At 37.4% G+C, this 144,179-nt stretch overlaps 4 protein-coding genes across 6 annotated transcripts; 3 read left to right on the forward strand and 1 right to left on the reverse strand.

Annotated features, from left to right (window-relative positions):
* Window positions 1–921: 921 nt before the first annotated feature.
* Window positions 922–9,814, forward strand: LOC149836938 (putative NADH kinase). Its single transcript, XM_090007936.1, has 7 exons — window positions 922–996; window positions 1,072–1,123; window positions 2,261–2,283; window positions 3,021–3,266; window positions 3,443–3,520; window positions 9,025–9,176; window positions 9,469–9,814. Exons 1-7 carry the CDS (start codon window positions 922–924, stop codon window positions 9,812–9,814), a joined length of 972 nt encoding a protein of 323 aa, XP_089864062.1.
* A 4,569-nt stretch (window positions 9,815–14,383) lies between these two features.
* On the reverse strand, window positions 14,384–17,062 carry HEI10 (RING/U-box superfamily protein). Its single transcript, XM_090007184.1, has 7 exons — window positions 16,993–17,062; window positions 16,745–16,817; window positions 16,284–16,329; window positions 16,174–16,204; window positions 15,615–15,870; window positions 15,252–15,421; window positions 14,384–14,655 (listed from the first exon to the last, which is right to left on the reverse strand). The coding sequence occupies exons 1-7, from the start codon at window positions 17,060–17,062 to the stop codon at window positions 14,384–14,386; spliced, it is 918 nt and encodes a 305-aa protein (XP_089863310.1).
* A 12,554-nt stretch (window positions 17,063–29,616) lies between these two features.
* On the forward strand, window positions 29,617–47,383 carry LOC149836940 (serine/threonine-protein phosphatase 5-like). 3 transcript variants are annotated; one of them, XM_090005677.1, is made up of 15 exons: window positions 29,617–29,758; window positions 31,034–31,216; window positions 31,514–31,683; window positions 31,768–31,839; window positions 33,909–34,059; window positions 36,546–36,654; window positions 36,770–36,887; window positions 38,425–38,572; window positions 39,413–39,661; window positions 43,463–43,588; window positions 43,669–43,769; window positions 45,569–45,643; window positions 46,586–46,671; window positions 46,785–46,840; window positions 46,996–47,383. In XM_090005677.1, the coding sequence occupies exons 2-13, from the start codon at window positions 31,144–31,146 to the stop codon at window positions 46,643–46,645; spliced, it is 1,452 nt and encodes a 483-aa protein (XP_089861803.1). In that variant the 5' UTR covers window positions 29,617–29,758; window positions 31,034–31,143; the 3' UTR covers window positions 46,646–46,671; window positions 46,785–46,840; window positions 46,996–47,383. The 3 variants fall into 3 exon arrangements, with proteins under 3 accessions (XP_089861803.1, XP_089861804.1, XP_089861802.1); XM_090005678.1 differs by lacking the exons at window positions 46,785–46,840; window positions 46,996–47,383 and having other exon boundaries at window positions 46,542–46,663; XM_090005676.1 differs by lacking the exons at window positions 45,569–45,643; window positions 46,586–46,671; window positions 46,785–46,840; window positions 46,996–47,383 and having other exon boundaries at window positions 43,669–44,564.
* Window positions 47,384–63,933: 16,550 nt separating this feature from the next.
* Window positions 63,934–98,386, forward strand: LOC149836941 (uncharacterized). Its single transcript, XM_090007185.1, has 6 exons — window positions 63,934–64,125; window positions 64,368–64,513; window positions 64,830–64,988; window positions 76,373–76,633; window positions 94,843–95,490; window positions 98,058–98,386. The coding sequence occupies exons 2-6, from the start codon at window positions 64,433–64,435 to the stop codon at window positions 98,145–98,147; spliced, it is 1,239 nt and encodes a 412-aa protein (XP_089863311.1). The 5' UTR covers window positions 63,934–64,125; window positions 64,368–64,432; the 3' UTR covers window positions 98,148–98,386.
* The last annotated feature ends 45,793 nt before the right edge of the window (window positions 98,387–144,179 follow it).

Consider the following 144,179-nt stretch of genomic DNA (forward strand, 5'->3'; position numbering starts at 1 on the left):
TTATTTATGTATATAAGTTGAAGCATGAACCTATTTTTTTATAATATACCGCATATTTCGTCATGAATATACATGCATTATCATGTATGCATGAGCATGCTTCATAATACGAATATGTTTGAGGTCAAAGATCTCGATCAACTAACTCATGCAATCAGCAAAGTGATCTAAGTTGTATTGATTGAGGATTCTCAAGATCGTGTTAAGATTCATTATTATGATTATGTGTGACTTTATGAAACAATGATTCTACCCAAAGGTAGGTCATTGTGTTCATAAAGTCATATACAATCATAATACGGAATCTTAACACGGCCTTGAAAATCTTTAATCAATACAACTCAGATCACTTTGGTGATTGCATGAATCAGTTGATCGAGATCTTTTACCGCAAACATATTTGTATTATAGAGCATGCCCATGTACACATGATCAAATTATGTTTGTATCGAAAATGGTAAATAACAAAGGGTCTCAGTTTTTACCTTCTCAACACGAGTCTCGTTTGAGCAACTAAGGATTGTCCTCAGGATGATAATGAAAAGGCTCATATGACAACTATCTCATATGCTTCAGCGGCTGGGAGTTTACAGTATGTGCAGACCTGCACACGACCTGATATCGCATTTGTTGTGGGAATGCTTGGTAGATATCAGTCAAATCCAGGTATTGTGCATTGGAAGGTAGCGAAGAAGGTCATGTGCTATTTGCAAAGAACGAAGAACTATATATTGACCTACAGAAAATTTGACCACTTAGAGGTCATTGGATATTCTGATGCGGACTTGGGAAGATGTCTCGAGAGTATATAGAAAGTCCACTACTGGATACATCTTCTTATTAGCAGGTGGTGGCGTTTCATGGAGAAGCGGAAAGTAGTCAACAACGTAGTCAACTATCATCGATGACGGATGACCATAGATGGCTGTAGATGTTGTCAGAGCCCTGTCGTCACTGTTGGTGGTGGAGGCTGATCGTGGACGACGACCGCCTAAGGTAGCAAAGCAACCAAGGTATCCTCATTTCTCATTTGCGTTCATGACGGCTTGGGCTCATCGTATGTGTCGATAGGCTGAGGAGAACGCCGAGCACCCGCACGTCGCTTCATCCATGGCGTCTACCGGTATGTATTGTTGCTTTCACATTCTGGTTTTGTTTTAAAGAACACCAACATTGAGTTATGGGTCCACCACGCTTTCGCTACACAGCATTGTTGGCATTCTTTAAAACAGAACCGGAACGTAAAAGTAACAATGCATACCGGTAGATGTCATGGATAAAGCGACATGCGAGTGCTCAGCGTTCTCCTCCGCCTATCGACGCTCAGAATGAGCCCAAGCCATCAAGTCGACGATGAGTAGGACCATGAACCCAAATGAAAAAATAAAGACACCTTGGTTGCTCTCTTCAAATAGTCATGCCTCAATTTATAGTGGGAGGTTACATATATGACATTCATGTATGTCAACCCTTCACATGCTGTATTTAATGTGAACCTTTTCACATTCACTTGACCTCTTTTCCACTAATTCTCACTAATGCCCCACTAATACCTCCATTAGTGTCAAACAAGGTCACATAATGTTGAACCCGATCCTAAATGTCCTACAAAACCATGTATTTACTTTCATCTTCTGTTTTTTTTTCAAGTACCCACATGGAAAAGCTTGTGTTTCCTCTTGATTTCGTCCCCTTTTGTTCATTGTTTGATGCATTTCTAGTGTATTTCGAGGCAATATGTGTGTTTCCGAAGTACCCACGTGGGAAAAGCTAACGAAAATGTTGTTTTGGTTTGATTTCTTAGGGTGTATTGCATTGGTTTGTGCATTTTGTAATGTCTTCTCTAATTTAAGGATTATGGACACATTACCATCTTGGTGATTTTGTCTCTGTTGCATATTTGAATGGTATTTGCAGCTTTATTTTGTTTATTGGATTTTGAATCAATGATTTTGCGGGCTGTGACTGGTGAATAGGTAGCGTTGGGTTCTTCATGTATTTTCCTTGGTGGCAGACATTGGCTGGGTTTGTTGTTTCAGTTCAGTTTATAGCCATGTCTGGTCGTTGAATTGGAATGTGTGTATGCAGTGAATTGTTCTTTTGCTAATGTGAACAGTTATTGAGGAAACATTTGACATTCACCGCTCGAGATGTTGATGTGTAGTGTAGCTTATCAATCTATGGAGTGTGAGAACTTGGATGATATATGTTCATGGTGGGTATCAATTATGTGTTGGATTCCCTGCAACTTTTGCTGCAGCCTGTGGTTTTATTATAGACAAGGTTTGCTTTCTGGGATCTGTATTCTCTGTTAAGAATCCATTTATATGATTCGAAGTACTCCAGTGCAAAAGTCAAGCAATCTTGACAGAACCATGAATCATGACTGGATATTTTTTATTCATCTCACAACTGAATTAGGCAACAGGGAGCATGAGATTGTCCATGTACCCAAGTCAAGACCTAGTTGATTGAGGTTTCTGCAAATCCACCACTAAATGTGACACAAATCTTAAGTGGAGTACTATAATGGTGGAGAACAATGCATAGATGATCTAAGGAGCATGGGCAGCATTGTTCCTCGTTATACCAATCTTGGCTTTTGGACAAGCTTCATCATCTTTTCTTTTGTGACCCAACTTTTAATACCTCTTTCCTCGACTTCTTTATGTTCTGCAACTTGTTGGAGCTCATAAGTGGTGAAACTAGTTAGTCATTTTTCCAAGGTGTAAAGCAATTTTGAATTGTCTGAACTATTTTGATCTTCTGACACAAAGTAATTGTTCTAGCTTTACCTTTCTAAGTTAAAATTCCAAACAGATTTTTCCTAGCTTGTGGCTCCTAAGATGATTCATGAAAGGGTGTCTTTGCAACCCTCCCACAAACCCCACTTCCATTCTTTCCCCCTCCTTTCCTTTCTTTGGTTGTATTGCGATAATCACCTTTTTTGGCCTTGGACACATTTTCTTCAAATGCTTTGTACATATGGAGTTGCCTTACATTTTCATGTTGGCTTGCAGGTTTTAAGTAACCTAGAAAATAGGATGCAAGTTCATAATAATGCAAATATACTATGTCAAGATGTGTTACACCATAAATCACTCGATTGGGAGACTGTCATGCGTGATGAACTATCTAAACCTATTCATCATGTTGATCTAGTCGTGACGGTTGGTGGTGATGGCACTCTTTTGCAAGCCAGTCACTTTATGGATGACTCAATACTAATTGTAGGGGTTAATTCAGATCCCACGCAGCCTAAGGGGGTATGTTATTAACCTCACAAATCATTCTTATAAAGCCCAGTATGTCTATGTAATTTGAGATGGAACTCTAGCCATTGTTAAGATGGCTAATTTATTCATTTCTCTTGTTTAAGTTAAAACAAAAATTATTTTTCTGAAAGGGGCCCAAACTATTGAGAAGTTATCCACTCTTGTAGGTTGAGAAGAGTGATGAGTTTGATGCTACAAGAAGCACTGGTTATTTATGTGCAGCAACTGCAGGGAGCTTTGAGCATGTATTGCTATAATTAGCTAATCAAATTTCTTTTCTGTGCAGTATTATCATGTATTCACATATGCTTGATATTTAATCTGAATCTTTTTCTTGAAAGGACTTTTATTATGAACCATGAATGGATTATGTCAGTGTTCTTGCTTTAAGTGTCACTTCTTTTATATATTATGTGCAAAATTTATGTAGAATCATAATTGCGTAAGGTCAAGAACTTTGGTCCCTGTGCACTTTTTCAAGTGCCATAGTTTGTGATCATGATATTGAACAATATAGAAAAGTTGACCAACATAAGGAAGTCTATTTTTTTTAGAGATTTAGAATATTTCAAAATGGAAGGTAGGAAACTGGGTTTTTACTCGAGGCACTTTTTCTTCATCTCTTTTGTGCATGGAGTGTTGGACATCAGGAGTTCTGATAAAAGCAATATCTTGAATAATCCATCACAGGTGAAAAAAAAAACGGCTAACAAAAAACAATGATACATGCATTCTATACAAAAACTGGAAATACAGAAAAATAGAAACATGTACTTTGTGTCCCTGTCATTGATTGATGATGGAGCTCGAGCGTCTGGAGTAGAGCAGAAGATCCTTCTCCTCTAGCTTTTGTCTGTCTTAGGTGAGTCACAACACTTAATGAGAAAATTAGAGTAAGGACCCAACCGTGTAGGTTAAAACCTTTTTGGAAAATGTATATCGCATACGTTGTCCTCAACCACGCAGGCATATTTGTATTCTCTTCCGTAATTGACTAACAGTTACAGATAAGCCCACGACTAAGTGGGACTTATCTCCACTTTAAATCAACGCACATTTAACATCCATAACGATTAGTTATAGAAAATGGATCTGGATCTAAACTAAAATCGGATGGATCCAATCCAAATCCAAATAACTAACAATCTCCCACTTGGACAAAAATGTGTTATTCTCAAATGATTTGAAATAACAAACTTGAATAGATTGGCCTTAATTCTATTCGGGTCCAATTTATATTGCTTCAACAAAATTTTATTCACATAGATAACTTTATGCAATATAAGTAAAAGAATCAACCTTTATAACAGCATGTGATCACATGTACAAAATTGTGTATCTGACTACAACGAAATGGAGAGCCCCGCCCTCTTTACATGTTCAGCATATAGTCCCGGGGTCAAACCCTTAGTAAGAGGATCTGCAACCATTTCTTTGGTATCAATGTTATCAATACACACATGTTGATTCTCAATCTTTTCCTTGACAACAAAGTACTTCAATTCCATATGCTTGCATGATATATTTCTAATGTTGTTGTTTGAAAAGGATACAGCAGTTTCATTGTTACAATATACCTTAAGTGGTCTCCCAATGGATTCAACCACTTTGAGTCTAGATATGAAGTTCCGCAACCAGATAGCCTGTGACATCGTCTCAAATAGTGCAATGAATTCAAACTCCATAGTGTGTGCAGTAGTAGTAAACTGCTTCCCACTCCTCCAAGAAATGACACCACCAGCAAGAAGGAAGATGTATCTTGTTGTAGATTGTCTACTATCAGGACATCCTCCTAGATCAGCATCTGAATAGCCAATCACTTCAAGGTGCTTCAATCTCCTGTAGGTCAACATATAATCTTTTGTGTCTTGCAAAATCCGCATGACCTTCTTTGCAGTTGTCCAATGGGCATGTCCTGGATTCGACTGAAATCTGCCAAGAACCCCAACTGCATAGGATATGTAAGGTCGGGTGCAGGTCTGCACATATTATAAGCTACCAACAACTGAAGCATATGGTATTTGGTTCATGAGTGCCTTGCCTTCTTCAGTTTGAGGACAATCTTTGAGGCTCATTTTATCTCCTTTAAGTATGGGTGTCGTAGTAGAAGAATAATTCTTCATCCCATACTTTCTGAGAATTTTATTTATATAGGTTCTTTGAGAGAGACCTAAGACACATTTTGCTTTGTCTCGACGGATCTTTATGCCGAGAACAAAAGCAACCTCTCCCATGTCTTTCATCTTAAAATGAAGGGAAAGAAACTCCTTGGTTTCTATGAGCATGACCTCATCGTTTGTTGCAAGTAATATACCATCTACATATAATACCATGATTATGAACTTACTCTCACTTGTCTTAAAGAACACACATCGGTTAATGATGTTTTCTGTAAATCCAAAAGTCAGAATAACTTTGGTAAATTTAATGTACCATTGGCGGGAGGCCTGTTTAAGTTCATATAATGACTTATATAACTTGCAAACCAAACGTTCAGACTCACCTTTAGAGAAACCTTGAGGTTGATCCATGTAAACATCCTTATCAAGTTCACCATTTAGAAAAGTTGTTTTTACATCCATTTGGTGTAGCTCTAAATCTAAATGAGCTACAAGGGCAAGTATAATTCGTATTGATTCTTTAGTTGAGACAGGCGAATATGTCTCACTATAGTCAATGCCCTCCAATTGGGTAAAACCTTTTGCAACAAGCCTTGCTTTATACTTATCAACATTACCTTTGGAGTTTCTTTTGGTCTTAAAGACCCATTTACACCCAACGAGTTTGACTCTCCTAGGTAATGTAACAAGGTCCGACACTTCATTTTGAATCTAATTGCACATTACGGTTTATGTGTTTGCCAATGCCATCACTGTTATCCGGGAGGGTTAGGTTTCACCCAATAACGAGCCCCTCACCATTTCCGGCAAAAAACTCCCTTAAACAGAGATTTAGCCAACGACCGGTGAGAAAAGGTGATCTGATCCCGATGAGAGGTCGAAAAAGGGAAAATGACCTGACACAGGTCGTGTCGGTCATAGGAACTCATCCAGACCCGACACGGGTCGTGTCGGTCACAGGGACTCGCCCAGACCTGACACGTGTCTGGATCCAAGATTTTGGACCATAACCTTAACTCGATTCGATTTACAATTGGATCTGAAACGGGTCATCCGATACAGTTTCCATAACCTTGACCCGATTTGGTTTATAACTGGATCCGAAACGGGTCATCAAAACCAGAATGAACTGTATTGGACTGGTTTAGTTTATTAGAACAAAAAAACCGATTTTGTTTTAAAACAGAATCGATTTTCTGGGTTTTCACGTTGCTTTTGTTTATCAAAGCAACAGAAACAACGTGATATACACATGGACCAAGTTTCAAAAAATCTGAGACTTGTCTTTGCCCCCATCTCTGTTTTACCTTATACAAAGATGGGTGAACCAGCCCAGAGGACCAACACAGAACCTAATGGCTCTAATACCAATTGTTGGACATCAGGAATTCTGATAAAAGCAATATTTTGGATAATCCATCACAGGTGAAAAAAAAATCGGCTAACAAAAAACAAGGATACATGCATTCTGTACAAAAACTGGAAATACAGAGAAATAGACACATGTACCTTGTGTCCCTGCCATTGATTGATGATGGAGCTCGGGCGTCTGGAGTAGTGCAGAAGAGTCTTCTCCTCTAGCTTTTCCCTGTCTTAGGTGAGTCACAATACTTAATGAGAAAATTAGAGTAGGGACCCAACCGTGTAGGTTAAAACCTTTTTGGAAAATGTATATCGCACACGTTGTCCTCAACCACGAGGCATACTTGTATTCTCTTCCGTAATTGACTAACAGTTACAGATAAGCCCACGACTAAATGAAACTTATCTCTACTTCAAATCAATGCACATTTGACGTCCATAACGGTTAGTTATGGAAAATGGATTTGGAAAACTAAAACTGAATGGATCCAATCCGAATCCAAATAACTAACATGGAGTTGATAGTACAGTATATGGCACTTCAACTTCTTCATCTTTTGGGACTTTAGAACACAGAAGGATTTTTAGACCAAAGGATTTTTAGACCAACTGGGACTGTAAAGTTTTGTACAAGAAAAGGAACTTTAGAGGAGAAGAAACAATAATTTTGTGATAGGATATTTTTCTTGTGTCAATTAGCAACAAAACCCCTCATGCATCTGGGTAATTATGAACTGACCACCTTCAGGGAACCCTAACTACATGATACAAATGTGCTCTGTGCACCTTTTCACATTTCCCTTGAAACTCAGGATGCTTTATTTGAGTTCGTTAAAGAGTATCTGCAACATGGACTAAACCAACTTATTCAACTTTCAATTTATAGAAAAATAGAATGAACTATTAATATACCCTATGTAGTTTGCATGACCTTATAAGTACAACCATAAATTTCTTGGGAAGTGTTGCAAATTCTCAGAACATAATACTTGATGAGGACATAGTACTGCTGCAATAGACTGTGATCCTGGTTTTGAAATGGCTATCATTTGTCATTTATCAGGCAGTTAAATTCAATCATGACTGGTATTGATTTGATGACTTATCTTTACCATTTCTACTAGATCATAACCAAAGTTATTGTTGAAAAGCCAACACATACAATATTCATGATTACTGTAAAAGGCGCCATAGTCAACCATGTTGCTTGTTGGTCCTTAAATCAGTGGCCAGCAAGCTGTGGATACGAGGATATGGCCATTTGTATGAAGTTTTCAATATGACTAGTAGTATACAAAGGGACACGATATGGGGACCAAAATGGAGATTCTGTGTGACACGGCCTGCAAGTTGATGCATATGTAGATCAATGGCCAACAAGTTTACACTGTAAACAAATGTTAATCTTCTATATATTATAAAAGGAAAAACCATAGAAAATTGTGTAATTAGCAAAAAGAGTGCATTTTTAAACTGTCCAACATCCCCTCCCCCCAACTTGCCAAAAAAAAAAGATGGCCTGCCTGCCATAATCAGGAAACCCACTAGCTCTTAAGCAATGTAAAGTGATCCACCTAGAAAAAACCCTCCTTTGAGGCAAGAAAAGGAAATGTCAATTGGATGAGGTCTTTGTGAAAATGAACTGGAACTCCAGGGGAAAGGTACCTATGGTGGCTTGTAAGGAGTCATCTGATTGGGATGATTCAAAAGATTACGTGTAGGCAGAGAGAGAGAGAGAGAGAGAGAAGCTGAAATGCTGATTATATAGCCCTTGATGATAAAGATGGTAGTAGACTATGTTGACGAATGATGGTTGGTGCATGATGGTGATGGCATATATTCACTGTAGCGGGATTGCATGCTGAAAAGTGCATGATGATGATAATGAGAGAAATCATGATGTGTGATGAGGTTGATAAGGTGTGGATATCACATAGCATGCAAAAACATGTGAGCGAGTGTTTTTTTTTTCATTTCAAAAGGTGCATGTACTTTTTGTGACCTATGGTTTTATCAAAATCCCAAAGATTTAGGTTCTTTTCACTCAAAAAAATGATCGTAAACATTCACCATCTATGTATCTTGAAATTATACATATATGCATCACCAATGAGAGTAGTGCTCTCCCTCTCTCTCTCAATAACTTCTGTTAAACTTGTGGTTATGCATAATATTTTTTTCTACTATTCTTTGATGGCTCGTGCTCCTAGCTATGTGAAAATGTTTACTGGGAGTTCATTCTCATGAGCACTTGAAATCTCCTCCAGGTCTTGACAGATATTCTTGAGGGTACCTGGAGACCATCTGAACTATCACGAATTTTAATCACTGTCAATAATCAACCACTGCCAACACATGCCCTGAATGATATTCTTATAGCACGTCCTTGTCCAGCAGCAGTATCTAGGTTCTCGTTCAGGTTATCTTGGTTGAGTGCTGGATATTGGGGGACTATGTCACCTGGGTACGGTTGCGGGTACTGAGGGTATGACACGGCAATTCAAAAAAAATATGGGTATGGGGACACAGCTAAATATATACTGAAAAATATATATTCTATATATAATACATAATATAGGACACGGCAAATGCCGTGTCCAAGTACCAGTACCCATGTCGACACCCAAGGTGTTGTGTCGCAGTAACATAGTTGGGGGAACATTATGTACTTTTAGTTTTAGCTATCAAAATTCATTTTTATTTGCTTTCAGAATAAAAGATTCTGGAACATGCTCCACTCTCGTAAATACCCGATCAAGTGGGCTTAGAGTCTGCACTGTTGCTGGTTCAACAGCTGCCATGCTATGGGTAGGGGGTTTTCCAATGCCAGTTTCAAGTAAAGATCTCCAGTATATGGTAAGAGAGCCCATTTTACCTACTGCAACTGCTCATCTGATGTATGGGCTAAATGAATCCATGCATATCTTCTGGATTTGCAACGGCTTCATATATATTGATGGTTCTCATGTGTTTCACCAAGTCGAACAAGGGGATGCCATTGAAATATCTGCAAGGTCCCCCATCTTAAAAGTATTTTTGCCGTCGCATCTGTTATGATCCTTGTATATAAAGTATGTGAACTTTTTTATTCCTTGTAAGTTCAAGTCATGTTTTGCTAGCTTTCTTTTATTCTAGCAGGTGAAAAATCACGCAATTTGATTTCAGGCTTTTTATTGATTCTGTATCAAATGTTTTTGGTTATGATCTCATCCTTAACTTCACATTCTATGAGGAAAGTATTAACATGTGCACCAATTGTGTCTGGTGCATGGGTACCTCCATCTAATAATACATGCTGCCATGTTAGTAGCATGAAACCCTTGAACAAAACTTGAGAGAAATGTTGGAAAGCTCATTTAAGGTAGTGCAAATTACTTTCATACCCTTTAAGCATTAGCCGTTAGAGATATGCATTGCTCTTTATATTGACAGAAGGAGAACGTATAAGCATAAATTACTTTTGCATTTCTAAAATTAAGCTTAAAATACATAAATATCGCATATCCCACTAATGCCCAGCATCTTTTTTTGTGTAATTACCAAAACACTACTGCAAGAAAATCATCAAAATGCCCCTAAACGTGCAGCCTCATCGCTCAACATCCATGTCTTGTGGGAACTCTCGGGAAGCACAAGCTTGGCTCATTTACTAAATTCAGAAAGTCCAACAATTATTTTAGCAAGCAGAGCCAATGATTCTTCTCATGAAATCAGATCATGATCACCTTAAAAGGTGTTATGACTATACTTCTTACAGTTAATCTTTCAAATAGTGACAATGATTACAGTTTTGGTTGCCAGGAACTGCAGCTTTAGAAAATGTCCCCAGGTGGGTTCCAAAAATTCCTTACACTTAGTTCAGACTTTGAACAAGTGAAAGTGGTAGTTCTTATGTTCGTGTAGGCATTATCACGAAGAAATTAGAGAAACGAGTTAGCAAATATGTGAGGTCATCCTTGCAGGGTGCTGTGAACATGGTGCCTCAAATCTGCAAGAAATGGATGTCCTCGTGTGCTACTTTTTGAAATTGTCTCAAAGTCGTGTATCGTCTGCAAGTTACATACGCATACGTGTCCAAATCTGTGACATAGATGGGCAGGCGGGTGCAGGCTGAAAATGCTCTTGGTGGAGACTAGCAATTGTAGAAATAGTGTTGTTGTGCACGCCTGTTAGAAAGGCCATTGATTAAGCCTAATAGTTGACATTGGCCAGTCATCTACTGAGCTGCTGGCCTTTGAGGCATGTTCTAGTGATCGGGTACAATGTATTTGAGCCTAGGGCAGAACGTGTTGGATTCAGGCTGGATCCTGTCAGATCTGAATCCGAATCTGAAATGCAAAGAGTAGATTCGGATCTGAATCAGATTTGAGGATGTAAGATTGAATCCGAATCTGAAATACATGTGGTAATACTGGATCGGGGGGGGGGGGAAATATAGAACAAAATAAGCTATTTGCATGTAAAACATGCATTCGGGTCAGATTTGATTCAGATCAACTCCAGATCCAACTTAAAATGCTGATCCAAATCTAAAACTGATCCGATTGAACAGATCTGAATCCATGTTCGAGTTTTACTTAAAAGATCTACATCCGAACCCACTGGTTGGGGCCTTCAGTCGCCCCTTCTTTCCCTCTTACCCTATCCTGACGGTGGGTAACAGCCAGGCGGGAGGGGCTCCACCACTCATCGGATGACGATCGGCGGTGGGAGCTCCACTCGCCGCAGGCATGTGCCCCTCCGCCAGCGATGGGGGAGGGGGGGCGGGGTCAAAGAGTTCCCCATGCGGGTGGGGAACTCCACACATCGTTCCCCAAAGAGCTCACCCGATGTTTCAGTTGGGGGAACTGATTCGACCCCAAAACCTGATTCTAGGGGCATGTTCGGCAGCTCCAGCTCCTAGGGTGTCCTGTGATCTCAGTTCTCGTGCTTTTTAGAAAGTGATTCTAAAAAGCAAGTACAAATCACATAGGCCCACCTCTGATTTGAGATCTCATGTTGAGTTGCTCCTTAGAAATTAGAATCTCTCTCTCATGCCCGTGAGAAAGTGATTATAAATGGTGCAACTGAATAAGTTTTAGGTGTTTTGGGCTCGAGTCTGGCCCAAAATCCACTGGTTTCGGGTCCTAGGCCACTTGTTCTCAGCTTAGTGGACCTTGCTCAATATCTAGGTCCATCGGATTGGACCATACCACCTGTTTTTTTTTCAAATATGAGTAACCTAACCCAAACCGAACATTATCGGACTCGGATGAGCTTCAGTTCTAATTCAGATTGGGTCAAGACCAGACCCAACATAATTTTAGATATGGATCACTAGAACATGCCAAACTTTTTACCATCAAAGCTCGATCAAATATTCGACCTATACCAATCCGGGTTCGACAATTCAATATCCTCTTGATCCGGTCATGATCCAATCAGATTTTTATCAGGGCTGATATCTAGACCGCCCAAACCTAAGTCCGATCTATGAACCGAACTTCATCTAAACTCAAAATCAGCCTGCCCAACATAAAACCTACCTACAACCACCCATGTATCTTAATTATCCCCGACCTAGTCCTATCCAATACAACCCAAACCCCATTATTGAACCTTATAGAACATGAATCCACTTTGATGCCCAAATCCACAACCCGCTCCAACAGGCACTCAATTTGAGCAGCACAACTAGATTAGGGGCCACCTGAGGCACCTCTTGTTCGTTCACCAAGGAGTCCACCTAGGCACATAGTTTGAGATGATCCAATAGATCTGTTTTTAGATCCAAATTATGATGCAAGTTTTTGCGTGAGTATCCACCATGACCAATTGGGTCTCATCAGGAGCACCAGACGCAAAGTGTAGAGACCTATGGTGTCAAGAGTAGGATGAAAAAAACATTATTTTTTATGATGCAACCCTTTTGTGCGAGCTCATGTTTGGAGTTGTAGATGTCATTACCCATGATTCAACGAAGATGAATCCTTTTAAACCAGGGGACAATGATGCAGTCATGGATCCAGAGCCGGATCCAACTTAATGAAAGACAAGAAAAAGAAGAGGAACAAAGGGTGATTGGATCTAATGGAACCATCAAGAGGAGATCCAATGGGATCAGTAGTTGCAATTTAAATTTGAATTCTTTTAGTTCGTTTGCCTATTCAAGATCGAATGTGGGTAGGGTTTCTGTTTTTGCTATAAATAATTGTTATGATGTTCACGTGAAGGGTGAGTTATTAATTTTTATTATTTTCGTTGAATTTATGCAATTTCTTTCGATATTTCCTGCTTTTTCTTGATTTTCATGGGTAATGTAAGGTTGTTGTTTTTTGCGAATCATGGGTTTGATTTGCATCATACATTCAGGCCACTGACCTGAATTATTATTTTTAACAGTTGATGGTGTGCAAGAATTCCCGTCTTATTCTATTGCTACCTTTTGAGGTTGTGGGATTATCGTGTCAATTTACTTCAGTAGAGTAACATCAGAAAATTTACAGAGAAACAGAACAAGTATATCCAAAGTAATCATTTGACAACCATAACAATGTTGAGGAAAGAAAGACGATTTGGAACGAAGCAGTCAGTCCGCTTGCATCCCTTACAACCTGAGAAGATAAGATAGTTACATATCCTTGCATCAGTATATGGCCAAGTTTTCTCTGTCAACCTAGTCTGAACCAGTGTGGCCAGATTGGACAGTGGAACCCAGCCACCCATGTGCCTGAGTTTGTGGATATGAACCAGACTAAGGTAACAATTTGAAAATGACCTATGGTTATTCAGCGTCAATAGAGAAGGTCCATGGGAGCTGAAAATTAATTAGGGTGTATGGATTGTTTCTTATGAAAGAATGATAATGAAATTGGATTCCAGTTCCGCCCAATTCTGTGAATCCACACACCCTTTGGTGGTGTTTGGATGCAACCACTTATCCAGATGAATCGGGAGAATGTGGGATCTGTTATAGATGATAATGTGATTTACCAGCTTAACCCGTTTATCTGGGTAAGTGGTTGCAGCCAAACATCCCCTTAGGCACATTTCTCATCATTTTTTTTTTTGTGAAAAAGCATCACAATCGAGTCCAACACACCTGGCCATAGAACAATTGGGCTTAAAAGGGCCTGACCCAAACCAACCCCAATAAGACCCAGGTCGAGCCCAAGTGCTGGTGAACAAGGGTTGGGGTCAGTCTGACTCGCGTCAATCTATAATCAGGCTAATTTTTTTTTATAATTGGAAGAAACCACACTCGGCATGAAGACCTGGTTGCGCTGGCTCAGCTTGCCATACCTACTGTCATCGTGCCGGTGTCATAAAACTCCAAGACTAGGACCCCTGTCCCTGGGGCCTATGCTGGGTGTCGCCTTGTGCAGATGGCAACGCCCATAGGAATCAAACCTTGACTGCCCGTCTAGCAGCCGAGGCCCCACCCCTGTCCCTGGGGCCTATGCTGGGTGTCGCCTTGGGGTTATAACCAGGCTAATTGCCCAGCCGAGTGTGTCCGACTTTACCAGGTTGAAAAATCTTTTGTTGGTAAGGCAGATGAGCCAAGCCAATTTCTCAAGTCCTTCCTGACCCAAACCAACACGTCATGTGGCTGGGTCGTCAATCATACGCAAGAAGCAGGAAAGGGATTTACGTGAATATGTGAGGCCGATTGTTCCGTGAGAGCTGAGGCCGCTTCATGGGAGAGAAGATCAGATTGCGCAAGGTTGCAGAAGGATTGGGAACACCGGACGTGAAGAGAGGGCGGGAAGGTCTCCTATGCATATCATCGTGGGCTAGTGGTGGCTTTGCAGGAGATCCACCAGAGACTTCAAAAGGGCCAGAATTCGATCTCTTCTGCTTTGAGGACGGCCATACTTCTTCTCTTTCCCCTGGAGTTTCAGGAGTTACAACCGAACCATCTGCGATAAATAAATCAACTGACTTTTTGCAAGCAGTCGAAATCATACAAAGTATTTTGTAGAGTTTTAAATGCAAAAATTTCAGCTTTACATACGTATGCATATGACAGTAACTCTCGAGTGTTCATTTGTGTTTGCCATACTTGAAAGTAGAAAAAGACTGGATTTTGGTAAGAAGGCATAATAGCTGGAGTAAATTTTTAGTGGTAAGAGATAAAAACAGATGCAGCAAATACATGGGGCAGCCTAGTCATAATTGATTAAATATCTGCTCCCAGCACTTTTCTGAATTGAATAAGCTCTTAACATAATGGTCATGATGGTCCAGGCCCACCATAAAGAGCAAGAACTAGAAGGGAAAGGCCTTTGGGTCTTTCAAACCTCTCCGTAAGCATACTATGGGGATTGCCATGACCAAAAAGTGAACAGAATGACAAAAAGTATCGAGTCCCAATTGGACTGCTGGCCAATCGGCGGTTGTAGGCTGCCTAACAGCTTGAGGGTGTGCTCGATAATTGAGTATTTCATTCGTATTAGACCAAAAAACTGTTAAATTGTTGTCAAATGCATAGATGTGGACTTGACAATTCGATTACCTTGCCTAAGGGGATCTCTGTTGTCCATCATGGGAGCTGGGTAGGCTGGGCTGGAGAAAAAGTCAGGTTCAGGTCTTCGAAAGAAACCCGATGGCTGGATCGCTGACTTTTTCATGGATTCGTACTCATTTCTAAGATGATCATACATCTCATCCAGTTTTCTCTTCTGCCTGCTCTTCCACACAATCGGGTGGCATCAGTACTCATCAACAAGCAAGCCGGAAGAAAGTTTATTCAGTATGAGCTATTTGGCATTTTCTATGGCTATGCTATTTTATGCTGACTAAGAACTAAGTTCAATTTTAACGATTTGCTGAAGTAACCATCAAGGAAAACTAAGGCAGAGAGGAGAAAAGAAATAACCTCGACTTCTCAGCGAACTTCTCTTGAAGCTCTTGTTTGTCCTTCGATAGGCTTTCAATCTCTTGCTCCATCATTTGGCATCTCTTAGCCATCTTCTGGTATGCCGCATGAACCTGCTCCATCTTCTCCGTGAACTTCTCCTGCATGGCCTCACATTTCTGACGGCATTGCCCTATAATTTTATTCATCTTATATTGCATCTCTAGCTCTCTTTGTCCGATGTAAAACATAACGCTTCTGTAAGCACTCTTCATCACTGTATGTTATAAGGATCCAGCAAACGCTTGGATATTTCATTGCAAATATACAAAGGAAATTATGAGGACCTAACATCTCCGCATTCAACGGATGATACTTAAGAGCAACCCCCACCCCCACCCCCACCCCCCCCTCTTGCCCCTTAATTCTGTGTCGTGCCTGGCCTAAACAGGTCTAATGTGCAGCCCAGGCCTGGGCTGCACCTGAACCTCTCTATAGTGTCCCCCGTAGAAGGAGATCAGAGTTGCACCATATAGCAATATCTAAGCATGCTTACTATAGGCAAATAGTAAAAGGATACGTATTTGTGGAGATATTCCAGCCATGACCATCTGCATCAAAATGTAGCAGACATATGAGACATACAAGCCGGACAGAGAGAATACACAAGGGACAAAGGAATGTGCTTACATTTATCCATTCGTCATTTGGATTAAGATCCACGGGTTTCATAAGGCTGGAGATTTCAAGAGACATATTAGACAAGGAAATGCTTAAAGGTTTAGTTATGTACTTGAAGAACTATGACAAAATCCTGCCATAAGAGAGTCCACAGCTTTTTTGAATTTATAACCAGAAGAAACCGCCCTGGGCACAAAGACCTGGTCACGCTGGCTCAGCCTGCCATACCTACGGTCGTCATGCCGACTGCGTAAAACTCCAAGGCTAGGACCCCTTCCTCCTAGGGCCTATGCTAAGTTGGCTTGCGCAGAGGGGTCACGCCCATGAGAATCAAACCTTGACTGCCCGTCTAGCAGCCAAGGCCCCACCCCACTACTCCAAACCCACTTGAGGCATAAGAGAGTCAGTTGCTTTGAATTATCTCTATTGCAACAATTTCCATCTACAAAGTCTGTTTGAGACACACAAACCTTTTGGACAGCACTTGGTCACAAATTGGGCACGCACCATCGTTGCTAAGAATTTTGCTGGCGTCCTCGGTACCTGTTAGGTGTTTGTCAAAGAAACCTACTGAGAGTTGCTGGCTCAATAGACTCAGGGACGAACGAGAGCCCATTTTTTTATTTGGACAACTTTTTGACTTGGTGAACATTTTCTGCAAGAGTAAGCCGTGAGGAGTACCAAAACAAGGATAAAGATATATGTGGGATGTGGATACATAAAAGGTGGCCGCAGGTAGTCGATATAGCTCGCCCTTCCAATTCTCGCCAGCAAGCATTGCACTTCATTTCAGCTTCAGATGCCACTCGTTGCTTCCATCAATATCAACTATCATGAAAACCCACTAAAGCTATTTAAAATCTTCGCTATGAAACTTAAATTGGGAAAATACAGAGACATCCCTTTTTTTATGACGAGGAACCTTCCTAGGAACAAAGATCACTTAATGGGCCTCCCCTTCGATCTGAGAGGGATGGGGTTCCACCACTTTCCCAAGAACCACCCTAACCACTTGGGCAATCCAGGACATTCCTAACTTACTCGGGCCACACAAATCACAGAAAATTGCTGTGTAGCGATTTTCAATGTTTTGTGTTTTACACCGAAAATCGCAGCACACAGTAGCGATTTTCTGTGTTTCGTGTGGCCCGAGTACTTTTGTAAAGTACTCAAGCCCGATCACTTAACCACGCCTCGAAAAGTAAGTTATAATCACAAATTAAGGATTCCTTTTTTTTACGTGAACCAGATAATATCAGAAAATTTCTTATTCTACTTATACTGGAGCTTATTTCGGACTATCTATCATACATATATGGCACGCCTTGATCACGCCCAACGTCTCCGTGCACGTCAGCCAGCTGAAGAACTGTTCGTCCAAATCTACAGAATCAGAGGCCATTTCTGTTATTTCACCAATTTAAACATGCAAAATAATAACATCTTCGTCTTAGAAAGACTCAAGAAAAGCAATTCAAATCTCTTCTGTTAGCCGAAAAGATTTCGGAATAGAGCCATCAAAATGGATATCCTAAAAATTTAACACACAAAATTTAGAAGAAAAAAAAAGTCATATTAGAACCAAGAACGAGAAAGGCTCCATATTAAATGACAAAATCGGGTGCAAGCTTCCTGCACAGACAGTTGTGCATTTTAAAAAATGAAAATAATTTAAAAAACTTCAAAAGCTAGGCTTAAACTGTCAATTCTCTGTGAGGAAATCCTCACAAGGTAACAAATTGTTAAAACTAATAGAGAAATGAGACATATGTTGCCTGCAAGATACAACAACAATGAGAGAATTTAACAACTCTGCCTCATGTCACATTCTCATATAATGATCGCAGTAACAAAGAGCGATGTAGCGATCTGTAGTTTGATAATTAGAGGTTACAAGCAAAAGATGCCTAATTTCTTTGTTACGGAGGGGAAATGCCTAAATGTGAAGGTCTAGGTATTCGTTCCTCAATAAACAACATGTTTCCACTTCAAACCCCAAAGATGCAAGATAAAATGGAAAAATTCCAAATGAAGCAACAGAAAAGAATGCAATCGCCAAAAGAAATAAAAAATTAAAGTTTTCGTGCAACTTCATTCCAACAACACGGATATGAGGCTCAAAACTTTCAAAAAAACAGCGTGAAAATGAAAATTTCTGTGAAATTCTAGCTGTGTTAAGATCCGACTGCAAATATCAAAACAATCACCAGAATTGCAGTGAAAACCGCGACATCCAGGGCTCAGACCCGAAAAGACCTAATTTTTCAACGCATAAACCCTCTCTTGCTCTCTCTCTGGAACAAAAAATAGAAAAAAACAAATGAAAACAATAAATGAAGCCAAAATCTTGCAAAAAACGAGTGAGATCATTTCAGATCATCAAAAAGATGGCGTAAAAACAAAAAAGCAATACTTAATTCCGCTTTAGATCTTCTAAATTTCCCAATCCCGTGGGAAATCCGATCTAATCACCCCTAGCGGTTCAATAATTTAGCTTAATAATGATCATATCATCAAACAACTAAAAAAAATTCTTTCACCGTATTGTATAGGAATTAGGAATCTAACCTCTCCCTTTCTCCCTTACCGCTTTATTGTAAACCTTCCGCTCCCTCTCTTCCTCTTCACTCTCCGGGGCCGCAAAAATAGCGATTTACGAACTTCAGAAGTCTAGATAAAGAGTCAGGGAAAGGGAGCGGGAAGGGAGGCTTCTTCCGCTATTTATAGGCTTCTTGCGAAATGAGTAACCGCCAAGTGGGACGGCTCGTCTGATGGGCCCGCTCTAAGGCTATAAGTGAACGGGTCGGATATAATTGAATGTCAATTAATTGGATTTGGAATCAGATATGGATTTGGATAAATAGTGCATGTACCGAATCCGGGCACTCTAACCGGATGTGCATTTATATATATAATCGGGTCAGATCTTGTTAGACTTTGAGTCTACAACTGAATCTGAGTCCAATTATGATCCTAACAGTTTTTTATTAGTGTGATGTACTAAACAGTGCATATTCAATTGGATATCCCACCCAAACTCAAACCATTTACATCACTCTAAATGTAGAAGCCTACTTAAGACTCGAGAATACTGGGACACCAAACTTAGGTTTGGGGCTGGTTATAGCTTGCCTTGCACAATTAGGATGTTATGAAAATCTCAATCTAAAACGGAACAAACCATAAGATAAAGAGAAAAAGGAGAAGACATAATTAGATTTAGGTCTCGGCTTATTTTCATGGTCAAATAAGGGACAAAATCTTGAGGGACTACAAAGGTGAGATACAAAACTCTTAAAACTCCCATGCCCAATTCTCAAATGAAAAAAATATATAGAGAGAGAGAGAGTAGTGCATGACCACTTTCGAAAATGACCAAAATGAACTTTCGCTATGTCCGATGGACGTTGAACGGAAGTGTTTCCATGCTAAGACTTTTAGCAGTAACAAAAGTCGTTGCTAAAAGTCTCAACGATGACCTTTAGCGGGCACAAAAGTCATCGTTGAAGGTGTTATTTGGCAGAACCTCATGCTGGGGTGTCTATCGAGTGCATGATAGACCCTCCGTGCGAGTTTGTTATGGTCATGTTCTAAAGTGATCATGCATATATATATATATATGACAAAGGGTATAAAATCTTAACCGGTACAAAAAAAATTACAAAACTAAATAGTGTTGAGTGTAAGAAGAGAAGGTGAGAGGATTCAAATAAAGAAAACGTGGGCACTTTTCCTTTTGGAATAAGTTTTGGACTTGATGATGTGGAATAGTCTCATATTAAAGAGTTTCAAGGATGTTATAGGCTTTATAACCTATATGGAAACTCCAGCACTTGTTCCTAATAACAAGCGGAAGGGATGACTACCACACACACACACACGCCCGTCGGGTCAGTTCAGTTTGGTTAACGGGTCTTGACTCCTCGGATTTCGTAACGGATCTTGACTCATTGAATTCCGTAACGGGTCACTTCCACATTTTTGTAATCGTTCATGGGTTATAAAGACGTGGCTAGGGTTGGGGTTACGGATATATGATACACACATAATTAAGATAATATTTGGCTTTGCGTTTTTTCTCTCCTTGTTGCTCTTGCTCTCTCTATCTCTTGAGTTTTCCCGAAAAGGGATTTTCTGCACAGCGGTTCAGAGAGGTTGTCTTTGAAGGACGATCCGTCAGAGTGCACCGATCTTGATCGTCGAGGCTATTGTATCATGGGGGAAGGACGTTGGACCCTGTTTGCACTGTATGTGGGGGCGAATCTTTTCTAAGGGGAGTACTTTCGTACGCCTTAGCCTATTACATAATATTAACATGTTTTGGTTTTTTTTACTGTGTTCTATGCAACTGTTTATTGTTTTCCTTTGTCTGGAGTTTGGTATGATGTGGAAACCGACATGTTTGTTCCTTGTTCATGTTTCGATCAACTATCTGCCATGATTTCTATGTTGATTTATATCTTGTTTTATATCGTGTTGTTGATTATGAAACGATGCGATCTGAAATATGATTCAACAGTCTTATAGAAGAATCTAAGCATGTCGATTGCATCAAATTTTGTACCGAAAGTGGACATGTCCGGTATGGCGAAAAAATTTGTCAGCTAGAATTTCAAGTGTTAGCAACAACGCATGAAAATCTGGTTCACAACGATAGGTCTATTATCTGTTCTGGAACTCGAGTGCCCTTCGATTTCTGAAACTGGCCCTAATCTTGCTGCGATTAATGCGATTGTAGAGTGGAAAGAGAATGATAATATATATCATGGTTACGATATGTTGGCTCTGTCCAACACCTTGTTTGATGTATATCGTTCTTTGTCTATCAATGCTTTATATCACTGCTAAAGCATTATGGGATCAACTTGATAAAAAGTATAATACCGAAGGCCAAGGTCTTGAAAAGTACTCGATTGCCAAGTTTCTGAAATATCAGATGGTAGAGGGCAAGTCGGTCACTGAAAAGACACACGAGTTTATGTTGTTGCTCCACAGTTTGGTTGAGGCTGATATGAAACTTCCTGAGAAGTTTCAAGTTATGACCATCGTGGAGAAATTTCCTAAGTCTTGGGTAGACTTTGGTATGTCTCTCAAGCATCGTAGAGGAAAGATCTCTCTGGATGATCTTATGGTAGCCACAACCATTGAAGAAGAGCATAGGAGCCAGAAATAGATTGTAATGCTAACTGAACAACCTAAAGTGAACATGATGACCGGATCTTTTAAAGACAAAGGACAAAAACCAAAATCTGTAATGAAAAACCAATTTAAACTTAAGGCCAAAATCCAAAAAAAGGCAAAGAACAAACCTTACTGGAACTATGGGCAGGTTGGACACTGGGCTAAGGAATGTCATTCCAAGAAGGCCAAGGCTCATGAGACCATAGATGGAACGCCTCAAGTCAATATGGTGACTGAGGTCGTTGAGACCAGTACCGAGTATGTTTCTGTTAACCCACAAATCTAGCATGTTTATGAGCCGACTGAGTGGTTGGTTGACACTGGGGCTAATATGCATGTTTGTGCTGATAAGTCTATCTTTGTCTCATACCATGTTGTTGTAGGCAGATCCGTGACTATGGGCAATTCAACAGTTGCAAAGGTGTTAAGATTGGACGTGTGGATCTGAAGTTTTCTTCAGGACGAGTTCTATCTTTACACAAAGTGCACCATGTACTTGTAGTTAGAAGGAACATTTTAAGTGGTTTATGTCTTATTAAAGAGGGTTATGAATTTAACTTTAAATGTAATAAAGTTGTTATTTTACATTCTGAAACATTTATTGGTAAGGGGTATTTAGATGATGATTTATTTAAACTTCGTGTTGAAAATATTTGCAGTGATAAATTAGAGAATGATGTCAATTATGTGAAACACATGATGAACTTGAAGATGATTCATAAGCATTCCATAGATAAAACTAAAAAATGTGAAATTTGTGTACAAGCAAAACAATGTAAGAAACAATTTCATACGATTGTTAGAGATTCTGAAATATTGGTTTTGGTGCATACAAATATTTGTGAGTTTAATGGAGTATTAACCAGAAATCATAAAAAATACTTTATCACTTTTATAGATGATCACACTAAATATTGTTATGTGTATCTGCTAAATTCAAAAGATGAAGTTTTTGATAAATTTCTTATTTTTAAGAATGAAGCAAAAACACAAACTGGAAGAAAACTTAAAAGATTGAGGTCTAATAGAAGGGGAGAATATACCTCTAACAAACTTGATGAATATTGAAAATCTGTTTGCATAATTCATGAGTTTACTGCTCTATATTCTCCTCAATCTAATGGGATTGCAGAAAGGAAGAATAGAACCTGAACTGACATGATTAATGCTCTACTGGGGAGTTCTAAATTACCTACCTATAAGTGGTGGATGCTCAGAATACGAATTGTCATATTCTGAATAGAGTTTCTTAGAAGCATAAGGATAGTAGCTCTTTTGAACTCTGAAGAAATAGAAAATCTAGCTTGAAATACCTTAAAGTGTGGGGGTGTCTTGCAAAGGTACTTGTCTCAGAGCACAACAGGAAGAAGTTGTGTTCTGAAACCGTAGATGCTATCTTTTTGGGTTATGTAGAGAACAACTATGCCTACAAGTTCTTATTAATTAAGTATGAGATATCTGGCATAGATGTAAACTCTATTGTTGAGCTTCGAGAAGTTACATTCTTTGAGGATGTATTTCCCATGAAAGTTGGTGTACCTCATAATCTTTCTTCTTCAGATGTACCTTCAACTTTTGGTTGCATTCCGAAACATGGAGAAAGGATGACAGATGTGGGGGTTGAGTTATCTTGTTTCCACCCTAAACAAATTGAGTCTCAGGAAGTGGTTGAACCAAGAAGGAGCAAGAGACCACGGATTATCAAGAATTTGAGAAGTAATTATATCACTTACCTTATCGAGGATGATCCTCCCACTTTCCGAGATGCAATGGCTTCACCTAAAGCAAGGCATTGGAAAGAAGTCATAAAGAGTAAATTTGACTCCATTGTCTCTAATGGTACTTGGGAACTGGTTGACCTCTCTCGTGATAGTTCCACTATTGAGTGCAAATAGATATTTAAGAAGAAGTTAAAACCAGATGGATCCATTGACAAGTATTAGGCGAGACTGGTTCCCAAGGGGTTCAAACAAAATGAGGGAATAAATTATTTTGACACATATTCTCCAGTTACCCGAATGACCACATTTAGGGTGCTTATTGCACTGACTTCCATTTATGATCTTGCGGTCTATCAAATGGACATGAAGACTGCCTTTTTGCATGACAATCTTGAAGAAGATATCTATATGGATCAACCTGAGGGTTATGTGGCTCCTAGTAATAAAAACAAAGTTTATAGACTTGCTAAGACATTATATGGACTAAAACATGCCCTTAAACAATGGCATGAGAAGTTTGATAATGTTATTTTATCATTTAGCTTTGTTGTCAATGAATCTGATAAATGTATTTATTGCAAAGTTAAAAGTGATGCATGTATTATTTTATGTCTATATGTAAATGATATTCTATTGTTTGATTTCAATATGGGAATTGTGAATGAGACGAATTTGTTTCTTAGTAGTAAGTTTGATATGAATGATATGGGTGTTGCAATCTTAGGCTTAAAGTTGACACGTTCAACTGATGGTATAGCTATTTCTCAATCTCATTATGTTGAGAAAGTACTTAAGAAATTTGGCTATAATGAAGAAAGATCGATAGCAACTCTATATGACCCTTCTACTTCTCTTTACAAGAATACGGGTGGTGTCCATGTGTCTTAATTAAGGTATTTTCAGATTATTGGAAGTTTGATGTATGTTACAAATTGCACAAGACCGGATATTTCGTTCTTCGTGACAAAATTAAGTAGATACACAAGTTGTCCAAATCGCACTCATTGAAAGGCATTGGATAGGGTACTTAGATACCTAAAAGAAACTATTTCCTTGAGTTTGCATTACAAGAGATTTCATGTCGTTCTTGAGGGATATAGTGATGCGAGCTGGATAGCCATAAACTCTGGGAGTTATGGCGTAACAAGGTATGTATTTACCTTGGGTGGCGGCGTAGTCGCCTGAAGATTAGTAAAACAAGCCATCTTGTCTCAATCTACTTTTGAGGCTGAGCTCTGTGCTTTAGATGTCACAAGAATGAAAGTTGAATGGTTAAAGGGACTTATTGAGAAACTTCCTTTACTGAGCAAACCAATTCTTGCAATATCTGTGCATTGTGACAATATGGCCACAATTGCAAAAATCAAAAGCACAAAATATAATCAAAAGCAGAGGAGACACATCAAAGTCAGAATAAAATTTGTAAGGGAACTGGTGTCTCAGTTAGTGGTTGATGTGGGCTATGTTGGATTCAAAGAGAACACAGCTGATCCATTAACGAAAAGACTAGATAAGTCATTGGTCCTAAAATCCAGAGAGAATATGGAACTGAAACTCATCAGTAGTTTATCTACAGTAGCAACCCAACATATCTGAATGAAGATCCCATAAAGTAGGTTCAATGTGGTAATAACAAGCTGTTGGGTGAACTGGATAGCATCTTACTTATGTGATACTATGTATCTGTGTATGTTCCCCTGATTACTCTGAAAAGGTGTTGTAACTGCTAGTTTAGGAAGAGTTAAAACTCTGAATGGGTTCAAAGCCTTCTAGGCGAGATGTTAGCAGTGCATCTCTAGAGAAGCCCACCTATGTGAGTGTGACTGTGTGGCTGTAGTTTAAGGAATTGGGTTATTCCTGAAGTCACTCATGAAACAGGATTCGGGCGCATGGCCTATAACGCGTCGCCTATAAAGATTACAACCAGAACCTTTATCGTGTTGTTGTTAATGGATACTCCTACACCAAAGGTTTAAGTTCAAGACTTCAGTTCACTTCATTCATGTGGGGGTAAAGTTAGTCAACTAAGGTAGTGGTTCAAACCGAAAGGTACCATTACTGAAAGCATGATATGTCCTGCTGCAGATTATCACTTCTTGCATTTTGGTTTCCTCCTGTTTTCATTCTTTGAATTTGTGGGGGATGTTGGGTGTAAGAAGAGGAGGTGAGAGAATTCAAATAAAGAAAATGTGGGCACTTTTCTTTCTGGAATAAGTTTGGACTTGATGATGCGGAATAGTCCCACATTGAAGAGTTTCAATGATGTTATAGGCTTCATAACCCATATGGAAACTCTTACACTTGTTCCTAAGAACAAGAGGATCAAGAGATGACTACCACACACACACATGCCCGCCCGCCCGCCGTGTCGTGTCGTGTCAGGCTGGGCCGGGCTCGGGTTCGGGTTCGGGTAATTGGCCCTTTAGGGCCATATCTAATCAAGACCAATGATCTTTTTGCCCCGATTTTCTGTGTTATTTGGATAAAATAATGGGTTATGAGAAATGGATAATGGGTCACGACTCCTCGTAGTTCATGTCTGTTAACGGGTCTTGACTCCTCGGATTCCATAACGGGTCCCTTCCACATTTTTGTAACCGTTCATGGGTTATAAAAATGTGGTTAGGGCTGGGGTTACAAATATATGATACACACAGAATTAAGAGGATATTTGACTCTGTGTTTTCTCTCTCCCTGCTGCTCTCGCTCTGTCTCTCTTGAGTTTTCCTGAAAAGGGGTTTTCTGCACAGTGGTTCAGAGAGGTTGTCTTCGAAGGACGATCCGTTGAAGTTCACCGATCCTGATCGTCGAGGCTATTGTATCCTGGGAGAAGAACGTTGAACCTTGTTTGCACTGTATGTGAGGGCGAATCTTCTCTAAAGGAGGTACTTTCGTATGGCTTAGCCTATTACATAATATTAACATGCTTTGGTTGTTTTTATTGTGTTCTATGCAACTGTTTGTTGTTTTGCCTTTGTTTGGATTTTAGTATAATGCGAAAACCAACATGTTTGCTCCCTGTTCATGTTTCGATCAACTGTCTGTCATGATTTTCATGTTGGTTTATATCTTGTTTTATATCATGTTGTTGATTGTGAAACGATATGATCTGAAATATGATTCAACAAATAGGTTTGTACCACGGAGGCTATGCTCTAACACCCTCAAGTGAGGATTGTAGTGGACTCTAGTCGCAAGGCTAACGGTATGATCTCTATGCTATCATTATAAACCTCATTGAAAATTATCATTGTAGGTCACTAAAATATTTTCATCTCAGGTCATGAATCAAAGCATATCCAAATGTTAACAAATCCGCAATATAAGACTCGAGGCCATTCATAGACACAACTAGAGTAGCTGGTTGGATCCAAACTCATCTAAAGATTCAGATCCAAACCAGAATTTAAAGTCACAGTTGCAAGTTCTTTAACCAATAAGAGTGCACCCAAACCCACCCAAATAACAAGCAATGTGTTCAAGATCAAGTTATGATTTGGTCAAGAAAATGGAAGCCTAAAGGCACTAAACCCATCCCATATATAATATAAAGGGTATTTAGAATAGATTCTTTACATAAAGTACATAAGACACCACCTAAATCAGCCAGGTTGAGTCAGATATCCGTAAAAATCATATCTGAAATTTACTCGGATTGCACTCGAGTCCACTTGAATAATATTTGGCTGACATTTTTATGCCCATATCTAATTTTCCAAGTTTGATTCATGTGGGTGACTGACCCAAACCCAACCCATTGACAACATATTTCTGACAAAGAAGATGATCTGGATATAATTCATAGGATTCAACCTTAAACCAGGTTGAGAGGAAAAAACTATGTTATCATTGCTTTTCCTTATGCTACGTTGGTGAAAACTGAGATGGAATGAAAATTACAAATTAAGCAATAAAAACTTTTCAAGAGTTTATCAATCAACCAACTAATTACAGAATTCTTGTAATGAGTATTTAGTGAAGAGAAGAAAAACCCTAATATAACATGGATCCAAGATAGATCCAAATCTCAATTACATACAAAATTTATTAAAAGTTCCAAATAACGATACTAGATTCAAATGGATACAAAACACTTGAATCACACTTCACTCCTGCATACTGATGCAATGACAAATGAGGTCACAAAGAAAAACTACCGGCAAGTTTGAAAATGAGAAAATAGTAAGAAAAGTGAAAGTAGGAAATCTGGACCTGATCCTTATCTAAGGCATCTTATAACAAACTTATACCATATTTCTCACCATACCATATTCCGGTGTCAGAACTTGAATGCGTGAACGAAAGGATGGACCTAGAGTCTATGGCACACGTAGTTACACGAGAAATCATCACTGACAGATATTTACTCAGAAGCTCTTGCCTTTCGGTTTGATTTTTTGTTCTCCAAAAATCAGTAATTCTTTCAACAATTTTATTCTTGTTTAGATTTTGCCCTTAGGGCCATACATGTATTCTTTAAAGGGCTTGGATTGAGACATATCTAACTAAGAAGTATCATTTCAACCTAAAGGCTCGTTGATTTTTCATATTTTTTTTGGAAGACATGTAACTGTTGGAGGTGGTCCTCCCCAACGGCTATCTTATGAGCACATATACCTAACACCTCTTACTTGGACATAAGCGGCAACATGTATTGCCTCAATATGAACTATGCATTGACCCACATTTTTGAGTGATATTTTAAACCTATACACTCATATCATTTTAGACATACTTCTTCAATGACTATCTTGGTTAATGGATCAGTTACCATATCACATGAAAAAACATAATCAACAGTTATCTCATTCTTCCTAAGGCTTTTATTACTCTTATACTAGTCATGCATTATGAAGATTCTTCGTATGTTTCTCATAAAATTTTTATTCATAAATATTTGAGTCTTCTCTGACTCTCATGTCTTAAAAGTCATTTGCTTTCATTCTTACTTAATCAACTTTCATATCTCATAAAGGTAAATAATTTATTACGAATTATTTTTTATTTTTATATCATGTACCAAACAAATGGTTAATTATCTAATATGAAACAAACTTACATGCAATGAAATTGTGTATGATATTAGTTGTTACACTAATCATTATTATTGTACCTTAATTTCATGGGCGTGCAAAATTTTATACTCATTCCAAATTTGTCATACTAAGAATAAAACAAAATTTTTAATAATATCTTAAGAATAACTAATTTCAAGATAAATGAGTTTTTATGTGCATATTAAAAATTAAGAGTTATTCACATATACTATAAATTTTTTATAATATTACGGGGTCTTTTTGCTAGCATTTCACCCTTGTCTAAGTCATGTTTATCTCAGGTAGATATATGAAATTTTTAATCATCATTTTATCAGGACTTTTAGTACAAATAATACATCAAACTCATGTATTCAAAATCTTAATAAAGCAAATATGCATATACTCTTAAGTACTATAATGGTGAGTTTTCAAAATATTTTTGCTCATATATCGCATATCGATTACATTGTCTTATCTCGTATAAATTGGTTCTATTTTGATTGTCTATCAATTTGAAGGCATTAGAGACTGATTTAAAGTGAATTATCAAAAAGGTTCGAAGGTGTTTGTGGGTCAAGAATATGAGAATATCCCAACTCATCTCATTTTTGCCAAGACTAATGAGTGCATTGAAACATTGCACAAACTTGTAGCTATTTAAGGGATATTGAAAATTTGGGATACAGTTCGGTCAATCTATCTCTGCCAAAACTAAGTCAAAAAAATCCTTTAAAACGGTTATTTGTACTTTAGAAAAACCAGCTTCTTTCACCGAGTTCATTGGCATAAAACCGCAAACCTCCTTTTACCCATCAAGAAATACACCAAGCTTCAGCCTAAGCCTAATGGGAAAGGATGCAAACCATAGGTTTTGAAGTCATGACATCCCTTCAACTTGGTGACATTCACAAGTCACCCTGCAAATAGGCGGCCCTCATGAGCTAACGCATCCTTCGAAACTGATACAATGACTCATGTTCAAAATGGTGGTATTTGACAAGGTATCAAGTTCGATCCTACTGAGCCAAATCCCTTAGTCAATTGAACACTGCACCACTTGAGCTCACTCAACTTGGACCTAGACAAGCTGAAGAGCAGAGTCACTTGAGACTCAGATAATAAGAAGAACCAAAATCGGATCGTAACACTCGATCCTAACCCAGAATGCGTCTCCTGAGTCCCCTGGCAAAACCGGGACTCCTGGTCATGCCATGTCACCAAATTATCCAACTTCCCAATCAACGTTGGTTCGGAACCACCTCGAGTCCCTGGCTAACTGCCGACTAGCTAGGTCCAGGTCAAAGTCAAGACGTTAACATCTTGGACCCACAAGAAAAGTATGAGGAGTATTAGAGTCATTTTGCCTCTCCTGAGCCCTCCCCCCCAAAAAAACACGCTAGGGTTTCTGTGCTTCACAAACCCTAATACAAAAAATCCCCCAAAGCCACCGAAAACTACGAAATACTCATCGAGACAAACTCTTAACAAAACGAAGAAGAAAACTTCTCTGCAACGAAAGCGAATCCGAAGAAAGATAAATAAGGTACGGCAACCTAGGGTTTCATATCCCTTTGTAAACGTAATAATTTCCTCCATTTTGTGGGTTTTTTCCGTTCTAAAATTCCTATCTATGCGAAGAAATCGGAATTCGAGTTCGTGATTTGTTTATAAGGATTTTTGTTTTTGTTTTTGTTTTTGTTTTTGTTTTTGTTTTTGTTTTTGTTTTTGTTTTTGTTTTTGTTTTTGTTTTTATTCTTCTTCTCTCTCTCTCTCTGTTTTTTTTTTGTGTGTGTTCGATCGAAATTTTGTAAGCGGAAAATTAGAAAAACAAGAAAAAAAGTAAATTCTAAGATTAGCGATTGATTTTTTTATCTTCTGATCCGAGTTATATTTGCCATTCAATTTTTATTTTTTTATATTAGAATTAGGTGTTAGGAAGAAAGCAGTTGCAGCAAGACGGAAATACTAACATAAAACTTTCATATTCATGTCGGGTGTTTGGGTTGCATCGGAGGGTTCGGCGAGTTGATCTGCGCGAAAAAGTTAGTACTGTTTTTGTCACAGTAATTTCAAAGAAAAATTGAGCATCTAAACTAAATCAATGGTTTCATTAATTTCTTTGTCAAGTTTCCAGCAAGCACCTAACTATTAGGTTGATCTGGGAATTAGGGGACATTATGGTACACATGTGTCCTTCTTTGCGAAAGGATGGCGTTTACTTGTGAATGATCTGAAACTTGATTTGTTAGACTAATGAGAGATAGCGGTTTTTAGGATTATTCTCCATTGGGTGGCAAGACAGAAGTTGGGGACTTCAGACTTATTGTCTAAGGTGTCATATGTGTTATCGGAGACAAATTAATGAAGTGAATTGACTGATATGAGGTTGTTCTAACTTAAAAATTATCAACATGACAGTTGAGATCTCGGATTATAAGCGATCTTGTGGCAAAAAGAAAAAACTGTCAATTTGCCATAGTTTAACTCGAGAGATACCCTTCCTAGAGAGTAAAGGGTTATTGACCCATAATTGATAAAGAAAGGATGCATTGCAAGTTAGTGGTCCCAATAATACTATGGCCGAAAAAAAAGCATGTCAATGCTCAAGTGTTAGGTGATATAATGTGTTGTATTGGTGACAACCCGCAATCCATGACAAGTTTGAAATGTACCTATGAATTAATGAAGATGCTATTGAAATAAGAAATTTAGACTGCTTGGTATTTCTGTTATTTCCAGTAATGTCTTGAAAACAAATTTGAATGTGATTGCTTGACTATTAGTAATCATTGTTATTATTCTACATGCTGATCAAAAGGTAATACTGGGGTTGAAACTGAGGCCTTTCCATCATTGATGGTTGGGGAACATGCACTCTAATTACTTGTCACACTTACCGTACTACTGAAGCTCAGAAACAGTGTCAGCATGGATAATACAGCAAATTCAAATATTGACCGGGCAGAAGAAATAAAACTCCTTGCTAATGAGGCATTTAAAGGTATGTTTTGTTTACTCCACATTTATCCAAGCTGTTTTATTTCACTTAAGATATTATTTTACTAGAAACAAAGGTTGGGGCAGTCTCCACTACTTTGAATCAAGTTTTAAATTTTGGTTCCTTAAGCTGGACTAAGATTGTATTGCTTTTTGCTGAGGAATATCGATACCTTTTGCAAGTCCATTATCTGGTTATTGTGAAATAGAAATTCAGATGGATCAATTTTCTGTAGGGTAGTGTTACCCTATATTAATTTGCTGACAATTAGCTGACTTATTTGTTTTTTGTTTTCATCAGCCAACAAGTTCTCCCGTGCTGTAGATCTGTATACTGAAGCTATTGAGTTGAATAGCAACAATGCTGTTTATTGGGCAAATCGTGCATTTGCACATTCTAAGCTGGAGGAATATGGAAGTGCAATACAGGATGCAACTAAGGCTATTGAAATTGATCCAGGATATTCTAAGGCATGAAGTTAAATCCTTACATTTTTGCTTTTAACTACCTTTACATGCGTTAGTTGAGCATTTTTCTGAAAAGGTAATCAACAGGGTTACTATAGAAGAGGGGCAGCATATCTTTCGATGGGAAAATTTAAGGAAGCGTTGAAGGATTTTCAACAGGTACTTCATTCTAGGTCCTTCCATTCTTCTATAGTCTGTTGTTGGCCATGCATACTCTTCGCTGTGTTCAATACTTAGTTATGTTTTAGCAGCATCAAGCTTGAGACGTGTTTGGAACAATCTGTAACAACACGTCATTTCTGCTTCTTCTTTTTTTATAATGTATGTATATTTGGTGTTTTATGATGCACATACCTCTACTCCTCAGATCCCATGGCTTGGATCATTTTGAGCTGAAAGTGTGGCTCTCACCTATGTACCACAAGCGTGCCTCATATGTGACAAATTTTTGTGGTGATTTTGTCCACTGATTCCGAATTCTAATAGCCTCCAATCATTCCCTTTTTTGTTAAAGCTAGTTGATATGAAGATTGTTGGGTTGTGCTCCTTATTTTGGTGTGACTGCTTGGATGCAAGTATTATTATTTTTTTATGACGAGGAACCCTCGCCAAGAATCGGGTCACTTATGGGCCCGCTTCCCTGTGAGGTAAATCCTGAGTGGGGTCAGTGACACCCAAGCCCTTATGGAGCCCACCTGTTAATGACACCCGCACACCCAGTGGGAGTTGAACTTGGAATGAAGGGGTCAGCACCTTTTTCCTATGCCCGCTGCCGCTCGGGCGACCCGGGTGGGTATGCTTGGATGCAATTATGATTATGTGTTAGCTCAAGGGCTTAGGTTAAATAAGTTCAGTTTCTAAGGATTGCATTAGTTTGTTGGGAACTTTCTTAGCTAACCTGTTCATGCTGTTTTTCCTTTTAATTAAATACTTGGATAGAGTTCAGAAAATCTATTTCACACATGGTTGATTGTGTACTTGGATCATAACCTGCCATGTTATATGTTTTCCGGGATCTTGCAGATAGACTTTATTTTTTAAGAACAATGAAAACATGAAACCTTGAAGCAAAGAAACTGATCCTCGGTATGTAATTCATTTCACTGCTGGATCAGGTGATGCTAAGTAACTCACAAACAAAATGCATTTTTGAGGTGAAAAACTTGATCAAGACTAATTAATGGATGATTGTGCCTTGATTTGCTTGCAACAGTCTGGCACAAGTTGACTACTGTAAAAATGCAAGTATTAAATGCATACTAATTATACTGTTAGATCTGTAAGAAAAAAAGTATTAGAGTTTGTATGTGAATATAATACTTTGTCAATTTGTAGAAGTTTGTGGTCATTTTGGATGAGTTGAGTCACTATCCTAGTAAATGGTACACAGATCAATATGCAAATTCATAAATGGCTGGAGTTGGTTTATCTATATAACATAGTTTTTTAGCATTTTCTGTTCATTTTTGTACTATTGTGGAAAGAAATAGAACTTTTGACCAATTTCTAATTGGGTTTAAGGTTTCCTCTCTCTCTCTCTCTCTCTCTCTCTCTCTCTCTCTCTCTCTCTCAGCCGCTTCAAGCCTTCAGAATTCTGCCCATCAAGACAAGACATGTTGGGTTTTGAAGAAGGTTGTTCTTTAGTTGCAATAAGATGGGTTCTTTTTGCAAAGGAAATAATTTAAAATGTATCTGGAAGCATCTGCAGTCTGGGACAAATCATCAAATAAATTACTGTTATGACTAAATCAATTTGGCTGCTATAGATCTAAATTTTCTTAAATCACAGTTTGTTTGGGATAGATCTAAATTTGGTTATATCAGTTTGGCTAGGATAGATCTAAATTTGCGTTTTGGTCTGCAATTTATGTGAGAGAAATTGATTCAATTATTTTATGTGCAGCTTTGTTGAGTTTGTGAAAATTCATATTCCACCTTAAATTATATCTATTGGTAATTGGACAGGTTGGCTAATGTTTTGTATATGTTGCAGAACTTAGATATGTTGTTTCTATGATAGGTTGCTTTGATTCAGAGCCTCCAAACAGGCAACATCACAAAAAAATTAGATGTGCCACAATGTGTCCATGTAAATGTGAAGTTTATATATTTGGAACTTCTGGATTGCTTGCTTTTCTTATTGTAAATCTACTGGTCATGCATTAACTTTTACTGGTTTCTATATTATGTCTTCTAATTCTTGTTTTTTACTTGTTTGTGTGGTCCAGGTCAAAAAGATCCGTCCTAATGATCCTGATGCTTCAAAGAAGTTGAAAGAGTGTGAGAAAGCTGTAATGAAGCTTAAATTTGAGGAAGCTATTGCTGTACAGGAGTCTCAAAGGCGTCCTGTAGCTGATTCAATTGATTATCATTCCATTGGTATATTATCTTTTTCCACTTGTATTACCAGTGTTCATTTACAGTTATTTTGTGTCAATTGTCCTGCTCTTGTCTTTTGTAGATTTACTGTTTGCTTTCTTCTTTATATGGGTTTTGAGTAAGTTTCTCATCGAGAAACATGTCATTGATTATGCTTTAGTAATCTGTATTTTAACAGGTTGCTCTTTATGCAAATCTTAATTTTGTTATACTTTCTGAAGAAAGAGGTGAGGGAAAAAAAGAACCAGCTGTGAAATAAAAGTGATAAAGGCACAGGACAATAGCTATCTATCACAATAATTTGATTTCAAACATGTCAGTAGAGTGCCTACTAACAGGGGACCAATCATGCAACTGTCCTCCAGCACTACTAACCCACAGTCCTGCCCCTGCCGCTGCCACCACCATTCTGCCACACATGCTCTTTCTTTATATGGGAGCATGATTCTGTATACTCAAGTGTATAGGGCTGCATATAGTTACATTACTGTTTTTTTGGCAATGGTGATGTCAAAACCCAGTAGGGCGTGTAGTTTGTCTCCCTCTTCCATTGTCCACCTTTGCTGTTGCTGGTAACTAGCAGTAGCATGTCCTTTTGTATGAATGCTCTTGGGTATTAATAGATGGACTGGATTCTATATCCAGTTTGACTAAAAAATGTCATTTGACTCTCACCATTCCTATGCCACCATTTTTGGCCACTCTGATGGCAGATGATGATGAGTATAAGCAATTTTCACAGATAACAAACATGCATTATGCATGTTGCATAATGTAACTTAGTGTGTCTGTTAATTCCTATTTTCTTCTTTGTTGTGTGTAAATTTGATAATGGTTTTCATCTTGGACATACAGATAGAATTGGGCAGTATCTCTCCACCAGCATATCCATGTTCTCATCCCATTAAAGTATGAAAGACACAAAAGCATCTATCAGCAAACCAAGCCGTGGCTACAATCATACATGTTATTGCTGCATCTGGAAATGGCTTTGGATGACTTGCCTCATTTCCACTTGTTAACATACTCAAGGGTTGCAGCCAAAGCCCTACTATTCTGATCCACTTTTATAGATCCCTCTGACTTGGTCCCCAAGTAATCTTAGCTTAATTTAGACATACCTAAACATGGGAATGGGCTAGATAAGGTTGCACGGTGTTCCCCAGGTCCTTGTGGTTCCAATAGTGTATGGCTAACCCATGCATGATTAGCTCCCCTATTTTAGGTGTTGCACCAACTATGGTGCATATCATTTGGCGTTTCCAAGTTGCATGGCCTTGGGCACTAAGAAACCCACTGATTATGGATCTTGGAACTGGAATTCAAGTACATGGTCCATGATCACTTTCCAACACAACTTTGATGTTTGGCTGTTGAATTTGCAGAGTTGCTTCCACTTGTTCCTCTCTGATAAGGAAGTGGCAACACACACACACACACACACACACACACACACACACACACACACACACACACACACACACACACACACACACACACGTGCCTGTGCATACACATGGTTCTCTTCCCACAAAGAGAATATTGTTGTTACATTTACTGATATCACCTGCACATTTTTCTTTATTCAATTGCTGCAATCATCATACATGAACTTCATGAAAAGTTTGACTTTTTATCTGTCACACGGACTCTTCTAACAGGGCACCGCACCCATGTTGCACCCGCACCCAGGCAGGTTCGAAACTTCGACACAGCTTCATTTATGTTAGGTGAAGTCAACCACACTGAGGTCCATTTCTATCCAAAAGTAGATTCAGTTAACCCTAATCAAGTCCATTTTTATCTATATTATATATATATATATATATATATATATATATATATATATAAATGCACACAAATACACATAGTGTTAACTTAAAACTGTTATATATATATCCTCCCCGCACCCCCGCACCCAAGTTTTTTTAAAGTGCTGCATCAGCACCCGCACCCTCACCTATGTGACATAGGTTTTTATCTCCACCAAATATGCGGTTTGGTTGGAATTGATTTTTTCGTAATTGCCAAGAGTGAGGTTTACTTCTGTTGCCCATCCTGGCCTTGTGGTATATGCTTGCAATCTCATGTTATATCTTTTCTACATATTTTAGTATAAATTGAGAAATTTATTGTGAATAATTACATTTTAGGTTCTCTGTTTTTTTTTTACTTTTATGATCTGAGCTTTTAATGCTGACTCATTTGGCATGTACTTTACTGCTGAACTGAACAAGGTATCTTTTGTTTTGGTATTTGGATTTGAAGGATAATTGTACTCTGACATTGATACCAAACATCTTTTCTGTCTTTGTTTTTCTGGGTTGTCTAAAAATATAATATAGTATAACATAATCAATCTGCTCAATAAATTTTGGTTAATAAGTTGACTGTTGCTTACAATTTTATTGCTATTGGCAATCATAAAATTCTGTTTCCCAGTACCAGCTTTGAATATGAGAATATCTCTCTTTGTTCTACTACAGTTGTAGGACCCGAATACACTGGTGCAAGGATCGAGGGAGATGTTGTAACTTTGGACTTCATAAAGAAAATGTTGGATGACTTTAAGAACCAGAAGTCCTTGCACAAAAGGTGTGCTGTTTCTGGTGTAGCTTTCTGGATCTCTTGACATGTTTGATTTGGACCATTTTCTTGTGGTCACTTTATTTAGTAATATGGCCCTAAGGCATAAAATTTGTTGTCTTAGGTATGCATTTCAGATTGTCTTACAAGCTAGGGAAATGATGCAAGCTTTGCCATCTCTAGTTGATATCACTGTTCCTGACGGTCATCATTTCACAGTTTGTGGTGACGTTCATGGCCAGGTATTTCTAAAACAGTCTTCTAGGGTGTATTTCCATTGACATTTGATAACATCTCAGCCTTCTTACTTTGTTACCTGAACTTATATTACATCCTTTTATATGCCTCAGATTATATGTTTTTTGTGTTCTATTTTCAACTAGTTCCAGACCATACGATACTTAATGAGTTCTCCAATCTTTAGGCCATGACCTATGACCTGCTTGCTTACACATACACGTCCTTCTATGTTTAAAATCATAATCCTTGTAAAAAATAAAAAAAAATGGAAGGAAAATTTCCCGGTATCAAGTCTCCTATGTCACCTGGGTACGGGTGCGGGTATGAAGGGTACGACACAACAATTCCAAAAAATGCAGGTACAGGGACACAGCTATATATATTAAATGTCACATAAATACAAACTAAATTCAAAATAAACTGAATATAATCTAAATATATATGCTATATCTAAAATATATATTGTATACTGAAAATATAATTATAAATTAAATACAAACTTGTATGTACGAAGGGTAAAATGGGGTGTCCGGGTGTCGACATGTGTCAACACGGGTACATAGAGCAAAATGGAGTGTCTGGGTACCATAGCAAGTCTCAATATACAGTTTTTTTATCTCTTCACTGAAATATTTTAGACTATCTTTAGTGTTTAATTCTGGGCACGTATTGCATCAATGATTCAGAAACTTTTATTTAATGTTGTTCTTATTATCTTATTTCAAGTGGCAGTGTTTGAATCATGGGCCCCTTTTACGTTAAAGAAAAACAAGATCTAGATTGCTTATTTGGTGCTGGTATCTTAAAAGCAAGAGTATGGGTTCCATGCCAGGGAATGAGTACAAGGTGTTAGAAAGATCATCCGTGCATGCTATGTGCATGCATGCATATGAGCGCATTTACTTCTGGTGTTGACATGAGAAGTCATTCCTAATAACTCTGGGATGCATTATTGAGAATTTTTTTCTGATAACTTTCTTTCTCTCATCTTTTTTCCCCAAGGCATCACTTCTTTCTAGAGAGAGCATGATTGAGAAGTTTAATATAGAAAAGGGTGTAAGAAAGGAGATATTTTTTCAATAACATTTAATACTTAGACTAAAATAAAGAAACCCAAAATTATTGTTTCAGCAAGGGAGATCTGGTATTTATTAGGTGCTAAACATAATAGTACATTGGCCTGTGCTTGGACCTAGATCTGGCATTTAGAGGCTGAGCATTGGAAGGTTTTGAATCGGGAGTGTTTTTTTTCATGCTCGTCTTTTTTAACAAATGAGGGGTTAAATATGGAAAAATGCAATTGTGCTCAGTACCCTTTAAACTTCATTTAATCTTTCCTTTTCTTAAGCATATGTGTTCTTTGCCATATTGTGCTTTATTATGCTATCATGTGAGTTGTTATCGCATAATTGCTTAAAATAATACTTCAGATAATAAAACATGAGTATCAGAAGTAATATTACTCCATAAGGTTCTGTTAGCAACTAGGTTCTTTTTGGCTGCCCAAGATCTGATAATAGTTCATTCTCAAAATTGCAGTTTTTTGACTTACTGAATATATTTGAGCTGAACGGCCTTCCCTCAGAAGAGAACCCATATCTTTTTAATGGTGATTTTGTGGATCGTGGATCTTTTTCTGTTGAAGTCATTCTCACGTTATTTGCATTCAAATGCATGTCCACATCAGGTATGTTTGTTGCTTCCTTTCATGATAATTTGAAAGTTAGGCTTTTCATTTTTGTAAAATCAATTGCCAAAACCTGTTAAATATTTATCAAGAGCAGTTGAAAGATGCTTGTTTAAAAAACCTTACATGCCCAATTCATTTTCATGCCTTCTTCTCTTGGACATCATTTGAGATGGGTTCCAATGACTTTACTTGTGTTGTTTGGCTTTGAACCAGAGCCCAATGGGTTGAGACGTAGAAACTAGTGCAGGTATGCCTACAGGGCTAACCACTTATGTCCAGCTATTAATTGAGTGGCCATTTTTAACAATTGAACTGTCACTTCAGAAAACCTAGCTTAGGGAACCTTGTTTTCTTCACCATATTTGGATGAGTACATTGACCTCAGAATATACAATCTTGAAGCAAAAGAAATCATAACAAGTTAAAAGTTAAAATGATGGTGATAAATCCTAGCTCATAAAAATGATGGTGATAAAAAACAGATGCTTGAAGGAATGAAAAATTCAACAGTATCTTGCATACACACCCCTGAGGAAATGCTCCTTTTATTTTAGTAAATGAATCTCCAGCTGCTGGTGGATGTGTTGCTAGATGCTACTTGAATATAGTATGTGAATTTCTGAAACATTTCAACCCCATGTAATTTGTTATTCGAGTTCGTAAATTAGCTTATACACTCTCTTCTTCTGTTTCTCTGTTTTTCTTTGTATTATGCACTGCATAAGATTTGTTTCTATTGCAGTGGAAAACTACATGAAAATGACTGCTAGTAACATTCATTGGCTAGGTTCACGGTTAATTTTTCTGCTAAATACTTGCATGTTTTTTGTGGTTCAGCTATTTATCTCGCTAGGGGAAATCATGAGAGCAAGAGCATGAACAAGATATATGGATTTGAGGGTGAAGTAAAGTCGAAGTTAAGTGACATCTTTGTGGAGCTGTTTGCAGAAGTATTCTGTTGTTTACCTCTAGCACATGTTATAAATGAGAAGATCTTTGTTATTCACGGGGGACTCTTTAGTGTTGATGGAGTAAAGCTCTCGGATATAAAAGCAATCGAACGGTTTTGTGAGCCTCCTGAAGAAGGTAAAGGAAGTTGCTTGTGTGTTCACATTTTATATTGGGAAATTTTCAAATACCCCCCAAATTTTTTGGTCTAATTCATTCTAACACCAAACGTTTCAGAGTATGCAAATGCCCACCAAAGTTTTTACGTGGGTTAATAGAATGACCCCAGTTTAGTTACCTCTAATAAATTCTGTTTTAAATTTATTAAAGTGGCCATGCTACCCACATGCCTTTCCCATACGAGGAAGCCTAGTTTTTAGGAAATTTTCTTTTTTCATCTAACATGAGGGTGGTGAGTCGTGACTTCTTATCTCTCTCTCTCTCTCTCTCTCTATACATATATATATATATATATATATATAATGGGTTTATATTTGGTACAATCAATTGTACCTACAATCTAGTTTGAATCTCATGATGTGAGTTGTTTTGATACAATCTAACTTCATAGATTTGTTCAGCATGCTCGATTTGGTAGGAATCGTCTCTTGGATCATGTTTTTATGAGTCAGGAAAATTGATGCTTCCATAGTCATTGATTTTTGGATCACTGTAAAAAACTATATACAGGTTGGATTCTGGGGATCCAAAAGATGGTTCCCACTAAACAAAACGTGTAGATCACATCTATGGTGTTAGATGTGAGAAAAAAAACTAAACAAGGGGGTTCTGCCCCATTTGCTAGGTCGATTGCACCTATAATTGACTGTAGCAAATCTTAACACTATACACACACAAGTGTTGTGAGTCGTGACCTCTCTCTCTCTCTCTCTCTCTCTCTCTCTCTCTCTCTCTCTCTTATTTTAAGTCTGATTGGACCCGGGTCTGGACCCGGTACCAGCATCTTAAATCAAATGTGGGGTTTGGTCCCACTTCGGTCCGAACCAAACCCGACCCGTTGACACCCCTAGTTGGGTTGATTGACTTGCTGCAATTTAGACTTAATCATATAGAAGTTTTCCTAAAACTTGTCAACAACAAATTGTATGGTATACTGGTTAGTATCTTGTTTCTTGTTTGAGAGGTCAAGAGTTCAGGTATCATTGTTGTTAGTAAAAATTTTATATTAAATATATTTTGTTGATAGGCCTATGATTCCTAGGTCGAACTTCCTTTGTTCATTCTTCTAGAATAGGGCCAAGCTAGTAATTCTATTATACCAGTTATAGGGGTAAAATTAGGGGTGATAATCGGGTCAGGTTGGCGGGTCGGGTCGGCGGGTCAACATTCCTCAACACGAACCCGACCCATTTATTAAACGGGTAACCCGACACGACACGGTTAACCCGTTTAATAAACGAGTCGGGTCGGGTAAACGGGTTGGCGGGTCGGGTTCAGGTAAACGGGTTGGCAGGCGGGTTCGGGTAAACGTGTAAACGGGTTGGTGGGCGGGTTGGCGGGTTCGGGTAAACGTGTAAACGGGTTGGTGGGCGGGTTGGCGGGTCGGGTTCGGGTAAACTGGTTGACCCGCCCGCCTAACCCGTTTATTAAATGGGTCAGCCGGGTTGGCGGGTTGGCATACCCCTAACACGAACCCGACCCGTTTAATAAACGGGTTAGGCGGGTCGACCCGTTTACAACACGAACCCGTTTAAGCCAAACCCGGCTAAGAAGCGGGTTGGCGGGTCGTGTCAGATTTTGCCACCCCTAGGTAAAATGGTGAGTTCAAAACATGAGTTAGTGTTAACCCAAGAACAATCCAACATAAGTTTATGATTGGGGTAATTTGATTAAACAATAAGAAAACTTTGGTGGGCATTCACCAACTCTTAAATGTTTGGTGTGCGAATGAATTGGACCAAAAACATTGGGACGTATTTGAAAATTTTCCTTTTATGTTTTATGCATCAGATTGATGACATTCTTTTGGCAAAAAGGAGAAAAAAGTACAAAAACAAACAAAAGGATTGCACATATACGTTCTATTAGTAGGTAAAATCAAGGTTGTAAGTAGTGTATCGTAACCTGTATCGGTCGGGCCCAAAGTAAGATACATATCGTAAAAAATCATACATTTTACTAAAAAATTCTTTAAAAATCTGAAAAAAAACAAAAAAAAATCATAGAATACAAGAACATAAGATATTTATGTAAAGATTAACTAAACATAGATATGCCATTAAACATTTAACAACACACATTTGGTTGTGCAGCCACTACTAGGGCATGTGTTATTGCTTGTAATGCTTGCTCCTTTAATCTAGTATTCATATTTCTAATTTCTTCAATAACAACACATATTTAAGCTCGGGCTTCATCTGTAGCCAATGGGCATTGTGGCATTCCTCTACCAACGGTTGCAATATGCTCTTGCATGCGGTGCAAGTCTCCTTGAAATAATATTTGGCAAAACCTAGTGACCGGTCATGAATCTCATAATATCGACATACTGACTGGTCAACATGTTGGGGACGTCGATCCATTAATAAATCTAATCACCACAAATACAATCAGTTAAGACAAACTAATGATACATTTAAAAGCCAAAAGGTGTTATAACTCATTACAAAAGTTAAAGTTACATTTTTTAGTTACAAAATGTCATGCTAAGGTGAAAGACATACAAGCTAGAGTTCAGAAACATATGTCTATATATAAAAGTCATCTTCAGTATCAAACATCAGTTTAATGATTTTCTTCGTTTATTGCATCGTTCAGTGGCTTGAGATGATGATGGGTCATCTTCATGTTCTGAATCAAGGACCACCTTTGGTAATTTCTCCTCTACAAATGTTGCATATACTTGTGTCTTTCTTTTATCATCTTCTATAAGACTAGTAAGAAGCTCAACACGAATATCAGAAGAAATGCGATGTATACATAATTTTATGGTGGAGTTATTATGCCCTATAACATGATATTTAAATTTATACAATCCTCCATGCATTACAAAACCACAAAAGTTACACTTCACTGTTCCTTTCAAACACATCTCCAAGTCAATTGATGTACAATATCTCAATATAGGATCTTTTGAGAGGCATCTTTGAAGACCTCCACCCTCCATCGATCTTCTAGAGCACGGATTATTAAATTCAATCACTACAAAGATGTAAAACATTGCTCAATAACACACTTATGGATAAATTTTGAGTTTTAAGGGCAAAAAAATGGGATGAAGGGTAAAAAACTAAAAGTAAAGTAATATCTTCTAAAAACATCAAAAAATAAAGGAGCTTACCCTCTTTCAACTTCAATTATACAAAATGAAGCAAAAAATGAGAATTTTTTACCTTATCTCACTTCCTTGAGTGAAAATTTGTTGAAAATGCACTCTTACACAATAAAACCACAAAGGCCTCTTCCTTGCGCAACAATCGGACCCCAAAACGGTCTCAAGTCTCCTATGGGTGTGTAGATTTTCCTCTAATGTCATCTACACAAATGGAGAAATTGTCCCTAGGAAGGTCTTTAAAACCCAAAGTAAAAAAAAGTTCTGGCCCTTTTAAAGTGCCCCTGAAGTGTATCTTACGATACTATACTATACAGGGGTGTATCTTATGATATACCCAATATGGATACGATACACACTCATATCTCGTATCGTTAGAGTAAATAGTAATGGCATGTATCGTACGATACTTACAACACTTGGTAAAATGCTGCTTTGATTTACGATACATGTTTTGCTTTCAGCCAAAAAAAAATCTGCTTTCTTGTTGTTACATGAGTATTGTATTCAATAGTTCAATGTGGTATTTTTGTTTGCGGTCGCCTGAATGCTTTAAGATGGAGTATCCTAGAAATATGCTGATTTCATTCTTTGTGTATTGTTGTGATATAACTGATTTTATGGTTATCATATTGATTTTTTATTAGGTTTGATGTGTGAACTGCTCTGGAGTGATCCACAACCACATCTGGGGCGTGGCCCTAGTAAGCGTGGTGTAGGTCTTTCTTTTGGGAAAGACGTGACAAAGAGATTTTTAAAGGAAAACAATCTAGGTATCTGGTTATGAAGATTACCCTTTTCCTTCTTGTCCTGCCTTTCTTCATGTTATTTATGCAGATTTTGCTTTTTGCAGAGCTAGTTGTTCGATCACATGAAGTAAAGGATGAGGGTTATGAAATTGAACATGATGGCAAGCTCATTACTGTGTTTTCTGCTCCAAATTATTGTGATCAGGTAACTTATTTCATGATAAAATTTAAGATGAAACCTGTGCTTGGTCTAATTCTAAATCAGTCTGTCCGAAGGTACTTTCTCCTTTCTTTTTCTTTAAAAAAATTCAAGGGTGCACAGTCACCAATTCTAGCCTCAAGTAATCTTTTAGCAAGGCAATTTGTCATGATTTTTTTTTCAATAATTCTTATTAAAGATCATGGTATTTTTTGGAAAAATGAAAGAAAAGTAATATCAAGAAGAAAAAATGTGTTTTTTAAGATTAATTTGTGAAGTCAATAAAAAATCTCAAAATGTGAAAAGTGGTACAAAGAAAAGAATCATATATCTATTTTATAAACAAATGAAAACCAAATTATGAAAAATATTGTAGTGGTATGCCAATACTTTTGTGTTATTTAAGCCCACATTTGCTTATCTCCGAATGAGAACTCTCTCACAATCATGAGAGAACAATTCTCATTTGCTCCATTTCTCATGTGCATGCAAACATGAGAAAATGGGGCATGAGATTTGAAATCACATTTGGAGCCCATTTTACTCACTTTTCATGTGATTCCAAATCACATTTCTCCACCTTGTGATTTTGAATCATATGATTCCATATCACATGAGACTTCAAATCAAGTGAGACCCTAGCAAATATGCTAAAACTACCACATGTTTTGTCGGTGTTGCTGTTTAACCAAAATATCTCAATGATTTGAGAGAACTAACCAATTCCCTTTGACTATGCTAGAAAGGTACTATATGGGGGTGTTGCCTGTGCTGGATGGGGATGATGCTATGTTACCACAACACGCCGACATGGGTACAGGTACCAAGCACAGTGCGGGTATGCCTGATACCCGAAAAAAACAAAAAAAAAAATCGCTCCCAAACTCGTCTTCCCCCTTTCTGTCTCCTTATCTCTCTCTCGATTTACCCCTCTCTGTCTCTGTCTTGTCTTCTCTCTAGAGTGAGAAGGGGGAGACAGAGGGGAGAGCGAGACAAGAGAGAGAGAGAGAGGGCATACCTCCTCCTGCTCTTCTTCTTCTTCCTGCAATAAAGCAAGAGAGAGAGAGAGAGAGGGCTAGGGTTACTCCCTTCCCCCTTTTATAAGGGGTCCAAACCTGGTCAATGAAGCTAAAAAAATTTAATATGGATTTTCTCTCTTTTTAAGATTAAGAAAAGGATTTTTAATATGGATCCTAATATAAATTCATACATAATCCAGACCCAAACTCTCTTAGTATATAATATATATAGATATAACATATATTTTAGATATAACATATATATTTAGATTATATTCAGTTTATTTTGTATTTATGTGATATATATATATATATAGCTGTGTCCCCATACCCACATTTTTTTGGAATTGCCATGTCGTATTGTCCGTACCCACACCTGCACCCATACCCAGGTGACATAGGGCTGATGTCAATTGCACATGAGCTTCTGCTAATCATCACAGATGCATGAAATTGTGTAGCTGATGTTTGAACTAGCGGTTGTCATATTAAATAAACTTTAGCTATTCATCTCTACTAAACTTTTACAACTGATGTTTGAGTAAAAATTGTGCCAGGAAGGATGTGATCATGGCATATTTGCTCCCAAGTTACAGTTTGCAGATACACATGATGCTGCTGACATTTGGACCTTCTAATATTTTTATTATCTTTACATTCTCCAATGTGCAACAAGCTAGTTCATTGACTGTACAACATTGTGATGTTGAATTTTTAGGTCTTCTTTTTATGCTTATGTTTGGAGCATGTATTTATGTTATTGCTTCCTTCCATTGTTTGGTTCAGATGGGAAACAAGGGTGCATTCATAAAATTCAAAGCCCCAGAAATGAAGCCCGAGACAGTTTCATTTTCAGCAGTGGTGAGGGAAACCGAATCACCTCTCTTATTTCTTAGATTAATGATGAAATTTTAATATTGGAAAAAATCCTACTTTAGTTGAAAGCCAATTAAATATATGTTTTATGGTGCTTCAGTGGCAACTAGGACTTCATTGCTTATTTTGAAACATCCATTCATATGTCTTGACAATCTAGTACTTATGCTTTGGAGCCATTTGGATGTTTGGACCTGCTTAAGTAATCTGTAAGCCTTGCAAGAAGCTGCATTGCGTGTCTTATCAACCCAGTGTGGCTGGGGCAGAACATATAGGATCAGCTTGAGCCACCTGTATTCAGTGTGAAAATATGTGTTTTGCACTGCAGTTTATTAGAATCTTACAGGTTGGTTTTGATGTGTAATTTTGTAAAGAACATCCAGAAAAGAAAAAAAAGTCAAGGAAAACCATGAATGATAAGTCAAGGAAGAATTAGAGCTCTACCTTTCATGCTCAATATTGAACTTATTGTGAGCGTGTATTTTTTACAACTAGGATTTTGTGATTCATCCAGAATTTCTTTCTTGAGGTGCACTGTAATTTAACCAACATTGTAATACTTGCTTTCCTATTATTCTGTGATAGCAATAGAAATAGAAAGTTTGGCTCTGAAACTAGCTAGCGACATAAGCAAAAAGGCATATACTTGTCACCACTATAAGCAGTCTATCGTTGTGTTACCTTGGGAAAAGACCTTGTTGACATCAGTGTTTTTCTCAGTGGTTTTCCAGGATTACCAAGTAGGATAAAATCTTCTTGTATTAAATTGTTTTTTTCACTGAGGATTCAGTTGTGGGCCTAGTTTTGGTCCATCTTGAATGCACTTTGTCGAAGACTTCTCACAATTAATTCTTCTTTGTTTTCTGGTCTATTTACTTTTCAGATTTGTGATTGAACTTTATTCTTTGGTTGAACTGTGATGTGCAGCCACACCCTGATGTCAAGCCAATGGCATATGCAAACAACTTCCTCAGGTTGTTCTCTTGATCCGCCTAATGGCACACTGAAACTGTGTAAGATATCTTTACCTTTGACAAACTCCTATTGCTGTGGAGAAAATTAATTTGCTTGGTCAGACTATAAATGTGTACGCTTAAATTTGTTATTGTTGTCTACTATCTATCAGGTAATCCAGGTTTGATAGGAAGCTGCTCTTCCATAAGCTAAAGGCCATGGAAATTTGTAAGCTTCATTTTCATTAATTCTTTCATGCTTTTGAGTGTTGTATGTGGACTATCATTGTAGGACAGAAAAGTCTGAATCTTTCTCTGTTTCACATTTTTATTGCTTCTATTTATTTTCTTCATTTCATTTGTCCTACTTTCTTGATGGTTTAGGTATGATTGAAGTCATTGCCCCGGTTGATTCCCAGATCTCCACAGTTTTGAGCTTGTTTAGTTTCTCAGATTTTGAAGGGCCACCGATACAAAATAGCATGTGCCAGCTTAATTTGCCAGGGAGAGATTACCTGCCTGTACAAAAGAACTGTGTGAATATATGCCATGGATCACTTGTTCTCACCAGACTAATCATAATCCCATTTCACGCAGTGGTGCCATTGCCTGGACATATTGAACAAAATTTTATTACTTTTGGTGGAGTTGGATGGGTGTTTTCATTGTTTTGGGGGCATTGCTATAACTTAAATTCAAGGGTGTTGTCAAATTTTCCTGCAAGTAGGGATTTTGAAATTCTTCTGAATATAAATCAACAGATTTTGTTTTTTCTTGTTGCATTGGGACGGATCTAATTTTGGTCTGTTTGAATTGAACAAAGTCCCCACTCTGTTTAACTTGCTACCCATGAGGGGTAAAATTAACCTTAAAATCCAGGATAGATAATTCTATTGGCTCCCCTGAATTACCAAAATGGCATATTGTCTTCTACCTTTCATCTTCCTTGGTAAATCATTCCTGTGGATGCAAATCTCGTGGCTACTGCATTGGATAGAACTTGAGGTGGGAATTTTTTTTTTTGAAAGGCAAGCTGGGATTAGTCTGACCCCCACCAGTTATTATTCAACGTACCACTGGGGTTTTGAACCTGCAACGTCCCACCACAGTGTGATATGCACTGACAGTTCCTACCAACCTGGCGGAGCGCCTGTTTGTTAGGGGGGAATAGTTATTATCAACTACGCCAAGGATTTACGGTAGAATATGTGCATGTTTGAGGCTTTCTCTAAACGTCATCATTTGTTTACTTTGGTGTGGTCATGATCGTCATCAAGCTGCTTGTGTGGCTTGTGTGTGTGCAAATTTGTGATATCTTAAAATTGTTAACCAGCCAAATAAGTGATCACGCACACTCATACACGTGCACACACATGCATGCAGAAATGATTTGATAGAGAAACGATATGGGGAGCGAAGATGAAGCTTTAATGTAAAGTATTGACCACAAAGTAGAGCTGAAGAACCAGACTAGCTGCTCATGACTTGTGTTTGGCTTATAAAGAACTCATTTGAACTCATGAAATAAGCTTGCCAAGCCTAACACGAACAACGAGTGTTTGGCTTAGCTCAGCACGTATAAGCTCATTAGCTCTCTCTCTCTCTCTCTCTCTCTCTCTCTCTCTCTCTCTATATATATATATATATATATATATATATATATATATATATATATATATATATATATATATATATATAGAGAGAGAGAGAGAGAGGGAGAAATTAGAATATGTAAACCAGCAAAATAGGTAAACTGGTATGAACTGAGATTTTTATATGTTTTTTTGCAAATCTAACCTTGCAGATGCATTCGGCGTGGTCTATTTGCATGGAATGTATTATTGAATCATTGTAATCTGATTAAGAAATGTGTTTTTTTATGCTTGAATATTTATTAAAATTTTGAGCCATTGATTTTCATGCCTTAAAAGATCCTTCTAATACATCATAATCAGATGATCGAAGAATCTATTTCTATAAAAAAAAAAGCATCTAGATCGCATCCGTATAGTGAAATTTTAGAAAAAAAAAACTATGAAAACCGCGTTGCATAACAATTTACATATAATAAAGTGTAAATCCTTGAAGTATTTGACTTGCAGTAAGTGTAGAGTTCAAATCTTGTTACTTACAGCTTCAGAACAAAGTGCTTAATATGTGATCAGCCTGTTTGGGATTGAGTTAGTAGGTGGAGTTTAAATTGTATTAATTTTGACTTTGAAGGTGTTCTTTTTTGTAAATGACTCAGTCCAAACTTAGCTCATTTGACTTAGACTTGCCATGAGCTCCAGCTCGGTTCGGCTCATCCACTATAAGAAACCTGTGGATTAGCGACGACCTAAATCCGCCGCTAGTCCGTCGCTAAACAGCTTAGCGACAGATATCATCCATCGCGAATTTTTTGATGCTAACTCACGACGGAATATATTTGTCACCCATTCCGTAGCTAAGTAGAGACAGACTGTATCTGTCGCCAGTTTCATCGCTAAGTTACGACGGAATAACGAATGCCAACATCTGTTGCAAGGTCGTCGTTACTATACGACGACTTCGGTTTGGCGACGAATTTATAGTCGTCGCTAATCCGTCGCTACATTCAACGCTAGTATTAATTAGCGACAGATATATCCGTCGCAAACAAAGAAAAAAAGTAAAAAAAAAAATTAAAATTAAATATCGAGAAAAAATTTCTAGTGATACAATTTATATTTTCTGTGAATAAAAAACAAAGTATACATCAAAATACATACAAAAGGAAACTAAAACAATTAATCAGTCCACTTTAAAATTCGCAAGTTCTAATTATTTACAATTCAACATTTACATTTTTGAAACAAAAAAAAGTAGAACAAATTTAGCACATGAATCTAATCATCGCCAAGATTTTGTACGTCCTCTTGTTCATTGTCTTGATCTGTCCTTTCAGCTCCACTACATTCATTATCGCCAGCAACCTACACAAGAAAAGAAAGGTCAGTATTGATAAACAAAATATATTAAAATAAATTATACTCTATATGTGATTTTATCATCCTCATATGTGTTCTAAGGCAGTAAAAAAATTGTATATGTGATTCTATCATGCTTATATGTGTTCTAAGACCATAAAAAATTATATATGTGATTCTATCATGCTCATATGTGTTCTTAAGGTAGTAAAAAAAACTTATATGTGATTCAATCATGCTCATATGTGTTCTAAGGCAGTAAAAAATTTGTATATGTGATTCTATCATGCTCATATGTGTTCTTAAGGTAATAAAAAAAACTTATATGTGATTCAATCATGCTCATATGTGCTCTAAGGCAGTCAAAAAAACTGTATATGTGATTCTATCATGATCATATATGTTCTAAGGCAGGCAAAAAAATTATATATGTGATTATATCATGCTCATATGTGCTCTAAGGTAGTCAAAAAAGTTGTATATGTGATTCTATCATGCTCATATGTGTTGTAAGGCAGTCAAAAAAACTGTATATGTGATTCTATCATGCTCATATGTATTCTAAGGCAGTAAAAAAACTTTATATGTGATTCTATCATGCTCATATGTGTTCTAAGGTAGTCAAAAAACTGTTTTTGTGATTCTATCATGCTCATATGTGTTCTAAGGCAGGCAAAAAAATGTATATGTGATTATATCATGCTCATATGTGTTGTAAGGCAGAAAAAAACTGTATATGTGATTATATCATGCTCATATATGTTATAAGGCAGTCAAAAAACTTTATATGTGATTCTATCATGCTCATATGTGTTCTAAGGCAGACAAAAAACTACATATGTGATTATATCATGCTCATATGTATTCTAAGGCAGGCAAAAAACTATTTTTGTGATTCTATCATGCTCATATGTGCTCTAAGGCAGTCAAAAAACTGTATATGTGATTTTATCATGCTCATATGTGTTCTAAGGCAGGCAAAAAACTGAATATGTGATTATATCATGCTCATATGTGTTATAAGGCAGTCAAAAAAACTTTATATGTGATTCTATTATACTCATATGTGCTCTACGGCAGTCAAAAAACTTTAAATGTGATTCTATCATGCTCATATGTGTTCTAAGGCAGTCAAAAAATTGTTTTTGTGATTCTACAATGCTCATATGTGCTCTAAGGCAGTCAAAAAACTGTATATGTGATTCTATCATGCTCATATGTGTTCTAAGGCAGGAAAAAAACTAATATTTGATTATATCATGCTCATATGTGTTCTAAGGCAGACAAAAAAACTTTATATGTGATTCTATCATGCTCATATGTGCTCTAAGACAGTAAAAAAACTATATATGTGATTCTATCATGATCATATGTATTCTAACGCAGGCAAAAAACTATTTTTGTGATTCTTTCATACTCATATGTGTTCAAAGACAGTAAAAAAACTGTATATGTGATTCTATCATGCTCATATGTGCTCTAAGGCAAGCAAAAAATTGTTTTTATGATTCTATCATGCTCATATGTGCTCTAAGGCAGGCAAAAAATTGTATATGTGATTATATCATGCTCATATGTGTTGTAAGGCAGTCAAAAAAACTGTATATGTGATTCTATCATGCTCATATGTGCTCTAAGGCAGTCAAAAAACTTTATATGTGATTTTATAATGCTCATATGTGTTCTAAGGCAGACAAAAAACTATATATGTGATTCTATCATGCTCATATGTGTTCTAAGGCAGTCAAAAAAACTCTCTATGTGATTCTATGATGCTTATATGTGCTCTAAGGCAGTCAAAAAACTATATATGTGATTCTATCATGCTCATATGTGTTCTAAGACAGTCAAAAAAACTCTATATGTGATTCTACCATGCTCATATGTGCTCTAAGGCAGTTAAAAAACTTTATATGTGATTCTATCATGCTCATATGTGTTTTAAGGCAGGCAAAACACTGAATATGTGATTATATCATGCTCATATGTGTTCTAAAGCAGTCAAAAAAACTTTATATGTAATTCTATCATGCTCATATGTGCTCTAAGACAGTAAAAAAACTATATATGTGATTCTATCATGATCATATGTGTTCTAAGGCAGGCAAAAAATTGTTTTTGTGATTCTATCATGCTCATATGTGTTCAAAGGCAGTAAAAAAACTGTATATGTGATTCTATCATGCTCATATGTGCTCTAAGGCAGTCAAAAAATTGTATATGTGATTCTATCATGCTTATATGTGTTCTAAGGCAGGCAAAAACCTATATATGTGATTATATCATGCTGATATGTGCTCTAAGGTAGTCAAAAAAACTGTATATGTGATTCTATCATGCTCATATGTGTTATAAGGCAGTCAAAAAACTGTATATGTGATTTTATCATGCTCATATATGCTCTAAGGCAGTCAAAAAAATGTATATGTGATTCTATCATGCTCATATGTGTTCTAAGGCAAGCAAAAACATGTATATGTGATTCTACCATGCTCATATGTATTTTAAGGTAGTTAAAAAACTTTATATGTGATTCAATCATACTCATGTATTCTAAAGGCAGTAAAAAAATTGTTTTTGTGATTCTATCATGCTCATATGTGTTAAAAGGCAGTAAAAAAATTGTATATGTGATTCTATTATGCTCTTATGTGTTCTAAGGCTGTAAAAAAATTGTATATGTGATTCTATCATGCTCATATGTGTTTAAAGGCAGTCAAAATATTATATTGAAATATTATATAAAAGGTCAGTATTGATAAACAAAATATACTAAAATAAATTATATCTAATGCACCTAAGTTAAGGCAATCAAAGTTATATGAAATCTAACGACATGCAATATATCATATGAAACTTTCATACCTAAGAGGCACCTGCAATCAAAGTTTTCTTATTCTGCAAAAAAACGGTCGAACTCATCTCGGAGAACGTCAACAATTGTTTCATGGAAGTAGTCACGCATTGTGTCTTTAACGATCTGGCGTACATCATCATCAGAAAAAATAGGATGTTTGGAGCTGATGTCGACGGGAGAAGTCTGTGAGTCGTGACTGCAGGAAGCAACGACTGGTGAGGTGTTCATATTACTCTCAAATCCGAACACATGACCCTTTTTTGGTTCACCTGCTGCAGTCACCCATGCTGCAGGATCAAATGATGGATGCTGAGTAGAGTCATCGTCATATCGCTCTACCATCTGTTGCTCATATGCCTCCTACAAAATAATGTTTACAGTATGCATTAATAATTAAGAATTACAATGTTTATGATAACTTGTATATTACAATGATTATTAATACAATAAATGCATATCGTTGACATTCTCGCTTTCTCTGATACGAACTCTCCCGTAGTCTTACGTTTATGTGTTTTAACAAACACATCTTTGTATGGCACAATGCCTCCTTTTTCTGTTTCCTGCGAAGTGAAATGATAAAAGATTTAGTTAACAGGTTTGCAACAATACTTATAAAATTGACAATATATATTGATGAGTTACCATTTTCTTTAGATGGCTCCCAAAAATCCTAGATCCACCTGTGTGTAGATGGGCTTCGGGAATTTTCGATCGATTTTATGCAGTCTTCGCTGAGCGATTTTGAAATGCATCCCCCGCCCACTTGTCGCACATTCCTTCCCAATATCTCTTCTAACAGTAATATGGTCATGACCCTTCTACTGTAGTGGATCATCTATTCTGTCAGATGTTTTTTTCGCTACAGTATTCTTATTGTGCAGCATGTCTGCAAATCGATTGACAGCCACCTTCTGCCATACCTTCCTTGCATTATTTTCCTCCATCGTAATCGTGAAGCGATTTAAAGCCTATATATATTTTCAGAAAGTTAGTAGACATGACTATAACAAAAAATTAAATATAAAACACATTAACTATGACAAACAACTATATACCGTGAATGAGGACCATAATCTGTCTATCGCCTCTTTTGGATAATCTTTCCATTGAGTGACCGGTCTTGGTAGATGTTGAAGTAGTGAATTTCTAATATCGTGTACTACTTCTTGTGACTCAAACCTCATGCTGCACATGAATTGGTACACAATAAATATCAATATACAATATTTATAAGATATGCAATAAGTGAAAACGAAATACTTACAGTCAATTATCGATATACACTATTCGAATGAGTCTTCTTGTGCCACACTAAGAAGACTCTGCATCCTGTGTTGGCTTCTGACTTGTATGATCAACTGGTGTAGGTGGGTCATGTACAGGCGAAACATCATCTGTAAAAAATACGTTAGAAATTCTCAGAATGCGCATTTCAACTAATCAAGCATCCAATTAGTTAAATGATATACCTATCAAAGGAGCCCGTGAAGATGAAGGTTGAGCTTGACTATTACTGGATGAACGACCATTGTAAGTTCCATGAACCATATTCTAACAAATAAAAAATGTCATGTAATACAATCAAGTTGTTTCAAATCATTCACATCAATGCAATACATTTCAATGCATTCAAATAATTCAAATCAAGTATTATAATACATTTAGAATCAATCTTAAAACCTTGATTTTGAATTGAGAATCAAGACTCAATCTTTAGATAGAACTTTGAAGATTTTGAAAAATAAAGGATAAACTTGATTTGAAGCTTGAGTTTTGAAATCAGAAGATGAATCAGGAATTTCAAAGTTAAATTGAACTTTGAAACTTGATCTAAAATGCTAAATTGAATTTGAAATTGGAAATGAAAATGAATTTGAATTTTTTTAAAGTTAAATTGAACTTTGAAGTTGGGTTTGTATTGAATTTGGAATATAGGAGTGAATTTGAATTTTTAAAGTCAAATGGGACCCTGAAATTGAATTTTGAATTTTGAAATGAGATAGAAAGATGAATTGAAATATAAATTGAAGATTGATTTGAGAAATGAAGAAGATATTTGAAAATATTCTAAAAAATAACTTGGATTTTGAAAAAGAATTTTGAAAATTTGATGTAATTCTATTCTAGATGATGAATGGATTAAAAAAAATTAAAATTGGATTTTGAAAAAAGTATTTTATTCTTTAAATGAATTAAAATAGGATTGAAGCTATAATACATTTCTGACTATGGTCATAAGATGTATTATATAATAATCGTATTTAAATTCAAGTGAAGAATAAAACATATTTTGGTGTCTTTATAGGGTTTAAAATGAAATTAACTCTCAATATATCCTGACTATGGCCATTGATATATGTTCTGAGTTAATTTTAAGTTAAACTCTGATAAAGGGAGAAAATATTTAGAAAATATGATGATTTTTTAAAGGAGATTCAGTATGGATCCAGTGTTATTCCATAAAAGATGAAAATCCTAAGTTTTGTTCACACCTTGACTATGGCCATTGATGCAAATCGTCAACTTAGGATTTAATCACCTTTTATTAGAATGGTGCATGTGTCATTCGTGTTTCCATTCTTGAAATTTTTTGAATAAAGAAGAAAGATGATATGAAACAAGCATTTCTAAAAAAATATACATGCTCATACATTCTATTCTAGGACTGAAATGTAAAGAATTCTCATTAGATCTAACTATTACATTATTGAAATTTTAGATTTAAAATGACAGAATCCTAATCTAGAAAGAAAACTTGATACAATATATCTTTCCTGTAAAACAAGGTTAGCATAAGGCAATGCAGAGAATATGAAAAAGGAAAGCTAATGGACTATTTTGGAACTAGAATGTTTGTTATATGTGCTCATGGAAACGTAAATATAATGTAATATGCAGGGGATCCAATGATATGAGGTAAAATGTCGAATAAGATGCTATGCAAAATGCGAAATGGGGGAGCACTACAGTGGCTATGCAGATGCATCATTATTGTGAAACTATGCCGTGCAGGGAAGGTGAAGCCTAAATGTAATAGCTAATAACACACTAATGTTGTATGCAAGAATGCAAGCGAATGGTGGTGACAAGATATCACTATGAATAGATGACTATAGGTAGCCTATTAGTGCCAAAGATTAGCAAAAGTGATGCTCAACCAATCAACATAAATCAGAAACTATAGCCAAGACATCCAATCTTAGCTCAACAAATCCTAATTTTACCGCAAATTAGAAACCTGAACAAGGCATTCAATTCTCATGGCACCTACTTTTCTAGTCTGTTGAGGTAGCAAGTGGGACACCAGAAAAGGCAATATGATGTCGGCTTTCTTTACTCTGGTTAACACCAGAATCAGTTTAGTGTGGGGAAGGGAATCTAAAAGGGTATAGATCCATTACCCGACCAATACATGAGGCATTTTGGCTAAAACTTATAATGATGAAGGCGTTTGATTAATAAGACAGTAGCCTTCATATGTTAATATCCACAGATAAATAGGTGAATGACGTCAAATCAGCCACATGGCTCTATCGCATCCAAGATGTTGAAATGAAACTACTGCTAGAAAGTAAAATATTATACAGGTATTGTTAAACTAAACATTATACATTGCATACAGAGAATGTAATGAAACATGAGCATAGAAAATTAATGGGCTTACCTAAAAATCAGAACACTGGATGCAGTGATGCAATGCGTATGTAATAAAAATGAAAGATGCAGATGAGAGAGAGGGAATGATGATACAAAGTACAAATCTGAATGAAAATGCAGGTATATGAACCATAACAGTCAGTACACAGAAACATGGACGTGACTAAAAGAATAAATAAAGGGGCAAAATGTAATGCAGAGACAATACTAACAGAAAATGAAAATGAATAGGCATAGGAATACGATGCAATATCTAGATGCAAAAGGCTAAATCATATAATTGTGCGATCATGGCTGAAGATATCCAAATGAAAATAACATGGTTGGTGATACTAATGCCAACAAAATGGAAATGAGCAGAATGAGGTGATTGAAGTGAACATCATACAACAACAAACGAGAACTCAAAAAATAAGAAAGAAGAGTGCTAAATGAGATGCTACATTTGGCTTACCATTGCAGAGAAGCATACAAAATTGTAATAAAAAAAAGAAAGAGAACAAATACTAAGCATCAAACCGCTGAAAATAAAACAACGAGGTAGGGGGGTCGCCCCCTGCAGAAAAATCATGGGGGTGACCCTCTGCTCCAATAAAACAATGAGGCAAAGTGGTCGCCCCCCCCCCCTGCTGAAAAAAAAAGTTGTAGGGGGGCGACCCCCTGCCCGAATAAAACAATGAGACAGGGGGTCACCCCCCTACTGGAACAAACAAAACGCGGCAGAGGGTCGCCCGCCTTGCTGGAAAAAACAAACGAGGCAGAGAGGCAACCCCTTGCCAAAATAAAACAACGAGGCAGGTGGGTCGCCTCCCCCTGCCTAAAAAAAAAGTGGCAGGGGGAAGACCCCTTGCCGAAAAAGCAGGGGGGCGACCCCCTGCCCGAATAAAACAATGAGACAGGGGGTCGCCCCTCTGCCGGAACAAACAAAATGCGACAGGGGTCACCCCCCCTGCCAGAAAAAACAAATGAGGCAGAGGGGCGACCCTCTGCTAGAAAAAATAAAAGAGACAGGCGCCTCCCCTGCCGAAGCAAAAAAAAAGAGGGATTTACCTGGGAGACGTCGGGCGGCGGGAGGGGGGCGATGGACCAGGGGGCGACGGACCGGGGGGCGATGGACCAGGGAGCGACGGGTCGGGGAGTGCGTCGAGCCAGCGGGAGAGACGAAACAGAAAAGAGAAAAAATGGCTCTGATTAAGGATTTACGAGAAAATTAGCGACAACCTAATTTCATCGCAACACCATCGTAAATTTACATGACAGTTAGCGATAAAAGATTTTAGTCGCTAACGTCGTCGCTACGTAGCGACAAAAAACTTCCGTCGGTAAATCCGTCGCTAACCGTCGTGTGTGTTGTGACTTAGTGACGAATTAGTTTCTCTCGCTAATTCGCCGCAATGTTGCGACGGGAAAAATCCGTCGCCAATATCCGTCGCTAATTGACAATTTTCTTGTAGTGATCCCAAGAACGAGCCAAGTTTGAACACTTTTTATTCAGTTTATTTAGCTCATTTACCAGCCCTACCATAAAGGACTTTAAAAAAACATTTAAAACACTGAAAAATAATTACCCCCAGAGTTCGAAGGCATGCACCAGGCCTTTGAAGGAAGATTATATTCAATCCTGACCGCCCATCTCAATTGGGAGCCATGCTTCTTACTTGGGGACTGTGAGATTGGGGATATGTAAGTCTTCATCGAGTGAGATGTGCAATGGGGATTGAATATAATGGACCCTCCATGTTGAACCGTGCTTAAAGCTGATGCTGGTGAAGAATATGATAGAACAATCAATTATAGGTACAATCTAGTTGGAATCTTAGATTCAAGTTATGTTGATTCAATCTAACCTTATAGATATGTTGTTCATTATGGTTGATTTACTGGGAACCAACCCTTGGATCATGGTTTTCCCTATAAAAAACATGTTTTCTTGAATCACAATCATCTATTTTTGCAATGGCTTAAAGACCTATACATGTCGGATTTGATTGTTCAAAAGTCGGTTCCCATTGAAAACATGTAAATCACAACAATGTTTTGTTGTGATTGCAACAAACTTTAACTTTGGAAGTGAGAAAAAAATGCACAATATTTTTCCTTAAATTCAAATAGTTAAAAATGTTAATAAATCTGAAAAAAAAATCGCTCGTTAGCTAAATTTTTGATCTCTTTTTCGGAGCAGTTTCATGCATATTACCAAATAATAAATCTCTCTCTCTCTCTCTCTCTCTCTCTCTCTCTCTCTCTCTCTCTCTCTCTCTCTCTCTCTCTCCAACTGCAAGGCTCAAGGGCAGCCATCGTTAGAATAACGTAAAATCATAGAAGGTGGTCTTCCGAACGATCTAAAGCCTTATCATTTTTTATGATTCTACAAGTTATCTTATTGTTTTTTTGCTTATGGCATGTCTGTCCTTCCCTTTATCTCTGCTGATAGTTTTGGATCTTCATTTTGGCCCAAGGCCTTAAGACCACGTATGGAAATAAGAAAAATTTTCAATAAAAAAAAATTGCAAAGTGTTGCACACAAGGTGCTCAATCGTGGCACATGTCTGACACAACCGTAGTTAGGTCTTTTATTTTCTTTAGTCATGTACTTACCTTTTGTAAAGCCCTACATGGCTTAAGGGTCCACAAGGTCAAAGAATGTTTGAATGATTCAATATTGTTCAAACTATTTTCTTAAGTATGCAATTCTTCTTTTAGTTACATCATTCTGATAAGCACTATTAAGAATGGTGTATTGAGGTACAACAACTTTCTCTTTTAGAAATCGTGTTAATGACACTTCATTTTGTCATATCTCAGTGAAATGACTATAATATTTGTCACCTCTATCAGACTTAACTACTTTAATAACTTAATCGGTCTATTTATCTATTTCTTTCTTGAAGTTTTTGAAAACCGTTAAGACTTCAGATTTTTCAAATAATAAGTAAAGTTATATATATACCGTGAGTAATCGTCTATAAATGTGATAATATTTTTCACCAATCTAATACAGGAAAAAAGACTCACAAACATTTGTATGCACAATCTCTAATTTATTAATGTTGTATTTGACATTTTTCTTAGGACTGCTTAACCTTTATGCAGTCAACACATGGTGTGTGTATATGTAAAATTAAGCGATCCAAGAATCCCTTATTTCACAAGTCTTTGAAGTCTCACTTTTAAAATGTGTTATAATCTTTGATGTCAAAGCAAATAAGATTTATCATTTTTTAGACCATGTTTATTACCAATCAGTGTATTTTCAATGGAGTGTGATTCTCATATTTGAAATTTGGTTTCCAAATGATATAAATCATCAAACACATATGCAGAACTTATAGAAATAAAGTTTTTAACAATAATAAGCTTATAATTTTCAAACTTAAAAGCAAACCCAAACTTATCAAGTTTTCAAATGAAAATGAGGTTTTAACTATAGGATGAAATATAAAAAGTATCAACCAAATCCAAAATAAATCTAGACTCCAACACAACTCTGCAAGTCCCAAGCTCTTGACATGTGACCGATGTTGTTTCTTGATAAGATATTTCTTTCATGATCTGTTGGTTATCTTTTAATTAAAAATATATGCAAAGTGTTGGCAATGTGCACCGTGGCACCAGAATCAACCCACCTACTACACAATGAAACATAACTTAGCACTGACGATAAACAAATGACATATTATCTTTATTCTCAAGTCATTTCTTATGCTTTAGCCAGCCCACCTTCTTATGTCCCTTCTTTTTGCTAAATACTTTATAAAAGAACATCATGCTTGGGGTTTGACTTTTGCCTAAGAGTTGAAACTCTCTTCAGAGATTTTTTTTTCTTGTTCTTCTTCTTAAATGAACCATTTTTTACTCTTGACCTATATTTTTCCTAATGAGAAGTTATATATGTGCTCGCTACCCTCTCACACTTCAGTCTTTTTTTCTCTTCAACATACTTGGTCAAGAGGTTATTAAAGTATTTTTCATCATTATGTGTATTGTAAGAGATTTTGAAGGGTTCGTATTCAATAGGCATTCAGGTCAAAATCAAATGGACTAGAAAAGAGTATAAAATGAAGAACTTCATCTCATTCAACTGAAATGCATTGTTTCTTATTTTCAAGATGTGTTGTCGGATATGACTATTACCAGAATAATTTATAGACACCAACTTGGACATCAGAGTATTGTTCTTAGCCTTATGAAAATTGACGAACTGAGCCTCAATAACTCTAAGAAAAATTTTCACTGCTCTACAATGAGGGATGACGCTTCGAATGTTCTTAGCCACTTTTAATTGTAAAAACAACAAGCTAAGTCTATTCGAATGCTCCTACTTCTTAGAGGTATCATTTTGTTTGACTGTACTCTGCTTTATACGAGTAAGAGGTTCGTCAATTCTAATAGCCAAATCTAGATCAATGTAACTTATAACGAATAACACTATTTCTTTCCAATCCAAAAAATTGGGTCTATCTAAGATGGAGATATAAATAGAACCATCAATGATCAAATAATCTGGTATTACAAAAACAAAAGGAAAAGACTTTATAAATGCTCAAATAAGACTCATGTTGAAAAGGTAAAATTGAGACCATTCATTATTTACCATTTTTGAGACAAGCATAATAGGATTATTATTGTTCCACTTTGGTGGAAATGACAATACTCAAAGTTATTTCATGTTAGCAATTATCAAGGAATTAACTTTAATTGATGAAACTAGTAGATCATGTAGCCAGTGTCAATTCAACGTTATACCTTTGTATACGAACATACTTAATGAGTTGATATACACACCTACTATTATACTTCGTGTAAATTTGGAATATAATGACTCACTCTTGGGTTGAATCATTGTTTCATAAAATCATACACAACCATAATAACAAATCTTAACATGGTCGAAAGAATCCTCAATTAACACAACTTATATCACTTTGGTGATTGCATGAGTCAGTTAATCAAGATATTTTACCGCAAATATATTTGTATTGTATAATATGACCATGCACACATAATAATGCATGTATAGTCATAACAAACTATAATAAAAAATACAAATTCATGCTTCGTTTCATATGCATAAATAAAATTTTGATGAAACACATTACATATATCAAGAATTTAGTCACAATTCATGCATAAATATCACAAATAACTTAAAATAACATAAAATGCATGCATGAGTCATAAAAAAGTCATACATCCATGATAATAAATACACATAAAGCATGAAAAAATGATAAAAATATGCTTTTTTAGGTAATACCCGTGGTCCTCATGTTGAAACCATAAAAAAGCTGGTCAACCAAGGCTCGAAACCAATCACAAAATAGCTGAACCGGTTCAAAACATGTATTAAAGCCTATAACCTCTATAAGCAAATGAGAAAACCCTTGTTCCTTTACTAATGAATGAAATTAAGGTCTCTACATGCATGAATCAGTAAAAAACTGATAGGAACCGGCCAAAAAGAGGTACAAACCTGTCTTCAAACTTCCCGTATGGTCAAATAACCGGTTCAACTTTTAAAAAAGGGGTAAATAGTATGTGGACACTATTTCAGACCTGATCTGACCCGGTTCAGATCCAGATCAAGTCAAAACATGGATATCAGGTTGGATCGCACAATCTAGATTTGATCTAGATCCGATCCAAACTAGATTTCAGGTCAGATCCGAGTATTGGACCCAGTCTAGATCCATACCTAGTTTAAACCAGATATCGGGTCAGATCCGAATTATGGATCACATCGAATCAGTTTAGACCCAGGCTGAGAACCCCTTGTGGGTCTAGGTTCGAATTGGGTCCCCAGGATCAGGCTCAGATTCGATCCACCCAGTCCTCAACGGACCCGCCCCAGGATGGATGCAGACCCGATCCACCCGAAACCATGGATCCAGGTCTGGATCAGGTCCCTGACCTGATCGGGATCCACTGTAGTTGCTACTGACATCTACCCCCAACAATGTTTTTTTTTTATTGTAGGCGATCTCTACCGGCAACTATCACCACCAGCGGCCAGCTATTGCAGTCAACGACGATGATGATAAACCGTCATCGCAATCCACCGACAACTTCAACGATGAAGGGCTGTTGTGCAGGAACAGGGCTCGATTCCCTGCACCCACTGGTTGCACCCACTGGTTACACCCACCACCGCCAGCGACTGCCTCCATTGGTCGGTCTCGGATGACGTCGGCGATGACCAACCGTCGGTTGCGGCGGTGGAGGGTTGTAACGGATGGGGCTTCGCCCCTCTCCGCCCCTTCTATCCCTCTTGCGTAGCTGCCACCGCCACTGGTGGCCAACCGTGAGCACCTTGGGTCGACTGCCGGCGGTTGCTGTGGTGGAGGCTGTAAAAAAAAGAGTTCCCCCCCCTCGCTCATGCTATACCCCTTGCAACAGCCGACCTTATTGCCATCAACGACGATGGCCTCCGGCAGCTAGTCGTCGTTGACGTTGGCCGTCGCCAGTGACAAAAAATAGCCAGCTGGAAGCTGGTTGTAGCCTGAGCTAAGGGGAGGCTACACTGCAGGGAAACCCATGTGGGGAGCTAAAAAAAAGGGATGGAAATCGAGATTTTGGCATCACGATGACCACTATCGCTTCCACGGGAGGCGACAATAGTTGCCCACCTGCAGGCGGTGGTGCGTTCGATCAACTCCTCCCTCATCACCATCCAACTTTACAAAACTGAAAGGGAGTCAGGCGAGGGAGAAGTTCATTGATACGAATTTCAGCGAGCGCCGCATGAACGTCAGTGCACCGACACACTAAATACGTGCAGCGACTGCAAGAAGGTGGGCCCATAACCCATTGCTGGCGACAACAACATAGAGAATGAGAACATACTAAAAGCCCCCCATAATCGATCTGGTCAAAGCTTGCGTAGATGTGGGTGCTTGATGCCCACGATGAGCTCAAGCCTTCTAAAGGTGAGCAGAACTCTCTTGATTACCGTCATCAAGTAATCATGCCTCTCTTTATATAGAAGTAAGAGAGTTGGTGGGGTGGGTGGGTGGGTGGGTGGGGGGGGGGGGTGTTTAACCCTTCACGTACTCTTATTGAACTTAACCCCCTCTCCACTTATATATACCATTAAGTGTCCCTTGTGTCAAACGGGGTCGCTTAAGGTTGGACCGATCCAAAATGTCCAACAAAGGAATAAAAAGCTTATTGCTTTTGAAATGTGCTTCCAGGAAAGCGAGTTTTGCATGTAGCGAGTTGCTTCCTATAACTAATAAAACACACAATCGTGGAAAGTAGTTGCTATCTAAAAACACTGTTTAAAATATGAATAATTTTTTATGAGAAAACATTCAAAACCATAAAACAAAGGAAACTTAGTTTTTTTTTCATTATGCTGCCAAAAAGCCTCATTCTTGGGATAGACACATTTAAAAAAAAACGGTATTTAGAAATAATACTTTTCAAAGAAACTTTAGGCCACGTTTACCGTATAGAGTAATGGATCCAGATGAGCTAATGTGCCCAAGCGTGACTTTTAAGGAATATATATATATAGCACATACAAGAAGCTCTTGAAGGCACTAGAGTTTTCTAGTATTTAATTTAATTTATTGGGAGAAAAGGGTGGACTTGGGATAAAATCTTGTTGAAGAAATACTTAACTTTTCATGTACGTATACTACTGCCAACTAGTTCCTAAATTAACATTCTGAAAAACCAATTAGCCAAATAACTTCAAGCGGTGTGCCGCATGATGTGTGACCAAAACATCGAATGATTGTGGCGGGAGAGGGACCGAAACCAAAAGGGCACTCGTCTTTCCCACCATCTATTTGAACTCCAAACGTACCCACCTCCCATTTATATACCGAGCATGTATTGTACACCCACACACATCACGCACTCCTAGTTTGTACCAAAAGCTTCCCTTCACACAGAACCATCCTTCTTAATCTCTTTCATTGGATGCCAAACCCATTTCTTTCTTCCCCAAAAGCTTGCATGATGTCCTCTCCTCTCTAAATTCTCTGGGTCACCCTGAGAAAGGAAGAAGAGAGAGCACACCTTTTTTTTTTTCTTGACCTCTTGGTATTGGACAACCTTAAATTTATCTTGTTTGATGCATTATTCTTCTTCTCCCTCTTCATTTGCATGCTTTTGAACCATTCCCATCTCTCTCTCTCTCTCTAGTTTTTTACAAAACTTTCTTTTCTTACGAAGTGGGTATCGTTTGTTGTTGTTTGTTGGTGATTGATCGTCTAGAATCCACTTTGAGAAACACCAATTTGGAATTGATCATCATTTTCTCTTTCTCCTGACTCTTGGATTAGGGATTGGAGTCCCTCCGTCATTCCTCTTCTTTCTATCACGGAGTTTCTGAAGCGGTTTTAAGAAGATGGCTGATGTGTTTGAAGACGAGGTCGAGCCGACCGTGACGATTGATGAATATATACAGGGAATGGAGGATCAAGAATTGGTATTTTTTTTCTGACTGGCGTTTCTTTCATTTGGGGTATTTAGGGTTTTACGTCGTCGTCGTCTTTTCATGTCATTCCCTTGTTTAGTTTTTCAATTTGATTAGGGTTTTTGGGATTCTACGGCCAAATGGTATTAGAAACATCCCTTTTTATCTCAGGAAGACAAAGCCAAGAACCATCGATTTTATGTCCTTTACTTTGTTTTAACATTTGATGCCTTTTCTTTTAGCAAGTTGTTAGATTTCTTAGCTTTATGGTTATTGTTTATGATGCTGCCAATGTTGTTATTATTGATTTGCTTTGTTGTTTCTGAAGGAGGCTGATTTGGTATTGGGGGGCGATGAGGGTAACGAGTGCACTTACTCAAAAGGGTACATGAAGCGGCAGGCTGTTTTTTCGTGCCTTACTTGCACCACTGAGGGAAATGCTGGAGTGTGCACAGCTTGTTGTTTGGCTTGTCATGATGGACATGAGGTATTAAATTTCAAATATTGTTGTTCTTGTCTCCTTCAGCTTATTTGTTTGGTCGATAGAAATACTGATCATTTCATTATACAGGTAATATGTTATGAACTTACTTGAACATGGTTTTCCGTCTTTCTTCATTTTATATCCGGTAATCTAATGTTTGAACGTGATGTGGAACTGACATCAACCACAAAATTTGGAGCTTTTTTTGGCATGTATCTTGTGTCAGCCATGAATATTTAAGGCCTAGAAGTAGTTACTTTTAACTGGTGTTGGCATTCTTTGCTATTCTTTATCTAGCATAAGTTTCATATGATATTTTTCATCGTTTGATTGTTGAGCTGACGTAGAGAGCACATTTATATGTTCATACCTATTCATTTTCCTTCACTGAAGAGATCATTGGTTTTGAATTCCGTCATGCATCAGAATGTGATTCTTTTTTTTTTTTGAATATTTAGACCAAATTATCTTGACAAATTAATCTAACATGTGGAAAATCTGGTTCAAGAACTAAATATTGTTAGTGTTCATCACAAGAGCCGCACTTGATTGATGAAGAGCTAAAGACTCATTTTGTTTACCTTCAGATGCTCATAATGCATATTCTGTCAAATAACTTGAGAGGTAAAACATTTACAGACCTTGTTTCAAACCTATTTCCCAAAATTTCAGGACATGAAGAGAGATACTCTAGTATCTCTTCATAATCTGTTCCTTATCCATTTCCCAATTAATAAAGACTCACTTTTGTTTAAAGAAAAGGATGTGGTATATTTTTAGCAAAATAAATTTTGATAAGGATATTATGTTCATTTCATTTCATTTCAATGAAGTGAATGATTAACAAACTTGAGTCTTGAGGTGATTTAGATTGACTTATGAACTGACTTTTGCCGTATAAAATGTGAAGTGAATAGTTGAAGGATTCTATCTCACAATTCCTCAACAGAACGTTTTTCTAAACTGAACAATAAATTGGATGATCTTTTTGAGCTCAATATAGAATGGGGGTCAAATGGGGGGATTGGCAACCATTTTATGAACCATGCCTGGTCAAACCTGGCCTGCCAAAAGGGTTGGGCTTGGCCTAAGCTTGGTCTGGGTCTGCATTGGGCTTAAATCCTAGTCCATGGCCTGCTCATGGGGCTGTTGGGATGGTCAGGCTTGGGCCCTGTCATTTTTAATTAGTTAAAATAATGGGGATCGACCTGCCTCAGCTTGTCTAACCCAGTTTGTAAACTGGACAGGCTGGCAGTGGCCGGTTGTTTGATGTGCTGTGATCTGATCAAACACAGATCACCAAAGGGCTGGTTGCTCTGGGCTTATGCCTGCTCCTATTTTGATTTGGGTACAAAAAATTAGGCCATAAGCTGACTCAGTTTGGCTCAAGTTGTGGACTGCCAGACTTGTTGCCCATAACTGGCTTCATGTCGGACAAAGTCCATCTTTGATATCCAAATGTTTGCATAGATTTATGAAAACCATGACATTAGAATATGACGATGACAATCTAGTCAATAGTTGCATGAATCATTGCATATATCCAATGTAAATTATCCTCTCTCACCCTGTAAATGAATAGTTTGTAACTTTCCTTTTTTTAACCTTCTAACTACTACTGCTACCATATTATAAAAATAAAGCTCCTACTATTTCCACTGGAATTCCAATCAAGGTGGGTGTTTGTTATGTCTTCAAAAATGGTAGTTAGATGGCCCCAATTCTGACAAGGTGGAACATTGCTCATTTTAAAGCTCTCACATGAATTTGTTGAGAACATTTTTGTGCTCAAAAACAACTTTTTGAACATTTATCCATATAAAAAAATATTATGGAGTTTGACTCTTACTCGGCTCTAATTCTAATTGATACTCAATAGTGTTTGCAGCATGGTTGCCAATCGAGGAAGCAGGAGTGGGAAGCGGGAGCAGGAAGCGAGACACTTTCAAAAATTTAGGAAGTGGGAAGCGTGGGACTATTTAGAAGCAAGTCACGAACCGTCTCGGAAGCGACATAGGAAGCAAACCGAAAGCGACCTAGGAAGCGAACCAGAAGCGACCTAGGAAGCGAGGGGAAGTGAAAAAAGAAGAAAAAATAAAAAATAAAAAATAAAAATAAAAAAATAAAAATAAAAAATAAAAAATAAAAAATAAAAAATAAAAAATAAAAAATAAAAAATAAAAAATAAAAAATAAAATGGAAAAAAGAGGGAAGCACGCTTCCTAAAAAAAGGGGACGCTTCCCTACGCATTTCGGAAGCGCGATGTTTCGTGTTTCTGAAGCGCGTATCGGGGAAGCGCGCTTCCCCTACTATAGGGGCGCTTCTGGTAACTCTGGTTTGCAGTATAACTTTCATTGAGTAGAATCTACTAAGAACATTTTGGGGACCAAAAGACAACATTAGGTGTTAGTTTTCTCCCAAATCAATGATCACAAAACTGCATAGAGGAAAGAGGATGAGGCTGCAACTAATCACATTTTTCTATAATGGAAAAATCGTGATCTCTTCCTTTTAATATATGAAACAAAACCTAATACATGGTCTTTTACAAGTAATCCTAATAAGTTACAAGTATGTCCAATATAAGCTGGACATGTTACACAAAAGTAGTTTGGATCCCGATCTGGATCCAAACTTAAATACAAATACAAATGCACCATATCTGCCCTATCTAACAGTCCCCCTCAAGTTGTGCATAATTTTGAATCATGGACAACTTGTTCTTTAGGAACCAAAAATGACACTTTGTGAGTCTCTTAGTGAACAAAACAACTACTTGGTCTTCTGTTCTAACATAATGAGGCTCAATCTCTTTTTCCTCAATCTTTTGCCTGATAAAATGCTGATCAATCTCAATGTGTTTGGTCTTGTTGTGATGAATAGGATTAAGAGATATTTGAATGGCACTTTGGTTGTTACAAAAGAGAAAGTAACTAGCAATCGACTCCTTTAAATCTGTTAACAAATGTCTAGTCCATGTTACTTCTGCCGTAGCAACAATCATCACCCTGTATTCGGCTTCCGTGCTAGATCTAGCCACTGCCTTCTGTTTTCTACTACTTCAGGAAACAAGATTGGCACCAATGAAAACCCCGTATCTTGAAACTGATTTTCGATCATCAAGATCTTCGGCCCAGTCTGCATCTGAATAAGCATTGATGCCATGAGCATTATTTATGGATTTGCTTTTAGTGTATAAAAGTCCATCTCTAACAATACTCTTCAAGTATCTTAGTATCTTTTTTACTGCATCCATGTGTCTCGTTTTTGGCTTATGCATGAATTGTGAAACTTGATTGATTGAATATGTGATATTAGACCTGGTAAATGTGAGATATTGAAGCATCCCCACTAAACTTTGATATTTGGTGGGATCATGATACAAGTCTCCGCCTTGCGTACTTAATTTCTGGTTAAGCACACTAGGAGTAGAAAAAGGTTTGCAGTCCTTCATTCCAGCCTTTTCTAACAGATCCAGGGTGTATTTATGTTGTGTCAAAGTAAACTTATTTTCTTGATTATCCACCTCTACTTCAAGAAAATATCAAAGATTTTCAAGGTCCTTCATTTTGAATCTTTGGCTCAGAAGATCTTTAGTCTCTTGAACATGGTTCTTACTACTTCCTGTAATAATTATATCATCGACATATATTAATAAGAAGGTCGATATCATCTTTAGCTTTGATACCATTTTAGTTTTCTCCAAAATCAATGATTAGGAATCTGCAGAGAGGAAAGAGAATGAGGCTGCAACTAATCACGTTTTTCCATAATGGAAAAATCGTGATCTCTTCCTTTTAATATATGAAACAAAACCTAATACATGGTCTTTTACAAGTAACCCTAATAAGTTACAAGTATTTACAAGTATGTCCAATATATGCTCGACATGCTACATAAAAGTAGTTTGAATTTGGATCTGGATCCAAACTTAAATATAAATACAAATGCACGATATCTGCCCTGTCTAACATTAGGGACCTATGTAGTCAAAGGTGTTAGGCGGCGCCTAGTCTGTGGACCCCTAAAAAGACTAGTTGGAGACTAGGCGGGACTAGTTGGTACCTTAATTAAAAATAAAAAAAATATGCAAATGAATTGCTAAAATTAGTAACAAACATGTATGCAACATGAAATCAATCACCAATAAGAAAAAGATAAAAAAAACATGTTGAACATTACAAAGCCTACCCAAATATTAAAAACAATTAAATAAGCAAAATAAGCAACTATAAACAAATACCAAATAATTTAAAATAAAGTGCTAAAACTAACAATGGAAATGTATTCAACATAAAATTAATCAACAAGACAACAACAAATTCACGGAGCCTAAGATATTGCTATGGTCAAGCATAATAATCATGTTAATGATGTTATTATTACAAAACCTGCCCAAATATTATTAAGACCAACAACAAAGATGTATCAAACATAAAATGAATCAACAAATGCACAAAGTACTAAATACCTCTATCGTGAAACATAGCTGCATAGTAAACTTGTTATACTACAAAACGTGCCCAAAAATTAAGAAGAATTGAATAAGCAAGCAAATAATTGTCAAAATCAACAAAAGTTATGCAATTTAAATATAATCTAACTTCTTAAAATAAAATTAATCAACAAATGCACAAATCACTAAATACGTCTACCGTGGTTTGTGAAGCATAGCTGCATAGTAAACCTGTTATACTACAAAACCTGCCCAAAAATTAAGAAGAATTGGATAAGCACGCAAATAATTGTCAATACCAACAAAAGCTATACAATTTAAACATAATTTGAATTCTTAAAGTAAAGTTATTCAACAAATGCTAAGTATAAGATATCACTATCATCAAACATAGTAAACCTGTTATATTACAAAATCAGCCCAAATAATAAGAACAAAATAGTTAAGCCCACCAAAATAGTCAATACAAGTTTAAGGAGTCAAAGACTCCAATATGTATGTAGTCAATACATATCCCAAATAATGATAAGGAAGAGAAGAAAGCTATTCATGAGAATGAGAAGATGAAGATGCAAGTCCATCATCATCAGAATCATCTTTGTCTTCAACGTATTCTTCTTCTTCTTCTTCAGTTTCTCCAGAAGAACCAGGGCTAGCTTCTTCTTCTTCTTTTTCTTTAACTCTCATAACTTTCTTCCCTTTTTCCTTTCTAGAATACCCGCTCTTCTTCCTCTTTCCCTTCATAGAATGAGTAATTGGACCCTCTTGATCATTTGATGCCCCATTTTTGATGAACAATCCCATATAGGCCAAGGTAATTTTCAAATTCTTTTAACACAAACTCTCTTTCGAAATCAGTTCTAAAAATTTGAATATGGGTTTTAAATTGAGTCTTTGTATAGTGATGGAATTTTTAAAACAATTAAATATTTTCGATTTTTGTTTAAGATAAAATATCCAAGAGTGTCTACTATAGTCATCCACAAATACAACATAATAAGATACACCCTCTTTGGATACAACCCGAGTCGGTCCCCATATGTTTGAATGTACCAACTCAAATGAATTTTTAGATATAAAATGTCTTTGTCCAAATGGTAAGGATTTTATTTTTCCAAGAATGCAATCTTCACGTACAAAATCTTTTCCTTTATAACTTGTAAGAAATGAAAACAATTGTAATTTGAACACACTAGGATGTCTTAGTCTTTTGTGCCAATTTTCTATTTCCTGTTTCCCCATAAAATTACAAAAACTATGTGTTAATAGCTCAAGGTTGTCCATTACATAGAGATCTTCTCTTTTATGGCCTCGCCCAATTGGCTTTTCGGACTTAAGATTCTGTATTAAACAATCATTAGATGAAAACAAGACTTTGCATCCATGATCCATAATTTGAGATACAGATAAAAGATTTAAATTTAATTTTGGTACTATTCGAATATTTGATATGTGAAAAGTTGGTTGTTTTTTAAATACTTTAAGACTTGATTTTCAAAGATGTTTCATCAACGGTTGAAATATAAGAATCTTTTGAGTTAGTATAACATTAAGATAGTATGAACTCATTTGAAGTCATGTGAAAAGAGGCACCAGAGTCAAGTATCCAAGAAGTCTTACCAGGGTCCCCGTTTGTAGATACAACCGCTCTTAAGAAAGAAGAAGTTTGACCTTTGAGCATCGGTTGTAGTGCTAGAAATGCTTCACCTTGATTTGATTTTTGTGGAGTTCTACATCTTGTGGGCAATACCATTTTAGCTCAAGAAGAGTCAATTCATCTCAAAGAAAAGAGAGTGCATTGTAGTATTCCTTAATGCTCATCTCTCCTTGAGTCATGGTTCTTACCTTATTTTGCACGTTATATATGTGAGCAATATCTTTAAAACTATACATGTCTTTAAAATATTTCCATGCATTACTAGCGAAATCAAATTTTGCCAAACTAGAGCATTTGTGGATGTTCACACTATTGATGAGCCATCCAATTATCTTGGAATGACCCATCCTCCATTCTTTTCATTTCTTTTCATAGTCACAAATGACTAGACATTTCAATTTGGAGAGCAACTTCTTTTCCATTTTCAATCTTGGTGAGAATGAGTTTAGGATCCTTTTTGGAACCGTCCATCAAACCCCATATGCCTTTTTCTTATATTTTGTGCTTCAATATGAATGCCTACATCACATAGTTTGTATCATTTAGGCGTACCGGAATTGAAACTATTACTTCCCTTTCACTTTCCATTTCTTTACAATGAGAAGAAAAAAAGGAGAATGATAGGAAAGCAAGAGAGAGAGAGCAAGAAGGATAATACACAATTGAAGAGGTAGCATGCTTCCCAATGCAACAATCCACAATCCTCTTCGTGGTGTTATCACGATCCTCCCTTTGAAGTTATGAAAGTATGCCTCAAGAGTACCAAAGCTTTGATACCATGTAATTAAATGGATCAACACCAAAACAAGTCACTTATGGACTTGCAAGCCAAAACACCCACACAAGGGTCAAATATATATGTTATTGAATAGAAAAACTCTCTTGAGAGAGATGCATTAATACAAAGCCTTGAGGCTTATTTATAACAAATGGAGCCACTAGGGAGCAACTCCAATCTACCCGTTGGGAGCAGCTCCAACCGCTATATTGGAGCTGCCCCCAAAACACAAAAAACTGAAAAAGGTAAAACAAATAAAAAGAATAAAAAGTAAAATTAATAAAAGATTGTCAGCCCCTAATGGGCTGACGCCTATTACAGTGGAAAGATCGAAATACCCTTCCTGGGTATTTCGGTTTACAATATAAGATATATACTTATATATATATATATATATGAGTATATATTTTAACAATTACAAGATAGTAAAAGACCAAAATGCCTTGGATATACATATATTGTATAAATATATGTATGTTCTATGTATACAATGTATTTTAACAATAAACTTCTTCTTTTAGATCCTTATTAAAAATTCATTTTTTATATCCATTTTGGTAGATCACTCAACCTTTAAGAACAACAACTATGAGGGTCCTAACTAAAGTCATTATAGTTACATGTGCAAATGTTTCATCATAGTCTATCTCGTATTCTTGTGTGTAACCCTTGGCAACTAACTTACCCTTGTTCATTTCTAGGGTCCCATCATTCTTAGTTTTAACTTTATATACTCATTTGCAGCCTATGTTTTTTTATCTTTAGGCAAATGATTGGAGGAAAAGGATTCATGTGGAAGACCCAAAATGAATTTCTTTTTTGGTTCATATCGCTGACCCCAATTGTTTTGGGATGAAGGCGTAGTTGTTGTTGTTGTTGTTGTAGGCAAATTCGATATTCCCTAGTCTTAGATTTTTCAAGTGCTCCTAGTTTTTCATTCATAATTTTTATCCATTTGAGATATTTTTTTGCTTGATTTTATGTGGCAGGTTAAAAGTAGGACAAAATTTTAGCTAGACAAGTTCTATATTATGGAGAAAAAATTTATATGAAACAAATCTACCAAGGGGTTTAGAGGTTCGATTTGATCTTCTAACTCTTTCTAGTTGGGTTTCTAAGGTGAAATAATTTTCTGGAGCAGTTGGTTGTGTATCATTTGCACGTCTTCTATATTGAATTGCATTAGGTTCTTCTGATTCAATATTCTCACCATCCTGAAGATTGAGTTGAGATTCTTCATTACTAACATTCTTAAATAAAATCTCATTACTGTTTTGAGGTAATATCTCAAATAAAAAAGAATACTCAGAGAAACTTTTATTCTCCAAAAAATAAATACTCCTTAAGATATAAGGTTTGCCTTTTTTTGAATCAAAACATTTAAATCCTTTTTGAGTTTTCCCTTATCCAAAGAATGCACTTCGTATAACTTTAGGAGATAGTTTATCATTTTTGTTAGTGAGAAGAAAGCACTTGCATCCAGTAGGTCTTAATCTAAGATAATCAGGAGAGATTTTTAAGAGTTTTTCATAACAAGAAATATTTTGAAGCTTAGATGATGGAAGTTTGTTAATAAGATACATAACAGTCAACAAACTTCAACCCAAAAATGTTTTATAACATTTTTTGAAATTAAAAGGGTTCTAGTGGTCTCAATTATGTGCCTATGTTTTTTTTAGTTAATTCATTTTGTTGAGGTGTATAAACACATGATCTTTGGTGTAAAATCCCATTATTTTCAAAATAAGTTTTGAAGTCACTCAACATAAACTATTCCTTAAAGTTGGAGTGGAAGATAAAAATTTCACTTTTAAATTGATTTTTGACAAGACTATGATATTTATTTTTTAAATTTTCAAAAACTGCATTCTTGTGCCTGAGAAAGTATATCCATGAAAATCTATAAGCCAAAAAACTTTGCTGGGATGTGAAAATGTAGAGACCGCGACTCTCGAAAGAGAGCAAGGAGTTCTTGATTAGTAGATGAAGGGCCTCTATGATTTGAGAGAACATGGTTTCAATGGATTTTGAATTTTTATTGGTTCTATTTCTTTCTTTGTGAGACGTTCCTACAGATGACACTTTTTTGTCTTCTCTTTCTTTGAACTTGGGACAATAGGGCTTGATATACCTCGACTCTCCACAATTATTATTATTTTTTCTCTTGTCATTATATCTAGGTCTCTCGTAATAAGGTTTTAAAAAATGTAGTGGTTTGTAGACATTTGTATTGGTAACCAGTTTTTACATGACGAAAACATTATCCTTGATTTTCTTAAAATCGGACATGGATTTCAACCTTGTCTCCTCCATACACACTTGAGCCAAGACCTCATGCAAGGGAGCATGTTTTTCCATATTAACCTGAACTTATTCAAATTTGGGTCTAAGACCTCTAAAAAATTGGAACAATTGTTCCTCATGCTTGTATTTCTTTCATTCTTGAGCATCATTAGGTTTCTCCCATATAGGCTCAAACTTAACTAATTGATCCCAAAGTCTTTTGAGGGTCTTATAGTATTTCTTCACCGTTTTATCACCTTGTTCGCAACTATGTATTTCGTCTTTAAGATCCCACTTGTGTGCAACATCTTTTTGGGTATGCGTTTGTCTAACATATTCTCAAGCTTCATCCACTCTTTCAAATTCAACAGTATCGAAGTATGGCTCCTCATGTATATTACCCATAAAGAGAAAAAACTTTGACATAGCCCATTTCCCACTCTTTATAGGTTTCTTATAATCAAACATAGCTTTTTCTTTTTCAACTCTCTTAAGGCTCTCTTTCTTAGATATTTTATCGACTTTGACAACCATTGTTTCAGAATTGGTTGTGGTTCCAATGCAGAACCATCAACAAATTGCCACATATTTTTACCATGATGATTTTTTTCATTGTTGTGGCCTACATATTGTAGTTTTTTCATCAAATTTCATGGGAACAGCTGTTATAATTTCTTTATCAGCCATAGCAAAGAAAAAAAAGAGATAGAGAGACAGGAAGGAGAGGAAAGAAAAGAAGATCGTAAGAAGAAAGGTGTTGAAGAAGTTTGATGACACGTTTCTCGAGGCAACGAACCAACACTGAGCAATAGAGCTTTTATACCATTTTATGAAATATGGCAAATACAAACAAATGCCCCTTATGGGCAAGTACAACATACACAAATGGATACCACTTATAGGTCAAGATACAATTACATACACAATGCCTCTTATGGGCAAGAGAAAACCTAAAAAATATAATATAAAGAATCTATGGAGAGAGTGCTTGAGAACAAGCATAAAAGAACATGAGGGGTTCAACCCTATTTATACACAAGAGGCAATTTCAATAGAGTTGTTGGACTGTTTCAAGTCAACAACTATAATAGTAAAAAAAGAACCCAACAACTCTATTTGGTATTTGACCAAACAGTCCCCTATAAAAACAGAAAAGGACAAAAAGAAAAGAATAAATTAAAAGTATTAATGTGCCCCTAATGAGCACAACCTATTACAAGGTCTGAAATGACCAAAATACCTTGAATGAGTATTTACCTATTACCCTATTACATCATTATGAATACACACACACACATACATACACATACAACTTAACAGTGAAGTTTGCAATCTTGTGACTAGGCCAGGCTCTTAAGTATTGTTTTGTTGGAATTTAATTTTTGCTGTTGTATCTTTTATTGATGAACTCTTTGAGCACATGGAAAATGTGTGTTATTTCCTTATCACTTTTTATGACTTTATCCTGCTCTGTGATTATTGAGGTAAAGGGTTGTATGTAACTGAAGCGAATTGCAGTTCTGTCGTGTCTGCCTCTTTGAATTCTTTGTATTCTCTTTATTTTCCTTCTCTTATTAAATATTATTTCCCTCTGCATTCCATTTTAGGGAATTATTTCTTTTTGATAAAATAAAGAAAGAAAATGAAATGCTTCCATTTTAGATACTAAGGGCATGTTTGTTTTGATCACAGGTTATTCAGCTGTGAAAGTTTTGTCCCTGAGAAAGTGATTTATGTGATTCGCTTCTCAGGCATTAACTTTCTCATGTTTGCTTTTAGGTTGTGAATTTGACTTGTGTGAAAATCAATCATGTGAGAATGTGTCATGTCATGTTACTGCTTTATCACATTCATAGCTAAGCATATAGTGCTTGTGAAAGTTATTTACAGGGTTAGACTTGTGTAAAACTTTCACAAATTTTGAGTCTTCAGCATTCACAGATGGAATCACATTCATGGGTTGCATTTTTGCAATGCCCCTGTGAAAGTTCTAAAATGTGATTCAGAATCATAAGAAGCCTGTGAAAGTTACTAAATCATGGGCGTTGTAAGCATGCCCCAAGTTGCAGTTCCTGTGTAAATGATGTATTAAGTCCGATCTTAATTGAGGATTTGTTTTTCTATTGAATAGCAGCATTCTTATTACTAATTCTATGTTTACTTGTTCTTTTATAAAAATGATGATGGTAATCAATTTCCTTTCTTGGCCAAGGTTGTGGAGTTGTGGACCAAGAGAAAATTCAGGTGCGATTGTGGAAACTCAAAGTTCGGTGGGTTCTGCTGCAAACTTCTTGCAGACAAAGAGCCAGAAAATGGGGAGAACTCATACAATCATAATTTTAAGGGCTCCTATTGCACATGTGGCTGCCCGTATCCTGATCCAGATGCTAAAGAGCAGGTGGAGATGATCCAGTGCTGCATCTGTGAGGATTGGTTCCATGAGAATCATCTTGGTCTTGGGTCAGCTGAAGTGGTTAGCTTCCTTTACTAAGGCTTAATATTATATCCACCCATTAAATTGCCTTTTCTTCCTTTTCAAAAGTTATTATTAATTTTCTTTGCTGAGAAATCTGTTTTTAGTCAGAATGACACTAGATTCACCAAATAGAATGAAAAATAAAAGATGAAGGTGGTAGCTCCAATTCTGGGCTTTGTCCTTCTAAATTAATCTGATTAAAGATGGCACTATGCTGATGTTTGTGCAAGTGTAATCACATGGAATTTGTAGGTAAGATGGGCTTCATAGAGTTTTGCTCTGCTGAAATTCTTGGTTTTTTAAGGAAGATTTTAATTTTTAGCGATCTTGAGTGGGTCTGCAATTGTCAGTCTTGTCTGGAACTTTAGTAATTTTGATAGCGCTTAATAAGTCTGTCAATTGAGTCTCTGATAACCTCTTTCCAATGTTGTCAAAAGCGTTGAGGCATAGCCAAGCGTTACACCAAAAATGAAGCGAGACATAAAGTGTAAGCCTCAAAAATTTATTTTTAAAACTTTTTTAAAATTTAAAAATATCTAAAATAGAAATAAATAAAAATGCTTTATTCTTGAAACAACAACCAAAATAAAAATATCAAATAAATACCAAAAAGTATGAGAATAACATGTAAAACAGTAAAAGTAACATTAACACAACTTGATCTAAGTATCTAACAAATAAAATATGAGCATTCAATGAAAATTTAACAAAATTGCTAACAATCATATTCCTCAACATCATCATGTAATGCACACAAATTCATCTAAAGTTCTAAACAAGCATTAAGCTAATTTTTCATGCATGCTTGTTTGAAAAATTAGCTCTATCAAACTACTAAAATCACACATAATAATCAATATTTACATTTAGTCTCACAAACAAAAAAATACAAACAATTTCATTTAACATTTTTTTTTATAAATTTTCATGATCTAACTGTCAATTACACACACAGTCACATGCATATTTGCAAATAATTATACAAACTGAAAGTAACAACTTCACATGTACGATTTTTATATAAACAAACTAACAAAATTGACATATGCAATTTTTATATACAATCAACTATGTCACATGGCTACCAACAAGGGGCTCCACTTGTCTAGTGGGAGCAGCTAGTGCACGTCACCTTGTGTCGGGACGTTGCAAGTTCAAATCCCAAATTTATCGTTGTATAACTGGTAGGGGTCTGCCAAATCTCAGGTTGCCTTTCAAAAAAAAACTGTCACATTGGTGTGGGTATATGTACGGGTACAAAAGGTATGACACACCAATTTAAAAAATTGCGGGTATGGGGACACACCTATATATATTAAATATCACATAAATACAAAATAAACTGAATATAATCTAAATATATATGCTATATCTAAAATATATATTATATACTGAAAATATAATTATAAATTATAAATTGACTACAAACTTGTATGTACAGAGGAAATAATTGTGTCTAGGTTGAAAAATGAGAAAAAGGATCCGACCCGATCCACGTCGATCCATGGATTGTGTACAGTCATGTAACACATCCATACTTATGTATTGTAACACACTTAGACTGTCGGGTCTGGATACACCAGACCCGGATCCATATCTCTGTGTTGTAACATTATAAAAACACAGTTTAGGTCACGATTCTAAGTGGTGAAAATAGAAATCGTAACAGCCAAAAGCCTTGGGTTTCTTCTTCTTCGTCTCTCTCTCTCTTCCTCTCTCTCTTTTCTCTATACAGGTGAAAAACTTTCATGGTATCAAAGCATAGATCCGTCTAAGGCTGAAAAGGATTCCGGCAAGAGCGAAGTTCGGAAAATCGAGGTTTTTTTTTCCTTCTCCCTTTTTTTCTGTTCCTCCCCTCTTTGCTCACTCGTCCCCTCTTTCTGAATCTCTTGTGTACCCACACCTCACGTGGGTTTCTTTTCTTTGTGAAACCGTGATCCACGTGACCTCTATTCACGTGGGTTTCATATTTGGTGAATCTACGATTCACGTGCATCCTATTTACGTGAACACAGACTGTGGGTGACTGTGTTTCACGTGAATTGATTCACGTGAAACATCGAATCTTTCCTTAATTTTTTTCTTGATCTTCCTTTACCTAATCTCCTCTTAAGTCTGTTTTTGCATATTCGAATATTTTTTTTATAATTCTTTCTTGCTATGCTGTGAAACTTATTCCTTGATTATCTATTTCTATTCTTGTAAAAAAAAAGGAGTTTTTTTAACGTGTGAAGGCATTCTTCATCACGTCAATCTCAGTTTTTGGACTGCATAGAAAAGGTTCAGAAACTGAGTTCCTTGAATCTGACAGCTTGCGAATCTCTATCCTAAAAAAAAGGAAAGCGGGCTTAACTTTTTGTGAACACTCTTGTTGACATTCTCGTTGATTTTCATTCTCAAATGGACCCTTATCTCTCTCAATCAAATCTTTCTTCAAGTTTTTTCAACCAACTCGTTTATAAAAAGTTGAATACCTCAAATTTCTTGATTTGGAAGAGACAAATTATTCCTTTTATAAGGAGTCAAGGTCTCTTAGGTCACCTGGATGGAACCACTCTTGTTCCACCAGAATTTGTCCCGAGAGAAGAGAAAGATGATCAAGGGGCGAGTTTGATCGTGTATGTCAAAAATGTAGAATTTCTCAATTGGGAAAGGAAAGATCAATCAGTTGTCGCATACATCACCTCAACTCTGTCTCAAGAAATTCTAGTTGCCATTCCCGACAATTGTACAACGCTACAACTCTGTGAGCGACTGGTTCAGACGCATTCGCAGGTTTCTCAAGCAATGATGCTTTTACTAAAAAGGGAATTTCAGTTGTTAAAAAAAGAATCCATGACCATCATGGAATATTTGAACAAGATAAAGACCATCACAGATCAACTTGCAGTTATAGGATGTGCCGTAAGCGACAATGACATGGTGCAACAAACTCTGAGTGAATTGGGATCCGACTACAATATGATAGTCACTTCACTATTGTGCCTTCCTGCTCTTCCTTTCTTTGATGCGTTACGAGCGAAATTGATTCAGTATGAAATGACTCTGAAGGGATTCACTGAAGAAACTCACATCCACACAAATTCTCAAGAAGTTTTTGCCACATGAGTGACTTTGTAACGCCCTAAAAATCCAGGACTTGTAACTTTTAGAATAGTTTAGAAAGGTTTTAAATCATACGATTATCAGAGTTTAAATCGTACTTCAGCGGAAAATGATATTTTTAAAATCACAAGTCAATGGACCTTGAGCGCATTACAACGTAAACTTTCCTTTGTCGAATTCCGCACAACTATTGAAATCAAATGGTTTTGAAATGCAGTTTCAATAATTGAGAATTTGTTCATGGGATTTTTGCAACTCATTATATTTGTTGAAACCAATAAGAAGATTACTAAAACAGTTTTAGTAACTCAAGGTTTAATTAAAAGAGAATTTTTGAAATACACTTCATACCAAACTTACCAACATGTCCTCAGGAACGAAACGTCAGGGAAAGAGCTCTATCTTGATCTCATCGCGCCATCGTGTTATCGCAGAGTGTATCACCTATACATCACCTGCCATTAAAATGGGTCAGTTTCACTAAAAACTGGTAGGTGCACATACAAGACGATATAGAACATAGTTAAGCAAAATCATTTAATATGTCAAGTAGACATACAATTATATAACAATTTAATTTCAACCGATTCATGGAGCAACTATCATGAGCAAAATGCTAAAACTATTACAAGTATTTCACTGGCACAAGTAGGCTAATTATTATAAGCAAAGCACTGCATAAGCAAGCAAAATACGATGTTACATCAACCGCACATACAATTCCATAAGTATTGAAACCCGTTGCATGCTATAGCTTTCATACGCGCATAACTCAACAAATTGTGTGATCAGATTTAAATTATGTTTCGATATTAACTGGCCAAGTGGGTACACACAAGGCACGACTCTAGAAACAGCCTAGACTGATCCGGGGGTTTATTATCTTATGCATTTCAAGATAACCCGGATAGCTGACTGAGTCCGCACCTAAGGGGACGGTCAGTGACCTAGAGAGAAATCCCCAAAGCAGCAAAAACAATGGATGCATCCCGAACATGGAGAGCTACCACCTAGGATAATTATGGTAGTCCTTTTCTCCTAACTCCGATGACTGGGGAAGCCGAGTCTTTTGTTCGTAACTGCCATTAATGGCTCATCCATCGAAGTTTTTGTACCTTCCTGTCCTTTCTCCTAACAGGAGTCAGCGGTTCGAATGAGTACATCATGGGTAGTTAACTGAAGACCCATTCTACATACTCTGGTCTTTCGACCCAACTCGAGTATCTTGCCGGTGAAGGCGGAAATCATCACTTATTTAAGTGATCTCAACATTTTGTTATTTGCACTCATCAAGGTTGCCACAACTTACTTATTCAATCTTCGCAACGTAAGAAGACGCACTTGTCAAAAAGTACGGACGTACTTGTCAAAAGTACGACTACGATGAAATGGATATGATTTCACCAAAGAAACCCCAACAAATATTATCTGCAAAAGAAGTAACACAACACAATTTGGCAAGATAAGTCTTGAATTCATTTCAACAATATTTTGCATATTTCCTGATACAAAGTCGTCTCAGATCTCTCATCCGATCAACAAAGTACTTAACATGTCGTGCATGTCTAAAAGTACGCTACGCCAAAAAGGGAGGGTGCGTAGGCTTCTCAAAAGGAACACCCAATACATAACTTCATAACGATCCAAAGAATACAGTGATGCTCATTTTGCAAGATTCATCCTTAAAAGCCACAATTCACACAATGCACATCACTATCAATCTTGCATTCAAAATTTATTTTAATATCGACATGATTCGCATGACACGCAACACTAAGTTTAATAAATGAAGAATGAGTCCTTCAACAGAACCTCACTCGACCACAGACTCTTGCCCTCAATCGGGGTTATTTAAATTGAGCCGCAACTTGAATCAAGATTATAAAACATTTCTCCCAAGTGTGTGGACTTGGGAGGGCCCAAATGTGACTTCGCAATCCTGCGAGACTTAAAACTTAACTTTGCAAAAGCCGTGCAATTTGAAGAGCACTGGGTTGGCAGAAGGAAACTCGCTTTTGAAGAACTGCAATGCACAAGCATAACTTCTAGTGTTTTGAAAACAAGTGAAATCAGGATAGGCACAAGACTACATTTATGTAAGTACATTTTTACCATAAGTGTAAGCATATGCAGGTTATAACATGACGACAAGCACCTCTCGACTTGTGATGCTCACATCAAGCGAAAAGCACACAAGGTACCAAAAACATACCTTGTCTACTTAGATAGGCAAACACATAAGGAAATAAGTAATACATGAGACACGAAGTCGTACCTCACTCAAAGGAAACGTGCAGGCAAAAATGTATGCAATCAAACAAGGGTATATGTATTTCAAGAAATACGAAACCACACCTCAACTCATAATCAACTATGCAAAATAATGATTGAAGAACGAAATTGTACATCGGCCCATAGGAACGTACAAGCAAGTATATATGCAAGCAATTAAGGGCTTAAGTATTGCAAAAAGTACGAAACCACCTTCAACCACATAATCAAATACGCAAATTAATACTCAAAGAGTAAAATCATACCTTGACTCATAAAAATGCAGACAAGAAAATATGCAATGCAGAAGAAATATAAATATAAACATATCTAGCATGGACATCTTAATTATTTCAACTTAAATAGGTTCATTTATTGCCCTTTGTGCGACTTTACCCTACTTCGGAATTTTGTGTAGCTGCGTACGCCTACGCGTGAGAATAATACGAGGGTCGGGCCGCGGAGCACGAACAAGGCCTGTTGCGTAAGGTGCAAAGGTACGTTATTAATATGCATTTAAATGAATAGGGAAAACGACAACAAAGGACTGGGGTCTCGGCTTCTCTACCAAACAAGGCAAGGATCAACGGTTCCTGCCGACTAGAAACAGAGCGGGGTAGGGTCCAATGACCCATGCCGCCAAAGGAAACAGGTGCAGGGGCTATCGGCCCTTGCCGGATATTTAAAGAAGGGCAGGGGCCATCGACCCCTGCTGGGTTTCCGAAAAGGGAGGCAGGAGCCGAAGGCTCCTGCTGGCTTTAAAGGGCAGGGGCCATCGGCTCCTACCAGAAAGAGAAATGGCAGGGGCCGATGGCCCTTGCCGAAAAATGAGCAGAGAGGGGAGCGCAGGGGCCAAAGGCCCCCTGCGACTTCCAAAAGAGGAGGCAGGGGCCAATGGCCCCTGTCGTTCAGGGAGAAAAAGGGCAGGGGCCATCGGCTCCTGCTGGTCTTTAAAAAAAGAGAGGGGGGCAGGGGCCAAAGGCCCCTGTCAGGCTTGAGAAAGAAAATGGCAGGGGCCATCGGCCCCTGCTGGCTTTTAAAAGAAGAGGGGTAGGGCGGAAGGTAAGCAGAGAGAGAGAGTCGCAGGGGCCTTTGGCCCCTGCCTACGGTTGTCGGGAGAGGAGGGGGTAGAAGTAGAAAAAAAAAACAAAATGGGAGGAAGAGAAGAGGTGGGAGGGCTTACTTGGGGCTGCCGAAGAGGAGGGAAGTAGTCGGGCTGCCTCCACAGAGAGGAGCTCGTCGGCGTCGGCAACGAGAGAGAGATGGAGTCGGGGAGAGAAGAGATGCAGAGAGGGAGAGACGAGAGACGGAGGTGGCGTCGCGGTTCGCAGGGGCGTCGGTGCGAGGAGAAGGAGGCTCGAGAGGGAGGCATGCCCCCTCTGCCCTCCTGCGATGCTTTTAAAGAGCTCGTGAGGGGGGCGAAATTCGGGGAAACCCTCAAGGGTTTCCCTTATCTGCCGAGGCGGTGGAGCGGCGCGGGTGAGCTGCTTCGCACAGGCGAGAGGATTTGTTTTTAAACAAATCCTCCCTCTGTGTCGGGTTTTAAAACCCTGCCGATAACGGGCCCGGGTCGGGTCCGATAATTATTTTTTTTTTAACGTGGGTTTTACATCTTACCCTTCTTAAAAGAATTTCGTCCGCGAAATATCATTAAAAGATTATCTGCAACAATCTGGTTCTTAGTTAATCACTGTTAATGAGGATGTACTATATGTGTGAGTGATCCGAAACACTTCTGCTATTAAAGTAGTAAGGACAACACATAATAAATTCTTGAGAAAGGTTTGAAGCCAACAACTCGATCGAACAAAATGTGAGTGATTTTGTTAATAATTTATGTCTTCGCAAGAGTTTATATGGCGTCACAAAAAGGGTTTGGCAGAAGACTGGAAGAATGTTTATTCGTCACCTTCTACTAGATTCGATACGAATGAAGAGACACAACGGGACATTGCTCTAGTTTGTTTACGATTCTTGAACGGGGGTTTCTGTACTTTATTATAATCAGGTTGTCGTTCGTTACTCTTACTATTTCTAACAGACTCTTTGTCCGGAATAGCCTCAACTTATCCTCATATCTCAAGGCCTTGCGTGGCTAGTTGTCCTATCTTCGCTTAAGTTATCATTCTTAGAATGTCCCTAATTTTCATAGAAGACAAAAACATAACCTTGTATCAAGATCTAGAATCAACAAGGATCTGATTCTCTAATCTAAAACCAATATATAATCATGCTACAACAGAAAACCAAATTTAAATATTCATAACTTGCTATAACAATTGCTCTTAGAAGAGCATCATAGCACATCCTAATTTTCTTTGAAATCAAAATCTACAAGTTCCACGTTGGATCACTTGGTCTGGGAAATGTACGATCTCACAAGGAATTACCATCCTAGATGGTTTACCTGGTCTTGGACAATATACTTCATCACAGGAATTCACCGTCTTTGCGGCTACCCGATCTTTGACAGTGTACTTCCTCACAGAGATTCACCACTTTAGTCGGATTACCTGATCTTGATCATACATACCCTCACAGAGAATCTTTTGCGGATAATGTTCTTAATAGGTACCGAAATCAATGATACATGCATTAAAACAAACGACCACTCTCAGGGTCGATAGCTACCAATAATGGGCAAAAGTATATATTTATCATCAATATGCATCATCACTTCATCTCATATGGTATATAAATAAAAAATCACACCTTCACCAATAAGGTACGATGAATCATAGTTTACTATTCAACTTAAACATATATTGCATACTTTCAAAATTTGAGGTCACATGCATTTCAATCATATCATACAAAAGCATATTATCCTATGCATTATATCATTGCCATAAGGAGCATTGCATTATCTAAATCTAACCTCAAAGCATGAGTTCTATACAATGTGATTATGTATATATCAAGAATCAACTAAACCTCAAGATACGTAACTTCTATGCAGTTTGAGTTATGCACACAGGATTCAAGTCAGATATGCATCTAAGACATTCAAATCATTGTACCATCATATGCATTCACAATTTTTTTTTTTACATCAAATCACATCGCATTCAACCACTTCAGCGTGAAACACGCGCACGAATCTTCAAGACATTTTAGTCCAATATGATATCCATCAATCATGCTATACAGGTATGATATATTCTCACAAACAATTATAATGCAACCCTCTGCAACACAGTTATGTAGGCGTGATGTATCATCAAAACTAAGCGTTTGTAGTCGTGAGGTGTCATTCCTCTAAATAGTCTAAACTAATGATTTGTAGGCGTATAAGTCAACCACCTAAAAGTTAATCATTTGTAGGCGTAACAAGTCAACTAATCAGTTGTAGGCGTGGCATGTCATTTACCTGCATAAGCATCATAATCGTAAGGGTCTAGGTTGGACAAAATTCATACGTAATTTCACTAATAAACTTTTACTTGACAAGATCCGTACTGGAAAATAAAGTCTTACCCAAACTTATTAAAGTGTCTATTCGCTAATTCTCTACCTAACCCATCATGATGAAAATAAACACGGTTCACTACTCTCATTACTACTAGTGAGGCAACTTGGGTTGTTGCTGACTTTCCTTCGCGGTTCTCTTCTTCAGATCTGCTTCCTTCTTGCGACAAACTCTGGCGAAATGCCCCATCTTTCCGCAATAGAAACAACCTCCAGTGTCTCGAGGGCATGGTTGTCTAGGATGACCATAATTACACTTCGAGCATTTTCGACTAGACGATCGATGTAGCTTGATTCCTTTGCCTTGCTTTTGTTTCTTAGATGGGGATCCCTGCATTTTATCATTGGCAAGTCGGCATTTGCTGACTTTCTTACTCCCAATTGACTTTTTGTTTTGAATATCTTTAACTTGCTTTCCTTGCTCCAAGCCTTGTGTGGCCAGTTGTCACTGATCGTACTTTCGCTTATGACGACATTCTTTCACTGAATGATCCACCTTTCCACAGAAAGAGCAAATAATAGAATCTCGGGGGTACAATAGATTCAGGGGAACTTGATGGTTATCTATCTGCTTATCGCACTGACCCTGAAAGGTGTTCTCGCAAGCCACACTATGACTCAGGTTCTGGACCATAGATTGGAGATGAATAACGGCTCCGGTCAAAACATTTATTGCCTCGCTCACCTCATTATACGACATCTAAATCGAAGCAAAATATTTTAATCAAATTAAGTGCAAATCAATAAGATTAATAATACTTACTGTGCGATGTCGATGTCGGATGATCAAGAATCACTATTTAACATGGATTTTCTCTGTCGTTCTGATACCAAGTTGTAACGCCCCAAAAATCCAGGACTTGTAACTTAGAATATTTTAGAAAGGTTTGAAATCATATGATTATCAGAGTTTAAATCGTATTTCAGCGGAAAATGATATTTTTAAAATCACAAGTCAATGGACCTTGAGCGCATTACAACGTAAACTTTCCTTTGTCGAATCCCGCATAACTATTGAAATCAAATGGTTTTGAAATGCAGTTTCAATAATTGAGAATTTGTTCATGGGATTTTTGCAACTCATTATATTTGTTGAAACCAAGAAGAAGTTTACTAAAACAGTTTTAGTAACTCAAGGTTTAATTAAAAGAGAATTTTTGAAATACACTTCATACCAAATTTATCAACATGTCCTCAGGAGCGAAACGTCAAGGAAAGAGCTCTATCTTGATCTCATCGCGCCATCGTGTTATCGCAGAGTGTATCACCTATACATCACCTGCCCATAAAATGGGTCAGTTTCACTAAAAACTGATAGGTGCACATACAGGACGATATAGAACATAGTTAAGCAAAATAATTTAATATGTCAAGTAGACAAACAATTATATAGCAATTTAATTTCAACAGATTCATGGAGCAACTATCATGAGCAAAATGCTAAAACTATTACAAGCATTTCACTGGCACAAGTAGGCTAATAATTATAAGCAAAGCGCTGCATAAGCAAACAAAATACGATGTTACATCAACCACACACACAATTCCATAAGTATTGAAACAAGTTGCATGTTATAGCTTTCATACGTGCATAACTCAACAAATTGTGTGATCGGATTTAAATTATGTTTCGATATTAACTGGCCAAGTGGGTACGCACAAGGCACGACTCTAGAAACAACCTAGACTGATTCAGGGGTTTATTATGTTATGCATTTCAAGATAACCCGGATAGCTGACTGAGTTCGTACCTAAGGGGACGGTCAGTGACCAAGAGAGAAATTCCCAAAGCAGCAAAAACAATGGATGCATCCCGAACATGGAGAGCTACCTCCTAGGATAATTATGGTAGTCCCTTTCCCCTAACTCCGATGACTGGGGAAGCCGAGTCTTTTGCTCGTAACTGCCATTAATGGCTCGTCCATCAAAGTTTTTGTACCTTCCCGTCCTCTTTCCTTACAGGAGTCAGCGGTTCGAATGAGTACATCATGGGTAGTTAACTGAAGACCCATTCTACATACTCTGATCTTTCAACCCAACTCGAGTATCTTGCCGGTGAAGGCGGAAATCATCACTTATTTAGGTGATCTCAGCATTTTGTTATTTGCACTCATCAAGGTTGCCACAACCTACTCATTCAATCATCGCAACGTAAGAAGACACACTTGTCAAAAAGTACAGACGTACTTGTCAAAAGTACGACTACGATGAAATGAATATGATTTCACCAAAGAAACCCCAACATATATTATCTGCAAAAGAAGTAACACAACACAATTTGGCAAGATAAGTCTTGAATTCATTTCAACAATATTTTGCATATTTCCTGATACAAGGTCGTCTCGGATCTCTCGTCCGATCAACAAGGTACTTATCATGTCATGCATGTCTAAAAGTACGCTACTCCAAAAAGGGAGGGTGCGTAGGCTTGTCAAAAGGAACACCCAATACACAACTTCATAACGATCCAAAGAATATAGAGATGCTCATTTGGCAAGATTCATCCTTAAAAGCCACAATTCACACAAGGCACATCACTATCAATCTTGCATCCAAAATTTATTTTAATATCGACATGATTCGCACGACACGCAACACTAAGTTTAATAAATGAAGAATGAGTCCTTCAACAGAACCTCACTCGACCACATGCTCTTGCCCCCAATCGGGGTTATTTAAATTGAGCCGCAACTTGAATCAAGGTTATAAAACATTTCTCCTAAGTGTGTGGACTTGGGAGGGCCCAAATGTGACTTCGCAATCCTGCGAGACTTAAAACATAACTTTGCAAAAGCCGTGCAATTTGAAGAGCACTGGGTTGGCAGAAGGAAACTCGCTTTTGAAGAACTGCAATGCACAAGCACAACTTCTAGTGTTTTGAAAACAAGTGAAATCAGGATAGGCACAAGACTACATTTATGTAAGTACATTTTTACCATAAGTGTGAGCATATGCAGGTTATAACATGACGACAAGCACCTCTCGACTTGTGATGCTGCACATCAAGCGAAAAGCACATAAGTAACACAAAAGGTACCAAAAACATACCTTGTCTACTTAGATAGGCAAACACATAAGGAAATAAGTAATACACGAGACACGAAGTCGTACCTCACTAAATGGAAACGTGCATGCAAAAATGTATGCAATCAAACAAGGGCATATGTATTTCAAGAAATACGAAACCACACCTCAACTCATAATCAACTATGCATAATAATGATCGAAGAACGAAATTGTACATCGACCCATACGAACGTACAAGCAAGTATATATGCAAGCAATTAAGGGCATAAGTATTGCAAAAAGTACGAAACCACCTTCAACCACATAAGCAAATACGCAAATTAATACTCAAAGAGTAAAATCATACCTCGACTCATAAAAATGCAGACAAGAAAATATGCAATGCAGAAGCAATATAAATATATGCATATCTAGCATGGACATCTTAATTATTTCAACTTAAATAGGTTCATTTATTACCCTTTGTGCGACTTTACCCTACTTCAGAATGTTGTGTAGTTGCGTACGCCTACGCGTGAGGATAATACGTGGGTCGGGCCGCGGAGCACGAACGGGGCCTGTTGCGTAAGCTGCAAAGGTACGTTATTAGTATGCATTTAAATGAATAGGGAAAACGACAACAAAGGACTGGGGTCTCGGCTTCTCTACAAAACAAGGCAGGGATCAACGATTCCTGCCGACTAGAAACAGAGTTGGGTAGGGTCCAATGACCCATGCCGCCAAAGGAAATAGGTGTAGGGGCTATCGGCCCCTGGCAGATATTTAAAGAAGGGCAGGAGCCATCGGCTCCTGCCAGACGACTAAGAGAGGGGCAGGGGCCATTGGCTCCTGCTGGGTTTCCAAAAAGGGAGGCGGGAGCCGAATGCTCCTACTGGCTTTAAAGGAAGGGCAGGGGCCATCGGCCCCTACCAGAAAGAGAAATGGCAGGGGCCGATGGCCCCTGCCGAAAAATGAGCATAGAGGGGAGCGCAGGGGCCAAAGGCCCCCCTCGACTTCCAAAAGAGGAGGTAGGGGCCAATGGCCCCTGTCGTTCAGGGAGAAAAAGGGTAGGGGCCATCGGCCCCTGCTGGTCTTTAAAAAAAAAGAGGGGGCGGGGGGGGGGGGGGCAAAGGCCCCTGTCAGGCTTGAGAAAGAAAATGGTAGGGGCCATCGGCCCCTGCTGGCTTTTAAAAGATGAGGGGCAGGGGCCGATGGCCCCTTCCGGAAGGTAAGCAGAGAGAGCGAGAGTCTCAGGGGCCTTTGGCCCTTGCCTACGACTGTCGGGAGAGGAGAAGGTAGAAGAAGATGAAAAAAAAAACAAAATGGGAGGAAGAGAAGAGGTGGGAGGGCTTACCTGGGGCTGCTGAAGAGGAGGAAAGTCGTCGGGCTGCCTCGACAAAGAGGAGCTCGTCGGCATCGGCAACGAGAGAGAGATAGAGTCGGGGAGAGAAGAGATGCAGAGGGGGAGAGATGGAGGTGGCATCGCGGTTCGCAGGGGCGTTGGTGCGAGGAGAAGGAGGCTCGAGAGGGAGGCATGCCCCCTCTGCCCTCATGCGATGCTTTTAAAGAGCTCGTGAGGGGGGCAAAATTCGGGGAAACCCTCAAGAGTTTCCCTTATCTGCCGTGGGGGTGGAGCGGCGCGGGTGAGCTGCGGCGCACAGGGGAGAGGATTTGTTTTTAAACAAATCCTCCCTCTGTGTCGGGTTTTAAAACCCTGCCGATAACGAGCCCGGGTCGGGTCCTGACCCGACTCGGCTTGGGTCCGATAATTAAATTTTTTTTAACGTGGGTTTTACAGACTTATGGTAGAGGACGAGGACGAGAAGGACAAGGGCGAAGTGGATATGGAGGGCGTGGTCTGCTTTCTACTCCAAATATGTCTGCTCATGCGCAGGGATCAAGATCCATCCCCACTTGCTTCTTTTGTAACAAAAAGGGGCATATCAAGGCGAATTGTTGGCACAATTCAGAGAATAAAGGAAAGGGCCCACAGACAGAAACAAAAAGAAAGTTCACAAATACCAAAGATAGTGGAGAGATCAAAGATCTACTAATATCTGCCTTGTCAAAGTTGAAATTGAAGCAGAGTGATGAAGGCACTTGGTTTGTTGAGTCTGGAACAACGACTCATGTGACAGGTGATGCAGGTAAGATTTTTAACCCTATTCCTTATTTTGGAAAAAGTAAGATTGTTACTGGAGATGGATCCCACCATCCTGTTTTTCATGTTGGAAAAATTGTCATTCCCATGTCACATTCCACTCTTACTCTTTCTGATGTTCTTCATGCTCCTGACATTAAGAAAAACATCGTCTCTGTCTCCAAGCTTATTGATGATAATAATGCTTCAGTTGAATTTACTCCCTTCTCTATGCAGGTCAAGGACCTATGTACTAGGGAAACATTTGCTGAAGGAAAAGACGAGGCAATATGTATGTCTTTGAAGAAGCTCCATGTCATGCTGTCCGCCCTGTTCATCTGAATTCGAAGCCTTCGTTAGAGTGGTGTTCATCTTCTTGTGCCAGTGTTTTTAGTATTTCTGAATGTAATAAGCCGTTCTTATGGCATAGTCGGTTAGGACATTGTGGAAGTCATTTCATTGAGAAACTTGTCTCTAATAATCTCATTCCCAAAGAAAGTCTCAATGGAAATGACAACAGTCATAAGTGTTCCAGTTGTCTTTCATGTAAGAGTCATGTATTGCCTTTCCATTTCATTAATAAGAGAGCTTTAAAACCTTTTGAGATTATTTGTTCTGATGTATGGGGACCCGCCCCAATTGTCTCTGGATCTGGGAGCAGATACTATCTAATCTTTGTTGATAGTTATTCTCGACACACCTGGATATATTTCATAAAGAATAAGTCGGAAGTCTTCTCTTTATTTCAAAATTTTCTTTCCTTGGTCAAAAATCAATTTTCTGAGTCCATTCAATTTTTCCAATGTGATGGAGGTGGGGAATTCTCATCCCGTGATTTTGTTTCTTTTTTCTTCGAAATAATGGAATAGGAAGAAGGGTTTTTTGCCCTCGCACCCCTCAACAAAATGGGATTGTTGAACGAAAGTATAGACATATTGTTGAAAGTGCCATGAGTATGCTTCATGACATAAATCTACCTATCAACCTATGGACAGAAGCCTTTCATTCTGTTGTGCATGTGATAAGTAGACTGCCCATGGTTGTTCTGGAAAATAAGTCTCCTTATCACTGTCTTTTTTGGAGCTCATCCTAGTTATCATGATTTGCGTGTCTTTGGTTGTGTTTGCTATGTGCATATTGATCAGTCTCTGAGAAACACGTTTCAGGACAAAACCCATAAATGTAGGTTTGTGGGATATGCAGATGACTACAAAGGATATAGGTGTTATGATCCCACCAACATACGTATCAGAATCTCAGGAAATGTTGTCTTTGATGAACAAAATTTTGATGATGGAGCTGATGCAACGAATATGCCAACTGAAGTTTACTATCCTTGGTTGAGTTCAGAACTTTTTGTTGACTCCAATAAAGCATGCTTCTCAGATTGCGTGCAACAAAAAGAAGAGAGTTTTGAAGACACTGGGACGTCGGGATCACAGAATACAGAAGAAGTATCAAGCAGATACAAAGGCATTGTCTATTCTAGACAGTGACCGACAACATGAAGCCATTCAGATCATGTCTCAGACGCAATCCGACTCCTTCTCATACTCTTGAGGTCAGAAAATCAAACCGCATACGACATCCCATTGACAGGTGGGTTAGCTATGGCAACTTCTCATTGGATCTTCAACTCTTCTTAACTGCTCTCAATAAGGAAGATGAGCCTACCATGTACTACCAGGCATTCACTTCTACCAAGTGGGTAGAAGCCATGAATAATGAAATGCAAGCCTTGCATGAATGTGGAACCTAGGAAGTTGTTCCCAGACCACCTGACAAAAATATTGTTGGATGTAAATGGGTCTACAAAATAAAGTACAAGCCAGATGAAACCATTGAATGATACAAGGCAAGGATTGTGGCAAAAGGATTCATTCAAGAAGCAGGGCGAGACTATGATGAGACCTTCAGTCCGGTTGTAAGAATGGGAACAATCCGAATTATTATTTCCCTGGCTATTGAACATGTATGGAAGTTGAGTCAGCTTGATGTGAAAAATGCATTCTTGCATGGGGACTTAAAGGAGGAAGTATACATGGAGCAACCCTCTGGGTATCAAGAACAAAATTGTAAAACTCATGTGTGCAAGTTAAAAAGAGCTATCTATGGTCTGAAGCAAGCATCTTGCTCATGGTTTGATAGCTTCTTGCTAGAGATTTAGAAACATGGATTTTCACGTTCCATGCTGGACCACTCATTATTTATCTTTAGAAGTCAGACTGTGAGCACTCTGTTATTAATTTATGTCGATGATATTGTCATCACAGGAAACTCTGCGACCCACATTCAAGAAGTAAAAGACTTACTAGGTCAGAGGTTCAAAATGAAAGATCTTGGAGTTCTACGTTATTTCTTTGGCGTAAAAGTTGATAACCAGACTCATGGCTTGACACTCACTCAGCACAAGTACACTGTAAATGTTCTCAACAAGGCAGGCATGAAGACCGCAAACCTCTGGGAACTCCGAGTGTGCTTCATCAAAAACTTAGCACTCAGGATGGAGATCTGTGTGATGACCCCACCAGGTATCGAAGCATAATAGAAATGTTACAGTACCTCACATTCACCAGACCTGATATTGTTTATTCAGTCAATCAAGTGTCTCAATTTATGCATGTGCCACGTACTGGACATATGGAAGCAGTCAAGAGGATCCTTAGATATCTGAAAGGGACTATTGTGGATGGATTGATATATTCTCCTAGGTCATATGGCAAAGATGAGCACAGACTCACTGCTTATTGTGATGCAGACTGGGCAGGAGATCCTGATGAACGAAGAACATCAGGATATTGCATTTTCATTGAAAAAAATTTAGTCTCTTAGAGCAGTAAAAAACAAAAGGTCATCGCTAGATCAAGCACTGAGGCTGAGTATAAATCTATGGCTGCTGCTACTGCCGAAGTCACATGGATCAGGCATCTACTAACTGAAGTAGGAGAAAAGATTTCCCACACTACTTTGCTATGTGACAACGAAAGTGCGATCAATATGTCATTCAATCCAGTACATCACAGTCGTGCCAAGCACATTGAGATCGATCAACACTTTGTGAGACAGAAGGTTGAAGAAAAAGAGATTGAGCCTGAGTTCGTCAATACTGAAAGATAAGTTGCAGATCTATTTACCAAAGGGTTAACAAAGGATCATTTTTGGATGCTTAAAGGCAAGTTGTTCATGGTCTAAAACCATGATCAACTTGAGGGGGGGTGAAAAAGGTGAAAAAGAATCCGACCCGATCCACGTCGATCCATGGATTGTGTACAGCCATGTAACATATCCATACTTATGTATTGTAACACACTTAGACTGTCGGGTCTGGATACACCAGACCCGAATCCATATCTCTGTGTTGTAACATTATAAAAACACTGTTTAGGTCATGATTCTAAGTGGTGAAAATAGAAATTGTAACAGCCAAAAGCCTTGGGTTTCTTCTTCTTTGTCTCTCTCTCTCTCTTCCTCTCTCTCTTTTCTCTATACAGGTGAAAAACTTTCATAGGTGTCGATGCGTGTCAACACGAGTACGGAGGAAAAAATAGAGTGTCCGTGTGACATGGACAGTCAATTAATTGAAAAAAAATCCAGTCATTAAGAAGGGATGAAGATTAAAAAGAAGCAAGAAAAGGACGAAAGATGAAGACCAGAAGAAGGGTAGAAGAACGTGAAGGAGAATGGAAGAAAAAGAAAAGAAGAAGAGGAGGAGGAGGAGGAGGAAGAACCTAACCCATTGGGCCTCCCCCCCTTTTTTATGTATTAGTTTTGGGTCAAACATGGGTTTTGAGCTCCATTTGACCCAATCAGTTTGAGGCATGTGCATTAACCTGAGGTGCACCTTTTCTCAAGGCCTATGAGGCACATGCCTTGGGCCTTTTGCGCTACACATGCATGCCTCAAGGCACAAAGGGCCTCTCCTTGAGGCGAGACATGCTTTTTGGATCTTGAGGCACATTTTTAATACTGCTTTTTTCAAAGTAATTACCATAGAAAAATGGAAAAGATTGAGTTCTTACCTCCATGATGGGGCTTAAGATTGCACCTGGGATATTCTGTTGATTTTGGATCTGTATTCCTGTTTCTGTATTCCTGGTTTTCTTGTCGTTTCTTAAATTGAGTGCTCTCCTTTCTTTCTGTTCTTTATTTGGTTCTTAAACTCAGGGAGGCTGTTGAGATTGTATTTCACAAACTAATCATTTTATTCTGATTACAGATACCTAGGGATGATGAAGGAGAGCCTTCATATGCAGATTTCATATGTCAAGATTGTGCACTCACTTGTTCTTTCTTGAAACTTTACCCTCCATCCATTTGGGCACTATCTGGTAGTAAGGGTGTGGGAATCCAAAATGAATCTTCATCTTCTGCTGTTCCTGATAAGGATAGTTCTCTTGAAAATCCAAAATCTGATTGTGTTGCAAATGATGCTGTATCTGTTGCTGGATTGAGGAAGAACAATATTCAGGACGAAGGAAATTCAGAGAAAAGCAGTGTCCTGGACCAAGAAAATACATTGCATGATACTCCTGCCAATGGTACTACTTGCATTCTTGGGCTTGACCTACATTGGACATCATCTGTTCTGGAGAAGAAACCAATGTTCCTTTCAAAGGCCTGGAGGGATTGTCTCTGCCAATGTATGACTTGTAAGGAGTTATACACCAAAAAAGGTATTATTTATTTGATTGACAAAGAGGACTCAATGGAGGAATATGAGAAGGTGGCAAAGCAGAAGAGAGCAGAGAATTTACAGCAGCAAGAGGGTGCTGAACTTAATTTTCTTAACAAACTTAATCACGTTCAGCAGATAGAGATTCTTAGTGGCATTGCAGACATGAAGAATGAATTTCGATCATTCCTGGTTTGTCTCTTCAACTTCAAGCATGTCTTTCCTTGTTTTCTTTTCCATCTCAATAATGCATTAGTTTTTAAGCTTCTAATTGTGCTAAATAGTGGTTGCAATGAGAGTGTAGCTTTCCCAGTTGTGATAGTTTGCTTTCTTCTTTCCCATAATTGTTGCAAGACTTTGAGTTTTGTTATGAGATAAGGACAGTTGATTAAAATCATCTTATTTGAGTTCTGGAATGATGTTGCTTGTGATGACTGAATAATAGACCAAGTGAGTCTTACATAGTCCGAGAGTGATTGTATTGGTCGGTCTTAGATGACTCATAGTCTCTTGGAACTTGCAAAACTGAATAATAGACCAAGTGAGTCTTACATAGTGGTGTCTACTTTTTTTCAAAATATTTTAAAAGATATTTTCAATAAAAATCAAGTGTAAACCGCACACCAAATCTAAATAACAGGCTCACACAAAAGTGGTGAAGTCTAAGTCGAACCACAAAGAACGGGATAAGAACAAGTATTCCAAACAAATCACACTCTTTATTGCCTATTACAAAAGCACGACCGGAAATAAAATTTAAATGGATTACAACCCTGCTTAATGCCCTAACTATAAAAACTTCAAATATAACTGCGAGCTAGCTTTCTTTAACCCGTGTGCAAGGAACTTTAGTGCGTCCACTTCAACCACCTTGGTGCTCGTTGAGGCCACTACCTTCAATAACACAAAACGGAAACCCAAAAGACAACTATTTCACTACTGTGTTAGTGACCTGACAAAGACTCAACTAGACTTAACTTAAACACTCAAAACTTAACTTTAGGTTTTGATTTTTTGACGAAAATCGGTACCTCACACATGCAAAGCAACCCAATTAAGACACAAAAAACTCACGAAATACAATCTCAGACACTTAATTTAAAAAAATAAAAACAAAAATAATTTTCAAAAATTGTTGCAACTAAAATCGAAAGTCGGATTTTTGTAGGGTCAGAAAAACCGACTTCATCATAATGGCTGTAAAATCTCAATCCCTGGTTGGATTGAGCTGAACTTTGGAGAGAATACTCTAGACACGTACAACTAACACATACTAAAATTTCAGCCTTAAACTTCTCTTTGGATCGATTGAAATAGTTTGTTTATCAGACCGGAAAATTCAGGCCTGATACAAAATTTGGCCGATGAAGAAAAGAGTTTTCCAGTAAAAATAAAAATTCTAAAACATAAAACAATGATTCTAAACGATTTTAAACAATTCTAATACACAAAAATCCTAAATAGTAGATCTAAATATGCAAGAAAAATAAAGACGAAATCTGATCTACATGTAAGACACCTTAAAAACATAAAGAAGAGGTAGAAGAAGAAACTTACTGACGACGGTTCTTGATTTTGGATTGGGTTGAGAAAAGAGCGGATCTCTCCTATGATGGTGTTGCATCTCAGAGGTTGCCCACAATGTGAGGGGTTGATGTGAGATGGTTGCTGCATATGAAACTCACGTGGAGAGGAAGAAAGGAGAGAGACTTTCCCAATTTGGAAAAGAAGATGAAGGGGGGGGGGACTCCTAAGGAGAAAAATCCCTCTTTAGGTTTCCTAATCTATTTATAATGATAACCTAAAAAAATAATTTTTAAATTTCTAAAAACACTTCCAACATTCTTATTTTAAAAAAACACTCAAAAGCAATATTTATTTCTAAAACTATACTACAAATATCATTATTTCATAACAATTCCAAGGTGGTGCCCCCTATGGAGGGTTATTTTGGACTTTTTAACCTTTGCCTAGCTGGATTTGAGATTGGAGCATGTAAGATTTGGATCTTGACCCTGAATTTTTGCTCCAACTGCTTTGCAATAACTCTAGAATGCTCGAATTGCATTTGATTTGGATGAAATTCACACCAAAAACTCTTTGCACACAAAAACACCAAAATTTCTCAACCATGGGTATTTTAACATTAAAATCAATGAAATTCATGCATACATTGTATGAAAATACATGTAATTTATGCTTGATCACATAGTCCGATAATGATTGTATTGGTATTTTTATCAATTTTATTTAAGAAACACATCAAAAGGCATTTTTGCTTTTTTATAATACAAATAATACTCATGTCATGTATCTTTGATGAACTTTCAAAACTTTTTATGCTGGTGAAGATTGCATGAAACTAAATTGTTTTTAAATTTTTTAAGGGTATATTGCAGTTCTAAGTGTCCACAAAAAACCATGTAGATTGTGTGTTGTGTCTTTATAAAATCAAAAGGGGCCAATGGTTCTGGGCACAAACTCTTGAAATAGTTTTTATAGCTCATTCAAGATGAACAAAGAATCTTGGTGATGCAAGCTTTTTAATCAATAAATGGTGCCAAAGAAGTATTATTACACGACTGTGTGCGTATGTCTATAATTATCTCTTCCTCTCTCTCCATATATATGTGGAGAGAGAGAGAGAGAGAGAGAGAGAGAGAGAGAGAGAGAGAGAGAGAGAGAGAGAGAGAGCATTTATATACAGGTGTATGTACTTCAAAATTTATATTGATTGACTTCTTGTTAACTGAATGCAGGAGTCTACTGACCCATCTAAGCCTGTCACTCCAGATGATATCCGACAGGTCTTTGATAACCTTGCGAAGAAGCGTCAAAGGCTGCTGTAGGTGCTACTATACTGTTTGCTTTAGTTTTCCTGAATAGTTTAAGACTTCTGTAGCAGCTGTATGGAAAGTAGGAAACTTTGAAAGGGAGGTGTTAAACTTACCCTTGCTTTTTTAAGTTTTATGTATTAGAGGATAATTTAAGAGCTTATATGCCTTGTTTCTAGGAGAAAAAAAAATGTAACTACGCTCATATGCATTACAAATGTTGTAATCAAAAGTGTTGACAATTTGTTACAAAATTCTTGGTTATTTCTTCGAGTAAAGGTTGTGTTGTTGTTTATGCCCTTCACTTGTTCATCTTTAAGACATCGTTCTCTCGTATATTCTTTATGCATACTTGCTTGGTAGGAGGACTTCTGGTGGTAATCTGTCCATCTTTTATGCTTTCCTCCTTTTATCCCTTGAAATGCATAATATGATATCTATGAGAATTCTAAAAGGCTATTAATATTGAAGCATAGTGACAAGTTTGAAACAGCAATTCTGCCCTGAAATTCTTAGGAGGTATTCAGAAATTTCATTTTCTCAAATTTTGATCAAATCTAGGCAACAATAAACAAATTAAAAATAAAATTAATTAAATAGAATAAAATATGTGAAAAATCAAATGGAAGCTTTTCCTTGGGATTTTTCCAATAAAGAAATGCATATACATGTTATTTTGAATATTGTGATTTCATTAGTATTTTCATCTTTTGCAAAATATTTTGGACACACTATTCCAAAATTTTTAGAGCCCTTAGAAAGTTCATCAAATATTTAATAATAATCAATTTTATTTTAGTTTTTATCCCCTCCCCGTGATTAGTATTTGGCTTCCCATTTGATCCTATATTGCTTCCTTTTTTATTTTTATTTTGCTTTTAAATTGATTCTTATAAATTTTAAAATACCTCACTTCTTGCTTTTACTAGTTTAGTTTCTTGCTTCTGCTTCTTAGTCTGGTAACTTTTGTTCCAATCTTCTAGGTTTCAATTACTTATGCTAATGTACTCCTTGGTTGACTTCCCTAAGTAGGTTGTCTAAATTTCATATACCCTGTGACAAATAATTGGTTTGAAGGGCGTTTTTTGTATTTTTCTAATGAAAACTGCCAGATTTTTCTCTTATTTTGATTTGCACTGTTATTTGTTAGATTGGAGTTATATTTGTAACTGTGAATTAACTGAATCTTGAATCCTATGTGCTTTGATGCGGTGATATGATTTTAAGTTTTCATTTCAAAATTTATAATGTTATTCTATCTTTATTCACAGACATTTTTCTGTTATTTTTGTTTGTTTTCTCATTTTTTTGTAAACAAAGAGTTGCTGCTTCTCATGGCCTTGCCTAGTACGTGCCCATGCTTAGTAATCCTGACCGCTTGGGCCTTTACACGACTGGTTGTAGCAAAATGGGTTGCATGTATTGCAAAACTAAAATTATCTCGAGTTTCTGATGTTTGCTTGCATTCTCTGACGTTTCCATACTTGTGCTTTCTTCGGGTGTTGTGCTTCTGTGGTGTTTGCTGTGAATGTCTGTACTGATGCCTGCTCAGTCTAAGTGTGTTGCCTGTGCGACTTTCCATATTTTGAAAAGGCCCTATTATTTTAACTTTTTTATTTCTGATTTTTTTGTAAATACATTATTTGCATTTTGTTGCTTTGGAAACATGAAAAATTGTTGAGTAATTTACAAGAAGCCACATAACTTATCAGCTATTTATGAAAAGCTGCCTAACGTTTTAGTTATTACATGTAGCTGCCTGCTGTTGTATTTATGTTTCAAAGACATGCTTGGTCTGAAAATTATCTGAATGACCTTTTGTTTGGTCTAACAAATGTGATAAAAAATCCCTCATTGTTGATTTGTTTAATAGAAGATCATAAGATAAAAGTTGTTTTATAAGAAAAAAAAGGACAAAAATATCATTTTGTACCTTGGTCAGGTTTTTGAAATGCATCTAGAAGAAGTAGCTGGTTGAATGACGTAGAACGTCTTTGTGCAAGCACAAAAATCTCCACCAAAGAGAAAATCTGCCAATCGTGCATTGGCAGGCTTCCAGTTGGTAAGAACCTTGAGGTCCCCCATGTCCATTGGGGAGCAGATCTAGCTTCGTCCTTCCGGGGAGGGATGCCCTGTGGGTTTCAAACTCCTGATATCTTGTCAACTTGGTGATGCTCATAAACACGCCTAACTATCAGATAAGTTAAGCCCTTGTAGGTCGTCCTTATCATCTTTGCTTAATTCCAATGACGTATTGACCTTGGTAGGTGCACCATTATGGACTACAAAATTAACCATGCTTTAGATAACAGCAAACCATCCACACCACTTACTGTATGACTGTTGAATAAGACAGGGAAGATGTGTTAAGGAAAAAGAAAAAAAAAATGAAGAAAAGAAGCCCTTACTTTGATAAGATTGTGTTAATCTTGTGAGAGACTTGCTGATCTAGTTAGCCTAGCTTCGAGTCTTTTGGTAACTCCTTGAGTCAGGTGACCTTCAGTCACTCTTGGGCCACAATTGAGATTCAATCAGTCCTAGTTGTTTGGTCATCTTTACGCAATGATGACGAAGAGAGAGAGAGAGAGAGAGAGAGAGAGAGAGAGAGAGAGAAGTGAAGACTGCCTTTAAAAAAAAAGTCAAGTGAATCACAGTTTGTCCTTTTCTGGGTTAAAAGGTGGATTTCATGGTTAAAGTAGATTTGCCTCGATTTTTTTTATCGTATCATTGATTATTTTGATTTTGAGAGAGAGAGAGAGAGAGAGAGAGAGATCATGATTATATGGTCCACATTCTTTTTACAATAGACATGTTGAGGTATATTGCACCATCTGAAAGGTTGCACCATTCTTGCTTTTTCATTCGAACTTTTTTAATTTAAAGGTGACAAATTCCTTAGAAAATGGATTTGTTAACCGCATGAAAATTTCTTAGAATGCATACAAGAACTGAGAGGGAAAAAAGGAAGTAGCAACCTTTCACCACGTCAAATAAAAAAGAAAGAAAGAAAAAAAAAAAACAAAGCTATCCTTGAAATGGGGGAGACATGAGCATATGACACTAACCTCACGGTCAAAATCTTCCTCGTGATTGACGCCAAGGTGTTTTCGAGAGAGAGAGAGAGAGACCCTGTCGGTGATAAACAATAATGAATTAAATAATAATAAAATTTTGACATATCGTGAGAAAAATATTTGAAGTGCCACAAACCAAAAATAAATAAAGGAGAACCCTTTTTTGTCCCCACCAGCTTGAAATCATGCGCTGTAGTTTTGTGATTCTGCTTTATTGATAAAAATTGCATCATCAATCGTCACTTAGCGGTTCAACGGGCCATTTGGGCCTGTCTATCGGATCGGGCACCAATCGTACCGAATAGAATCGATATTTTGAACTCTTTCCGTGCGTAGCAGATGCCAACAGTGTGAGCTAGGATTGGATTCCCTATTACCCAGATCCATTTGACTGCATTTGGTAACTCACATAAGATCCATTTAGACAGATAGTTCGAATTGCCAAAGGTGTTTTGAATCTTAATTCCAGAAAAAAAAAATCAAAGTAAAATTTGGTATAATTCTAGATGGAGAGTCACCAGGATATAATTGGATTTGGATTGATTTAAAGGCCTGACTGCACCAGTCCAGTTGTGAACGGATCTGAATGCTATACTCCATTAAAATGGGATTTTCTTACACCCATGTTTTTGGGGAAATCCATTTTTTGTCGCTAATCACGAAGATTAATTAGGGAGAACGCTATTACTATTCTTGGTTGATGTATAAATATAATCCTGAGGACCAATTGAGCAGTTATGCAGTTGTTAGGGCTACAGCCTTTGGGTTGGACGTCAATTGGTCATATTTTTTCTAAGTGGATCGGCACGTGGCTTGGCCCAAATAAATCAGCCTGAGTCTTGTGTGGTTGAGCACATTTTGTCTGACTGAGATCGAGCTATTTGACTGCTTCACTACCAAGTCAATTTGAAGTCTATGCAATTCATCTTGCACTGGACCCGGAGTTGGTCCTGGCTGGGTCCAGACAAGAAGTCTAAACTAAGGTTGGTTAATGCATATCCTTCAAGCTTGGATATGTTATCAAGTATAATAAGTACGCTGCTGGTTCCTCCACGATAATACCTCCAAAAAGGAACCAAGGGCCATTGAAAGATGTCCTTTTCAACAAGGAACAGGTTCCACGTTCACAGGCGAGGCATATGCATTTCTAATAGAATAAAATAATAAAATAATGTTATATATTTACTCCCTATTGTTGCAATAATATGTAAATGCCAATGGTGATAGCTGGATATTTTCTCATTTTTGAACTTGGACTGCTCAAAATGGAAGATAAGACAGTCCCATTAATATCGAAATAATGGATCATGGTGTGGATCGGAGAAAAATATCAAAAAATTGAGCTCAACATGGGTCCATTCTAGCTTGAATTGGGTAATACGTTGCAAGCCTTATAAGCCAACTTTAAGTTGGCTTTGGTATACCTATTTTAGTTTGATATTTGGATCCAAATCGTATTTCCAAGGTGATCTGATCCATTTTGTGGGAAGATTCTCGACTAAGGATTTTAAGGTGCATTTGAGTGCACCAGAAGATGCACAAATATGAGGACCAAAGTTAAATCTAGCATGCGGCCCATGCCATATCCGATCTTTCCTCAAAAGGAGGATCTAAAATCCCAAAAATAACTGAGATCCATAAATTTCTAGTCCAATGAAGGGGGGTCGAACTATAAATCCACTGATCTGAGATTCTAGGATATCATATCTAGTGCATTCAAATGCACCCCTAGTATATGTGTTAGAATAAGTTTGGATTTGGTTCCAATAGTGACAAAATATTGGCATTTTTTCAAAAAAAAGTGAAAAATTGCCAAGCTGATAAAAATGTAAATCATCATCATGATGATTATCATGCCTTACCTCAACTACATGGGGCGAATCTCTGGTTCCATAGGCCAATGCCTTGATAAAAATGTAAATATCGTGAGAAATTAAAAAATTTAAAAAGTTTATTTTATTTTTCTTCTATGAAAATTAATTATTATTTTCAAATTAAAATTTTTGATGATATTTTGCTGGAAAAGTGCGAGAAATATTAAAAATTTCAATTTCCCACGAGATTTTGGCTGTCTATGATTGAGGGGCCCTGATTGATGCGTGCCTAGCTAGGCATCTAGCTAGGGATGGTGTGGTGACAAACTCAAGGGTATATTTGTTGTTTAACAAAAAATGTGAAATAAATATGTAAATCAAAATATGAAAAACCCAAGAAAGTTGTCATTCCAAGACTCTTCAAATACCAGTTGAGCACCCTCATCCACCCTCCCTCAACTTTTACCCAACCTGAGAAGATCTCTCTCTCTGCAAAGCCTCCCTTCTTAGAACCCAAGAGAAGAAGTGGGTTTCCCCATCATGGGAAACATCTTGGAGGCATGCATGCAACGCAAAGAAGGGGAAAAAGAAGAAGAGAGAGGAGGAAAGGTACAAGAAGAGGAGGAACCAAAACCAGGCCTAAGCCTTGGTGGGGAGCAAGAGGGTTCTAAGAAGGGAAAATTCAGGGTTAAGGTGGTGCTGAGGAAGCAGGAGGTGGAGTGGTTGTTGATGCACTGCAGAGAGAATGGAAGGAAGGGTTTGGAGGAATTGTTGGTGGGAATTCAGAAGTCAAGAGGATTTCAGATTGCCCTTGAAGATCAACATCATCATCATCATCACCAACGTGATCGAAGTTGGAAACCAGGTCTAGACAGCATCATGGAGGTACCCGAGGTACAAAATGTGGAGTCATGACATGATCAGCCTTACCTCTAATTTTGTGGTGTTAGTAAGATATTTGTGTAACGAGATCTTGATATTGTGGGTTGTAAATGGATAACTTTAACATCATCATTCCGGAAGTGGGGATGTCATCTCTAATGCGTATGGAAGGATTCATGGTGTATCATAGCATGATTTTTTTCTAACTCTCTCATTTTTTGTGTGGAGATCTCGATGCAGTCGTTTTATCATGGATATATCTTTTGTACAGTCGAATGTACGTGCTATCTGGTTAGAAAATCATAATTGCAAACTCTATTGATTCAATCTAACTTATAAAAACACGAGCAATTGAATTTTAAAGCTCTGAAAAGTTAAAACACCTATGTAAACTTAATACCCTCATCATCAATAACCCTTTTTCTGCTAAACAAATTATTCATATATGTAGAGTCAGATTAACAAAAATGCTCCCGAGAAAAAAAAAAGGTGTGGTGTTTCGTATTAGATAAATTGTACAACCGACTGTACAAGATATATATCCATGTATTATTGAGGTTTGTATTCATCGGGAGTATGGACCTCCAAATGGATGACATAGTAGGGCTGACGTTGTACCAATGTCATGCTGATCATCTGATCAGCCTCCAGCACCGGACCCTGCCCTTAAACAATGAAGAGCAGATCAGGTCATATTGTATATCACCATTCCTTGGTTATACTCAATCTCAGCCATGCATCTCATTTGATGGGGATGTGCGTGGGCCTAGCTTTCAAAAATTTCAAGTGAGAACCGAGGTTCGGTTATGATACAATATGACCTGATATGCTCTTTGAAAAATAACCCCTTGGTGAGCAGGCCCCCGTCGGGATTCAAACGTAACATGAGGTGGGAGAGGATTTCATTCTCCCTTTTTTTCAGCAGTTGATTTGTGCGTACTCATCCTGAAAAACACATACAAAGAATGGTCATATTGGTCATATAAGCGATAATCACTGTTCTTTATTCTAAAACATTTTCCTTAGATCAGCATGTTGCACGCACACTCACACACACAAATACGTATATATAAATAATGTGTAAGTTCTAGATTTTTTACATTTCAGACTATCCCAGACTTCTTTACAAAATATATTTGCATGTGTTTTTTTTTCTCAATTTAAACTCATAAATGTGATTTCTATGCTTTATTTAGTAGAAAACATGTATTAGTTTAAACAATTTTCATGTTTACATATGTTTTTAGCTCAACAAAAAAAATCAATGGCTTATATTACACAAAAAACTTGATTAAACTGTGTAAACCAGTAAATTGTCTTATTTTGGCACGAGCAAGAGACATAATGCCCAAGCCCCTTCTTATATGCAAGGGGCTGACAACCATAGGAATAGAACCCTGACCACCCAGCTAAGTGGCCAAGCCCCCCCCCCCCCCCCCCCAAAAAAAAAAAAACTCAACCAGCAGGTATGTGTAATAAACGCAAGAGTAATTAAGTGACATCTCTGTGTGTGTATCAAGTGTGAACCTCCAAGATTCCTGTATTATTTAATTCATAAGAGTAGAACCTACCAACACAGTCTCCTTTAGATATAAAGATAAAGGGGATTGCACTTCAGATTTCAGTACACCCCTGAAAGAGACATGGTTGACAAGTTCAAAAAGTGAAAGTTGGATCCCACACACAGCTCCAACTTTCTGATATAGTTTAATTAGTTGCTGAGCTGCAAGAGTTTGACTGAATAGATAAACAATTTTCATTGTCAATAAAGTAAACATGTAATTATCCATTGCCAGTCTCTACTTAATGACAGTGCTAAACCTAGAAAAGATTTCACCAACTTAATAAAAACCGGGAAAAGAAAGGCTTTTACTCATGAAATTAAAAGAGCTGCCTTTTGTAGAGGGGCTGATTTATGCTTTTTACGCTATTGGCAGGAATTTCTCTTAGAGCCTAAAGAAATTCAACATTACCACCACTCATGAAGATCAACAAAATGTTGAACCCATGAACTGAACAAGAGCGAAAGCCAAAACAAATAAAGAAAGCAGAAGAGAAAAAAAACAACAGACAAAACGGGCTCACGCAGGAGCCGCCGGTCAAGAGGGCGGCAAAAAAGAGGGAGCGTCAGTAGGAGGGAGTGGAAGATCACTAAGATGCATACGCAAGATCGCATAAACATCTACCAAGATTTTATGCACCAAGTTATGAATGTTAACCGGAATTTGACGAAAATGAGCATCGTTTTCGCGCCATCCAAATAAACCACCAAGAGGTAAGCAACCATGTCCGTCAGATCAACCTCCACCTCGTGCTACGCTTAATACAAACCGGGCCCAAGATCAGATCTAGCGCAAAGGCCTCCTCCTTAACAAACACTTCTGTATGCCTCCAGGTCCTGCTTAAGAGTTTCACAAATATTGGGCAAGACTAGAACAAGTGAAACAGAGATTCTTTCGCAGCTTGACAAAGCACACACCAACTCGGGAGCTGAATGCCTCACTTCTTTAAATTACTGTGGGTCTGGATCCTATCGTGCAAAATTAACCAAGTCAGGACACAAGAATGGGACCCCAGGGGGAGCAATGATCTATGAAATGTCCCTTAGAGAAGAGGATAGGTAGGTGTTATCCAGTAAGGGTAAAGAACACCAACTTCTGAAAAGATAATCTGTGTTTGATTTATACGATTCCAATTTCTACTGCAATTAAATTTTGTTCCAACTATAGTTATTGAGAGCTTATTAAAACCTTGTAAACTTGCTTCAGAAGCATGAAGCCACACACTTCTTTCACCCAGTCACCCTTCAGAAACTCTATGAGAAGCTCTCTTCTCATAATGAAAAGCTTGTCTTTTTGTTTTTGAAGTTGGAAATATACTCTTAAGTATTAGAACTGTATTTTTTTATTATGCTTTTATTACAAACTAGATAATCGGTCTGACCACATGGCTGGGCCCTATAAGATAAATGGTAAAAGAAAAAGTTTTAAATCATATACATTTATCAAGATTGAAAGGAAAAAATATCCGAATCATAAACATGTCGATAAATTTAAAACAGTATAATATTTTTTCATTTTATAACCATTAAGAAGGGGAGACGTTTTGGAGAGAGAGAGAGAGAGTAGTTATAAATAGTAATTGACTTTTGAAAAAATTACAGTGTGCCATATAAGTAACACCCCTTTTTTTATAAAAATTCTATACAAATGCCCATACAAATTTTTAATTACATTCTCAACCCACATGGCAAGAATAAATAAAAAGTTATAAAACATCCAATTTTTTGCCGCTGATGCCCTTCCTCCTGCTTTTATAATATTTAGGAAATTTGCACATGATGGATACTTTTGGATGAAGAGTTAAAAAAAAGTTTAATTACCAAATTTTGTTTAATTTCTTATTTTGATCCATTTCTTCTCGTTTTAGTTGTTGTGCTTGCTTTTCCCTTATGTTTCTTAAACACTTCAAGTTTACACTTCTAAAAACTCTTTTTTAGGCATGTAAATGGTTTGGATTACCAGATTCTACTAATTGGATATATATTGGTTAGACGGATTTGTATTAGGATGGATAAAAACTCAAATGGAATCAGATGTTTTACATGTAACCAGACGTGGGTATATGTCAAATCCAGATATCACTTGGATTTGGTAGCAAAATCCAAAACCTGATTATGATCGAATACGGTTTCTGCTTACCGAATGCGATTAAGTGGAGTTTTCTTTTTGAAAGGCAAGCTGCCATTTCACTCTAAATATTGTGTACATTTTGTCAATCAGTCCCAATGGGGAACCAGTCTCGGGGGCGATGTTTTCAACTTTTTTAAACACCCCCTAACGCTAATTTTGATAACTGTTTCGCTATAGAGTTCGAATTAAAATGAGGTTTTTGTACAGAGAACCTATCTAAGCTATACAAAAACTCCTTCACTGGTTGAAGGATGTTTTGACCTTGATCACGACCTTCAATAAACTTGATAAGGTGAACTACAATGTCCTTCCAACAAGTTTCCAAAATAACTTGGACTTAGCATCGATCAATATCAAAATGTTGGGGCACCCACACAACTCTCTGTCTGCTATTGTTTCAGGCACAAAACAACAACATGCTGTGAGATCTGATAGTAAAGCCAAGGTGCCACCTTGCCCTGAAACGACTCTGAATGCACAAAAGAAGGCAACTCGGCTTTGGCAGGATCCAGTTTTCGAGCTTCCTCCATCTAATAGCAACCTCAGACGATGAGTTCTTTATAATTGTCATTAGTTGTTCTCTCAAAATCAATGACCCTTCCTGCTGTAGAGAGAAGCTATTTACGAAGGACCTCAAAAATTTGTTCATTTCTGATTCTCCAGATCATCCACACCACAACTAGATCGCCGGAGGGGATAAGCGTTAAAAAATAAAAATAAAAAAGGGGAAAGTCGATTTCCCAACACGAAAGAGCGGGGGATGAGGATAAACCTCACACCCCAAAAAATCTGCGGAGGGTGAGGCTTATCCTCACCCTGTAGCCCTCACTCAGCCTCCCTCCACCGCACCTCAACGAGCGGCAGAGGGAGAGAGAGAGAGAGAGGGCGACAGAGAGGGTGAGAGAGAAGAGGCAGCTTACCGGCGATGATGATGGCGACGACGACAAGGTGAGCACCCTGCTCCTCTTCTCCTTCTTCTTTCTTTTCATTTTCGGTGAGTGAGGGCAAGCAGCCATGGCTATCAACGATTTTTAGAGGAAAAAAAATCAAAAAGGGGAAAGTTGGTTTCCCAATTAGGGAAACCGCCTTTCCCACGACAGAGCGGGGGATGAGAATTAACCACACCCCCCCAAAAATTCGCGGAGGGTGAGGCGTAACCTCACCCTGCGTGAGGGCTATAAATAGCCCTTACGCAGTCTCCCTCCACCACACCTCAATGAGCGGCAGAGGGAGAGACAAAGAGAGGGCGACAAAGAAAGTGAGAGAGAAGAGGCGGCTTACCGGCGATGACGGCGGCAAGGTGAGCACCCTCCTTCACCTTCTTCTTTCTTTTCGTTTTCGGTGAGTGAGGGTCGACAACCATGGCTGTCGGCGATTTTCAGAGAAAAAAAAAGGGTAAGAGAGAGAGAGACGTCCGATGTCGGTGACCGACCCCCCCTGCCAGAGAGGGTCGGCTCCCGCGGCCGCCCCCTCTTTGTTTAAGAAGAAGAGGAAGGGGAAAGGGGCGATGCCTCTTTCCCTCTTCTGTTTGGGTTGGCAAGATGCATAAGCTATCACCTTACCATGCTGCATCAAAACACAACCCAATCCCTTATGAGAGGCATCGCTATAAATAGTGAAACCTCCGGATCCAGAAGGTAAGACCAACACTGGAGCAGTGGTCAAATGCTTTTTAATCTCGTGAAAACTTTGCTCATACTTGTCATTCCACTCAAACTTTACATTTTTCTTAGTGAGCTTTGTCATTAAAGCAGCTAATAAGGAAAATTCTTCCATAAAATGTCGATAGTACCCAACCAATCCCAAGAAACTGCGAATCTCGGTAGCATTCTTAGGTCTAGATCAATTGGTGACTGCTTCAATTTTTGCAGGGTCTACCATAATTCCATCTTTAGAAACAATGTCCAAGGAGGGACACTTGTTCCAACCAAAAGACACACTTAGAGAATTTGGTGTAGAGTTGATGTTCTCTTAGTGTCTGTAGAACTATTCTCAGGTGTTCCTCATGATGCTTGATCAGATTTTTGTAAGTGCTATTTTAAAATATTATTTTGTCGCTGAAATTGTTTTGAAAAATCAACAACCAAGTAATAATACTGATTTCCCACGTAAGTGGTGAGTCAGATCGATCCACAAGAAACAGGATATACTCAAATTAAAACTGAAATTTACATTTTATTGATATTGAACTTGTTGAATTATAGAGAATAGTACAATGTAAACAAAATTGAACACGAACTGAAAAGAAACGCGCAGTGACTTAAGCCTGCGAACACAAAAGCATTTTTGTCATTATACTATTGAAGCACGATACTGCTTGGATGAATTTCTCTTAATCCATAACTTGATATCACCTGCACTGCACAACATAGAAATGAAGTTAGTGAAACTATTTAAAGAAATCAAAATGACTATTTCTAAATTAATTCTAAAATTAACCACTAACCTAATTTACATAAAATGAAAGATTACCAGAGTTAATTCCCTAAACTAATTATTATAACACTTATAATTAACTCTAAACTAATGTTAAAAACCTAATACAACACTGAAATACGAAATTAGAAAAACTAGGTAAAATAGGAAATGATTATTTTGCCCCCATGTTATGTGAAACCCTAATTTCTGATAGGCGATCGAAAAATAAAGCGTAGATGGCCTAAACGAAGTCTGATTGGAGTGATTTATGTTCTGTTGTATTCCTGACAAAGCCAAAAATTTAGTGAAGCTTTTGGATTCCAAAAAGCACTCCTAAAACATCAGATATAGGCATCACAAAATCCAACAAAAAAATGCAATAAGCCTATTCAGGAAATCAACTGATGCGAAGATCAAAATTATGCGAAAATCAAACCTAAAATCCTAATTATGCCATTAACACTGGAAACTACTGATTACCATGCTAACCACACTGAAAAATCACTCAAGCTCACAACCATAGATACCAGAGCTCTTCTCACAAGCCGTCACGCCGGCAAGAGGGGAAACCTTGCCGATTTTTGGCAAACGAGCAAAATCGGTTGCGTCAATGTAGTGAGACACAAGCAAACCCTAATCTACCATAACTACATGATGTAACAATCTAAATAGTAACTAATTGGAATTAAAGCAGGTTGCCAACCCGAATCTAATAAACAATGCAAAACATCAATAAAAGTGAAACTACTTATAAACGATATTGGGATTAGAACTAAACTAACTATGGTTAATCTAACATAATTAAAATAATCAATGCAACAACTACTAACTATTTAACATTTACTGCATACTGAAAACAAAAATCTACCTAAAAATCAATGCACAAACCCTATCCTCTATACAAGGTTAACATCAACTACCTGGAGATGAAACTAGTTAATACTAAAACAACCAAAACTAATTACATGAATCAAAATCCACAAAACAACCCTAGTGTTATCTAAATTACTTTATTACTGCAAGGAACTAAAGTTTGTAACTATGACAAAACGGACAACAACAACCTAATACAATACGCAATGCAAATAACATATAAAAACATCTAATCATGAAAACTACAACTAAACAAGGTTAATGCACGATCTAATCTAACACCAAACGAACACTCAGCAAGCAACACTGCTATAATCTAGATTAACTCACTAGTAAACCTATAATTAACTGACCCTACTGCTAACAGCCACTCACAACATAACTAAGAAAGTCTACTTTACTCAAAACACCAAAATCGCCCAAATGGGATCTACATCTAAATCTTACAAAAATAGTTTAACACATGATTGAACTATATTACTACAACCTAACCAATCTCACTAATTAGCATTGGAACACCCACAGAAATACTGTCAACACAGAAAATACCAAAATCTAATCCAAACATGAGCAAACTCTGTATTATTTACAACACCTAATTCGAGTAGAGAGACTCTACTCGGTTTTTGGTGCATGAACTACCAGACCTATTCACATTAATTAAATCAATCAAACGACTATTACTGAAGAAAATTAGCTTAATAGACAGCTAACATGATTAGATATAAACATGCAACAAACCCCAATTACCATATACATTTTCACTTAACAAATACCTAAATCACTTAAAGTGAAATCGCACCTAAAGTATGCAAAATGAAACTCAACACTTAAATTTACATCACACTGAACTAACCTACTAATTACCAGTTAAAACAGCTAATTCTAATGCTAACACCGAAAATCAACCATTAAAGACTAGTTACCCTAAAATGCTTAAATCGGGTAGAGGGAATCTACCCAATTTAGTTGCTATTTGAATGCAACTCAGAACAAAATAGTAAACAACATCTCTACAGTATTAAAGACTACGTAAATCACACAACAACACAACTAATTTATGCTAATTAACTGAACAAAGAAAATCCTAACACCAACGATTCAGCTGGCTAGAATCAACCTAGCCGGTTTTATCTTAGAAGGAAAAACGATGCAAATGAATTTCAAACTGCAAAGCAATTCAAAATCTCAAAAGACATCCTACTTGGATTCGATCTAAGTGCTGGCTTATGCACTAACTTTACACATTAAGGTTGACAGAAATACAGAACACACACACAGCAGAAAAAGAAAGACACTCACGCACATGGGTTTTATGCTAAAAGAGAGAGATAGGAAGACATACCAATTATTGGGGATGTCCGACGAATGAGGAGGTACGGGGGTGAGCGGAATTTGGCTCAGATTTGCACCTAAAGGGACCTCATTGATGCTGCAACTATGCTTCCTTTGCTGCAAAATGATGGAATGTGCAGAGTGAAGATGCTTCGAATATGGAATGAGAGCCGATTTGCAATTAGATGGAAAAGAGAACCAGAGAGGTAGGGCCGGCTTACCTTGGAGGGGCAGACAACACCCCAACCAAGATAGGCGCACTCCACAAGCTGCTCCTCCTGCAAAAATGAAGCCTAGAACATCAGCTACAACAAGCATGCAAAGAAGGGGAAGATATGGAATAAGAGAAGAACAAAAATGGAAGAGAAGAAGGGGCGATAGCAAGGAATTTGCAAGGAAATCCTAACAAAACCAAGAAGAAGAAGGAAATGAGATGCGTGGTGGCTGGGAGAGAGAATGGAGGTTCGAGAATCGGGCTGCTTAGGCACAACTCTCAAGACAAAGACCAATTTAGGGTTTTTAAAATTATATTTTATAGACAACACCCCAATTTTCGCATTTTCCAAAAGAAGGATTAAAATCAAAAATATTGCTAGGCGCTCTTTTTGAGGGGTTTTTTAGCAATTCTTTTCAAAATTGGGTTTGGGTCTGATGTGGGGTGGATTTGGTACCTTTTGCATTGGTCCATGGCCCAGATGGGCCATTTGGATTTGATTTTGACCCAATTTGCTCTGAGGTACGACCCGCTACACTGTAAATGCGATAACTCTCTTGTTTTAAGTCTGATTCGAACAAAATTTGAACTATAGTTCAATGACATCTAAATGCATGTAAGTGAGGATTCTAAACTTATAAATGATGTATTTATGTAATAAAAATATATTATATTTATGAGTAATTAACGCATCATCACTGCTCTCTCATGGTGGAATAAATGAGAATGTCATCAACAAATACCACCATGAACTTATCTAAATATGCTCTTAAAACTTCATTCATCATGTCCATAAAGTTTGTTGCTGCATTAGTCAGACAAAAAGGCATGACCAAGAATTCATAATGGCTATATCTTGATCTGAATGTCGTCTTAGCTACATCTTCTTTCTTAATTTTCAGTTGATGATAACCCGATCTCAAATCCAACTTCGAGAAACATGCCGCTCCTTGAAGTTGATCGAACAAATCATCAATCCATGACAATGGATATTTATTCTTGATGGTCACTACATTCAATTGCCGATAGTCTATACAGATACGCAATGATCCATCATTCATCTTAACAAACAGGATTGGAGTACCTCATGGAGATACTGATGACCAAATAAAACCTTTATCCAATAGTTCTTGCAATTGCTCATTGAGTTCCTTAAGTTCTGCAGGTCCTATCCGATAGGAAGCCTTTAAAATGGGTGATGTTCCTGAAACAAGATCAATTTAGAATTCAATCTCACAATCAAGAGGGATGCCTGATAGATTTTCTAGAAAAATATCAGCATATTTATGAACTATGTCCACATCTGATATGGTGAGGTCTTATCTCTCTTCGGTCTTCATGTAGGCCAGAAATCCCATGCATCCTTTTTTAATATATGTATTGGCCGTTAGACAAGATATGATCATTAGTTTCAATAGTTTTCTAACACCCTAATATGTAAAAGTTGAAGTCTGGGGTTTTTAAAAACTGGTACTCTTCTTTCTACAGTTAATGATGGCATGATGGTCCAACAACCAGTCCATGTTGAGAACGACGTCTATATCTTTGAAATCGAGTTGCAATAAGTTCACAGGCAACTCGCGATTTTCTATTTTCACTATACAATTGTTATATATCGCACCCACAACGGTGGACTTGCCTATAGGTGTTTCTATCAAGTAAGAAACACTCAATCGTGAAGGTACAATGAGCAACCATTTCTCAAAAGTTGAGGTAGTGATATGTGTAGCTATAAAGTCAAATAACTCATGTGCTACATTAAAATTATCACGTAATAGGCTTATCTTTATTTGATTCATTCATACTCGTATAAAATTCTATCATATATTAGCGATTATGATACTCATTTACTCAAAATATCTTATTTTATTTTATTAATCATTCAAGTACACATAAATAAAATATTACTAAGCAAACAAGAAGAAAATAAAGCAAAACAATGAATAATCGAACTAAACTAAATAAAGCTAAGTATTCCTAAATGCGTCGTCATATTACTCTTTGATCAATCCAAAGCTTGGTTTACTCCTTAAACTCCTCCGCATATGCTAAGGATGGGTCATAAGAGGAGCATTTAAGTCGCATATGTGTAAAGTAGGATCAATCATGGGATCTTCATCTTTGCCTTCCTGCCATGAATCTCTCGATACTGCTCGTCCCTGAACTAGTCACAGGCTGCTTCCATTCGCTTATGCAGTAAGTCATACTGTCTCTACGACCTACATTATTGTTCTCTTTGTTTCTTCAACAAGAAACTCCTCGGTTGGATTTAAAACTCTTCGATTGGCTGCATTCATGACAACCACCTAGATGACCTGGGACATATGTTGTTCCCTTGCAATAGTCATACGAGACCCTCCCTGAGACATAAAGTTTGTGCTAAGGGATGCTCTCCTTGCAACTCCTCCTTGAGCCTCCATCCAATCTCTCGTCATCCGGCCACGCACTGACCGAGCTCTCTAATGGTGGGACTGGTGAGTCCTTCACCCGTAAGACTGTGTCTATCGACCCTGAGTAGTGTCAGGGTAGTCCTGTCGATAAGCATCTCTCTCTTCGGCAATGATATAAATTGGCGGGGGTCATGGTGTCAAGTCTCTAACTATTTGAGCCATGCTTGCCATGACTCTAGTTGTCATCGTCATTGCAGCGACAAACTCCTCTCTTCCTACAACAGGTGGCTCCGAAGGGTCTTGTGCTTTAGGGTCTTCGTGATTGTTGTTCTCACTAGCCATTTCCTAATCATAAAACAACTTAGTTACTAACGTATTCTTATCGAGCAGAGACTTATATCATATTCTATGTCATTGAACTTATTATGAATGATGAATTTCTTTGTGTGAACCTGACTTTGATACCACTTTATAATATCCCGATCTGGGACCTAAGGAGTCTGAGTTTGATTGGTATTACTTTCCAAAAGAAAATAATTCAAAGTTCACACAGAGAAAACATAGCTAAAAAAATCATTTTATTCCCATAATCAACTTTTTCTTTACAATGTTCATCATTCATAACAAAGAAAAAGCAATTATATATTTATTCAATGACATAAAAATAAAATCTACCAAATACTCTGACGAAGAAGTTGATCAAGTTCAGTCTGTGCTAGTGTGCCTGCAACCTACAATTGTAATTAAACATGAGGGTGAGTCTACAACCAAGTAAAAAAAAATTATAAGCAAATAAACATTTAAACTTACAATTGTAGTGAGTTCTAAGCCCCTAAGTCTTAGTTTAGTTTTTGACATACCACACAAGTTTGTATATTTTAATTACCCTCATTAACTTTCTCAAACACTTTCTCACAACTATCACTAGGTTGACTATACCGGTCATAGTCGTCTATGGGCGTAACAACCCCGTAGAATACCTCAATTCTACATGTTGGCCAGACAATGAACCATACACTCCTAGTGGTCCCCGGACCACCAGGCACTGCAGTGAACTATTACGGGGACCCCACTGGTAGCTAGCTAGGAGGTCAAGCTCTCAATCTTGGTATGGTTCATGCTACATATTAACCGTGATGATTATCAACCATCAATGGTCCTCTAGAGTCCCATAGCCGGTGTGAGTGTAACCCTGAGTCATGACTAAGTTCAACACATTGAACCACATTCTCAAACTTGCAATTCACTCATTCTCTCACGAGTGATGTCGTGAACTAATCACAACAAATCTCATTCTTAATTTTCATGATGACCTTAAGACTCACACATATCTCTCACTAAGCAAGCAATGATGTAGTGTCTCTACATCATTAAATCACCGGTGGCCCACTCTTCATGGTGACTGCAAACCAGGTAGCCCTTGCCACAGGTCACCACTTTCGAGATTTAAGGAGTGTTGCATGCTGATATCAAAATATTTATTTATAAAATATGAATAGAATAAATGAGTTTAATTCTAAACATAATCTCATCATAATGCATGATATTAATCACCACATAGACATGCATTCATAAATCTAATCCCTTTCTAACATGCATGACACGCCACAACTAACGTGCATATCACGACAAACATGTATATGAATTCAACTCATAAAGTCAGACATGAAAATTTTTATGCATGTCATTATCTCACTCGAATACTATCATACTACTCATATTCATTCACAACATTACAATAACATATAACGTAAAAATATTTATTCACATCTAAAATTACTTATAATATCTCATACCTCAAGTGCAAACGTTGTGCTCTCACCACAACCGAGTTTCAAGAAGCTCTAACAGTATGATGTGGTCATTACACAAACATGCTCACATTAATGCATAAAATATTTTACAAAATTACCAAAATACCCTTCCTGAATTTACTCATGAACCCTTAATTTTTGTATCACTGATTTAACTGAAGACCATAGACCAATAGATTCTCTTCTATGATACGAGTCCAACGCACCAATCCTCACTCGATTTCGAGTTTAGAGTGCAAAGTTATGTCTATTTACAGAATAGATCTTGGGTACCCAAAAGGATATTCTGGTTATTTTGAATTTTGGTCCAATTATAGAATTACCTGATCTAGATCCATCTATAATCTAGTTTCAATATATTTGAACTGGATCCAGATCCATTACTCATCTGGGTCCAGAACTGTATGACTGGATCAAAAAGTTCTAACTGGGTCCAGAATATTCTGACTAGATCCAGAACAGTCTTGGTTGGATCCAGATCAGTCTGACTGAATCCAGAATAATCTGACTGGATCTAAACAATCTAACTGGATCTAGATTTAGTTCTAATATGGATCCAAGACTGATTCAATCAGATCCAGGACAGTCAGTCTGGATCCAGAACATGTCCAGATCAAACTGGACCTGAACTAAGAACCCAGATCCAGTTAGACCAAACCGGTTTGGTCTAACTCAGGTTGATCCAAACCAGTTTCGCTCAGACCTGATTCATTGTGAACCGACCCACATAAACCGGTTTGGCTAGACCCAGTTTGAACTGAACCGGTTCAACCAACATTTTTTTTTATACTGACCCGACCTTAGGTTCGGTCTGGGCGTGACCCAGACTGACCCGGTTCCGTCTGGGTCGCACCCAGACCGACCCTCGGTTTCACTTTTTTTTCCTCTGTGAGTCACCGACAACCATGGTTGTCGACTCTCGACTCACTGAAAAAGAACAAAATAAAGAAGAAGACGAAGATGGGATGGAGGTTTACCTCGTCGCCGACGCTGGAACCCGGTAAGCTCCCCTCTCTCACTCTCTCTATCTTTCTTTCTCTCTGTCTCTGCCTCTGCCACTCGTTGAGGTGCGGTGGAGGGAGGCTGCGTGAGGGCCCTCACGTAGGGTGAGGATAAGCCTCACCCTCCATGGATTTTGGGGGTGAGGTTTATCCTCACCCCCTTTGGCAACGCGGTTTCCCTAAAAGGGAAACCGTCGTTTCCTTTTTTTTTGTTTATCCCCTCTGACGATTTCGCCGGAGGGGGTTTACATCTGTTCATGAATGTTTTTGGTTCTTTTGCTTTATCATGTATTTATGAGATCGTGTTCTACAATAACATCAAAACTACTCATTGAAATGAGAATTAGATCCCTAGAATAAGAGCACACCCTCCTTTAACGGCTATCTTAGAAAACCTACTCCTCACCTAAGAGATAAAATCTATAAGAATAGTAAATCCCATATCCTTCATTATGGGTATGGCCTCTTAATAAATAGGATTTGGAATGAGCCTAATGAATCCCATGCTTAAAGGGTTTGGTAATATGGTGATCTTAAAAAGTACCTATAATTACTTTAATTTGTTTTTTTGAAATTAATTAGTACTCTCTCTCTCTCTCTCTCTCTCTCTCTATATATATATATATATATATATATATATATATATATATATATATATATATATATATATATATATATATATATATATATATATACTCCCACACACCCTTGCCCTATGTTTTGTGACGGACTATAATCCGTCGCAAATTCGTCGCTACAATAGGGACGAAATTAGCGATGGATGTGTATATGTCGCAAAACCAAATCTCTGCGAATTAGCGACGGCCTCACGACGGATCATGGCATTCGCTAATCCATCATAAATTAGCGACAGAAGCAGTGACAGATATGTTCCATCGCTAATTAGCGACTAGAAAATTGCGATGAAAGTTATCCGTCGCTAAACTTTTTAGCGACGGATTAGTGATGGATTACGCCCGTCGCTAATCCGTAGATTTCTTGTAGTGAAATATCAGCGAAATTTTGAAAAGTTTGTGAGAAATTACCAGGACATTTTTTGGTAAATCAGTGGAAATTAGTTTTTTTGATTTTTTTTTTTTCAATTTCTTCTTTGTACAAATTAATTAGAATTGTTTTTTATTTGTAATTCAATTTGTACCTTTTTTGCTGAAAATGCATCTTTTAAAAACAAACTTCAAAATATCACAAGATTTTGGCTGCTGATATTACTAAAAAAAAACGGTTTGTCACTATTATCACCGTGGTTTTACTCTCTTGAATAAAAGTTTTCTTCCTTTGAAAAAATTAGATTGTTGATTTTTTATGATTTGAAAATTGAACATTGTTATGTATTAGAGATGATTAAACCTAACATGATAAATTAACACATCTATATGACTGGACCTAACATTTAAAGGCTACTTCCATACAAACAAGAGTCTGCATCACCATATAGTATCATACTTCATAACCACAATATATATATATATATATATATATATATATATATATATATATATATATATATACATAATATAAAGAAAATTAGTAGGTAGAAATCCTCTAAGTACAAACTGCATACAAATAGGAAATTCAGGCTTTTTTGCAAATCCGACAATGTAGTGTTTTGCATGGCCATTTCAGAGGAATCGACAGTTGGGTCACGCTTTTTAATGAAAAGACCTTTTGAACATTAAATTTTCATTTCATAAATTTGAATCCGTTGATTTTTGAAGTCTTATAAAAACCTGCTCACATTGTCATAATTAATTGGACGATTCAGAACTGATTCCTTCAAAACAAAGCATGAATATCACATCTGTATAGTCAGATCTGAAAATGTCCAGTTCATACATTTTGCCCAGGTTGCTTTGTACCTTGCAAGTCTCTTTCTACTAAATTCAATATATATATATATATATATATATATATATATATATATATATATATATATATATATATATATATATATATATATATATAATTTCTTTATCTCTAGCACATCTTGCACGGTTTGGACAGAAATTAGCGGGATCTGGTTTGAGTCCAGATAAACTGATCCACACGAGGGTCTTGCACCATAAGGAAGCTGGTTCTGGATCTTGAAGGATTCATGATTTCCTCAAACTGATGAATGCCTATGAAAAATGTAAGGAAAGAAGAGGGGTTTTGAACATGCTAATTTCTGCTCAAACCGTTTTTTATTGTAGCAGGATCCCCTCTCTTTTTTATAGATAATAAGCTACAAAGACAAAATAATTTGTGAACATTCAACTAACAAAACAAATACAACAGCTAGCGCCTCATATAACCAACTCAATGATACTATATTGTCGCTTCATCCTCCATGGTGCATAGGAGCAGAGCAACTTTCTCATGTCAGTGTAAAAGCTACCAACTGTGTGGCCTTTAGGCCCAAGATTACTTGGAAATACAAAAAGAGATTGGTTAGTGTGAGGTCAGGAATCATCTGCTGAACCTTGTCTGAACCTATGAATCAATCTGATCAACACTTGAAGCCCTGCATGAGCAAGATAATTGCAACTAGAAATCCTCAGGGATGGTGTCCAACATGGGCTTCCATCTCTCACTAGACAAACAAGGACTCTCCTCATCAGTTGATACAATACAAGACTTGCTCTTGAGCTCACCTATGACATCATCGAGGGAGCCCAGCTCCCCCCCACACTTTGACAGAAGCTGAGCAAGCTCCTTCTTTGTTAGCAAAACCCTCACCCTCATGACCCCCTTCTCCCCTGATGCAACCACATCATCCTTCACTTTGCCTTCTTTCTTCTTGATCAGTATGTATGAGACACCAGGACTCATCTCATGGTCTCCAGGCAGGGGCTTTTGCTCTTCAGAGCCCATCACTATGTCACAGCCAGGATTTCCAAGCAGAACCTCATTGACCCTTACTGGGGCTTTGTACTCCAACAACTCATAGTCCTCTTCTCTTAGGACATTAACCATAGTTTCCTTCTTCCCACCATGAACTATGGATCCCAAGCAATTCCCCATAACTGAAGAGAGAGAGAGAGAGAGAGAGAGAGAGAGATTGGTGATCGATGAGTTTGAGGGAGTGATAAAGCAGAGAGACTTATATAAGCTAATTTTATGTTGAAGGGACTAGAGGGGTTGGTTTAGGTGTCCCTTTCTATGGACAAGATTCGGGAACAAGTTTTGACGCCAAGAGGCCTAAGGGCCATAGAATGGCAGTCAAAGACTGACCATTGAATGGTCTCTGAACCCTCTTGAGGGTTGAAAGCTATGTCCATAGCCCCATACTACACGTTGAGCCAAGCTAATCCAAGCTTAGGGACTCAACTTTCCAAGCTTGAGTCTGAGCCTCGGATTATTAAAACTTTCAATATCAAATGATTGGAATCTATTCCTTGCATTGATTGGCCAACCGTCCATTTCATTCATTGTACCACCCTTTGTCCACAATTTGAAAATAACGTGTAACTGTCTTTATCGAGAGGGTGGTGTGTGTTTTCCTTCGAAGATGCATTTATGCATTGAATGCCACAATGCGTGTTTGGGGTTCGAATGAGCACCACGTATGTAAGCACATGAGACCTGTATTTCCGTGTGTATCGGCATCACTTAGCATCGAAGTCCGGTGCAGTTGCAAAGACTTAAGTACCCTTTCTTAGTATTCTTGCCATAAAACGATAGTTTGAGAAAATGATAAAAATGTATTTCATTCAAAAAAAAGAAAACAACGGTTAAAAAAAAGGACAAAAATGTTCTTCATCCCGAAAGTTGAGGATGATGTTGACTCATCAAAGTCTAAACAGCGAAACGAACCTGAAGCAACTTTTCGTTGTCATCTTCTTCTTCTTCCTTCTTCATAAAACACTGTAAAACCCTCTCTCTCTAGAGAAAAGAAATTAAAGAAGGCAAAGAGTCGGCGATCCGATGGTGATCATCATCCTCTTTCTGCTAGCAGTGGCTGAAATGCTACCCTCGTTCAGCGGGCAACTGACTGCGATGACCCATCCTCCACCTTTGAGGGACACCTACAACGGAATCTTCCTCCAGTACACCTAAAATAGAGTCTTTCAAAGTAAAAATCATCTACCCCATACGTCGGCAATACTTTCGATCAGAGCTATGCCTTCCAGGCCACCCTGACGTTGCTCAACATGGGCGTCGGGAATGGCACGTTCCTCTCCGACTTCCCCATCATGGACCTCAAGACTGCCATCGGGATGGTTGGCGACTATAGTCTGATCACATCAAAGATTATGCTCAAGGGGGCGGTGTTCGACATCGCGATTTTCGAAAATTGCATAGTGCAAAAAAATGGCAAATCACAAAATTGCGTAGCGAAAAAAAAATAAATGGCAAATTGCTATCCGATTTTCGTAAATTGCTATATCGAGTAGCGATTTACGAAAATCGCGTAGAAAAAAAATGGCAAATTGCTAAATCGAGTAGTGATTTATGAAAATCACATAAAAAATAGAAAATCGCTAAATCGAGTAGCGATTTACGAAAATCACGCAGCAAAAAAAAATAGAAAATCACAAGAAAGGGTGTTACAAAAACCTCAAGCAAGAAACAATCTAAGGAAATATATGAGCGTCAGGATCAAACAAAACACATTATTGATCTTTTTCGACAGTTACAAGAGGGACACGTGCCGGGGGGAGCCCCCGGACTCCCCTCCTGTAAGGGTAAAAACTCTGAATCAGACTCCACAACTCATCAAGTTGAACCATGCTACAGTCAGTGCGCAGGTCAGTCGGTGCTTGATAGAGCAGTGTAGGATCGTCTGCTGGATATGCACAGAGGCAGAAAGAGAGAGGGTTGATGTTCATGGTCTTCTTTAGGGGGGATTTCTTTCTCGGATAATTCTGCAGTGCAGGAACTGAGTCTTAAATAACCATCTTTGGGGTACTTAAGTCTTTGCAACTGCTCCTTTTTTAGAATCATCATTTTTATGGCACCCACGGAGGAAAGGGTACTTAAGTCTTTGCAACCGCATCGGATTCCGACGCTAACTGATGTTGACAAACATGGGGATACGAGCCACACATGCTTACATACATGGTGCTCATTGGGATCCCGAACACGAGATGTAACTAACTACGCTGTCTTGGTGGGGGGGACATATAACCTGCTTCCATCTTTATCACCCACACACAGACTCGTTAAATTTCTTTTCTTTATTGCTTTCTCTTGGTCTGTTTTTCGAAGGCCTTGCAAATGGCTAATTGTCTCCCCGGGAGGGAAGATAAATTAGTAAATATCATTCTAAAACTATATGTGAAACTATGGTTACTTGGTTTCGAATTTTTTCTTCACTGCAAACTCATACAATGATCCGGGCATGCATGAGTCGAATGAAATAGTTGGATGGTTGATTCCGTTTTTTTAGGTTATTATTGTCATTGAATATGACTGGTAGAAGAGATATATTTTTTTCTTCCAAGAAAAATACCAACTGCGTAAGGAAAGATCATGTATTGTACGTTCATGCATTTGAATAATGCACAAAGTGACTGATTACCTTCCTTTTTTCATAACAAAATAATGCATATCACCATCAGTACTTTTTGGTTTTAAGGAAATCACCATCGGTGTTTCTGGATTCCCTTCCTTTTGATACTCTCTCTCTCTCTCTCTCACACACACACACACACACACGATAGTGTTGAGATCAAGCTTTTACGCATGGGCACTTCACACATTTCCCTAGTACACATTATCTCATTCAAAAGCACTAGTGTATAGTATCATGATGGGGACTGGTCCCATATCTAGTCACTAGAGAAGTTGTACAATCGTCACTACCTTAATATGAAATAAAAAAATAAGGAAAAAAAAGGTTCTCACATGAACTCGAAAAGTTTTAAATTTGCACCACAGTGACCAAAGCAACTTTATGTTAACATTTAGCTATTTATTTTGTATATTGAGACGCTGTTACTGAGATATCAACCATGACCAGTACATTATTCACTTTTTTGTTAAATTAAATAGAACATAAACATGAACCCATAATGGCTAAAGGTATCTAATTAAAAATCAAAATTTCCATCATGAGACAAACATATTTTCTAATTTTGGAAACTTCATTCAAATATTATTTTGATAGCCATCAACCGCCATGAATCGCCATGTTTTGTCACGCATGGCCTTTGAGCCATTCTTGAGCCTTGATGTGCCAATTAAGCCGAGCCACCAGCACAATTGTATCTTAATAGTTTATCATCACCTTCTCGAGCATCTTCAGTGTTGGGCCCCACCCCAAGACTTGGCATGACTTCCATTTGATAAAAAACAAGACCATGACTTCCTTGAATCTACATGTAATTTTCACTTGACTCCTACTTTGTTCTTTCTTTTTTTTTGCGTATAGACCGTGCACATTCACCATTATGCTATAAACAAATAACTCATTGCATAATGATTCGATTTTCTAAGGTTTGGTTATGTTAATCAACTTTAAACTAATTCAAGGACGAGCTCCGTATAAAGAGCAAATACTCTCTTTTAAAAGAATGAAAAAAAGAGAGTAATGACTCAGCTTGACCCTGATTCTATGCAGTCATAATCATGGAGTAAATCAATGGGCCGGGAGTCCTTCAAACTAGGTCCAAGTTTCGATTTTTAACCTAGTTTGAATTTGACTGGATTTGGATCCAGATCCAGGCTCCGCACGATCTAATTGATTTGGCCAATTCAAGAGGGCAGTAACTGGGTCCGGTATGATAAGTAGCTATTAGAGAAAAAAACCTTTTGAAATATAAGTCGACAAGGGGGTTATTACACTACTGACACCCAAAGCAAGCTACGGTTAATGTGGCACCTCTTGGACCGGGACGTCCAAACCAAAGTAATTTGTTCCTGTTATTACCAAAAAAACAAAAGGTTGATATGAGTTAAACCAACATTGTGAATAAACACTCTTTGTTCCATAAAATGGTGAATTCTAATTCCAGGGTAAGAGAACCTTACACTTTGGACAAGAACTTGTAGGGCTGGTAAACAAGCTGAACGAGCCAAAAGTGCTCTAGTTAATTTGGCTTCAAGCTTTGTGTCTGAGCTTAACCTAAGACAACTTACTATACGAGCATAAGCTGGTTCATTTCTTGGCAGGGGGGTCTTGGGATCTAGGAGCTGCATCGATTTAATGACGCTCTGCTGATCAAGTGGTGGTGGAAGGTCGCAAACGAAGGAGGAGCTGCAGCTAGGGTTCTTCTTTGCAAATATGGCTTTAGCAAAAGGCTTTTGAGCAATTCCAAAATTAGTGGTCTGCACCCTTTTCTTCTCTTTTACACATGATATATTGACTAGGAAGGCTGGACCCTTTTCTTTTCATTATTTGGTTCGTGAGCAATTTGTCATGGAGGAGTAACCAGCCCATAGTGATGCCTCAAATAAGAAAAGAATATTACCCCATAAAGCTGTTACGAGAAGTCATTGTGCCATTAGGTTGCCAAGAGAACGATATCAAGAAGTGGAGAAAACACCATTAGGATCGGAGAATGCTTCCACCAAGGCAAATCAATGGAAGAGTTGAGATTAAGTGGAACCAATTCACAACACAACAATTCCTCAAAAAAAATGAAGATGGGTTTCTTTAAAGTTGAATTTCTCAACCACATAAATGGTCCTAATAAGAACATACCATCTTCTCCTTCCCTTTTAAATTCCAATATAAGGAAAAGTATCCTTTAGGCACCCGTCCCCACACCATTCATCTTTCCAAATTAAATCTATTTTTGCACCCATTTCTAACCTCAACATGAAGGGTTCAAGGTCAGCAATAGCTTTACCCAACCCTTCCAAATCCCGGATCCCCCGATCCATTTTGACCCCAACCCCATCCCACAGCCACCCCTTCAAATCACATTTGTGCTTGATAACCACCACCCATGTTTTATTCTCCTTTAAGAAGTAACGATAAACATTTAAGCAAAAGAGACATGTTCCATCTACCAACTTACCCACCTTCTTCCTTGGATCGAGAGATTAGTTCTCAAGTTGCCAAATGCATTTTTATCTTTTGAGCTTTTCCAAACCATTTTTTTTTTTGAGGAGAATCATTGGTCCTTCTTCTAGTCTTTTGTCCAATGACATCCTTTATTCTTGATGTTAACATTTTTAAGATAATTTTATAAGTTGAATTCACCAAGGAAATAGGTCTAAACCTTCCAATGTTGTCAACTTGCAGATCTTTTGGAATAAGAATCATAGTAGAACGACCCATAACATTCAGGATTTTGATATTTGAATGAAACTCCACAATCATTTGAAGCAGATCATCCTTAATAAATTCTCAAGCATGCTTGAAAAATTCAATAGGGAATCCATCAACACCCGGCTACTTTCCGTTGGGAAGAGACCAAATAGCTTTATTGACCTCCTCCAAGGTAAAGGCACAAGAGATGCCTCTCCTTCCCTCTTATAGATTTGAAGTTCATACTAGAGATATCATAATCCACCACCACCACCTTAGAGAAGTGATTCTTGAAGAATTCGGTAGCACTTAAAAGAATAAGGTGACCTTTTACTAGTCCCATCAATCACCAAGGATGAAATATCATTCACCCTTCGCCTTGTAAAAGCACATAGGTGGAATAAATGAGTATTCATCTCTTCATATTTGAGCCATTGGGATTTCACTCTTTGTTTTCATTTAATACATTCTCGCACCCTCCATTCTCCAATATGTTCTACAAGTTTTTGCCTTTCAATTTTCAGATTTGAAGTCATTTTTATGTCACTAACCTCCTCTTCCCGCCTTTGAAGCACCTTCAATTTCTCCTCCCAATCTTGAAGATCTTTGAACCACACCAAATATTTTGTTTTGCTCCATTCTATAAGCTTAGTTCACAGAAATCCCAGCTTATCATGAACTCTTTTAGCAACCCATCTACTCTCACAAGAAGCTGAGTGCCACCATTCCCTTATAAGAGTCACAAAATCTGGCGCCCGTGACTACCAATTTTCCATTCAAAAACCACTCTTCCTTGGTTCACCCTTCGCCCCCCCCCCCCCCCCCCCCTCCCCTCCCATGAGAGCCATATAAAAGAGTGAACCGAAACTAAGATAGGATCCGCCAATGCAAACATATTGTGTAATCTTTGGAGAATATGAGTAGTGAAAAAAATCTATCAAGTTTCCTCATGACCGGGGGTACCTTCTTATTTGACCAAGTAAAATGTGCTCCTTGCATTGGAAGTTCAGATAGTTGGGCTGCATTCAAGAACGCCACAAACCTACTCATATTTCTAGAACATACACGAGGCCTATTAGAGTCCTCCAAACAAATAATAAAATTGAAATCACCATTGATACACCAATTAGAAGACAATGGAGGCCCCAAATCCTTTTTAATTTTATACAATTCATCCCAAAAATCCTTTTTAATTTTATACAATTCATCCCAAAAATCCTTTTTAAGAGTAATAGTGCATGGACCATAGACCGTGGTGAGGAGAAAATCTTCATCCACATCAGTCATCGAGATGCATACCGATAAAGAAAACCTTCTGATATGAACGACGATGCCTTGTAACCATTTCTTCTAAGAAATTAGGATACCTCTGGACCATCCAATTGATAGGCGGAAGATGAAAGAACAACCCCTCCACAATCCTTCTATGAATGTGCGATCGATTTCCGCCATTTTTGTTTCTTGGATAAAAATGATATTCAGGTTTTTTTAGCAATGATGCTTGATAAATAATATAGTTTTTGTTGTCCTTACAGCCCCGTGCATTCTACGTGAAGATCATAAGAATTAACATTTTAGAACCCTGATACCCATGAGAACGAGCCTCATTTTAAGATATGGGTCTTTTGGACATAAAGTGGACCCGCCGCCTTCTTGCTTTACTCATATCTGTCAAAACCATCGAGCAAGAGGAATTCACCAATTTCAATTTGATTGCATCAAGAATCTCTTTAAGAGTCAACAACATACAAGCTAGGTGATCCTTTCTTGGGTCCATACATTACCAAAAGAGGAGGTGACATTTTTTCAAACTTTAACGAGGGAGAAAAGGGAGGGGCGGGTCCCCACACCTCCGAAATAGAAAGTATTGATTGGTCCCTCTTTAATTATCATTATGGTATCCCAAGACTTTTAATAAAAAAAATCCCACCATTCAAGGAGTGGGTGTGAATTTCATTAATTCTCAAAAAGAGGGAGTTACGAGAGACGTTACCATCTTGAGAATCTTTAGCCAATGGTTGAGACCGCCCAAGTCCATGATGTCCCTGCCTCATTTTCTTCCAACCATGAGAGAGCATGTCCAACACCAGTCCGGTGACCGATGGAGTTTTCCGACGAGCGATGATCTTACCAGCCATTGGGGACTCGTTGTGGATGATAACCTTTCTGGGACAGACCTTCATATGTGATGAAGGCAGGTTCGTGAAGGAGATGTTGCTCGAGAAGCAGTGAATCGTGCCGACCAGAATGGCTTCTGCGTCCTCATCGATCCCCGAGTCACGTCTGTTAGCCTCCCTCGCAACACTGATGTTGGAGGCTTCTATGGGCAAAACCGAATAGAGAGGTTGTGCTTTTTTTTGCACCCTTTTTGCTTGGCATTGTCTGCTCTGTTGGCTTGTGCACCGAGGGTATCCTGTGACACTTCTGACAACATACACACTGCCGAAAGTTGCAGTACCCACAGTGCCTGCAAAACCAGTCACCAGGTTCAGATTGTGTCTAACCCCTGAACGTGGATTGTATCGTTGATGATGTTGTTCTCTTGTCTGCATGCCTAGAGCGACAAGATGGATATTCAATCCAACCTTCGTCTTGCTGCAGATGAATGTATTGTTTGGGTTTTAATGAATAAAGGTATTTACAATGTTGTAATCCTTTAGTGTTGCAAAAAAATGAATTTGAAAAAATGTATTGGCAATTGTGATTTTTTTACAGAAACATGAAATGTTATATAAATAACATAATTTTTATATTTTGATAATTATTGTTATAATTCCTTATTATTGCATAAATCAAATTTAAATGAATGAATATATTGACAGGTTTATGTTGTAAGAAAACATGTAATGTTATGTAAATAACAAGTTTTTATAATCCGATAACTGTTACTGCAATTCCTTAATGTTGCAAATTTTGATTTTGAATAAATGAATGTATTGATCGGGTTATGTTTTTTTTATAGAACATGAAATGTTATGTAAATAACATGATTTTTATACTCTCATAATTGTTGTTGTAATTTCTTAATGTTACAAAAATTGAATTTGAATGAATGAATGTATTAGTAGGGTTATGATTTTTTACACAAACATGAAATGTGATGTAAATAATATACCTTTTAATATATGATTGAATGCATAAATGTATTGGCAGATTTTTAATGAATGAATGTACTGGGAGGGTCATAATTCTTTAATGTTGCAAAAATTGAATTTAAATTAATGTATTGGTAGGGATATGATTTGTTATAAAAATATGAAATGTTATGTAAATATAATGAATTGCAAATGTTATAGTGTATAATTATTTAACTTTCAAATCTTATGAAGTTCTCATATTAGAGTTAACCTCTCAACTAATGAAGTTCGCATGTTAGTGTATGGACATCAGAACAATCACACAATTACTTAACATCTCAATCTTATGAGGCTCGCATATTAGAGTTAATCTCCTAACTAATGAAGTTCGCATGTTAGTGTATGGACATCAGAACAATCACACAATTACTTAACATCTCAATCTTATGAGGCTCGCATATTAGAGTTAATCTCCCAACTAATGAAGTTTGCATCTTACAATATGTGAACATCAAGACAATCACATAATTACTTAATATTTCAATCTTATGCGGACATAAAGACAATCACACAATTACATAACCTCCCAATTGATGAGTTGCAAACTCATAAGATTGACTATTAAAATGTGTGTGTATGTTTGGATGTCCACATGCTTCAAATATGTGAACTTCATAAGATTGACTATTAACATATGTGTGAATGTTCCGAGGTCCACACACTTCAAATAGACGAACCTCATAAGATTGACTATTAATATGTGTGTAAATGCTCTGAGGTTTACATACTTTAAATATGTGAACCTCCTTAGTTTTAACTCATACATTAAGCCAAAATCACCTTATAGATTTTTTTTTTGATACAGTCATTCAAGATGTACTTAAAGTATCTGTCACTCATTTATACATTCAAACACATATTCGTTCACACTTTCATTTATCACTTTCGCATATCATACTTTGCTCATTCACACATTCAACCTGATATATAATCATATACATACTCATTCATCAAATACATATGATCTTGAGTTTCATCTAAAAAAATATATGATCTCACGTTAAAATTAGTTACACAAAAGAAAATGTTAACAACATATGAGATATAACCCCCACATGAGGTCAAAGATCATCATACACATGTTAAAGTACACAACAATTCAAGTCAAATCATTTCACAATTCTTCAAGAGCAGTTTTTTATCATACTCCCTCTGACTCTACCTCAATAGTTGTCTTTTCCATTCACATGGTTTCCTCTGCAACTTTGTTAGTTTCCTTTTCTTTCACTTTCTTCTTCTCCATGGTTGCCTTTGCAATTTTGTTGGCTTTTTTTTCTTTTCCTTCTTCTTCTCTAGATCTTCATAATATTTGATCATCAATCTCTTATATATGTTGTCTACTTTAAAATGTTATTAACAAAACTACGCATGATAATGTTTCACTTTGCCCAAGTACTTTATGCACATTAGCATAAATATACCATAATCATACATGTAACAATTGCATTATAAAAAATATGTACATGTACATATTGAGTTAACAATTATATATGAAAGTAATTACTTATTATCATAGAGGAATCCCCTCAATGGGCCAAATTTGTCATTCAATATAAATGTCATAGTCAAACTACTCTATAAAATAATATACTTGAAGCCCAACATTAATTATACCTAATATGAGTGTGCATTGAGTAAACTAAAGACAATATTAAATAAATTGACAGTTTTTACTAGATATGTGAGGTCCTTATCTACATTTGTTGTGATTTAAGTGGAATTGTATATACTCAACTCCTTTGCATGTATGTTCATCTCTCAAAGAACCCAATGTTCATTGCCCTAGTTGAAAGAAATTAAAATTTACAATATAAATCAGGTTATATGTAGTGTAAATGTAAATGTAAGTATGCACCATGACAGAGACTCAATACACTATGATATATATTTTGTCATATTTTGTAAAAAGATACAGGTTATAGTTCTTTAACAAAGCAATAGCCTCAAATCGTCTATCGTTTTTGCTAATTATTTATTATGAATAATAACATTAAGCCGTTAGTTTTTGTGACACAAAAGAAAAATAGGATTATCGTCTTTGGGACTCAATAAGAACCACAAGTTAAGGTAAACAATCTTTGGTACTTCCTTTCCAGCTAACCGCTCTCACTTGTGGATATACTCAATTTTGGTTATGAACTTTTCTAAATGCTATATAAATAATATGTATGATACATTCATGTTAGATTTAAATCAATATATAGAAACAAACAAACATACAAACCTAACACTTATATTACTAGACAACATTATCTTCTTGCCAAATGCATACTCATGCTTTGATTGTTCTGGTTGTTGGGTTGGTTGATTCTCATCTACCCGTTTTCATGAAAAATTGCAATTGAATATAAACATGTTACATGCACTACAAATAAATATATAACTTGTTTCCTTATACATCTTACCAAAATTGGTTGCATGCCGACATGTGGGTGTTTGTCTAGAACCTTTCAATTGTTATATTTTCCTCTATGTGCTTTATATATTCATTGTCCATTCAACATCCTATATTATGAAAGACCTAATATATACATAGAAGATATAAGAACAATAAATTCATCAACTCTCAATAAAGATAAATGAGCATTTCATTAAAAAACTCTAAAAAATACATAAAAGCAATTCAATCAACAATTATTAATAAATAAATATACATAAAATTCGCATCAAGAAGTACTCAAATACATTATTATGTATGCTTTCTATTTTTGTGGCTAATCTCACCACATATATTGCATTTGTATGACATAATATTCTTTGGTGTTAATTTTTATCTCTTCATCTTAGGTCACCTTGGTTTATGTGTAACCTTCGGTGGGTAGACTAGAATAAGAGTCAATGGAGGGACGTGTAGGATATTATCTATCATTGAAAAAAATAAGAATGTATGACATGCAGTTATAACTGAAACAACTTTAAAGTATTTGTTGAAATAATCTTATAGTAGCTTGTCCTCATACAAAATGCATGTAATTGCATGTTCACATGGAATCTCACTCGTCACTCATTACAAGATCATTCTTTATTCTCAAGAACAACGTTGCAACCAGTGTTGTGAGAGGCGTACGCCTCAATACTTGAAGCGTACGCCTCATAGGTGAAGCGCACGCTCAAGGTATTGAGGCATTTCAGGCTTGAAACACACGCTCAAGGTATTGAGGCGTTTCAGGCTTGAAACACACGCTTCACTCATATGAAGCACACGCCTCAAGTCAAAACGTGCTTCGCTTCTAAAGCGTACACATCTGTGTAGTCCCTACAAACCGCCCCTTTCCTGCCAAAATCCGCCACCGGGGACATTGACGAGCAGTTTGGCGCCGCGAAGCCGATGGCGAAGAGGGCAAGGATCGCGATGACGACAAGGATCACGATGAGAACCGCCGGGGAAACCTCCCTTGCACTTGCACCGCCGGAGGAGCACCACCGGAGTGTTCGGGTTAGGGAAGGGTCGGACGCGCAGAGTTGGGGGTTCTGGAGGAAGCTCTGGTCGAACGTTGCGGTGTCGAAGGCGCTGGGGATCTTTCTGGTGAGGGCGTTGCCGGAGAAGTTGTCTAAGGTCGGCTTCAGTCTGCTGAGCTCCGGCGGTATCTCGCCGGAGAGGTTGTTCTCCGAGAGGTCCAGACTGTTTAGGGACAACAGGGAGGCGAGCGACATGGGGATGTCGTCGTTGAGTTCGTTGTGGCTCAGATCCAGGATAGATAGCCCCTGCAACGAGCCGATCTTCGAGGGTATCTGGCCGGAGAATCGGTTGTGGTCCTTTTGGGAGCCGGTGAGGCAGAACTGGGCGAGGGAGCGGACGGTGCCAAAAACCTCGAGACTGAGAGAGAGAGAGAGAGAGAGAGAGAGAGAGAGAGAGAGAGAGAGAGAGAGAGAGAGAGAGAGAGAGAGAGAGAGATGGATGAGGATTCCCTAGGGGTCTGGGTCTGAGTCTTGGGGGGTGAAAATGGACCAGGTTCGATTGGACCCGATTGATCATGAAGCGTACGCTCCAACGCCTCGAGGCTAATGCCTCGCTTCATAACATGCTCAACGCCTCACTTCGCCTCAGCGCATTTAACAACCTTGGTTGCAACCATGACATCGATCGCGGACCTCGTAACAATGTCGATGGTAATGTATGACAACCACACGTAGTTTTGCCTTTTTTTAGTGCCTCTACTTTTTATTTTATTCTATACACAACAACACCCGATATTCTTTATTTTCTCAAATAGTGCCATCTGCATGATATAAAGTCTCTCAAGAAGAGGTACTAGAAGCTTGTTACGTTTGGAGAGAATCTACAAATTGAAGCTCTTTACTACATTGGATGTTAAATACTTATATATTTTTCTTGAAAAGTGAGATATAGCCAAAAACTTTAGTTGCATGTAAGTGGCAATATAATCATATGTATCATGATTTTGCTCCCAGATTTTTTCAAGAAAATATATGCATTTTGTAGTGTAGTTGCATTTCACTAAAGTGCATTGAGTGGTGCACCAAATTTTTTAGCAAATGTCTTTGTCAAGTGCTTCATGCAATATATAATATGACAATTATGCCATGTGTAAGAGACAACATATAAGATCCATATGTGCCTATTTGAGAAAACTATCAATTATCTTCTCTCTCTAAACTTGTCGTAATGTCTGAGTTCTAGCTTCAGACACTCCAGAAACCATGCACATGTATTTTTCTTATATTCAGGAAATTGTTGAACTCCTGTTTTTTTACAACTACAAACGCTACAAGAAACATCTAACAAAAATGTTCAATATTATGTACCGGCAATAATATATTCATGTATTTTTTTTTAAGAATGTATCATCTACCATAAGAACTGGAAGGCACCCTTTTAAAAATCCATTGATGCATGAACAGAAGGATAAAAAAATATACTTAAATCGATCTTTATCATCAGTATTAATGGTCCCTAGGGTTATTGGGTTTATCATAATTAAATAATCTAAATAAGCATGAAGCATCTTGAAGGACTCTTCATATGTACCATATAACACTTTCTTTATGTATTTTCGTCTACACCATGCTTATTTGAAATAAATTTTCATATCTTTTTTGTGATTGATGTCATTAATAATTTTTCATGGAGTCATCTTTGGGTTATTATGCAGGTAATTGTGAATATCACCTAAAATCCACACAAAATATACTTTTTACACTTGAAGGTTGTCCAATGAACCACTACATGTATGCTCTTCTTTGTGCATTTTCACTTTAAAGAACATTGCTTCCGCACCTTTGTGCAATGAATTTTTTAAAGGCAATCAATCATAGTGTGCAGGTTATTTATCATGCATACAACAGTCACTCTATTACTGCAGCTCTTCAAGAATTTTATTTTATAGTTATGTGTGATCACATTATCTTTCAAAAATTTAAGATAATACTTTAGATCACTAAATTTTTGGCTGACAACAATGTCTCTATCTTTTGAGTCTTTCGTTAGCCACTGACAAGATTGTCAATCATTATGTTTTTTGTGTCACAACTCTTCAATTATTTTAGATGTCTTCGCTTTAATGATTTTTAATTGCTCTTCATTGTATAAGAATTGATTGAATGCTAACCTATTCAACCATGTCTCATTAGTAAAAAAAAATCAATTTTAATGCTTAATAAATATTCATATAGCTTACATAACATACTAAGTGTTTGGCTTTTTAATTACTATTTTTACATCATTTACATATATCATTAATTGTCTCATGTCATCAGTGCTTTGGTCTTTTTCTATCATTTGAGTCATCCTCATCTGACATGCTATAGTTATTATCATCATTTGATTCTCTGCTATCTAGAGAATCGATGTTGCCACTAATTGGTGGTTCAGATGTACAAACTAAATCACAAGACATCATATTTATCTTTTCATTTGCTTGCATGGATGCATCATTTATGCATTTTTAAATTTCATGATTAACCATAAAAATAATGCATACATCTCAAGCATAGATTACACAGTCCAACAAATTGTACATCGTTATGTTATCCACCTTGGATGATTGGATGCTATCTACATGATTGCATTGAATAACAATAGCATTGGTTTGCTAACATACCTGCACATTCTTTGTATGTATCTTCAACATTAATTGTTTGTGAAAGTTGAACATTGTCTACATGTATAACATTTATATCCCTAATTGTTTAGAATAATTGTATGTTCTCTGCATGCATGTTATAAACATCCATATAGCCAACTGTTTAGGAGAGTTGGATGCTCACCAGATGATTGCTCTTAATGGATATTGCCTGAGATAAATGCATATTTTTTATATGTTTTTTAGCATTGTTTGAAGCACTGCTTCTTCAGTGGCTATTTCGTTAATCAACTATTTTTTGAAAATCACTTTCAATTGCTTCTTGTTTAACTTTATCATATAGTACGATGAAAATAATTAAGTAAATATCATTACTATATAATATAGACTTTACATCATTATCATCCAAATTAAATAAGTATTAATCTTTTATAGCTTTCTATATCTACAGAAAAACTATACCAAAAGCTCATATACTTTTCAACATATCTTGTTTTACAAGACATCAAAGTCATAATTTTTTTAAAGCTATTATTTTTTAACACTATAGATCTCTAATAAGAGTCATTAATAAGACAATAGTGTATTTTAACCCTTTTTGAGGTAATCATTAACTGCTTACACCAACACCAACCACACAATATATCATATATCAAAAGAAAATAGCATATAACAAAATCTCATTCATATAGCATTCATGCATTTAATTAATATAACTGCTTATACAAACCATGGTTGTTGTCTCACACTGAAAACCAATCAGTTCAACTCTAGCCTCATTACCCCAATTAAATGCTTGGGCATAGTAAGCCCTAACCTCATTATCCTCAAACAAACCAACTATAAACATACAGTCTGATGTCAAATATTAAAAAAAATACAAACAAACAAACATAAATCATTTAAAACAATATATAACCAAACACAAATACTATAAAGACAATATATATATAAACCTTAAGAATGCAAGATAACATATGCAACTCATTTTTTAGCCTAAGTTTTAAAGGCCAAAAGATGAAAAATGTTGATCAAAAAGTTGTTGCAACCTCGCTTAAATGTTGGAAGATAAAATGCTCAGGAATCACTGCAAAAAGAGGAAAAAATATTGGGGTTTTAAAAGAAAAAGGGTTAGGGTTCTAACGAGAAACAAAAAATGAAGAAAGAACCACCAAAATATGATGACTTTATATATTAATTAGATGTGAATATAAGGATATTCACAAAATGACATTCATATGTTAAAATAGATTGTACCAAGCAGTTCACATATAGTATTTGTGAAAGTCATACCATATATTTGCAGACATCTTGACTTTATGTGATTTTTAGTTAAAAGAGTTTTGAATGGTATCTATATGAAGGTCTTGATGCCGCAAATGTATGACTCAAACCTGCCAAACTTGAATAAAAAAACATGCAAAGGTAAGGACATTCACAACATACATTTTCGAAAGTCATAACATACATTTACGAACATCCTAACTTTATGTGAGTTTTTAGTTAAAAGAGGTTTGCATAGTATTTGTGCGAAGGTCTAGATGTCCACAAATGTATAATGCAAACTTGCTGAGCTCGCATTAGAAAACATGCGAAGGTAAGGTTATTCACGATATATATTTATGAAAGTTACAACATATATTTGCGAACATCCTAACTTTATGTGAGTTTTTAGTTAAAAGAGGTTTGCATGATATATGCATGAATGTTTGGACATCCGCAAATATATGACGTGAACCTGCCAAGCTCGAATAAGAAAACATGCAAAGGTAAGAACATTCACAACATACATTTGTGGATATCCTAACTTTATGTGAGTTTTTAGTTAAAAGAAGTTTGCATGGTATTTGCACAAAGGTCGGAACATCTGCAAATATATGACGTGAACCTGTCGAGTTCGAATTAGAAAACATGTGAAGGTAAGAACATTTGCAATATACATTTGTGAAAGTCACGACATACATTTGTGGACATCCTAACTTTATGGCGAGTTTTTAGTTAAAAGATGTTTGCATGGTATCTGGACATGCGCAGATGTATGATGCAAACCTGCCGAGCTTGAACTTTTAAATTCTACAAGGTTTGCACCAGGGTTGTAAATATCAGAAGATCTGTGCATTTTATATGTGAATCTTGTGTTGGGATTCAAGTTGACCATGTTTGCAAATTTTTTGTTCAAATTTTGCTTTGTTCGCAAAATTTTCATGTGAATCTCCTTGTTATTGAGATTATATGACCTTCGAACGGCGTAGATATCTATCGTGTGAACATCATCAAATTCGTTTGTACGAAAGGTAAAAATATCTTAAAATGTCATAAAATAAAAAATTTGAACACAAGAAAAATTCCGGCAAATTGCGAGGCATTTTAAAAAACTTGTCATTTTTTTATTTTATTTTTAGATAGGCAAGCTGGGGTTAGGCAGACCCCCACCAGTCATACAGGTACCATTGGGTTTCTAACTTGCAACGTCCCAATACAAGGTGACATGCAATGACAGCTCTTACCAAACAAGTGGAGCCCCTGCTGGTGAAAACTTGTCATTTTGGAAGGATAGTATGGTCATTTTTTGTTAGTAAAAAACATTGAGGCCCCCTATCCACTAAGAGTACACCTGACTTCAACCTTGCAACATGTGATACGCAAGCCAACTAGTAACAAGGGCCTCTGTTAGTTAAGGTTTCATTCCCATGAGCATCACCTCCTTGCACAAGCCAAGTTCCAGCACATATAGGGCCCAGGGACGAGGGTTCTTGCCTAAGACTAAGAGTTTTACGGTAGGTATGTCAATCTGAGCCAAAGCGACCAGGTTTTTTATGCCATATGGTTTCTTCAAGTAATAAATTCAAAAAATTTAAAAATAAAAAAGTGGCCACAAGTTCGAATGAGATAGGATAGCTGGATGGTTAGGTTGCACTATCGTATCCAAGGGGTCTCAGCCCCATTCTCACATATTTCATGGTTTTCAAGTCAGATGTGCAGCAGGAATTGGATATAATTGGAAGATCCGTTATACACGATATGAATGTAGGTGCTCTTGGTTCGAACCCTACAATGGATATCCCCCATAGTGGATCATGTCCTTTGGACAGAAAACTGTTCAAGGCATCTTTGGATGCCCTCCATCATAAAGATGAACGGCAGCCCAAGCCTCCCAAATGCTTGAATATTTTAAGGAACTTCAGCTATCCAGTTGTAAACGGTTGATGCCGTCCATCCAAAAAAAAAAAATGAAGGGCATCACAAATTTTTTTTGAGGCCTATCTGGGAGGGGGACCATTGTTTTTAATGGTTTTGAATGTCGTTCATTATGACAGTTTTTTTGTTCAAGGTTCCTTGAACCTGATCTGCTCTCCATATCCCCTAGCTTTTTTTTTTCATGAGGAACGAGGAAACCACCTCTGTGATCAGAGACCTAGTAGCATTGGCTATACCTACTGTACTCACAGTTTCTTTACCAGTGGTTGGTGCACCCCTTGCTCCCAGGGAGTCACCTTGCTTTGGCACGAGCCAACTTGACTCTTATTTTACCCTATGACGATTCAGGTGAATCAGTCGATACCGATATTCATCGAATACCGATATTCAAGCGAATCGTTTGAATCGGCCAAAAAATAATTAAAAAGTATTACGTGTCAATCAGAACGTGACACATGTTAAAGCAATTAAAATAATTTTAAGTATTTGATACATTTTATTAAAAAATAGTCGATTCAAGGGTAAAACATATCGATTTTTTGCCGATATGATAGGTATAGGCGGACGATACACTGATACTGACAACATTGCTCCCGTCTACAAGTAAACTATTTTTCACAGCAATCATAATTTTTCTCTTTATTTTACCACAAGCATCCCTTTTATGCATCGTATAGATTTTACTTTTTATGCTGCTCTCTGTCGGGCGACCATCCCCCATCTTGAGAAGTGTTGAGATGAGTGGTCAGCGGAAGTTGAGCTGCATGCCTAGCATGCAGCACCGCTGCATAAAAGTGACCACTTATTTATGGGTCTAAGTAGTGCTACTGTATTGAGGATGCCTACAGGAGGCAAAAAGAATCTCCTAGTATCCCTCCTGTACAGGACGATGAATACTCTAGGATTCCAGAATCTACGACACTACCATTCAAAATTTAGATCTACCCCCTCCCCACGTCCAGAAGAGAGTCAGATGAATGCTGGGTACTCGACCTGCCCACAATAATGCTCTTTCAAAAATATGGCTTCTCAGAGTAATAATGCCTCTCTGAGGACCAGGTCACCTGTGCTATTGACGGCACAAAATTATTGAGCTGAAAATAATAAGATAAGATCAAGCAGCATCTACTCAATCTGACTGCATAGAAGGATGTATTCAGCATGGTCTTATTGATAAGGTACTGGACCACCATGTTTTTACTTTTTTGTTTTTGATGTATATACCTCTTTGACCCTCTCTAGTGCTTGTATATGACATTTTTGCTTAAGAACCCCGTGGATTGGCCCCTCTCTTTCTCTCTTTATGTACTTTGCTTACAAGTTTTTATAAAGAAGTTTTATATATCTTTGCCTCTTTGCCCTTTTTGTGTTTGTGCATATATGTACTCTTGCTTATGCTCATGCACCTGTGTTGTGTGTTTACTTGTGTGCTTAAAAGTTTGGCTTTCAGTGTTTGTGACTACTTAAAGCTACATTGCGGGGCCTTTGCTTATAAGCGTGTGACAAGTTGGTACTAGAACCTTGTCGATGTTGGGATTGACAATGGCACCAAAGAAACATATCATAACTGAAATTCCACTAGAGGGGGGGTGAATAGTGAAATACGATAAAGATCAATAAAATAAAATAATCAGGCAATAAGACACAACACATAAAACACAGAATTTATACTGGTTCGGTCAGTACCCAGACCTACATCCAGTCCCCAAGCAAACCACTTGAGCTTTTCACTATAACATCCGAGTCACCGGATAAATAGTACAACACCCTCTTCCTCAGAGGTCTTCTTCTCTCAACAGAGAAGGACAACACCCTCTTCCTCAGAGGTCTTCTTCTCTCAACAGAGAAGGACAACACCCTCTTTCACAGAGGTCTTCTTCTCTCAACAGAGAAGGACAACACCCTCTTTCACAGAGGTTTTCTTCTCTCAACAGAGAAGGGCAACACCCTCTTTAACAGAGGTATACTTCTTTCAACAAAGAAGGAATACAGTGAATAACAGAGTTACAATACTTCCTATAGAACCTTCAGAATGATATGAATGCACGAATGAAGGATTCTCAGAATGTTCTGTTTGTCACTCAGAGGATGCTCTTTGTCAAAGAGCAGGACTTGACTTTTTCTCTTTTCTTTCTTTTCTTTTTCTCTTTCTTTTTCAAGGCTCTCTTTTCAAATATCGAATAGGAATTTTTCTTGTTGTAAGCTCACACGTCTATTCCATTCCATTGTTTGAATAGTTTATTTGAGTGTGTTTATATAGCTTTTAAAAAGTAGTCGTTATATTTTGGAATTGTAACTTTTTGAAATGTGAAATGTTATGTCATTTCAAAAATATCTTTTAGAGAAATTCGAGAATGCCTTTTTCCATAAAAGTAAAATAGAGGGTACACTAGTCGTTGTAATATTTTAGGTAATACATATTTTATGTAAAAAGTCTATTTCTTACAATAGTACATTGAACGTTGGGTTGTAGTTTTGTCTTTATTCTAATTAATGATTTGAGGTACATTAGTACTTCTTTGCTTTAAATGAGTGTAAGTACAATGAGTGCTTTGAGATATTTATTTGTACATAGTCATGTCAAGTGTTTTCTTTATGTTGTGTTTTTCAAAGTCTCCAGAGAGAATGAGGACCAAAAAGAAGGTCGACATTCTTTGAGAAGGATATTAACAAGGATTTGTTACAGGAGGTATTTAATGCTTTGTAAAGAGAATGATGAGTTCAAGTAAGTCGACATTCTATTGTTTTGAAAAAAGGTAACTAGAGTCCTTTTTAAACACATATTTTATTTGTTTTTCTTTTGTGTAGCCGATTTATGTTTTTGTCTTCTTCTTATATTAGAAACATTTCTTTAAAGAAGGTAACTAAAGTCTTTTCAAAAACATATTATATTTGTTTTTCTTATGTAGCCGATTTTGTGTTTTTGTCTTTTTCCTACATTTCTTTTTCATGTTGTCTTGTATATAGTGTAAGGTACAATTATTACATGACAAAATATCTTTTTCATAAAAGGTTGTAAGAAGGTACAATTATTGGTTTTCAAAAAGGAGCTTTTTAAAACTATCGTATACTTTTATGATATAGTGTTTATGAATGAGTATGTAATATGCAATATGCAAGTTCCTGAAGGTTCTGTTACATATGACTCTAAAGAAGAAAAAAGTCTTCATCTTGAGGTAGCCGATCTCTTCATTTGAACATTAGGAATGCATGGCTCATCAAGCTTTTTCTTCAAGGAGTATGATTGCACCATAGTTGTACTTGAACAAGAAGTCTCCATCCTTATTGGGTGAGATATCCTTGCATCAAATACTCGTTAGATTTATGGCAAAACATATTCAGTCATAATATAACATTATTCAAGATGACATATTATCATATTATATAAAATCAAATACGACAGTGTATCATATTGTGTGACATCAAAACAGAGTTTCTCAACAATAACTCTTTTAGGTACTATAGTTCCTCCTGAAGAAGATTTCATGAATGATAATGGGGACAGTGACTAACGTTGAGAAGTTGGTTAATAAGACTTGTGCTACTTTTAGAGTTTTTAACCTAGAGATCAAGACTGCTATAGAAAGGGTGCAGAACTTTGTGAAAAGTCTTACCACTAGATTTGGGAATTCGATCAATGATCTCACCACCATGTTTGATGATCTTCTAGGATGGTTCAACATCATGGTCGTAGAAATCGATGTTGTCGGACAAAAAATAATCAGTTGGAGTGACAATTGAAGATCGTCTCAACTAGTGGAGTTGTGGCACATGGATAGGCCATGTATCAAGTTACCTGAGCCAAAAAAGTATAGGGGCACCTCGAGAACCTCATTTACCAGATGGAGCAGTATCTTGATGCTGCTAGGGTGAAGGAAGACGCAGATAGGTTATGCACTGCAATGATGTACCTTATAGATGAAGTGACTCTTTGGTGGAGGCATCGTTTAGGCGATGCTTTGTGTGGGCTTATCGTGGTAGACCCATGGGAGAACCTTAAGAAAGAGCTATATGACTTCTGTTTGCCCAAAAATGGAAAAAGATTTGCCTACAATAAGTTGCTAGCACAAAAACAGACAGGGTCAGTTCATGACTATGTCAAGGCATTCACCTCAGTAATGTTGGACATCAAGAACGTTGGTGACGCAAATCGATTTTTCTACTTCAGGCATGGATTGCAGGGATGGGCAGCCACAAAACTCATTTGGCAAGATCCTCCAGCTTTCATTGCGGTATTGACGGTCGCAGAGAAGCATGCCAAGCTCGATAGGCACAACACAATATTTCAAGGCAGACAATATGAAAATGATTGTAACAATAATAATCAAAAGAATGACAATGGGCAACATGTTGGCCATGGAAACCAACATAATCAGGGCCAACATAATGGCCAAAATAACAACAATAATCAGAACATGAATAACTTTCAGAAGGTCAACTATCATCGTCGTGATTGTCGTATCTGACATAATGATCATCGAGCTGATATGTATCCCAATAAGAATTGCAGTCAAGGGAATGAAGATAACCACATACCTGAAGCTACAAATGTCATTCAGGGTGAGAAAGTTCATTAACTTAAAGAGGCATCAACTGTTGGGGCAATGCAGATGATGAATGCAGTGATGGTGATAGCTACCACGGAACCACCTTTATGCAAAGAACTAATGCACTTGGAACTTCTGCTCAATGAAATACTCACTAAGGTGTTGGTAGACACAGGTGCTACACATAACTTCATCTCTGGTGAAGAAGCATAATGTTTAGGACTACAGTAGAAAAAAAGAGAGAGCCGCATGAAAGCGGTTAATTCTGAAACAACAGTCATTTATAGTGTTGTCTGTAATGCGCCAGTGTGAATCCATAATTGGTCAGAAAGTACCATCTTTTCAGTCGCACCGGTGGATGATTTTAGAGTCATCCTTAGTATGAATTTTTTTAGAAGTAACAAGGTAGTGTTGATGCCTCACCTTAACACTGTTAGCTTTGAGGGTGAGAATCAACCTTGTATGGTTACCACGCTACCTACAAAGAAACCTCATGAGTGCTTGGTGTTCGCGCTCCAACTAAAGAGAGGCATGAAAAATGGTAATGCAACTTTTCTCGTTATGATCAGAGCAATGGATAAAGTGAGAGAAGTTACTAATGTCTCAGGATCCCTAGTGTTCGTATTGAAGGAGTTCAGCGATGTTATGTCTGTTGAACTCTAGAAGAAGTTGCTGCCAAGGTGTGAGGTAGACCATCAGATTGAGTTAGTATCAAGTGTACGACCACTCGCCATGGGTCCATATCGTATGGCAATTCCTGAGCTACAGGAATTGAGCAAGTAATTGGATGACATATTCGAAGCAGGGATCATTCAACCATTCAAGGCTCTCTTTAGAGTACCCATGCTATTTTAAGCAAAGCATGATGGGTTGAAGCATTTGTGCGTCAATTACAGGACATTTAATAAATTGATAGTGAAGAACAAGTATCTTCTTCTTTTGATCACGAACTTGTATAATCAACTCGTAAAGGCTAAGGTCTTCTCTAAGTTGGACATGAGATCAGGTTATTGGCAAGTAATAGTTGTTGAAGGGGACAAAGTGAAGACCACTTGTGTAATGCGTTATGGGGTGTTCAATTTTTTTGTTATGCCTTCAGCCCGATGAACGTGCTTGCAACCTTCTCAACCTTGATGAACAAGATTTTCTACCTCCACCTTGATAAGTTTGTCATCATTTACTTGGACGACATAGTGGTGGGCGACTTTATAAAAGAGCATATTCAACACCTTCATATTGTGTTTCAGACTCTAAAGGATCACGGGTTATATGTCAAGTGAGAAAAGTGCAAATTTAGTCAGGGAAAAGTTCACTTCCTTGGCCATATGGTGAGAGGGGGCATATTGAAAATGGACCATAAGAAGGTTGAAGTTATTCAAGTGTGAAAGTTGTCTGCTAAGGTTCCTGAATTATGTTC

Source organism: Nuphar pumila, chromosome 5 (assembly GCF_984573655.1).
Source record: "Nuphar pumila chromosome 5, dmNupPumi1.hap1.1, whole genome shotgun sequence".
Taxonomy (NCBI): Eukaryota; Viridiplantae; Streptophyta; class Magnoliopsida; order Nymphaeales; family Nymphaeaceae; genus Nuphar; species Nuphar pumila.

Coding starts and splice junctions, on each gene's coding strand:
- LOC149836938 (XM_090007936.1), top strand. CDS start 922: ATGGCTGTAGATGTTGTCAGAGCCCTGTCGTCACTGTTGGTGGTGGAG. Junction 997..1,071: donor GTGGACGACGACCGCCTAAG/GTAGCAAAGCAA, acceptor ATGTGTCGATAG/GCTGAGGAGAACGCCGAGCA. Junction 3,521..9,024: donor CTGCAGGGAGCTTTGAGCAT/GTATTGCTATAA, acceptor AATCTCCTCCAG/GTCTTGACAGATATTCTTGA.
- HEI10 (XM_090007184.1), bottom strand. CDS start 17,062: ATGAAGTGCAATGCTTGCTGGCGAGAATTGGAAGGGCGAGCTATATCG. Junction 16,205..16,283: donor CAAATGACGAATGGATAAAT/GTAAGCACATTC, acceptor ATTTTGATGCAG/ATGGTCATGGCTGGAATATC. Junction 14,656..15,251: donor CAGAGATCCCCTTAGGCAAG/GTAATCGAATTG, acceptor TATTTATCGCAG/ATGGTTCGGTTGTAACTCCT.
- LOC149836940 (XM_090005676.1), top strand. CDS start 31,144: ATGGATAATACAGCAAATTCAAATATTGACCGGGCAGAAGAAATAAAA. Junction 36,655..36,769: donor CAGAAGTCCTTGCACAAAAG/GTGTGCTGTTTC, acceptor TTGTTGTCTTAG/GTATGCATTTCAGATTGTCT. Junction 36,888..38,424: donor GTGGTGACGTTCATGGCCAG/GTATTTCTAAAA, acceptor TCAAAATTGCAG/TTTTTTGACTTACTGAATAT.
- LOC149836941 (XM_090007185.1), top strand. CDS start 64,433: ATGGCTGATGTGTTTGAAGACGAGGTCGAGCCGACCGTGACGATTGAT. Junction 64,989..76,372: donor CTTGTCATGATGGACATGAG/GTATTAAATTTC, acceptor TTCTTGGCCAAG/GTTGTGGAGTTGTGGACCAA. Junction 76,634..94,842: donor GTCTTGGGTCAGCTGAAGTG/GTTAGCTTCCTT, acceptor TTCTGATTACAG/ATACCTAGGGATGATGAAGG.